The following is a 134,974-nucleotide window of genomic DNA, read 5'->3' on the forward strand; positions in this document are numbered from 1 at the left end:
CAGCGACAGACAGCAGCAGTCAGAGGAACAGTGGGAAGCAAGAGAGACATGTCCATTTACAGGATGCCAGATGAGACCTGCAGGACACCATACACTAGATTGAATTGTTTCCCTGGTGCGGGACCTCTGATGTGTGCGTGTGGGCCTAATCATAGAATTCTATACAGAACTCCTACTAATTCAATCGGATCTCTGTGGGCCCAGTCGTCAAGATTTGTCATTTAACTTTCAAAATGTTTTATATTTGATTGTGGCATAAACACAACCAGTCACAATGCTTTCGTCTGATTGTCAAACAATCACTTTCAAAGGACTCCTTTACAAGGTTAGCCGCGCAAGTTCATCCATGTTCATCCAAGTTCATCCATGTTCATCCATGTTCATCCATGTTCATCCATGTTCATCCATGTTCATCCAAGTTCATCCATGCGCAACATACAATTACTCCAGCCTCCACAACAGTGCTGAATGGAGAGAGACTTATTTTACACAAGACACCGAAAGGTGTCGGCCTGTTGACATCTGAAGATTGTCATTGGGCCAGAATTCATGTCCATTACTCTCTGTGCGCGTCTTGGTGTCGGCCACACATCTCTGCCCTGGCAAAAAGTCTGTGTCCTCATTGAACCACATCACATTTTGGAGATTAGGCCCCATCAACACCCATTTTCAAGTCCATTCGCAAATGTTTCATGCCTCTGACACGCGCTAATGATTAATAATGGTGTATTAGCCTACAGTTTAACTTTGTATTTGAATTATTGTGGTAGGTTCATGTTTTACCAGTACGGCGTACCCCAACTATTTATTTTGCCGGGCCGCCATACCGGACCGCCTTACCTTCACCCCTGACTACGCTACACTACAACATGTATAGTACAGGACATCAGTCTCCTGACCTCTCGACACGATCACACTACCAACACCAACACAGTACCACCCAGCCCAGAGTAGAATAGAATCAAACAGAAAGAGTAGAGTAGAATAGAACAGAAACTAATAGAGTAGAGTTGAATAGAATATAATTTTAAAAAGAATAGATTAGAGTACAACAAAACAGAATAGAGTAGCGCAGAATAGAGTAGTAGAATACAATAGAATAGAGTAGACTAAAATATAGTAGAATAGAATAGAATAGAATAGTCGAATAGAATAGTAGAATAGAGTATAATAGAATAGAACAAAGTACAGTAGAATAGAATAGAGTAAAGTAGAATAGAGTAGAATAGAACAGAATAGAGTAGTGTAAAGCAGAATAGAATAGAGTAGAACAGAATAGAGTAGAGTACAATATAATAGTGCAGACTCAGAAAAACCAAGATTCCCCCCTTTTATATCATATACACTAGTGGAAAATAACAACTCTCTAAAGATTAGATTAGACGAGACATCACTTGTTCAGTTTGTATTTTCTTTAACGTCAGATAGAGTAGCAGAGTGAAAAGTGTCTTGTAAACGTCCCCTCTTCACACCACAGAGCCAACAACAAGACAATCACAGCTGAACTTCTCCAGTGATCATTCACTCTTGTCTCTTTCCTTTTAAAGATGGTTATTGTGCTCTTCTTGCGAGGCAAAACACAGAGGGCCAGCTAAGTGTTTTGATCAACAACAAAACAACATGCATTTTTATAATGAAGAGACAATCTTTCTCTTGTTATTTACCTTGATAACTCAGTGATAGTTCTTCTCTTCTCAGAGAGCCAGGGGTGTGGTTTGATCTTGACGGTGTGTCACACGCGTCTGTGTGTGTGTCGTACGGTGTGGTTCCTAAGAAGCTGTCCTGAGCCTGTGTATTTATTTACTCCATAAATCATCACATTACACATCATAAGTAGGCCATCATAATTAATTGGCCAAGAGAGAGTCTCACTGACAGCAAGCCTCCAGCGGCCACACACACACACGCCGGCGCACACACATATATGTACGAAAACAGACACACACGCATGAAAACACACACATCACACTCAATCACACACCACATCCACCAAATGTCATTCATCTTACGGCTATGTTACTACTGCTGTGTGTGTGTTTGTGAGTTTTAGAAAGAGAGAGAGGGAGGAAAAAACAGAGTGCAACGATGATGACATGAAAAAAGAGATGTTTGATTTTTTTGTCAAGTTTATGTCATCATCGTTGCACTCTCTTTTACCTTCGCAATCTACGCATGCACATTCACTATCAATGTTCATGGGCAAATGAAACCAAACCCTTGACCTTAATGTTCATTTTCTATATTCAATGTGCAATATTATTATTACAATATTGGATTTACGTCAAGTCATTAAAGGTCTTTTAAAACGCACACTGAAAAGTTTCACTGTTATGTTGATCATCGCCTTACTGCACTCTTTCAATCCCTGCTGTCCATCTCACTCATCTGTCCTCATCCCTTAGATGCCCTCTCTCTCCATCCTCTCTCTTTCCCCTCTCTCTCTCCACTCTCTATTTCCATCCTTACTGCACTCTTTCAATCCCTGCTGTCCATCTCACTCATCTGTCCTCATCCCTTAGATGCCCTCTCTCTCCATCCTCTCTCTTTCCCGTCTCTCTCTCCACTCTCTATTTCCATCCTTACTGCACTCTTTCAATCCCTGCTGTCCATCTCACTCATCTGTCCTCATCCCTTAGATGCCCTCTCTCTCCATCCTCTCTCTTTCCCCTCTCTCTCTCCACTCTCTATTTCCATCCTTACTGCACTCTTTCAATCCCTGCTGTCCATCTCACTCATCTGTCCTCATCCCTTAGATGCCCTCTCTCTCCATCCTCTCTCTTTCCCCTCTCTCTCCACTCTCTTTTTCCATCCTTACTGCACTCTTTCAATCCCTGCTGTCCATCTCACTCATCTGTCCTCATCCCTTAGATGCCCTCTCTCTCCATCCTCTCTCTTTCCCCTCTCTCTCCACTCTCTTTTTCCATCCTTACTGCACTCTTTCAATCCCTGCTGTCCATCTCACTCATCTGTCCTCATCCCTTAGATGCCCTCTCTCTCCATCCTCTCTCTTTCCCCTCTCTCTCTCCACTCTCTATTTCCATCCTTACTGCACTCTTTCAATCCCTGCTGTCCATCTCACTCATCTGTCCTCATCCCTTAGATGCCCTCTCTCTCCATCCTCTCTCTTTCCCCTCTCTCTCTCCACTCTCTATTCCCATCCTTACTGCACTCTTTCAATCCCTGCTGTCCATCTCACTCATCTGTCCTCATCCCTTAGATGCCCTCTCTCTCCATCCTCTCTCTTTCCCGTCTCTCTCTCCACTCTCTATTTCCATCCTTACTGCACTCTTTCAATCCCTGCTGTCCATCTCACTCATCTGTCCTCATCCCTTAGATGCCCTCTCTCTCCATCCTCTCTCTTTCCCCTCTCTCTCTCCACTCTCTATTTCCATCCTTACTGCACTCTTTCAATCCCTGCTGTCCATCTCACTCATCTGTCCTCATCCCTTAGATGCCCCCTCTCTCCACCCTCTCTCTTTCCCCTCTCTCTCTCCACTCTCTTTTTCCATCCTTACTGCACTCTTTCAATCCCTGCTGTCCATCTCACTCATCTGTCCTCATCCCTTAGATGCCCTCTCTCTCCATCCTCTCTCTTTCCCCTCTCTCTCCACTCTCTTTTTCCATCCTCACTGCACTCTTTCAATCCCTGCTGTCCATCTCACTCATCTGTCCTCATCCCTTAGATGCCCTCTCTCTCCATCCTCTCTCTCTCCACTCTCTTTTTCCATTCTTTTTCTCTCTCCTTCCTTTCCTGATTTCCTTCACATCCCTCTCTTGATCCAGCCTGTCTTTGTGTGGCTATGATTAGCCCCTCTATTTAGCCTAACACTTTTCCATCTCTTCCCCCTCTCCTCTCCTCTTCCTCCCCATCTCCTCCTTTACATCACAGATCCCATTGTCAGCTCTAAACTAAAGGAAGATGCATTTAAAGCAATACATTCACCAGAAGGAAAGGTCACTATCAATGGACAGTATGTATAAAGCATAATGAACAAACTGACTATAATGTGTCCGTGTGTGTGTGTGTGTGTGTGTGTGTGTGTGTGTGTGTGTGTGACTCTGACCTAATGCTACTGAAAGAGAGGAGAGCCTTTCAAACAGTGCTGAAAGAGAGGAAGAGGAAGAGCGAGGGAAGGAGACGCCAGTGAAAGAGAGCGGTAAGGTGACCCTGTGCAGGAAGAATGGATGACCCCTGATGTCTATCTGGTGATCCGGGGAAAGCAGATGTGATTGCGTGTGAATAATTAAATGGCCGTTCAACACAAGCAGAAACACACACCTAAACAAACACACATTAAACTCCCTTTCACATGAATAGCTGAGTTGCTGTTCTCTAAACTGTGGATAAAGCTATTATCTATGTACTCGATGTATAAATAAAATGTAGGATTTCTCATCTCATATTTGCATAAAATGGGTTTTATTGTATTTTTTCATTATTGAATATTGAAATATTAATACGGGTGGTAGGTTTTGTAATCAGCATAAATAAATTGTAGTTCTTCCCTGTCTAAGATTTGAGTCTTCAGAGGTCACAACCATAGAAAAGGTATTCTATCGATTGATCTATGATTCTGTTTCTATGGTCAAAACAATGCAAAGTAAAAAAAAACAACAGAAGCCATGTCTGTGTATCAGAGACCGGGTGATGAGTAGATATTTAATGTGGATTGGAATGAAAAGGTAATGTACAGATGCTCTCCCTCTGATGTAAATGGGCCCTAAGCCTCAGACACAGATTTATTGGCATCATTTCCCCACCTCTTACTCACGGACGCATATACACAAACACACATGCACACACGCACACACACACACATAAAATCTCCCAGTCAGTGTTAACCAAGGTAGGAGTGAGTGTGTGTGTGTGTGTGTGTGTGTGTGTGTGTGTGTGTGTGTGTGTGTGTGTGTGTGTGTGTGTGTGTGTGTGTGTGTGTGTGTGTGTGTGTGTGTGTGTGTGTGTGTGTGTGTGTGTGTGTGTGTGTCGGCGGATAAGGGTCAAGCTCGTCCAGTTTTAGCTGGGTCAAGTTCACTCTGCCTCCTCCAAGGCTGCTCCATTCTGCATTCAATTACCCAGCAGCCACCTCACTCCACATTAGCATGACAACCTGATTTACCTTCTTCACCCCAAATCATACCTAGTACAGTTGCAGGATCTTACTGTAATTTGGGCCAGTTTGCTACAGCAGGCAAATAATCCTGCAGCAACAGGAAATGAATTATTATGTCGATTATGATTATTAGACATTTTTATAGTGGTTTATATAATCATTTCGAAGTTGAAATTAGAATCCTCAGAAGTCCTGCAGAAACGTTTTCCTGCGACCGGGTGGTCAAACTAAGATCCTACACATGTACCTACCCTACCCCTTCTCAAATACCCTGTCTATAGTATCTATACTGTATAAACAAAATTATGTGGAAACCCCTTCAGATGAGTGGATTGGACTATTTCAGCCACGCCCGTTGTTGACAGGTGTATAAAATCGAGCACATAGCCATGTAAACAATATTAGTAGAATGGCCTTACTGAAGAGCACAGTGACTTTCAAAGTGGCACAGCCATAGGATGCCACCTTTCCAACAAATCAGTTTGTCAAATGTCTGCCCTGCTAGAGCTTCCCCAGTCACCTGTATCTGCTGTTATTATGAAGTGGAAACGTCTAGGAGCAACAACGGCTTAGCCACGAAGTGGTAGGCCACAGAAGCTCACAGAACGGGACGCCGAGTGCTGAACCTCGGTTGCAAAACTCACCACCGACTTCCAAACTGCCTCTGGAACATCAGCACAATAACTGTTCATCAGGAGCTTCATGAAGAGGAAGCTATTGAGGAGTATTTCTGCCGGTAAAATGTTTTTGGGGGGCTGGGCCTGGCTCCCCAGTGTGTGGACCTATGGACACACCCATGGCTGTGTCCCTGCTCAGAAATGTGAAAACCATTAGGGACTCATTTATTTAAATTGACTGATTTCCTTTTATGAAGTGTAACTCAGTAAAATCTTTGAAATGGTTGCATGTTGCATTTATATTTTTGTTCAATATATCTATCTATCTTTCAATAGATCTAGGATACGAAACCCACTTCAATATCACAACATACTCCGCAATGGACCGTCAATACATTTTAACCTTAAAAGCCAAGGTATTTATTGGTCCAGGGCAACAGAACTTCATGTCTCTCGAAGGTGATCCTAACTAAAACCTCCGCAGCTCCTCTATAGGGTTAACCAGTAGGGTGTAAGGGTGCAAACTCAGCCCAGGTATGGGTGGCGTCTCTCTAATCCGATAAGTACTTTCTGTCTCTTTGTTGGGGGCTGAAGTTAGCAAAGAGTACGACTTGTCCTCTCCCATTGATCAGAAATTCAATTCAAAGTCTATAAATATAAATAAATGAGCTTCAGTGAGCCGGGGCCCTCCCTTCTCACACACATACACACGCGCGCACGTGCACACACACGCACACACTCCTTTCAGGTGCCAGCTGGGTGGAAATCAGATCTATAATCCTTCAGCGGAGACAGCAGAGTCTCCAATAAGGGACACACACACTCATACACACACGCATATACACACACACACACACACACACACACACACACACAGAATCATTCACATGCAAAACTGGGACAGAGGGCAAAGAATTAAATGAATTCCCCTGTAATGGAATGAATGACGCAACTTGAAAGAATCACTTACACTTGCATACATCTCATACATGACTAGTGTCTGAAGACAGAGATGGAGGGAGAGAGAGAGAGTGTGTGTTAGAAAAACGAGAGAGTGGGAGAGGGAGAGAAAGAGAGAGAGAAAGATAGAGAGAGTGTTAGAAAAACGAGAGAGTGGGAGAGGGAGAGGGAGAGAAAGAGAAAGAGTGAGAGAGAGTTAGAAAAACGAGAGAGTGGGAGAGAGAGAGAGAGAGAGAGAGAGAGAGAGAGAGAGAGGGTGGGGGAAAAAGCGAGTTGGCTAAGTCAACATTAAGATGTTAGATGTGAGGTATCCAATAGGACCTTGACATAACTGTTGACCCACTCATGACAGGATCACAGTGGCGCGGATTTGGAATTCTATTAGTATTACCTCTGGTGGGAGGGAGAAAGTCTGGGAGTCATCAGGAAAGCAAATCCATAGCTTCTATCCATCAGCCAATTACAGCTGTTAAAGTGGTATTAGATGGGTATTGACAATGAGAGAGGTGTGGGGTGGAGGAGAGGAGAGAGGGAAGGAGAGGAGAGATGGAAAGAGGAAGGGAAGGAGAGGAGAGGGAAGGCGAGAGAGTTCAGAGAAGAGAGGCGATGAAAGAGAGCAGGAGAGGAGGGGGAAGGAGAGAGTGAGATATAAAGAGCAAAATTGGGGGAGAAAAAGAGAGGGACAAATTAAGAAAGGAGGGGAAATGGAAGGAGAGACATTTGGAAAGGAGGGGTAGAGGGAGAATAACACAGGGGACAAAATATAGAGGAAGCATGGAGAGAAGGCCAAATGAGATGAGCGAGTGAGAGAGAATAGGAGTAAAGAGAGAGGGCGAAAGATATGATAAAATATGATTATGAGATGGTAAGCATGACTTTATGATTCTCAGATTTGAAATCAATTAGAAGATTCTGAGGTTTATTAAAAAGAACTAGAAACCACTGTGCGATCCTATTTCTGTAATGGCTGTCGTATGAAGGAGAAGAGGAGGACCAATGTGCAGCGTGGTAAGTGTCCATATTTAATAGAACAAACTGAACACGACAAAATACAAAAAATAACAGAGTGGAATAACAAACCGAAACAGTTCCGTGTGGAACACGCAGACACAGACAATAATCACCCACAACTCAAAAGTGAAACCAGGCTACCTAAATATGGTTCTCAATCAGGGACAACGATTGACAGCTGCCTCTGATTGAGAACCATACCAGGCCAAACACAGAATCCCAAATTATAGAAAAAGGAACATAGACTGCCCACCCCAACTCACGCCGACCATACTAAAACAAAGACAAAACCAAGGAACTAAGGTCAGAAGGTGACAATTTCATTGTAATCAAATATGTAGTTTCACCTTCAGGCCAGTCCACTGTAGGATACAGTCTATAGCGACCCGTATTCCATAGAAAATAACCCCTCTGCTCTTTACAGATAGTCAATACACATCACACAGAAACACAGAAAAACCCTGTTCATATGAACTATTCTAATACAGAGTAAAAGTCATGGAGAGGAAAGAGCGGAAGAAAGCGAGGGAAGGGAGGAGAGAGAGAGGAGAGTAAACTCAAAGCGATGTAATGAATTTATGCCTGGCTGGCAGATCTTTATAAGTTATTGGAAAAATAGCTGGGTTCTGTATTGACACTGCTGGGTAAGAATCAATACAACGAGAAGGAGCAATACATTTTAATTTAAAAGTGCTCAAACTTCAGCAGCAAATCCATGCAGCTCAGCCCCTGCCCCACGTGTGCGCACACACACACACACACACACACACACACACACACACACACACACACACACACACACACACACACACACACACACACACACACACACACACACACACACACACACACACACACACACACACACACACACACACATACATATATATATATACACTTGGCTTTGGCGACTGCTAGATCAGAATCCCACTCACCCTGACCCCGCACACAAATACATGTGTGCACACACACCTTATAGACATGCCCTGTCACTTTGTATGGACTCCATATGAACTGTGGGGCAGAGGAGAACAGTGACGGAGACTGTGAAGAGGACTAGGATGTTTAAGGAGGTGTGTCTTCTTCATCTTCTTCTTCTTCTTTCAAAGGCCTATTTCCTCCCAGAGTAGAATAAAGTAAAATAATCCTGCTGCTTGGGGATTTTATTTGTTTATTTTTAAGTGATCATTTCCAGCAGGAAATTACCTTTGATAGACTACATCAATGTGTTCTCAGGGCAATTTGTATTATTCTGTCCTGGAAGGATACCCATTTAGATTTTATATGGCCCGGGTATCCTGGAAGGATATTGATCTCATCCCGTCAGTCGAGGATGCCTGGTCGTTCTTTAAAAGTAATTTCCTCACCATCTTAAATAAGCATGCCCCTTTTAAAAGATGTAGAACTAAGAACAGTTCACTCCAGACCTGACTGCCCTCGACCAGCACAAAAACATCCTTTGGCGGACTGGACTAGCATCGAATAGTCCACGCGATATACCACTATTCAGGGAAGTCAGGAGCCAATACTCGCAGTCAGTCAGGAAAGCAAAGGCCAGCTTTTTCAAGCAGAAATTTGCATCCTGTAGCTCTAACTCCAAAAAGTTATGGGACACTGTAAAGTCTATGGAGAACAAGAGCACCTCCTCCCAGCTGCCCACTCAAGAATTTCAATAAGCATTTCTCAACAGCTGGCCATGGTTTCCTCCTGGCTACCCCAACCCTGGCCAACAGCTCCGCACCCCCCACAGCAACATTCCCAAGCCTCCCCAGCTTCTCCTTCACCCAAATCCAGAGAGCAGATGTTCTGAAAGAGCTCCAAAACCTGGACCAGTACAAATCAGCTGGGATAGACGATCTGGACCCTCTCTTTCTAAAATTATCAGCTGCTATTGTTGCAACCCCTATTACCAATCTGTTCAACCTCTCTTTCGTATCGTCTGAGACCCCTAAAGATTGGAAAGCCTCATCAAAGGGGGGACACTCTAGACCCAAACTGTTATAGACCTATTGTCCATCCTGCCCTGCCTTTCTAAAGTCCTCGAAAGCCAAGTTAATAAACAGATCACTGACCATTTTGAATCCCACCGTACCTTCTCCGCTGTGCAATCCGGTTTCCGAGCTGGTCACGGGTACACCACAGCCACGCTCAAGGTACTAAATGATATCATAACCGCCATCGATAAAAGACAGTACTGTGCAGCTGTCTTCATCGACCTGGCCGAGGCTTTCGACTCTGTCAATCACCCCATTCTTATCGGCAGCCTCAACAGCCTTGGTTTCTCAAATGACTGCCTCGCCTGGTTCACCAACTACCTCTCAGACAGAGTTCAGTGTGTCAAATCGGAGGGCCTATTGTCTGGACCTCTGGTAGTCTCTATGTGGGTACCACAGGGTTCAATTCTCGGGACAACTCTTTTCTCTGTGATTCCCTGATCCACCTCTACACAGACGACACCATTCCGTATACATCTGGCCCTTCTTTGGACACTGTGTTAACCTCTCTGGGATATGTGGGACGGTAGCGTCCAACCTCGCCAACAGCCAGTGAAATTTCAGGGCGCCGAATTCAAAACAACAGAAATCCCATAATTAAAATCCCTCAAACATACAAGTATTTTACACCATTTTAAAGATAAACGTGTTGTTGTAAATCCAGCCAAGGTGTCCGAATTCAAAAAGGCTTTACGACGAAAGCACACCAAATGATTATGTTAGGTCAGTACCTAGTCACAGAAAAACACAGCCATTTTTCCAGCCAACGAGAGGAGTCACAAAAAGCAGAAATAGAGATAAAATGAATCCCTAACCTTTGATGACCTTCATCAAATGACACTCATAGGACTTCATGTTACACAATACATGTATGTTTTGTTCGATAAAGTTCATATTTATATCCAAAAATCACTGTTTACATTGGCGCGTTACGTTCACTAATGTTTTCCTTCCAAAACATCCGGTGATATTGCAGAGAGCCACATCAATTTACAGAAATACTCATCATAAATGTTGATGAAAATACAAGTGTTATGCATGGAACTTTAGATAAACTTCTCCTTAATGCAACCGCTGTGTCAGATTTCAAAAAGCTTTACCGAAAAAGCACACCATGCAATAATCTGTGTACAGCACTCAGACAACAAAACAAGCCATACAGATATCCGCCATGTTGTGGAGTCAACAGAAGTCAGAAATAGCATTATAAATATTCACTTACCTTTGATGATCTTCATCAGAATGCACTCCCAGGAATCCCAGTTCCACAATAAATGTTTGATTTGTTAAATAAAGTCCATCATTTATGTCCAAATCTTTTTTGTTTGCGAGTTTAGTACACCATCCAAACTCAAGAGGCGCGGGCAAGTCCAGGCGAAAATTCAGATGAAAAGTCATATTACAGTTTGTAGAAACATGTCAAATGAAGTATAGAATCAATCTATAGGGTGTTTTTAACATAATTCTTCAATAATGTTTCAACCGGAGTATTCCTTTGTCTGTAGAAATGCAATGGAACGCAGGTCGCTCTAACGTGAGCGAGTGTTATCAGCTAATGGCACTCTGCCAGAACCATGACTCAATCAGCTCTCATTCCCCTCTCCTTCACAGTAGAAGCCTCAAACAAGGTTCTAAAGACTGTTAACTAGTGGAAGCCTAAGGAAGTGCAATATGACCCCATAGACACTGTATATTCGATAGGCAATGACTTGAAAAACTACAAATCTCAGATTTCCCACTTCCTGTTTGGATTCTCTATCCAAATCTACTAATAATATGTGCAACTGGACCTGAGTAGCAGGCAGTTTACTCTGGGCACCTTATTCATCCAAACTACTCAACACTGCCCCCCAGTCCAAAGAAGTTAACTAATCTCCAAACGAGCTTCAATGCCATACAACACTCCTTCCGTGGCCTCCAACTGCTCTTAAACGCTAGTAAAACCAAATGCATGCTTTTCAACCGTTCGCTGCCCGCACACGCCCGCCCGACCACCATCACTACTCTGGACGATTCTGACTTAGAATATGTGGACAACTACAAATACCTAGGCGTCTGGCTAGACTGTAAACTCTCCTTCCAGACTCATATTAAACATCTCCAATCCAAAATGTAATCTAGAATCGGCTTCCTATTTCGCAACAAAGCCTCCTTCACTCACGTCGCCAAACTTACCCTAGTAAAACTGACTATCCTACCGATCCTCAACTTCGGTGATGTAATTTACAAAATAGCTACCAATACTCTACTCAGCAAACTGGATGCAGTCTATCACAGTGCCATCCGTTTTGTCACCAAAGCCCCATATACCACCCACCAATGCGACCTGTATGCTCTAGTTGGCTGGCCCTCGCTACATATTCCAGACCCACTGGCTCCAGGTCATCTACAAGTCTATGCTAGGTAAAGCTCTGCCTTATCTCAGCTCACTGGTCACAATAACAGCCACCCGTAGTGTGCGCACCAGCAGGTATATCTCACTGGTCATCCCCAAAGCCAACACCCCCTTTGGCCGCCTTTCCTTAACGTTCTCTGCTGCCAATGACTGGAACAAATTGCAAAAATTGCTGAAGCTGGAGAGTTATATTTCCCTCACTAACTTTAAGCATCAGCTATCAGAGCAGCTAACCGATTGCTGCAGCTGTACATAGCCCATCTGTATATAGCCCATCCAATCTACCTACCTCATCCTCATATTGTTTTTATTTACTTTTCTACTCTTTTGCACACCAGTATTTCTACATGTACATCATCATCACAGCACACATCTGCTCATCTATCACTCCAATGTCAATTTGCTAAATTGTAATTACTTCGCTACTATGGCCTATTTATTGCCTTGCCTCCTCACGCCATTTGCACACACTGTATATAGACTTTCTTTTTTCTATTGTGTTATTGACTGTACGCTTGTTTATTCCATGTGTAACTCTGTGATGTTGTTTATGTCGTACTGCTTTGCTTTATCTTTGTTTCTGTTTCAAGTAACCAGACCATTAGTAGGCATCATCAATTTTGGAGGTACTCAGAAATGCATAAAGTATACTTTGTTTGGCTCTGAGGCCAGGCCTGCTACAATAGGCAATAGAGAGAGAGAGAGAGAGAGAGAGAGAGAGAGAGAGAGAGAGAGAGAGAGAACTGCTGGTTTTCCATGAATTCATGTAAATCATGAGGCTCATTTGAATTTCCTGTGCCACATGGAAATTCTCTGCGACAACAGGGTGAGCAAATTAAGATACTGCATATGTACTATGATATAATATTACAGGACATGAAAGCTAGCATTGAATAGTATATTTAAGCTAAGGAAGCTGGCACAGAATAGTATATTAAAGCTAGTGAAAGCTAGCATAGAATAGTATAAAGCTAGTGAAAGCTAGCACAGAATAGTATATTAAAGCTAGTGAAAGCTAGCATAGAATAGTATAAAGCTAGTGAAAGCCAGCATGGAATAGTATATTAAAGCTAGTGAAAGCTAGCATAGAATAGTATATTAAAGCTAGTGAAAGCTAGCATAGAATAGTATATTAAAGCTAGTGAAAGCTAGCATAGAATAGTATATTAAAGCTAGTGAAAGCTAGCATAGAATAGTATATTAAAGCTAGTGAAAGCTAGCATAGAATAGTATATTAAAGCTAGTGAAAGCTAGCATAGAATAGTATATTAAAGCTAGTGAAAGCTAGCATAGAATAGTATATTTAAGCTAGTGAAAGCTAGCACAGAATAGTATATGAAAGCTAGTGAAAGCTAGCATAGAATAGTATAAAGCTAGTGAAAGCTAGCACAGAATAGTATATTAAAGCTAGTGAAAGCTAGCATAGAATAGTATAAAGCTAGTGAAAGCTAGCATAGAATAGTATATTAAAGCTAGTGAAAGCTAGCATAGAATAGTATATTAAAGCTAGTGAAAGCTAGCATAGAATAGTATAAAGCTAGTGAAAGCTAGCATAGAATAGTATATTAAAGCTAGTGAAAGCTAGCATAGAATAGTATATTAAAGCTAGTGAAAGCTAGCATAGAATAGTATAAAGCTAGTGAAAGCTAGCATAGAATAGTATATTAAAGCTAGTGAAAGCTAGCATAGAATAGTATATTAAAGCTAGTGAAAGCTAGCATAGAAAAGTATATTAAAGCTAGTCGAAGAGTCTAGTATATTTGAAAGCTAGCATAGAATAGTATATAAAGCAGAGCTAGCACAGAATAGTATATGAAAGCTATTAGCATAGAATAGTATATTAAAGCTAGTGAAAGCTAGCATAGAATAGTATATTAAAGCTAGTGAAAGCTAGCATAGAATAGTATATTAAACTAGTGAAAGCTAGCAGTGAAAAGAACAAACAGTTGACTTCTCCCACTAATCAGACTCTCACTGGGACAAGCATTCTTTTATAGACAGACGTGTAGCAGTGTTTCCCATTTCACACAAACAAATACAAACACAGACAAACACACACTCGCCCACACACACACACACACACACACACACACACACACACACACACACACACACACACACACACACACACACACACACACACACACACACACACACACACACACACACACACACACACACACGTCTGTCATTGTGAGTAAATGACTTTGAGGAGGCGAAACTCAACACACACACAACCACACACACTATATGTCTGCCACACACAGGTGCACAGAGACATGAGGTAAAACAGACGCTGGTATGATCTATTTTTCATCCCGGCTATCAATAACAGTTTAAGTGCATCATAGCGGACAGCTCTCGTCTCTGTATGGTTACGGCTCCCTCCCTCCCTCACCCCCTCCTCCCCCCTCCTCCTCTCCTTTCTGCTTCGGAAGCCTGTGATTCCCGGGAACGGGGAACCGTCTATAAATCACAAACAAACACATTTCCTGGAAGAGAGCAGGGATTGAGTTAACCTCTTCTTCTCCTCTCTCCTCCGCTGGCTGGGGAACAGGGGTAATGTAATGTACTGGATGAAATGCATGGTGATCACTGTGATGAGACTGTGTGTATGGGTGTCTGTGGGGGGGGGGGGCATGTAGGTGTGTGTGTATATGTGTGTGTCTGTGTGTGTGTGTCTCCCTGTGTGTGTGTTTCTGTGTGATACTAGTGAACAAATAACTTTTTGTGAACAGAAAATAAAATTAAACGTTATAATGGGACTTGCAACAACAACAAAAAATTGCAAGTATCCACTGAGCTTAAAAAAAATGCAAACAACAAAGATGTGTGTGTGTATGTGTGTGTGTGTGTGTGGTAATGTGCCATCAATCCCTCTCCAGCACCTAGGGACAGGCTTGGCCTGTCTGTCTCTGGGTCAGTAGGAAGGGACAGACTATAGGCAGCCCCGTCATTAAGAGCAGTGCTCATTATGGAAGACAGTTACTGTACCAGAGACTGATAGACAGCAGGACAGGTATGTACCAGAGACTGACAGATAGACAGCAGGACAGTTATGTTCCAGAGACTGACAGACAGACAGCAGGAGAGTTACTGTACCAGAGACTTACAGACAGCAGGAGAGTTACTGTACCAAACACTGACAGACAGCAGGACAGTTACTGTACCAGAGACTGACAGACAGACAGATAGCAGGTGAGTTACTGTACCAGATACTTTCAGACAGACAGCAGGAGATTTACTGTACCAGAGACTGACAGACAGACAGATAGCAGGTGAGTTACTGTACCAGAGACTGACATACAGACAGCAGGAGAGTTACTGTACCAGAGACTGACAGAGAGACAGCAGGAGAGTTACTGTACCAGAGAATGATAGACAGCAGGACAGGTATGTACCAGAGACTGACAGACAGACAGCAGGACAGTTATGTACCAGAGACTAACAGACAGACAGCAGGAGAGTTACTGTACCAGAGACTGACAGACAGACAGCAGGAGAGTTATGTTCCAGAGACTAACAGACAGACAGCAGGACAGTTATGTACCAAACACTGACAGACAGCAGGACAGTTACTGTACCAGACACTGACAGACAGACAGCAGGACAGTTACTGTACCAGAGACTGACAGACAGACAGCAGGAGAGTTACTGTACCAGAGACTGACAGACAGACAGCAGGAGAGTTACTGTACCAGAGACTGACAGACAGACAAGCAGGAGAGTTACTGTACCAGAGACTGGCAGACAGACAGACAGCAGGAGAGTTACTGTACCAGAGACTGACAGACAGACAGCAGGAGATTTACTGTACCAGAGACTGACAGACAGACAGACAGCAGGAGAGTTACTGTACCAGAGACTGACAGACAGACAACATGACAGTTATGTACCAGAGACTGACAGACAGCCAGCAGGAGAGTTGCTGTACCAGAGACTGACAGATAGCAGGAGAGTTACTGTACCAGAGACTGACAGACAGACAGCAGGAGAGTTACTGTACCAGAGACTGACTGACAGACAGCAGGAGAGTTACTGTACCAGAGACTGACAGACAGACAGCAGGAGAGTTACTGTACCAGAGACTGACAGACAGACAGCAGGAGAGTTACTGTACCATAGACTGACAGACAGACAGCAGGAGAGTTACTGTACCAGAGACTGACAGACAGACAGCAGGACACTGACCAGAGACTGACAGACATACAGCAGGAGAGTTACTGTACCAGAGACTGACAGACAGACAGCAGGAGAGTTACTGTACCAGAGACTGACAGACAGACAGCAGGAGAGTTACTGTACCAGAGACTGACAGACAGACAGCAGGAGAGTTACTGTACCAGAGACTGACAGACAGACAGCAGGAGAGTTACTGTACCAGAGACTGACAGACAGACAGACAGACAGACAGCAGGAGAGTTACTGTACCAGAGACTGACTGACAGACAGCAGGAGAGTTACTGTACCAGAGACTGACAGACAGACAGCAGGAGAGTTACTGTACCAGAGACTGACAGACAGACAGCAGGAGAGTTACTGTACCATAGACTGGCAGACAGACAGACAGACAGACAGAGAGTTACTGTACCAGAGACTGACAGACAGACAGCAGGAGAGTTACTGTACCAGAGACTGACAGACAGACAGCAGGAGAGTTACTGTACCAGAGACTGACAGACAGCAGGAGAGTTACTGTACCAGAGACTGACAGACAGACAGCAGGAGAGTTACTGTACCAGAGACTGACAGACAGACAGCAGGAGAGTTACTGTACCAGAGACTGACAGACAGACAGCAGGAGAGTTACTGTACCAGAGACTGACAGACAGACAGCAGGAGAGTTACTGTACCAGAGACATACAGACAGCAGGAGAGTTACTGTGACAGACAGACAGCAGGAGAGTTACTGTACCAGAGACTGACAGACAGACAGCAGGAGAGTTACTGTACCAGAGACTGACAGACAGACAGCAGGAGAGTTACTGTACCAGAGACTGACAGACAGACAGCAGGAGAGTTACTGTACCAGAGACTAACAGACAGACAGCAGGAGAGTTATGTACCAAACACTGACAGACAGCAGGACAGTTACTGTACCAGACACTGACAGACAGACAGCAGGACAGTTACTGTACCAGAGACTGACAGACAGACAGCAGGAGAGTTACTGTACCAGAGACTGACAGACAGACAGCAGGAGAGTTACTGTACCAGAGACTGACAGACAGACAGCAGGAGAGTTACTGTACCAGAGACTGACAGACAGACAGACAGCAGGAGAGTTACTGTACCAGAGACTGATAGACAGACAGCAGGAGAGTTACTGTACCAGAGACTGACAGACAGACAGACAGCAGGAGAGTTACTGTACCAGAGACTGACAGACAGACAACATGACAGTTATGTACCAGAGACTGACAGACAGCCAGCAGTTACTGTACCAGAGTGACAGACAGCAGGAGAGTTACTGTACCAGAGACCAGAGACTGACAGACAGACAGCAGGAGAGTTACTGTACCAGAGACTGACAGACAGACAGCAGGAGAGTTACTGTACCAGAGACTGACAGACAGACAGACAGCAGGAGAGTTACTGTACCAGAGACTGACTGACAGACAGCAGGAGAGTTACTGTACCAGAGACTGACAGACAGACAGCAGGAGAGTTACTGTACCAGAGACTGACAGACAGACAGCAGGAGAGTTACTGTACCATAGACTGGCAGACAGACAGACAGCAGGAGAGTTACTGTACCAGAGACTGATAGACAGACAGCAGGAGAGTTACTGTACCAGAGACTGACAGACAGACAGCAGGACAGTTACTGTACCAGAGACTGACAGACATACAGCAGGAGAGTTACTGTACCAGAGACTGACAGACATACAGCAGGAGAGTTACTGTACCAGAGACTGACAGACAGCAGGAGAGTTACTGTACCAGAGACTGACAGACAGACAGCAGGAGAGTTACTGTACCAGAGACTGACAGACAGACAGCAGGAGAGTTACTGTACCAGAGACTGGCAGACAGACAGACAGCAGGAGATTACTGTACTGACACCAGAGTTACTGACCAGAGACAGACAGACAGGAGAGTTACTGTACCAGAGACTGACAGACAGACAGCAGGAGAGTTACTGTACCAGAGACTGACAGACAGACAGCAGGAGAGTTACTGTACCAGAGACTGACAGACAGACAGCAGGAGAGTTACTGACCAGAGAGACAGACAGCAGGAGAGTTACTGTACCAGAGACTGACAGACAGACAGCAGGAGAGTTACTGTACCAGAGAGACTGACAGACAGACAGCAGGAGAGTTACTGTACCAGAGACCAGAGACTGACAGAGACTGACAGACAGACAGCAGGAGAGTTACTGTACCAGAGACTGACAGACAGACAGCAGGACAGTTAGACAGACAGACAGACAGCAGGAGAGTTACTGTACCAGAGACTGACAGACAGACAACAGACAGTTACTGTACCAGAGACTGACAGACACAGCAGGAGAGTTACTGTACCAGAGACTGATAGACAGACAGCAGGAGAGTTACTGTACCAGAGACTGACAGACAGACAGCAGGAGAGTTACTGTACCATAGACTGGCAGACAGACAGACAGCAGGAGAGTTACTGTACCAGAGACTGACAGACAGACAGCAGGAGAGTTACTGTACCAGAGACTGACAGACAGACAGCAGGAGAGTTACTGTACCAGAGACTGACAGACAGACAGCAGGAGAGTTACTGTACCAGAGACTGACAGACATACAGCAGGAGAGTTACTGTACCAGAGACTGACAGACAGCAGGAGAGTTACTGTACCAGAGACTGACAGACAGACAGCAGGAGAGTTACTGTACCAGAGACTGACAGACAGACAGCAGGAGAGTTACTGTACCAGAGACTGACAGACAGACAGCAGGAGAGTTACTGTACCAGAGACTGACAGACAGACAGACAGCAGGAGAGTTACTGTACCAGAGACTGATAGACAGACAGCAGGAGAGTTACTGTACCAGAGACTGACAGACAGAGCAGGAGAGTTACTGACAGACAGCAGGAGAGTTACTGTACCAGAGACTGACAGACAGACAGCAGGAGAGACTGTACCAGAGACTGACAGACAGACAGCAGTTACTGTACCAGAGTGACAGACAGCAGGAGAGTTACTGTACCAGAGACTGACAGACAGACAGCAGGAGAGTTACTGTACCAGAGACTGACAGACAGACAGCAGGAGAGTTACTGTACCAGAGACTGATAGACAGCAGGACAGGTATGTATCAGAGACTGACAGACAGACAGCAAGACAGTTATGTACCAGAGACTGACAGACAGACAGCAGGACAGTTATGTACCAAACACTGACAGACACCAGGACAGTTACTGTACCAGAGACTGACAGACAGACAACATGACAGTTATGTACCAGAGACTGACAATCAGCCAGCAGGAGAGTTACTGTACCAGAGACTGACAGACAGACAGCAGGAGAGTTACTGTACCAGAGACTGACAGACAGACAGACAGACAGCAGGAGAGTTACTGTACCATAGACTGGCAGACAGACAGACAGCAGGAGAGTTACTGTACCAGAGACTGATAGACAGACAGCAGGAGAGTTACTGTACCAGAGACTGACAGACAGACAGCAGGAGAGTTACTGTACCAGAGACTGACAGACATACAGCAGGAGAGTTACTGTGCCAGAGACTGACAGACAGACAGCAGGAGAGTTACTGTACCAGAGACTGACAGACAGACAGCAGGAGAGTTACTGTACCAGAGACTGACAGACAGACAGCAGGACAGTTACTGTACCAGAGACTGACAGACAGACAGCAGGAGAGTTACTGTACCAGAGACTGACAGACAGACAGCAGGAGAGTTACTGTACCATAGACTGGCAGACAGACAGACAGCAGGAGAGTTACTGTACCAGAGACTGATAGACAGACAGCAGGAGAGTTACTGTACCAGAGACTGACAGACAGACAGCAGGAGAGTTACTGTACCAGAGACTGACAGACAGACAGCAGGAGAGTTACTGTACCAGAGACTGACAGACATACAGCAGGAGAGTTACTGTACCAGAGACTGACAGACAGACAGCAGGAGAGTTACTGTACCAGAGACTGACAGACAGACAGACAGACAGACAGGAGAGTTACTGTACCAGAGACTGACAGACAGCAGGAGAGTTACTGTACCAGAGACTGACAGACAGACAGCAGGAGAGTTACTGTACCAGAGACTGACAGACAGACAGCAGGAGAGTTACTGTACCAGAGACTGACAGACAGACAGCAGGAGAGTTACTGTACCAGAGACTGATAGACAGACAGCAGGAGAGTTACTGTACCAGAGACTGACAGACAGACAGCAGGAGAGTTACTGTACCAGAGACTGACAGACAGACAGCAGGAGAGTTACTGTACCAGAGACTGACAGACAGACAGCAGGAGAGTTACTGTAGACTGAGACTGACAGACAGCAGGAGAGTTACTGTACCAGAGACTGACAGACAGACAGCAGGAGAGTTACTGTACCAGAGACTGACAGACAGACAGCAGGAGAGTTACTGTACCAGAGACTGTACCAGAGACAGACAGACAGACAGCAGGAGAGTTACTGTACCAGAGACTGACTACCAGAGAGACAGACAGCAGGAGAGTTACTGTACCAGAGACTGACAGACAGACAGCAGGAGAGTTACTGTACCAGAGACTGGCAGACAGACAGACAGCAGGAGAGTTACTGTACCAGAGACTGACCAGACAGACAGCAGGAGAGTTACTGTACCAGAGACTGACAGACAGACAGCAGGAGAGTTACTGTACCAGAGACAGACAGACAGCAGGAGAGTTACTGTACCAGAGACTGACAGACAGACAGCAGGACAGTTACTGTACCAGAGACTGACAGACAGCCAGCAGGAGAGTTGCTGTACCAGAGACTGACAGACAGACAGCAGGAGAGTTACTGTACCAGAGACTGACAGACAGACAGCAGGAGAGTTACTGTACCAGAGACTGACAGACAGACAGCAGGAGAGTTACTGTACCAGAGACTGGCAGACAGACAGACAGCAGGAGAGTTACTGTACCAGAGACTGACAGACAGACAGCAGGAGAGTTACTGTACCAGAGACTGACAGACAGACAGCAGGAGATTTACTGTACCAGAGACAGACAGACAGACAGCAGGAGAGTTACTGTACCAGAGACTGACAGACAGACACAGACTACAGCAGGACAGTTACTGTACCAGAGACTGACAGACAGACAGCAGGAGAGTTACTGTACCAGAGACTGACAGACAGACAGCAGGAGAGTTACTGTACCATAGACTGGCAGACAGACAGCAGGAGAGTTACTGTACCAGAGACTGACAGACAGACAGCAGGAGAGTTACTGTACCAGAGACTGACAGACAGCAGGAGAGGTACTGTACCAGAGACTGACAGACAGACAGCAGGAGAGTTACTGTACCAGAGACTGACAGACAGACAGCAGGAGAGTTACTGTACCAGAGACTGACAGACAGCAGGAGAGTTACTGTACCAGAGACTGACAGACAGACAGCAGGAGAGTTACTGTACCAGAGACTGACAGACAGACAGCAGGAGAGTTACTGTACCAGAGACTGACAGACAGACAGCAGGAGAGTTACTGTACCAGAGACTGACAGACAGACAGCAGGAGAGTTACTGTACCAGAGACTGACAGACAGACAGCAGGAGAGTTACTGTACCAGAGACTGACAGACAGACAGCAGGAGAGTTACTGTACCAGAGACTGACAGACAGACAGCAGGAGAGTTACTGTACCAGAGACTGACAGACAGACAGCAGGAGAGTTACTGTACCAGAGACTGACAGACAGACAGCAGGAGAGTTACTGTACCAGAGACTGACAGACATACAGCAGGAGAGTTACTGTACCAGAGACTGACAGACAGCAGGAGAGTTACTGTACCAGAGACTGACAGACAGACAGCAGGAGAGTTACTGTACCATAGACTGACAGACAGACAGCAGGAGAGTTACTGTACCAGAGACTGACAGACAGACAGCAGGAGAGTTACTGTACCAGAGACTGACAGACAGACAGCAGGAGAGTTACTGTACCAGAGACTGACAGACAGACAGCAGGAGAGTTACTGTACCAGAGACTGACAGACAGACAGACAGCAGGAGAGTTACTGTACCATAGACTGGCAGACAGACAGACAGCAGGAGAGTTACTGTACCAGAGACTGATAGACAGACAGCAGGAGAGTTACTGTACCAGAGACTGACAGACAGACAGCAGGAGAGTTACTGTACCAGAGACTGACAGACAGACAGCAGGAGAGTTACTGTACCAGAGACTGACAGACAGACAGCAGGAGAGTTACTGTACCAGAGACTGACAGACAGACAGCAGGAGAGTTACTGTACCATAGACTGGCAGACAGACAGACAGCAGGAGAGTTACTGTACCAGAGACTGATAGACAGACAGCAGGAGAGTTACTGTACCAGAGACTGACAGACAGACAGCAGGAGAGTTACTGTACCAGAGACTGACAGACAGACAGACAGAGAGTTACAGACAGACAGACAGACAGCAGTTACTGTACCAGAGACTGACAGACAGACAGCAGGAGAGTTACTGTACCAGAGACTGACAGACAGACAGCAGGAGAGTTACTGTACCAGAGACTGACAGACAGACAGCAGGAGAGTTACTGTACCAGAGACTGACAGACAGACAGCAGGAGAGTTACTGTACCAGAGACTGACAGACAGCAGGAGAGTTACTGTACCAGAGACTGACAGACAGACAGCAGGAGAGTTACTGTACCAGAGACTGACAGACAGACAGTAGAAGAGTTACTGTACCAGAGACTGACAGACAGCAGGAGAGTTACTGTACCAGAGACTGACAGACATACAGCAGGAGAGTTACTGTACCAGAGACTGACAGACAGACAGCAGGAGAGTTACTGTACCAGAGACTGACAGACATACAGCAGGAGAGTTACTGTACCAGAGACTGACAGACAGCAGGAGAGTTACTGTACCAGAGACTGACAGACAGACAGCAGGAGAGTTACTGTACCAGAGACTGACAGACAGACAGCAGGAGAGTTACTGTACCAGAGACTGACAGACAGACAGACAGCAGGAGAGTTACTGTACCAGAGACTGACAGACAGACAGCAGGAGAGTTACTGTACCAGAGACTGACAGACAGACAGCAGGAGAGTTACTGTACCAGAGACTGACAGACATACAGCAGGAGAGTTACTGTACCAGAGACTGACAGACAGACAGCAGGAGAGTTACTGTACCAGAGACTGACAGACAGACAGCAGGAGAGTTACTGTACCAGAGACTGACAGACAGACAGCAGGAGAGTTACTGTACCAGAGACTGACAGACAGACAGCAGGAGAGTTACTGTACCAGAGACTGACAGACAGACAGCAGGAGAGTTACTGTACCAGAGACTGACAGACAGACAGCAGGAGAGTTACTGTAGACTGACAGACAGACAGACAGCAGGAGAGTTACTGACCAGACAGACAGACAGCAGGAGAGTTACTGTACCAGAGACTGACAGACAGACAGCAGGAGAGTTACTGTACCAGAGACTGACAGACAGACAGCAGGAGAGTTACTGTACCAGAGACTGACAGACAGACAGCAGGAGAGTTACTGTACCAGAGACTGACAGACAGACAGCAGGAGAGTTACTGTACCAGAGACTGACAGACAGACAGACAGCAGGAGAGTTACTGTACCAGAGACTGACAGACAGACAGCAGGAGAGTTACTGTACCAGAGACTGACAGACAGACAGCAGGAGAGTTACTGTACCATAGACTGGCAGACAGACAGACAGCAGGAGAGTTACTGTACCAGACAGACAGACAGACAGCAGGAGAGTTACTGTACCAGAGACTGATAGACAGACAGCAGGAGAGTTACTGTACCAGAGACTGACAGACAGACAGCAGGAGAGTTACTGTACCAGAGACTGACAGACAGACAGCAGGAGAGTTACTGTACCAGAGACTGACAGACATACAGCAGGAGAGTTACTGTACCAGAGACTGACAGACAGCAGGAGAGTTACTGTACCAGAGACTGACAGACAGACAGCAGGAGAGTTACTGTACCAGAGACTGACAGACAGACAGACAGCAGGAGAGTTACTGTACCAGAGACTGACAGACAGACAGCAGGAGAGTTACTGTACCAGAGACTGACAGACAGACAGACAGCAGGAGAGTTACTGTACCAGAGACTGACAGAGAGACAGACAACAGGACAGTTACTGTACCAGAGACTGACAGACAGACAGCAGGAGAGTTACTGTACCAGAGACTGACAGACAGCAGGAGAGTTACTGTACCAGAGACTGACAGACAGACAGCAGGAGAGTTACTGTACCAGAGACTGACAGACAGACAGCAGGAGAGTTACTGTACCAGAGACTGACAGACAGACACAGTACCAGACTGACAGACAGACAGACAGCAGGAGAGTTACTGTACCAGAGACTGACAGACACTGTACCAGAGACTGACAGACACAGGAGAGTTACTGTACCAGAGACTGACAGACAGACAGCAGGAGAGTTACTGTACAGGAGAGTTACTGTACCAGAGACTGACAGACAGACAGCAGGAGAGTTACTGTACCAGAGACTGACAGACAGACAACAGGACAGTTACTGTACCAGAGACTGACAGACAGACAGCAGGAGAGTTACTGTACCAGAGACTGACAGACAGACAGCAGGAGAGTTACTGTACCAGACAGACAGACAGACAGCAGGAGAGTTACTGTACCAGAGACTGACAGACAGACAGCAGGAGAGTTACTGTACCAGAGACTGACAGACAGACAGCAGGAGAGTTACTGTACCAGAGACTGACAGACAGACAGCAGGAGAGTTACTGTACCAGAGACTGGCAGACAGACAGACAGCAGGAGAGTTACTGTACCAGAGACTGACAGACAGACAGCAGGAGAGTTACTGTACCAGAGACTGACAGACAGACAGCAGGACAGTTACTGTACCAGAGACTGACAGACAGACAGCAGGAGACAGACAGCAGGAGAGTTACTGTACCAGAGACTGACAGACAGCAGGAGAGTTACTGTACCAGAGACTGACAGACAGACAGCAGGAGAGTTACTGTACCAGAGACTGACAGACAGACAGCAGGAGAGTTACTGTACCAGAGACTGACAGACAGACAGCAGGAGAGTTACTGTACCAGAGACAGACAGACATACAGCAGGAGAGTTACTGTACCAGAGACTGACAGACAGCAGGAGAGTTACTGTACCAGAGACTGGCAGACAGACAGACAGCAGGAGAGTTACTGTACCAGAGACTGGCAGACAGACAGACAGCAGGAGAGTTACTGTACCAGAGACTGACAGACAGACAGACAGCAGGAGAGTTACTGTACCAGAGACTGACAGACAGACAGCAGGAGAGTTACTGTACCAGAGACTGACAGACAGACAGCAGGAGAGTTACTGTACCAGAGACGACAGACAGACAGACAGCAGGAGAGTTACTGTACCAGAGACTGACAGACAGACAGCAGGAGAGTTACTGTACCAGAGACTGAGTTAGACAGACAGCAGGAGAGTTACTGTACCAGAGACTGACAGACAGACAGACAGCAGGAGAGTTACTGTACCAGAGACTGACAGACAGACAGCAGGAGAGTTACTGTACCAGAGACTGACAGACAGACAGACAGACTGACAGACATAGCAGGAGAGTTACTGTACCAGAGACTGACAGACAGACAGCAGGAGAGTTACTGTACCAGAGACTGACAGACAGGACAGTTACTGTACCAGAGACTGACAGACAGACAGCAGGAGAGTTACTGTACCAGAGACTGACAGACAGCAGGAGAGTTACTGTACCAGACAGACAGACAGACAGCAGGAGAGTTACTGTACCAGAGACTGACAGACAGACAGCAGGAGAGTTACTGTACCAGAGACTGACAGACAGACAGCAGGAGAGTTACTGTACCAGAGACTGACAGACAGACAGCAGGAGAGTTACTGTACCATAGACTGGCAGACAGACAGACAGCAGGAGAGTTACTGTACCAGAGACTGACAGACAGACAGCAGGAGAGTTACTGTACCAGAGACTGACAGACAGACAGCAGGAGAGTTACTGTACCAGAGACTGACAGACAGACAGCAGGAGAGTTACTGTGACAGACCAGGAGAGACTGACAGAGAGACAGACAGCAGGAGAGTTACTGTACCAGAGACTGACAGACAGACAGCAGGAGAGTTACTGTACCAGAGACTGATGACAGACAGACAGCAGGAGAGTTACTGTACCAGAGACTGACAGACAGACAGCAGGAGAGTTACTGTACCATAGACTGGCAGACAGACAGCAGGAGAGTAACTGTACCAGAGACTGACAGACATACAGCAGGAGAGTTACTGTACCAGAGACTGACAGACAGCAGGAGAGTTACTGTACCAGAGACTGACAGAGACAGCAGGAGAGTTAGACAGACAGAGAGTTACTGTACCAGAGACTGACAGACAGACTGACAGCAGGAGAGTTACTGTACCAGAGACTGACTGTATGTATCAGACTGACAGACAGACAGCAAGACAGTTATGTACCAGAGACTGACAGACAGACAGCAGGAGAGTTACTGTACCAGAGACTGACAGACAGACAGACAGCAGGACTGTACCAGAGACTGACAGACAGCCAGCAGGAGAGTTACTGTACCAGAGACTGACAGACAGACAGCAGGAGAGTTACTGTACCAGAGACTGACAGACAGACAGCAGGAGAGTTACTGTACCATAGACTGGCAGACAGACAGACAGCAGGAGAGTTACTGTACCAGAGACAGACAGACAGACAGCAGGACAGTTACTGTACCAGAGACTAACAGACAGGCAGGACAGTTACTGTACCATAGACTGACAGACAGACAGCAGGAGAGTTACTGTACCAGAGACTGACAGACATACAGCAGGAGAGTTACTGTACCAGAGACTGACAGACAGCAGGAGAGTTACTGTACCAGAGACTGACAGACAGCAGGAGAGTTACTGTACCAGAGACTGACAGACAGACAGCAGGAGAGTTACTGTCCCAGAGACTTACAGACAGACAGCAGGAGAGTTACTGTACCAGAGACTGACAGACAGACAGATAGCAGGAGAGTTACTGTACCAGATAGACTGGCAGACTGACAGACAGACAGCAGGAGTTACTGTACCAGAGACTGACAGACAGCAGGAGAGTTACTGTACCAGAGACTGACAGACAGCAGGAGAGTTACTGTACCAGAGACTGACAGACAGACAGCAGGAGAGTTACTGTACCAGAGACTGACAGACAGACAGCAGGAGAGTTACTGTACCAGAGACTGTAGACCAGGAGACTGTACAGACAGACAGACAGACAGAGAGTTACTGTACCAGAGACTGACAGACAGACAGCAGGAGAGTTACTGTACCAGAGACTGACAGACAGACAGCAGGACAGTTACTGTACCAGAGACTGACAGACATACAGCAGGAGAGTTACTGTACCAGAGACTGACAGACAGACAGCAGGAGAGTTACTGTACCAGAGACTGACAGACAGACAGCAGGAGAGTTACTGTACCAGAGACTGACAGACAGACAGCAGGAGAGTTACTGTACCAGAGACTGACAGACAGACAGCAGGAGAGTTACTGTACCATAGACTGGCAGACAGACAGCAGGAGAGTAACTGTACCAGAGACTGACAGACATACAGCAGGAGAGTTACTGTACCAGAGACTGACAGACAGCAGGAGAGTTACTGTACCAGAGACTGACAGACAGACAGCAGGAGAGTTACTGTACCAGAGACTGACAGACAGACAGCAGGAGAGTTACTGTACCAGAGACTGATAGACAGCAGGACAGGTATGTATCAGAGACTGACAGACAGACAGCAAGACAGTTATGTACCAGAGACTGACAGACAGACAGCAGGACAGTTATGTTCCAGAGACTAACAGACAGACAGCAGGACAGTTATGTACCAAACACTGACAGACAGCCAGCAGGAGAGTTACTGTACCAGAGACTGACAGACAGACAGCAGGACAGTTACTGTACCAGAGACTGACAGACAGACAACATGACAGTTATGTACCAGAGACTGACAGACAGCCAGCAGGAGAGTTACTGTACCAGAGACTGACAGACAGACAGCAGGAGAGTTACTGTACCAGAGACTGACAGACAGACAGCAGGAGAGTTACTGTACCATAGACTGGCAGACAGACAGACAGCAGGAGAGTTACTGTACCAGAGACTGATAGACAGACAGCAGGAGAGTTACTGTACCAGAGACTGACAGACAGACAGCAGGACAGTTACTGTACCAGAGACTGACAGACATACAGCAGGAGAGTTACTGTGCCAGAGACTGACAGACATACAGCAGGAGAGTTACTGTACCAGAGACTGATAGACAGACAGCAGGAGAGTTACTGTACCAGAGACTGACAGACAGACAGCAGGACAGTTACTGTACCAGAGACTGACAGACAGACAGCAGGAGAGTTACTGTACCAGAGACTGACAGACAGACAGCAGGAGAGTTACTGTACCATAGACTGGCAGACAGACAGACAGCAGGAGAGTTACTGTACCAGAGACTGACAGACAGACAGCAGGAGAGTTACTGTACCAGAGACTGACAGACAGACAGCAGGAGAGTTACTGTACCAGAGACTGACAGACAGACAGACAGCAGGAGAGTTACTGTACCAGAGACTGACAGACAGACAGCAGGAGAGTTACTGTACCAGAGACTGACAGACAGCAGGAGAGTTACTGTACCAGAGACTGACAGACAGACAGCAGGAGAGTTACTGTACCAGAGACTGACAGACAGACAGACAGACAGCAGGAGAGTTACTGTACCAGAGACTGATAGACAGACAGACAGCAGGAGAGTTACTGTACCAGAGACTGACAGACAGACAGCAGGAGAGTTACTGTACCATAGACAGACAGACAGACAGCAGGAGAGTTACTGTACCAGAGACTGATAGACAGACAGCAGGAGAGTTACTGTACCAGAGACTGACAGACAGACAGCAGGAGAGTTACTGTACCAGAGACTGACAGACAGACAGCAGGAGAGTTACTGTACCAGAGACTGACAGACAGCAGGAGAGTTACTGTACCAGAGACTGACAGACAGACAGCAGGAGAGTTACTGTACCAGAGACTGACAGACAGACAGCAGGAGAGTTACTGTACCATAGACTGGCAGACAGACAGACAGCAGGAGAGTTACTGTACCAGAGACTGATAGACAGACAGCAGGAGAGTTACTGTACCAGGGACTGACAGACAGACAGCAGGAGAGTTACTGTACCATAGACTGGCAGACAGACAGACAGACAGCAGGAGAGTTACTGTACCAGAGACTGATAGACAGACAGCAGGAGAGTTACTGTACCAGAGACTGACAGAGAGACAGCAGGAGATTTACTGTACCAGAGACTGGTAGACAGACAGCAGGAGAGTTACTGTACCAGAGACTGGCAGACAGACAACATGACAGTTATGTACCAGAGACTGACAGACAGCCAGCAGGAGAGTTGCTGTACCAGAGACTGACAGATAGCAGGAGAGTTACTGTACCAGAGACTGACAGACAGACAGCAGGAGAGTTACTGTACCAGAGACTGACAGACAGACAGCAGGAGAGTTACTGTACCATAGACTGTTACTGTACCAGAGACAGACAGACAGCAGGAGAGTTACTGTACCAGAGACTGATAGACAGACAGCATACAGAGAGTTACTGTACCAGAGACTGACAGACAGCAGCAGAGTTACTGTACCAGAGACTTACAGACATACAGCAGGAGAGTTACTGTACCAGAGACTGACAGACATACAGCAGGAGAGTTACTGTACCAGAGACTGACAGACAGCAGGAGAGTTACTGTACCAGAGACTGACAGACAGCAGGAGAGTTACTGTACCAGAGACTGACAGACAGACAGCAGGAGATTTACTGTACCAGAGACTGGTAGACAGACAGCAGGAGAGTTACTGTACCAGAGACTGGCAGACAGACAACATGACAGTTATGTACCAGAGACTGACAGACAGCCAGCAGGAGAGTTGCTGTACCAGAGACTGACAGATAGCAGGAGAGTTACTGTACCAGAGACTGACAGACAGACAGCAGGAGAGTTACTGTACCAGAGACTGACAGACAGACAGCAGGAGAGTTACTGTACCAGAGACTGACAGACAGACAGCAGGAGAGTTACTGTACCAGAGACTGACAGACAGACAGACAGCAGGAGAGTTACTGTACCATAGACTGGCAGACAGACAGACAGCAGGAGAGTTACTGTACCAGAGACTGATAGACAGACAGCAGGAGAGTTACTGTACCAGAGACTGACAGAGCAGAGTTACTGACAGAGACTGACAGACAGACAGCAGGAGAGTTACTGTACCAGAGACTGACAGACAGACAGCAGGAGAGTTACTGTACCAGAGACTGACAGACATACAGCAGGAGAGTTACTGTACCAGAGACTGACACAGACAGACAGCAGGAGAGTTACTGTACCAGAGACTGACAGACAGACAGCAGGAGAGTTACTGTACCAGAGACTGACAGACAGACAGCAGGAGAGTTACTGTACCAGAGACTGACAGACAGACAGCAGGAGATTTACTGTACCAGAGACTGATAGACAGACAGCAGGAGAGTTACTGTACCATAGACTGACAGACAGACAGACAGCAGGAGAGTTACTGTACCATAGACTGCAGACAGACAGACAGCAGGAGAGTTACTGTACCAGAGACTGATAGACAGACAGCAGGAGAGTTACTGTACCAGAGACTGACAGACAGACAGCAGGAGAGTTACTGTACCAGAGACTGACAGACAGACAGCAGGAGAGTTACTGTACCAGAGACTGACAGACAGACAGCAGGAGAGTTACTGTACCATAGACTGACAGACAGACAGCAGGAGAGTTACTGTACCAGAGACTGACAGACAGACAGCAGGAGAGTTACTGTACCAGAGACTGACAGACAGACAGCAGGAGAGTTACTGTACCATAGACAGACAGCAGCAGGAGAGTTACTGTACCAGAGACTGACAGACATACAGCAGGAGAGTTACTGACAGACTGACAGACAGCAGGAGAGTTACTGTACCAGAGACTGACAGACAGACAGCAGGAGAGTTACTGTACCAGAGACTGACAGACAGACAGCAGGAGAGTTACTGTACCAGAGACTGACAGACAGACAGCAGGAGAGTTACTGTACCAGGGACTGACAGACAGACAGCAGGAGAGTTACTGTACCATAGACTGGCAGACAGACAGACAGCAGGAGAGTTACTGTACCAGAGACTGACAGACAGACAGCAGGAGAGTTACTGTACCAGAGACTGACAGACAGACAGCAGGAGAGTTACTGTACCAGAGACTGACAGACAGACAGCAGGAGAGTTACTGTACCAGAGACTGACAGACAGACAACATGACAGTTATGTACCAGAGACTGACAGACAGCCAGCAGGAGAGTTACTGTACCAGAGACTGACAGACAACAGGAGAGGTACTGTACCAGAGACTGACAGACAGACAGCAGGAGAGTTACTGTACCAGAGACTGACAGACAGACAGCAGGAGAGTTACTGTACCAGAGACTGACAGACAGACAGCAGGAGAGTTACTGTACCAGAGACTGGCAGACAGACAGACAGCAGGAGAGTTACTGTACCAGAGACTGACAGACAGACAGCAGGAGAGTTACTGTACCAGAGACTGACAGACAGACAGCAGGAGAGTTACTGTACCAGAGACTGACAGACATACAGCAGGAGAGTTACTGTACCAGAGACTGACAGACAGCAGGAGAGTTACTGCAGAGACTGACAGACAGACAGCAGGAGAGTTACTGTACCAGAGACTGACAGACAGACAGCAGGAGAGTTACTGTACCAGAGACTGACAGACAGACAGCAGGAGAGTTACTGTACCAGAGACTGACAGACAGACAGCAGGACAGTTACTGTACCAGAGACTGACAGACAGACAGCAGGAGAGTTACTGTACCAGAGACTGACAGAGCAGGAGAGTTACTGTACCAGACAGACAGCAGGAGAGTTACTGTACCAGAGACTGACAGACAGACAGCAGGAGAGTTACTGTACCAGAGACTGACAGACAGACAGCAGGAGAGTTACTGTACCAGAGACTGACAGACAGACAGACAGCAGGAGAGTTACTGTACTGACAGACTGGACAGACAGACAGCAGGAGAGTTACTGTACCAGAGACTGACAGACAGACAGCAGGAGAGTTACTGTACCAGAGACTGACAGACAGCAGGAGAGTTACTGTACCAGAGACTGACAGACAGACAGCAGGAGAGTTACTGTACCAGAGACTGACAGACAGACAGCAGGAGAGTTACTGTACCAGAGACTGACAGACATACAGCAGGAGAGTTACTGTACCAGAGACTGACAGACAGCAGGATAGTTACTGTACCAGAGACTGACATACGACAGACAGCAGGAGAGTTACTGTACCAGAGACTGACAGACACAGACAGCAGGAGAGTTACTGTACCAGAGACAGACAGCAGGAGAGTTACTGTACCAGAGACTGACAGACAGACAGCAGGAGAGTTACTGTACCAGAGACTGACAGACAGACAGCAGGAGAGTTACTGTACCAGAGACTGACAGACAGACAGACAGGAGAGTTACTGTACCAGAGACTGACAGACAGACAGCAGGAGAGTTACTGTACCAGAGACTGACAGACAGACAGCAGGAGAGTTACTGTACCAGAGACTGACAGACAGACAGCAGGAGAGTTACTGTACCAGAGACTGACAGACAGACAGCAGGAGAGTTACTGTACCAGAGACTGACAGACAGACAGCAGGAGAGTTACTGTACCAGAGACTGACAGACAGACAGCAGGAGAGTTACTGTACCAGAGACTGACAGACAGACAGCAGGAGAGTTACTGTACCAGAGACTGACAGACAGACAGCAGGAGTTAGACAGACAGCAGGAGAGTTACTGTACCAGAGACTGACAGACAGACAGCAGGAGAGTTACTGTACCAGAGACTGATAGACAGACAGCAGGAGAGTTACTGTACCAGAGACTGACAGACAGACAGCAGGAGAGTTACTGTACCAGAGACTGACAGACAGACAGCAGGAGAGTTACTGTACCAGAGACTGACAGACAGACAGCAGGAGAGTTACTGTACCAGAGACTGACAGACAGACAGCAGGAGAGTTACTGTACCAGAGACTGACAGACAGACAGCAGGAGAGTTACTGTACCAGAGACTGACAGACAGACAGCAGGAGAGTTACTGTACCAGAGACTGACAGACAGCAGGAGAGTTACTGTACCAGAGACTGACAGACAGACAGCAGGAGAGTTACTGTACCAGAGACTGACAGACAGACAGCAGGAGAGTTACTGTACCAGAGACTGACAGACAGACAGCAGGAGAGTTACTGTACCAGAGACTGACAGACAGACAGCAGGAGAGTTACTGTACCAGAGACTGACAGACAGCAGGAGAGTTACTGACAGACAGACAGCAGGAGAGTTGCTGTACCAGAGACTGACAGATAGCAGGATAGTTACTGTACCAGAGACTGACAGACAGACAGCAGGAGAGTTACTGTACCAGAGACTGACAGACAGCAGGAGAGTTACTGTACCAGAGACTGACAGACAGACAACATGACAGTTATGTACCAGAGACTGACAGACAGCCAGCAGGAGAGTTGCTGTACCAGAGACTGACAGACAGCAGGAGAGTTACTGTACCAGAGACTGACAGACAGACAGCAGGAGAGTTACTGTACCAGAGACTGACAGACAGACAGCAGGAGAGTTACTGTACCAGAGACTGACAGACAGACAGCAGGAGAGTTACTGTACCAGAGACTGACAGACAGACAGACAGCAGGAGAGTTACTGTACCAGAGACTGACAGACAGACAGCAGGAGAGTTACTGTACCAGAGACTGACAGACAGCAGGAGAGTTACTGTACCAGAGACTGACAGACAGACAGCAGGAGAGTTACTGTACCAGAGACTGACAGACAGACAGCAGGAGAGTTACTGTACCAGAGACTGACAGACAGACAGCAGGAGAGTTACTGTACCAGAGACTGACAGACAGACAGCAGGAGAGTTACTGTACCAGAGACTGACAGACAGACAGCAGGAGAGTTACTGTACCAGAGACTGACAGACATACAGCAGGAGAGTTACTGTACCAGAGACTGACAGACAGACAGCAGGAGAGTTACTGTACCAGAGACTGACAGACAGACACACAGGAGAGTTATGTACCAGAGACTGACAGACAGCCACAGGAGAGTTACTGTACCAGAGACTGACAGACAGCAGGAGAGTTACTGTACCAGAGACTGACAGACAGACAGCAGGAGAGTTACTGTACCAGAGACTGACAGACAGACAGCAGGAGAGTTACTGTACCAGAGACTGACAGACAGACAGCAGGAGAGTTACTGTACCAGAGACAGACAGACAGACAGCAGGAGAGTTACTGTACCATAGACTGGCAGACAGACAGACAGCAGGAGAGTTACTGTACCAGAGACTGATAGACAGACAGTAGGAGAGTTACTGTACCAGAGACTGACAGATAGCATGAGAGTTACTGTACCAGAGACTGACAGACAGACAGCAGGAGATTTACTGTACCAGAGACAGACAGACAGACAGCAGGACAGGTACTGTACCAGACACTAACAGAATAAGGCAGGACAGTTACTGTACCAGAGACTGACAGACAGACAGCAGGAGAGTTACTGTACCAGAGACTGACAGACAGCAGGAGAGTTACTGTACCAGAGACTGACAGACAGACAGCAGGAGAGTTACTGTACCAGAGACTGACAGACAGACAGCAGGAGAGTTACTGTACCAGAGACTGACAGACAGACAGCAGGAGAGTTACTGTACCAGAGACTGACAGACAGACAGCAGGAGAGTTACTGTACCAGAGACTGACAGACAGACAGCAGGAGAGTTACTGTACCAGAGACTGACAGACAGACAGCAGGAGAGTTACTGTACCAGAGACTGACAGACAGCAGGAGAGTTACTGTACCAGAGACTGACAGACAGACAGCAGGAGAGTTACTGTACCAGAGACTGACAGACAGACAGCAGGAGAGTTACTGTACCAGAGACTGACAGACAGACAGACAGACAGCAGGAGAGTTACTGTACCAGAGACTGATAGACAGACAGCAGGAGAGTTACTGTACCAGAGACTGACAGACAGACAGCAGGAGAGTTACTGTACCATAGACTGGCAGACAGACAGACAGCAGGAGAGTTACTGTACCAGAGACTGACAGACAGACAGCAGGAGAGTTACTGTACCAGAGACTGACAGACAGACAGCAGGAGAGTTACTGTACCAGAGACTGCAGACAGACAGCAGGAGAGTTACTGTACCAGAGACTGACAGACAGACAGCAGGAGAGTTACTGTACCAGAGACTGACAGACAGACAGCAGGAGAGTTACTGTACCAGAGACTGACAGACAGACAGCAGGAGAGTTACTGTACCAGAGACTGACAGACAGACAGCAGGAGAGTTACTGTACCAGAGACTGACAGACAGCAGGAGAGTTACTGTACCAGAGACTGACAGACAGACAGCAGGAGAGTTACTGTACCAGAGACTGACAGACAGACAGCCAGAGTTACTGTACCAGAGACTGACAGACAGACAGCAGGAGAGTTACTGTACCAGAGACTGACAGACAGACAGCAGGAGAGTTACTGTACCAGAGACAGACAGACAGACAGCAGGAGAGTTACTGTACCAGAGACTGACAGACAGACAGCAGGAGAGTTACTGTACCAGAGACTGACAGACAGACAGACAGCAGGAGAGTTACTGTACCAGAGACTGACAGACAGACAGCAGGAGAGTTACTGTACCAGAGACTGACAGACAGACAGCAGGAGAGTTACTGTACCATAGACTGGCAGACAGACAGACAGCAGGAGAGTTACTGTACCAGAGACTGACAGACAGACAGCAGGAGAGTTACTGTACCAGAGACTGACAGACAGACAGCAGGAGAGTTACTGTACCAGAGACTGACAGACAGACAGCAGGAGAGTTACTGTACCAGAGACTGACAGACAGACAGCAGGAGAGTTACTGTACCAGAGACTGACAGACAGACAGCAGGAGAGTTACTGTACCAGAGACTGACAGACAGACAGCAGGAGAGTTACTGTACCAGAGACTGACAGACAGACAGCAGGAGAGTTACTGTACCAGAGACTGACAGACAGACAGCAGGAGAGTTACTGTACCAGAGACTGACAGACAGACAGCAGGAGAGTTACTGTACCAGAGACTGATAGACAGAAAGCAGGAGAGTTACTGTACCAGAGACTGACAGACAGACAGCAGGAGAGTTACTGTACCAGAGACTGACAGACAGACAGCAGGAGAGTTACTGTACCAGAGACTGACAGACAGACAGCAGGAGAGTTACTGTACCAGAGACTGACAGACAGACAGCAGGAGAGTTACTGTACCAGAGACTGACAGACAGACAGCAGGAGAGTTAGACTGACAGACAGACAGCAGGAGAGTTACTGTACCTGGCAGGAGAGTTACTGTACCAGAGACTGACAGACAGACAGCAGGAGAGTTACTGTACCAGAGACTGACAGACAGACAGCAGGAGAGTTACTGTACCAGAGACTGACAGACAGACAGCAGGAGAGTTACTGTACCAGAGACTGGCAGACAGACAGACAGCAGGAGAGTTACTGTACCAGAGACTGATAGACAGACAGCAGGAGAGTTACTGTACCAGACTGACAGACAGACAGCAGGAGACTGACAGACAGCAGGAGAGTTACTGTACCAGAGACTGACAGACAGACAGCAGGAGAGTTACTGTACCAGAGACTGACAGACAGACAGCAGGAGAGTTACTGTACCAGAGACTGACAGACAGACAGCAGGAGAGTTACTGTACCAGAGACTGACAGACAGACAGCAGGAGAGTTACTGTACCAGAGACTGACAGACAGACAGCAGGAGAGTTACTGTACCAGAGACTGACAGACAGACAGCAGGAGAGTTACTGTACCAGAGACTGATAGACAGACAGCAGGAGAGTTACTGTACCAGAGACTGACAGACAGACAGCAGGAGAGTTACTGTACCAGAGACTGGCAGACAGACAGACAGCAGGAGAGTTACTGTACCAGAGACTGATAGACAGACAGCAGGAGAGTTACTGTACCAGAGACTGACAGACAGACAGCAGGAGAGTTACTGTACCAGAGACTGACAGACAGACAGCAGGAGAGTTACTGTACCAGAGACTGACAGACAGACAGCAGGAGAGTTACTGTACCAGAGACTGACAGACAGACAGCAGGAGAGTTACTGTACCAGAGACTGACAGACAGACAGCAGGAGAGTTACTGAGAGTTACTGTACCAGAGACTGACAGACAGACAGCAGGAGAGTTACTGTACCAGAGACTGACAGACAGACAGCAGGAGAGTTACTGTACCAGAGACTGACAGACAGACAGACAGCAGGAGAGTTACTGTACCAGAGACTGACAGACAGACAGACAGCAGGAGAGTTACTGTACCAGAGACTGACAGACAGACAGCAGGAGAGTTACTGTACCAGAGACTGACAGACAGACAGCAGGAGAGTTACTGTACCAGAGACTGACAGACAGCAGGAGAGAGAGTTACTGTACCAGAGACAGACAGACAGACAGCAGGAGAGTTACTGTACCAGAGACTGACAGAAGACAGCAGGAGAGTTACTGTACCAGAGACTGACAGACAGACAGCAGGAGAGTTACTGTACCAGAGACTGACAGACAGACAGCAGGAGAGTTACTGTACCAGAGACTGACAGACAGACAGCAGGAGAGTTACTGTACCAGAGACTGACAGACAGACAGCAGGAGAGTTACTGTACCAGAGACTGACAGACAGACAGCAGGAGAGTTACTGTACCAGAGACTGACAGACAGACAGCAGGAGAGTTACTGTACCAGAGACTGACAGACAGCAGGAGAGTTACTGTACCAGAGACTGACAGACAGACAGCAGGAGAGTTACTGTACCAGAGACTGACAGACAGACAGCAGGAGAGTTACTGTACCAGAGACTGACAGACAGACAGCAGGAGAGTTACTGTACCAGAGACTGACAGACAGCAGGATAGTTACTGTACCAGAGACTGACATACGACATACAGCAGGAGAGTTACTGTACCAGAGACTGACAGACAGACAGCCAGCAGGAGAGTTACTGTACCAGAGACTGACAGACAACAGGAGAGGTACTGTACCAGAGACTGACAGACAGACAGCAGGAGAGTTACTGTACCAGAGACTGACAGACAGACAGCAGGAGAGTTACTGTACCAGAGACTGACAGACAGACAGCAGGAGAGTTACTGTACCAGAGACTGACAGACAGACAGACAGCAGGAGAGTTACTGTACCATAGACTGACAGACAGACAGCAGGAGAGTTACTGTACCAGAGACTGACAGACAGACAGCAGGAGAGTTACTGTACCAGAGACTGACTGACAGACAGCAGGAGAGTTACTGTACCAGAGACTGACAGACAGACAGCAGGAGAGTTACTGTACCAGAGACAGACAGACAGACAGCAGGAGAGTTACTGTACCAGAGACTGACAGACAGACAGGAGAGTTAGACAGCAGGAGAGTTACTGTACCAGAGACTGACAGACAGACAGCAGGAGAGTTACTGTACCAGAGACTGACAGACAGACAGCAGGAGAGTTACTGTACCAGAGACTGACAGACAGACAGCAGGAGAGTTACTGTACCAGAGACTGACAGACAGACAGCAGGAGAGTTACTGTACCAGAGACTGACAGACAGACAGCAGGAGAGTTACTGTACCAGAGACTGACAGACAGACAGCAGGAGAGTTACTGTACCAGAGACTGACAGACAGCAGGAGAGTTACTGTACCAGAGACTGACAGACAGACAGCAGGAGAGTTACTGTACCAGAGACTGACAGACAGACAGCAGGAGAGTTACTGTACCAGAGACTGACAGACAGACAGGCAGACAGCAGGAGAGTTACTGTACCAGAGACTGATAGACAGACAGCAGGAGAGTTACTGTACCAGTGACTGACAGACATACAGCAGGAGAGTTACTGTACCAGAGACTGACAGACAGACAGCAGGAGTGTTACTGTACCAGAGACTGACAGACAGACAGCAGGAGAGTTACTGTACCAGTGACTGACAGACATACAGCAGGAGAGTTACTGTACCAGAGACTGACAGACAGACAGCAGGAGAGTTACTGTACCAGAGACTGACAGACAGACAGCAGGAGAGTTACTGTACCAGAGACTGACAGACAGACAGCAGGAGAGTTACTGTACCAGAGACTGACAGACAGACAGCAGGAGAGTTACTGTACCAGAGACTGACAGACAGACAGCAGGAGAGTTACTGTACCATAGACTGACAGACAGACAGACAGCAGGAGAGTTACTGTACCAGAGACTGACAGACAGACAGCAGGAGAGTTACTGTACCAGAGACTGACAGACAGACAGCAGGAGAGTTACTGTACCAGAGACTGACAGACAGACAGCAGGAGAGTTACTGTACCAGAGACTGACAGACAGACAACAGGACAGTTATGTACCAGAGACTGACAGACAGACAGCAGGAGAGTTACTGTACCAGAGACTGACAGACAGACAGCAGGAGAGTTACTGTACCAGAGACTGACAGACAGACAGCAGGAGAGTTACTGTACCATAGACTGGCAGACAGACAGACAGCAGGAGAGTTACTGTACCAGAGACTGACAGACAGACAGCAGGAGAGTTACTGTACCAGAGACTGACAGACAGACAGCAGGAGGAGAGTTACTGTACCAGAGACTGATAGACAGACAGCAGGAGAGTTACTGTACCAGAGACTGACAGACAGACAACATGACAGTTATGTACCAGAGACTGACAGACAGCCAGCAGGAGAGTTGCTGTACCAGAGACTGACAGATAGCAGGAGAGTTACTGTACCAGAGACTGACAGACAGACAGCAGGAGAGTTACTGTACCAGAGACTGACAGACAGACAGCAGGAGATTTACTGTACCAGAGACTGATAGACAGACAGCAGGAGAGTTACTGTACCATAGACTGACAGACAGACAGACAGACAGCAGGAGAGTTACTGTACCATAGACTGGCAGACAGACAGACAGCAGGAGAGTTACTGTACCAGAGACTGATAGACAGACAGTAGGAGAGTTACTGTACCAGAGACTGACAGATAGCATGAGAGTTACTGTACCAGAGACTGACAGACAGACAGCAGGAGATTTACTGTACCAGAGACAGACAGACAGACAGCAGGACAGGTACTGTACCAGACAGACTAAGACAGGACAGTTACTGTACCAGAGACTGACAGACAGACAGCAGGAGAGTTACTGTACCAGAGACTGACAGACAGCAGGAGAGTTACTGTACCAGAGACTTACAGACAGACAGACAGCAGGAGAGTTACTGTACCAGAGACTGACAGACAGACAGCAGGAGAGTTACTGTACCAGAGACTGACAGACAGACAGCAGGAGAGTTACTGTACCAGAGACTGACAGACAGACAGCAGGAGAGTTACTGTACCAGAGACTGACAGACAGACAGCAGGAGAGTTACTGTACCAGAGACTGACAGACAGACAGCAGGAGAGTTACTGTACCAGAGACTGACAGACAGACAGCAGGAGAGTTACTGTACCAGAGACTGACAGACAGACAGCAGGAGAGTTACTGTACCAGAGACTGACAGACAGACAGACAGCAGGAGAGTTACTGTACCAGAGACTGACAGACAGACAGCAGGAGAGTTACTGTACCAGAGACTGACAGACAGATAGCAGGAGAGTTACTGTACCAGAGACTGACAGACAGACAGCAGGAGAGTTACTGTACCAGAGACTGACAGACAGACAGCAGGAGAGTTACTGTACCAGAGACTGATAGACAGACAGCAGGAGAGTTACTGTACCAGAGACTGACAGACAGACAGCAGGAGAGTTACTGTACCAGAGACTGACAGACATACAGCAGGAGAGTTACTGTACCAGAGACTGACAGACAGACAGCAGGAGAGTTACTGTACCAGAGACTGACAGACAGACAGCAGGAGAGTAACTGTACCAGAGACTGACAGACATACAGCAGGAGAGTTACTGTACCAGAGACTGACAGACAGACAGACAGCAGGAGCAGGGGTTACTGTACCAGAGACTGATAGACAGACAGCAGGAGAGTTACTGTACCAGAGACTGACAGACAGACAGCAGGAGAGTTACTGTACCAGAGACTGACAGACAGACAGCAGGAGAGTTACTGTACCAGAGACTGACAGACAGACAGCAGGAGAGTTACTGTACCAGAGACTGACAGACAGACAGCAGGAGAGTTACTGTACCAGAGACTGACAGACAGACAGCAGGAGAGTTACTGTACCAGAGACTGACAGACAGACAGCAGGAGAGTTACTGTACCATAGACTGTACCAGAGACAGACAGACAGCAGAGAGTTACTGTACCAGACAGACTGACAGACAGACAACAGGAGAGTTACTGTACCAGAGACTGACAGACAGACAGCAGGAGAGTTACTGTACCAGAGACTGACAGACAGACAGGAGAGTTACTGTACCAGAGACTGACAGACAGACAGCAGGAGAGTTACTGTACCAGAGACAGACAGACAGACAGACAGAGGCAGAGTTACTGTACCAGAGACTGACAGACAGACAGACAGCAGCAGAGTTACTGTACCAGAGACTGACAGACAGACAGCAGGAGAGTTACTGTACCAGAGACTGACAGACAGACAGGACAGCAGGAGAGTTACTGTACCAGAGACTGACAGACAGACAGACACAGGAGAGTTAGCAGGAGAGTTACTGTACCAGAGACTGACAGACAGACAGCAGGAGAGTTACTGTACCAGAGACTGACAGACAGACAGCAGGAGAGTTACTGTACCAGAGACAGGACAGACAGACAGACAGCAGGAGAGTTACTGTACCAGAGACTGACAGACAGACAGCAGGAGAGTTACTGTACCACTGACAGACAGACTGACAGACAGACAGCAGGAGAGTTACTGTACCAGAGACTGACAGACAGACAGACAGCAGGAGAGAGTTACTGTACCAGAGAGACAGACAGACAGCAGGAGAGTTACTGTACCAGAGACTGACAGACAGAGAGCAGGAGAGTTACTGTACCAGAGACTGACAGACAGACAGACAGCAGGAGAGTTACTGTACCAGAGAGACAGACAGACAGACAGCAGGAGATTTACTGTACCAGAGACTGACAGACAGACAGCAGGAGAGTTACTGTACCAGAGACTGACAGACAGACAGCAGGAGAGTTACTGTACCAGAGACTGACAGACAGACAGACAGACAGACAGACAGAGAGTACCAGAGACTGACAGACAGACAGCAGCAGGAGAGTTACTGTACCAGAGACTGACAGACAGACAGCAGGAGAGTTACTGTACCAGAGACTGACAGACAGACAGCAGGAGAGTTACTGTACCAGAGACTGACAGACAGACAGCAGGAGAGTTACTGTACCAGAGACTGACAGACAGACAGACAGCAGGAGAAGTTACTGTACCAGAGACTGACACTGACAGACAGACAGACAGCAGGAGAGTTACTGTACCAGAGACTGACAGACAGACAGCAGGAGAGTTACTGTACCAGAGACTGACAGACAGCAGGAGAGTTACTGTACCAGAGACTGACAGACAGACAGCAGGAGAGTTACTGTACCAGAGACTGACAGACAGACAGACAGCAGACAGACAGACTGACAGAGACTGACAGACAGACAGCAGGAGAGTTACTGTACCAGAGACTGACAGACAGACAGGAGAGTTACTGTACCAGAGACTGACAGACAGACAGCAGGAGAGTTACTGTACCAGAGACTGACAGACAGACAGCAGGACAGTGTTACTGTACAGAGACTGACAGACAGACAGCAGGAGAGTTACTGTACCAGAGACTGACAGACAGACAGACAGGAGAGTTACTGTACAGAGACAGACAGACAGACAGCAGGAGAGTTACTGTACCAGAGACTGACAGACAGACAGACAGGAGAGTTACTGTACAGACACTGATAGACAGACAGACAGACAGACAGACAGCAGGAGAGTTACTGTACCAGAGACTGACAGACAGACAGCAGGAGAATTACAGACCAGAGACTGACAGACAGACAGCAGGAGAGTTACTGTACCAGTACCTGACAGACTGACAGACAGACAGACAGCAGGAGAGTTACTGTACCAGAGACTGACAGACAGACAGCAGGAGAATTACTGTACCAGAGACTGACAGACAGACAGACTGACAGACAGACAGCAGGAGAGTTACTGTACCAGAGACTGACAGACAGACAGCGGGAGAGTTACTGTACCAGAGACTGACAGACAGACAGCGGGAGAGTTACTGTACCAGAGACTGACAGACAGACAGCAGGAGAGTTACTGTACCACAGACAGACAGACAGACAGACAGACAGACAGACAGACAGACAGACAGACAGACAGACAGACAGACAGACAGACAGACAGACAGACAGACAGACAGACAGACAGACAGACAGACAGAGAGACAGACAGAGACAGACAGACAGACAGACAGACAGACTGACAGACAGACAGACAGACAGGACAGACAGACAGACAGACAGACAGACAGACAGACAGACAGACAGCACGACAAAGGAGTATAAATACCACAACAGATGGCAGACCAACTCTATTTTACCGGTAGTCTTCCGCTGTTGATTCGTCTCAATAAATGAATCTTCCTGATCAATAATGTGTGTTAATTCCCTCCCATCTCCTCCCTAAACACTCATAACTCACTCCCGTCAGCCCCAGTCAGCTCCTTGTACAAGATTAGGTGAGGCTGATCATAGACGCTGATATAAGCTCAGTTTGTGTTTGCCTCCTCATGGTTAAGGTTAGGATTTGGGGAGAGTGATTTAACTTGTCCCTGGAGTAAACTGATACTAGTTGTGTGATGTATTTGAAGGTAAACTGGTAGAACTAGTACACTTTCAGAAAAAAGGTTTTCAAACAGGTTCTTCAGCTGTCTCCATTGGGCAGGGGTGTCAAACTCATTCCACGGAGGGCTGAGTGTCTGCCAATTTTTATTTTTTTTACTTTCAATTAAGACCTACACAACCAGGTGAGGGGAGTGCCTTACTAATTAGTGATCTTAATTCACCAATCAAGTACAAAGGTGGAGTAAAATCCCAGCGGACATTCGGCCCTCCGTGGAATGAGTTTGACACATGTGCCATAGAACCCTCTGAGGAAAGGGTTTTACATGGAAACCCAAAATAGTTCTACCTGTAACCAAAAGGTTTATACCTGGAACCAAAAAGGGTTCTTCAAAGGGTTGTCCTATGGGGACAGCCAAATAACCATTTCAGGATCTAGATAGCACATTTTTGTGTAGTGGAGTGGAGTGCTATTTGTAGGTAAACCGGCAGCACTAGTAGTGTTATTTATTTGTAGGTAAACCAGCAGCACTAGTAGTGTTATTTATTTGTAGGTAAACCAGCAGCACTAGTAGTGTTATTTATTTTTAGGTAAACCAGCAGCACTTGTAGTGTTATTTATTTTTAGGTAAACCAGCAGCACTAGTAGTGTTATTTATTTGTAGGTAAACCAGCAGCACTAGTAGTGTTATTTATTTGTAGGTAAACCAGCAGCACTAGTAGTGTTATTTATTTGTAGGTAAACCAGCAGCACTAGTAGTGTTATTTATTTGTAGGTAAACCAGCAGCACTAGTAGTGTTATTTATTTGTAGGTAAACCAGCAGCACTAGTAGTGTTATTTATTTGTAGGTAAACCAGCAGCACTTGTAGTGTTATTTATTTGTAGGTAAACCAGCAGCACTAGTAGTGTTATTTATTTGTAGGTAAACCAGCAGCACTTGTAGTGTTATTTATTTGTAGGTAAACCAGCAGCACTAGTAGTGTTATTTATTTGTAGGTAAACCAGCAGCACTAGTAGTGTTATTTATTTGTAGGTAAACCAGCAGCACTAGTAGTGTTATTTATTTGTAGGTAAACCAGCAGCACTAGTAGTGTTATTTATTTGTAGGTAAACCAGCAGCACTAGTAGTGTTATTTATTTGTAGGTAAACCAGCAGCACTTGTAGTGTTATTTATTTGTAGGTAAACCAGCAGCACTAGTAGTGTTATTTATTTGTAGGTAAACCAGCAGCACTTGTAGTGTTATTTATTTGTAGGTAAACCAGCAGCACTAGTAGTGTTATTTATTAGTAGGTAAACCAGCAGCACTAGTAGTGTTATTTATTTGTAGCATCCGTAATTAAGGTCTGGTCTTAGAGGGAGGGGGCCGACATCTGTTTTCTTCCTGCACAATTAGCATAATTAATTAACATTAATCAATCCAAACAAATTATTTTTTAACACCTAGAATAAATCACGGGGCATCTTTCTCACCACTGGCCCAGTCTGCTGAGAACAGGCTCATTGATCAACAACAAATGAGACAACGCACCGCAATGAGCCGTATTGTATTCCTGCATCTGAAGCACACCCCGATCATTAGTCAGACAAAACAGATGGATGGAGGGGTAGAGCGAGCAGTCTTCTCCTCTTTTTCCTCTCTTCCCTTCTCCGTCTCTCCCTCACCTCGTCACAAACACACTTTTAGCTGATAAAACCGCTAAATATGCTAATGCTAGGAGAGGGGAGGAAAGGTCAAAAAAGCATTTTCCCGGTTAAAATGATAAACGCTATTGAACGTGCACATGCACACACGCACGCACACAGAGCCACATAACCACGAGCACACTCATACCAATAAACATAGATTCCAATGTGTGGTGAGGGGTTTATGAAGAGACATGGAGAGGCCTGTGGGGAATCCAGCCCCACACAGGGTGCTATATCGCTGCCAGCTTCCTGCTAGTCCGATGGGTTAATCACAGAGGCAAGGGGAAAGGTGCTATCTGCTCCACACACTGCCACTTTTATTGATTCCATTTACACCCCGAACGCCGCCATGACACTCCTTTAACTATTAAATTGGCCCAAAATAGATTTTTCCATTTTACGCTGCAGAGACAGGGAAAACATTAGAGCAGAACCCAAGTGATAGAAACGTATCAAAAAACAGATGAACAAACATTGGGGAAGATTTATTACCAGCGTTTTTTAATAAATGGGAGGAGGATGAATTGATTTTGGTTGGAGGTATAAGCAACAATTTATTGGGTGGGAAGAAGCATTATTCTCCGATTGTTATCAAGCTACAGTAAAACTGATTTGTGCCCTATTGCGTTTTATGGATCAAACGGCAGAGGAACCTCCGATGATTTAGATGGACTGTATTAATCAGAGGCAGCCACTGTTAACCATACATCTAGAACTAAAGAAGGGCTCTGACATGTCATTCTGCCTGGCTATTTTGGCGGCTCCACCTCCCTGCCTTTCCGCGCCGGCGGGGACACGCTCCTTTTTAATGTTATGGGACTTCAAGTAGCTTTTAGTCATCCATGTGGTAAATAAGTGAGGATTCGGGCTGTTTATTGTTTTCCTGCCCCGGTAGCGGTGCCAATCCTTCACACGGCTACCATTGTGACCTCCAGTGACTCTCTGCGACAGAGGCTTGTCTTTAGTCTGTACACCAGCTCTCTCATTGTCAAGACAACACTCCCGCCGAAAGAGAACCTTCAGTATAGATGCTATGGCTACGCATTGTTTTCGATGCTGCCGTCAATTGTTTGTGGCAACATTTTGACCATCGTGGATTTCAGAGAGGATCCTTGCCTTGTAGAAAGGAGCAGAGCGATTTCAAATAGGACATACCATACAGAAAGAACCCTTCTAGGTGACAAATAATCCAGGTATAACCCACAGAAAGAGAGCAAGGGAGGAGCAAAACATTTCGGACAGGTTTCCCAGACCCAGATAAATAAACCTACTCCTGGACCAAACTAAGCATGCTCGATGGAGGATCTGATAATGGCCATTCATGGGAGGAATTGCCCATTACATTAAGACCAGGGGTCCCCCAGACCTAGACGCATTATTAAAGGACAAAAAAACACTGCCACATTGGCCTAATATGGAGAAACCCAGAGCTCTCTAAAGCAAAGCGTAAGGTAAATAATGACAAACTGTTTGGCCAGGGCAGAGGACAGAAACCCCTTTAGCACCAAAAATAGGAAGTAAATAACCTCCCTACAGAAACAGAAAGGGCTATGCAGTGTGACTGTGTGAGTTTATTTGAGTTGATTTGATAGTTAGATTGGAGAAGTTTTCCCTGGTAATGGTGTTTTATGCTGTGTGTGTTAGTTAGGCCTGCCGGGTGTGATTGGGGTTGAGAAAGCTAATCTATCAGGGGCAATAGACTCCCTACAGGCCAGCGGAGGGAGGGAGGAAAGGAGAGAGGGAGGGCGGAGGGTGGGAAGGAGAGAGGGGGGACGGAGGGAGAGTGAGGGGGAAAGGGGGAGGGAGAGAGAAAATCAGGGAAAGCAATGAGGGACGGACAGAACGACAAATTCTCTGGAAAGTGCTCAAACAGGACATGCGCAGGACAACACCTGCACACACATTACACATGATAAAACAATCACAGACATATGCTGGGGTAACAACGCTGCTGAGGTAAAGATACACCCACCTACACACACTTGAAAACACATATATACACCCACACACACACACACACACACACACACACACACACACACAGAGAGAAATGGGATCAGGGGCCTAGGTACCTCACGGCTGAACCATATCCACAGAGGCCTAGAGAGGGCAAGGGTCAAGGTCTTCACGAGGAACCAAACCTCCGCTTTGAAATATAGACACACACACACACACTCTCTCTCTCTGTGCCATAAAAGATAGATTGCAGTGCTGACTGGGGATTGCACAGATTAGGTTCAATTCCCAGCAATTATAGTCTGTTTCAGGAAATGAACTGCTAATACTGCTCTGAGAACTGCTAATACTGCTCTGAGAACTGCTAATACTGCTCTGAGAACTGCTAATACACACCAGTTCAAAATACTTTGCTGTTACTAGAGAAAAGAATCTGAGATTATAGAATTTGACATTATAACATAAAATAAAGCCAATCTAAAGAAGTGATGTGACACACACACACAATCATAAAGTGCCAACACAAACACAAACCCAAGCCTGCACGCACACGAACACACACATATGCACACTGATGGACGAACAGCGCTCTCTTAGCAAGCTAACAAGAGAGGAAGACAGACAGGCCAGTGTGTGTGTGTATGTGTTTGAGTGTATGTATGCAAACCTGTTTGTGTGTGTGTCCTTGTGTGTGTGTCAGTTCTGATTGCTCATGACTTCATTAATCTCTGCACCGCGGTTATGATTAGCTTTCCCAGCTATGCTAGAGGACGTCCAACCCCTCACCTGACAGGGCGGTGGCACAGGAGCACACACACACACACACACACACACACACACACACACACACAGGTCTATGGTCGTCGCTGCCATGATCCCCAATTAGTCCTGGCAGAGAGAAATGGAGGGCTGCCACGGGAGATCCAACCGCCTGCCACGGCTACACTGGGGATGGATGGATGAAGGGATGGAAAAGAGAAGAGAAAAGAGGGAGACACGTAACCCTGTAGCCATGTAGACTGGCTATTGGTGTTTTGTTGTCTGTGTTGCCGCCTTTGTTCAGGCCCCGGCTTTTAATGCTCTAATACAGACACCCTGCCATTACACAGAGAGAGAGAGAGAGAGAGAGCAGAGAGAGAGAGATAGAGTGAGAGAGTAGGAGAGGGCAGAGAGAGAGGGAGGCAGATAGAGAGCATGAGAGAGAGGAGTGGAAGGAACAGACAGAGAGAAAATATCAAAAGAGAGAACAATTGATTTCTGAATCATAAAATGATATAGAGGGAAGGCAGGCAGTGGTGGCTCAGATGGAAGCTATAAGCCCGGTGGTGATCAGAGCAGGATAAGATTATTCATTTTCTCTTCGGTCCGCTGCAGAGTCAGGCCGCGCAAATATCTCTTTTCCATTAACCACCCAGGGTATTATTTTGGCCTCATAAAGCCAGTCTGCTTGTGATGAAGAGAGGGAGGGAGGGAAGTATGAGGGGGATAGAGGGTCAGTGGAGACTGGAGGGAGACTTAGACAGCAGTCATGCGTCTCTCCTCTCCTCTGCTTGGCTCTGCTCTCCCATCCGCTCCTCTGTTAAATTTGATCCAGTGAGTGACACAGTGATACAGTGAGTGACACAGTGATACAGTGAGTGACACAGTGATACAGTGAGTGACACAGTGATACAGTGTGACCCCTCAGCTCGGGGAAACCTCAATCAGAAGCCGACAGCTTTTTTTTGCGGACATCAAATGCAGGATCCCTCGATCTCCTATTATTGCTACCAAGAAAAATAAAAGGGAGGGAGGGAGGGTGGGAGAATGTCTAGAGTCACTTGGAGGATGATGGGGTGTTCACGAGTGGGGAGGAGGCAGAGAAATAATTGTGTGTGTGTGTGTGTGGTGATGAATTTCCCGCTGTGACGGTGGGGCCGGCAGCAGCGAATGTCCTTCTGAGTGGGACACACACACACACACACACACACACACACACACACACACACACAAACACACACACACACACACACACACACACACACACACACACACACACACACACACACACACACACACACACACACACACATACACACTGAGGATCATCATCAGACCTGCATGGTGGCGGCCATCTTAACAGATCACCCCTGTCTGCACGCACTCCGCCACAAATAATGACAAAACACCCCAACATTAAACTATTTTAAACAATACCCAATTCATTACCCCCTTACACCTCCTCTATGGGCAATGGTGAGCTAATAAAGATATCATTTTGATTTTACTCCGCCGGCAAAATCACACTTTTTATCCATTAGTAGGATATTAGGGTGAGTTGAAGGGAGGGATGAGAGAAAGAGAGATACACAGAGAGAGAGAGAGAGAGAGGTTCAAATTGGTCTAAAAGCATTGGGAAAGAATGGAAAACTCAAGGTATAAAAAAAAGTCATAATGGATTTCAATTAGGTGATCCCTGGGATGTGAGGGATGCCTAGCCACATGGATTAATGTGCTGCAGGCAGATGTTTAATAATGGTAGTCTGGTCCTGGAGAGAGCACTCCATCCACCACACCCCATGCCCCCTGGAACACACACACACACACACACACACAGTCTGCAGACAGACAGTAAGCGCTGGGGTGGGGAGGGGGAGCAATGAGCTGTGTGAGAGGGTTTGGCCGCGCGTGTGTCTGTGTATGCGTGCACACACTCGTTTATGTGTGCGCCGTGTCTGTCTGTGCGTGGGTGCATATGAAAATGTGTGCACTTATGTGTGTGTGTGTGTGTGTGTGTGTGTGTGTGTGTGTGTGTGTGTGTGTGTGTGTGTGTGTGTGTGTGTGTGTGTGTGTGTGTGTGTGTGTGTGTGTGTGTGTGTGTATGCCTGCATGTGTTTACCAGCTATATGAGCAACCCTGGCCCCAGCCCTTGTGGCCCTCATTAAGAGACAATGGGCAGGAAGGAGGATGAGTGTTCTGGCTGTGAGAGGTGACCAGAGGATTGGTAAATGACATGCACAATGTGGCCCTAGCCTGGAGCTGGCTATTTCATCTGCCTTACCTCAGTAAAGACCACGGCTTACACACACAGGCCTGATGCAGGCCTACGGCACAGTGGGCAAAATAAAGTGTATATGGGTTAGTTGATAAGTTATATGAAAAATAATTGTATAACGTTAGAACAATATAATATATAAAGATATGTGTGCCTGTGTGTAATTGGGCACATGGCTGTATTCACACTGTTTGGGGAGGTGTTGAGGTGTGTGTCTGCATCTCCGGCGGTCTCAATCTGGGCAGAAGTGGGTCACCTGGCGCCGTGTAAACAGCCTGCCTCTCCACAGCCTCTCCAGGTGACACCTCATCAACGTGCGCCAGGAGTGATGGCTTACACCCGTCTGCCTTGTCAAAACAACACTTCCAGGGCAATTACCAGGGTGGCCAGCCCACTGCAGCCCCCGATGGATGGGCCTGGCTGCCATGGGGTCACCCTTCTCCCCATAACTCTACCGGCCAGCACCACAGTGGAGGGACAGCAAATTGGCCTGCGTCTTTCCGCTTGCTGAGCCCGTCCTCACTGGTTATCTGTGTTGCAGGAAGGGAGGGAGGGAGGGAGTGAGGGAGGAAGCTGGCGGATGGACACCTTGCCTCTATTGCCAAGGCAGAATATTTGACGTGTGGATAGGAGGGAAAGAGGGGAGGGAGGGATGGAAAGGGGGGAAGAATAAACTGATAACTCTGTGATGAGGGGCGATAACGTCGGGATGGGAGCAGGCTGAGAGTTGGTGAGCACTGACAGATCAATCGTCACTCCGACATTCTGCATCCTGGGATCTGTCAGCATTTAAAACGAGGGAAAGAGAGTGGAGCCGAGAGAGAGAGAGAGGGAGAGAGAGAGAAGGAGAAGGGGAACGTGACCAAGAAGAGGCGCTCTCCACAGAGGTAGATGTTCAGTGGCTCAATGTGGTGATTGAAAACCGTCAGAGCACTGACAGACTGTATAGAACAGAATAAGTATGACTTCGTACCTGCCTGCAGTCCTCCATTTTCAGTGTTGGCCTAAATGCTTGTTGTGAGGCAGGCAGCTCAATGGCAAATAGTTGAAGTTCACTAAAGAGTGTTTTGTTAGAAAGTTTGTAATCCAGCTGTTCTTATGCATCTTATTTTTCTGGATCCATTTTGTAAAATGTGAATTGAACTGCCTACCTCTATCACCGTGCTGTAGACCTCAGTAAAACACCTGACTTCATCTAAAAGATGTTGTCCAGCACCTTCCTTTGCCATGTGACATGTTACTTTCTCACAGCAGGTAAATATAGGTATTATATATATATATATTATCCAATTTGTAAGTCGCTCTGGATAAGAGCGTCTGCTAAATGACTTAAATGTAAAATGTAAATGATATAATAATAATAATATAGTATTATGTTAATAATTTAAGTCAGATACAGTAAATAATCCATCAATTTACCTTAATTTTTATTAAATATAATTGATAAAACATATTATTTGAAAAACACAGGTAACCTACACAATGCTTGCAATATTCAGATAATAGATTACTATCATTTTCATATAACGTTCAAATGCACTTCCCCCATCTGATACAATTCGCTGGGCAAAGGCTACAAGTCAGAGCAAATTGCAAGGGTGGAAAAAATAAATGCACACACAACAGCGTCCTCTAGTAATACACAGGTCCACGAATGTTTTTTTTTCCTGTGCTTATTCAGCCAAACAACGGCCAGACTACCTGACAAGTTGGCCTCTGTCGAGAAGAGAAAAACATTTGACAATCGCCCGGTGCCCATAACTTTCCCACCCCCCATAGTAGAGACGCGCAAAACGAATAAGGAAACACGGTTGTCTCTCTCGTTGTCAAGGGAACATGTAAACTCTTGCGTCTCGGTGCGGAGAGAGCATGGCTAGTTTGGTCAGGTTGCAGAATGGGATCGAACGAATTAAAGAAGAATATTTCACCAGAAACAGGTAACGGTCATGCAGCAGTTGCAGCATGCACATTTAACTTGTCACCAACACCCTGTAACACGGTGAACTATTTCTAACAGTGCCTGGCGTAACTGTTTTAAAGTTGAGAGGGGGAGTAGCTAGCTAGTTTACATTAGCTAGCTACTGTACGGGTAGCTAGCTAGTCAGGCAGCTTTGCTGACAGCAACAACAACAGCGGATGCCTTTTATAGTATGATGAACAGACATCTGACTTGGTTGAACCATGCATGCTCGTACATTTCTGCATTTGCTGTGTTGGCGTGAGTCTAGGATAGCCGAGGAGAACAGACAGAGAGAGAACGAAGCAGCCATCCTAATACAGAGTTGGTTCAGGGGATGCCAGGTGCGGGCCTACCTCAGGTAAGAGATGTGTGTGGGAGTTAAAAATAGCTAATTTTGTTGCAAAAGGGTTTTTCCTTGTACATAAATTAACTTTGACATTGTAACAATTATTATAACACAAACTCCTAATTTCATCCCCCGAACTATACATATTATCACGCGTGCAATTTCAACGAATGAATACACACACACCTAAGTTGTAGTATTCTTTATCAAAACACTGCACCTTTTTTTTCACCCCAAAATAAAAATTGACCTTCAGCCGCATTACCCTGAGAAGAACCCCCACCCCCCAAAACCTAAATGATCACTTTACAGTATGAAATGACCTATTCCACTCTCTGCCTTGTACTGTGACCCTAACACCATTTTGCAGGGTCAGCTGACAAACCTCCAGACTGCAGGTTAATTCAGATTACTTTAGTTAATTGATCAATGTGTTAAGTGGCTAATTAGCCACATTTTGAGCTTCTTAAGTGCAACTCCCGGGTTACCATATCCCCCCCTATAAGCATTGATTTTCTGGGCATATAAATGGCCTTTTGGAAATTGATGGCCTCGTTGAGGCTGGAATCGCAGTAGACTTGTATTTAGAGTATGTTTGATGATGAATACAAATGTCCGCTTGCTCTGGGAGCCATGATCGCTGGACATAATTGAAAAGCCTTAAGTAAAGGTTGCTGTGCATTGTCCTGTGTGCAAGGGGGTGGACTATCTCTTATCTTGACCTTTCAACTCAACCAAAATACAGATTTTGACATGTTTCTTTCCCTTTCCTTTTTTTTCTGCAGATTATCGGCAAGTCGAAATACTAGTCCACATACTGTACATAGTATATCCCATATTGTCTTATACCACCAATACATTCATCTCTTCCTATTTCTTCTTTGTAAAAGCATATGTTTTCATGACCATTTCTCCCAGTCACCTACACAGGAAGGCCACCATTATTCAGAAGATATGGCGAGGATTCACAGCAAGGGCACATTTCAGACAAATGGTGAAGGTACGTTAGCCGCTGAAATGCTACGGATATATTGATTATGTTATGATAGCATACATTAAAATTCAATTGCTATATTCAGAAGCCGCAACTCTGACCTGAAGACACATAATTCACCTATTACACATTTGGAAATGAGCACTTAGGAATACGAAGTCATATGGTATGGAATTGCGGCTCTATCGCTTCTGGAATGCATAAACGAGAGAGGAAGAGGGTAAAGAGGGAGGGATGGTGGGAGGGTTTAGATTAGCTCCAACTGCTTCTTAATTGAACAGATTGTTGATACAAAATCCAATCCCCACTGCTCTCACGAATAATTTTCTCTGGATTGAGTTTTGTAAACAAATCACAACAGCTATTTATCACCTCCTAAATTGACTGTTTGGTAAAGCATAACTGCCAGGCACATTTGGGAAGCTTTCACAAGCTGGAATCTGGGGATAAACCCTGATTTAATGTTAGGTAAAGGACATGTCACCAGACACACACAGTATCTGAAAAAAAAAACCAGAATCTCATTGAATCTCTCAAAATTACCAAAACAACGTTTTATGAGTTCAGACTTTGCAGAGTTATTATACATGACTCAAAACCAACACCCTTATTTTTCCCTCTGAACTCTCATCCCCGCATTAGGCCAAACTTTCTCTCGTCTTTCACGTCTTTGTCTTCCTCCCTGAGCGTTCCCTCTTTCTTATGTGGTTATTAAAAAGAGACATGTTTGAGATATGAATTCCTTTTATATAGTTCTCTCAAGTTTGCTCCTGTCAATGTGCCCCCAGTGGTCTGGGCACAGTGGAACGGGGCGTGAGGCGAGCCGTGTGAATATTCTGGCCTTTGTTAGTCTATCCTGGCTGGAGCGTCATTGGTTATCAAACCCAGCGGAGAGCGCTGGACCATCATACATCTCCATTAGCTCCCAGCTTGACTACCATACATTTTCTTGGCCTTGTCTGCATTATGTATTAAGAGAGGAGCCCCGTCCCCTCAATACAAAGTCTGACTTATACCTCCCTCTCCCTCGACACACACACACACAGACACAAGCTTGCATGTGCACGCACACACACTCTTTCCCTCTCCCTCTCTCTCTCTCTCTCTCTCCCTCTCCCCTCTCCTCCTCTCTCTCTCTCTCTCTCTCCCTCTCCCTCTCCCTCTCCCTCTCCCTCTCCCTCTCCCTCTCCCCTCTCTCTCTCTCTCTCTCTCTCTCCCTCTCCCTCTCTCCCTCCGTGGTGTCTATGAGACTTATTATGTATAAGGTATAAAGACTTCTTTATCTCCGGGCTGCTCAGGACAGATCAGAGAGCCTGGATAAGGCGACAGAGATGTAACGCTGTCTCTCCTTTTGTTCCCAGGCCGCATATTTTATCATGAAGATGAATTTCTACCACGAGATGTCCGTCAGGGTAAATATCACACAGTCTGTTTTAGCAAATGGAGAGTCCCCTGGTCTCACAATGTGATCCCCACGAATAGTTCTGCAGTGCTGCTTCATTTTACCACCAGTGTCTCTGTCCCTATGTGTGTGTGTGTGTGGGGGGGTACTTCTACCTATATACCATACAGGAATTGATTCTAATGGAATCTAATCAGTATTCATTTGCATTGGATGGGCAAAATTCTTCTTACATTTAGTCTAGATTTTAATACGCAGTTTTGATCAGACGATCCTATTTAAATTAAATTCAGGTCTTTTTCCGGATCAAAAAGGGTCTTAGGTGGTGGGCGTGGCAGGGGTGTGGCAGGGGCGTGGCAGGGGACGCAGTCGTCCCGTCGGCGCTGCTGAATCTTAAGAGAACATTTTGGACACCTCCATTTTAGCGGTGCAGCGACATTTTAGCATTTTTGAGCCGATTCACTGCAATTCGACACATTTCTCTACTAAAGGTAGACTCAGCGATTTTTGATTTTGATGCAGAAAGTAAACGGTATAGTGGGTCAATTTACGCAAACAACTAAGAGCGTCGAAGCGCGAGGCTCAACTTCTCTGCTGTTTTGGTGCCCTGCTTACCACTCTGTGAACAGCATGATGCGAACTTGTGCACAACCACAGACACTGCGTGACTGTATGGGAGCCTTGGCAAGGTCATTTTGCTGAGTCTACGATTAAGCCGAGACAAATTTGAGAAGTTTTAAAGCAAATTTCCTGCAAGTCTAAAAGGGAGGGAAAATGTTGTGGCTTTAAAGCTTATTTCCAGCAATTATGTGTTATTTTGCTCAAACATAATAAGAAAATCTATACTGCTAAATTCATTGTTTTGGGAATTTTCAATTGTCCCTGACTGTTTAGCTTTTATCTTGGTAATTGTTACTTATCAAAGATTATATTCTTAAAAAATATATAGGTCCATTATCTTTTCTACATACTTTATATGTGGTTTCAGTCGTTTAAGTTGGCGTTGAAAGCATTTTTCCATCCCCAAAATGAATTAACACTGTTTGGACTTGGGCGACCCAAAAGAACACTTAGGTCCAAGGATTTCAATGGCAGAAAAATCTCTGAAATTATATTATACCCTTTTGCACAGGCATTTTTGTTGAAACTAAATGGAATAGTTGTACTCAGTTATGCTAAACCAGTCAGGAGAGAAGTTAGCATGTTAAACCTTATTATTAGCATTTTAAGCTAAGCTGTGACAAATATCTGATTTAAAAACTTTTCTGCTGGCTTTTCCTCTAGAGCAGATCTCTCTGTCACGGCCCATATCGTCATAAGTCCCATTTGACCAGTTTAACAACTCCTACCACACAACCTATAAATCAAAAGCCTTTGCATTTGAGTGACGCTTTGGCACTTTTATGCGAGGATATCGCATTGAAACCTTATATTTTACAATTCCATATAGCCGCTCTTTTCCACCCCAAGTGAAATTGTTAAAGATTTTTTTATAAGCCCACAAAATTCTATGCTTTATTGAACAAGGGCATATTACCAGTGAGTTGTTTGGACATTCGCTGAAACCACTGAAATTTGAGGAAAAGTTTTATGACAGACAGTTATCCAAACACATAAAGAAGTCCAGGCCCAGTGTTTTAGTCAGGCTCATGTTACATGCAGCCACCTGGGTCTGACCAAGTGCCTGAGGTCACGGGGCCAAAGGTTAAAGGTCATGTCGGCACTTAGAGGAGAACAGAAGCTTCGCAACAGGATAGACCTGCTTTACTACTCCTGTAAAACATGTCATATGTTCAGGAATCTGAATGGATGTCAAAATCTGATCAAATAAAACATTTTTAAAAAGGAAGGAATATTGTAAAAATGGTTGTTGTAAAATGCTGGGGGGTCTTGAAAGGCCTAAGTGTGTGTGCGTGCACTAGTCATTCAAATTATACAAAATGTTATCCTCAAATGAAACTAATAGGGCCTCGTGCTAATGTTTTGGTTTTAATTTATATTAATTTCTTTAAAAAAAAAAAGTTTTGCGTAACTACACGATTGCATTTGTAAGTGGGAAGATTTAAACTTACATGTACTGTACACTGCTGACCATATGAGCAACTCTCATATTTGACTTGTTTTCTTCTCCACCTTCTTACATCACGATGAAGTCGGGTTTAAACCTGGTCGAATCAATGCAGTGAATCACCAGCCCACCAACTGATGAGAGGGATCGAGAAGAAACAGGCGACAGTTACACCAACATGTAGTACAATCATGTTTACTGAGATGCTGTTTTCGAATCATCTACATTGAAAATGTTGGGTCGTGTGTCCAACCCACCGGAGTGTAGATGCAATTTTTAAAAGGGCCCACTGAAAAAGCTGCATGCACAAGTGTAGTAAACTTTGGACCAGCGCAGAGTATGTTGTGTGTGATAAACTCAGTCTCTCACTGTGTGTGTGTGTGTGTGTGTGTGTGTGTGTGTGTGTGTGTGTGTGTGTGTGTGTGTGTGTGTGTGTGTGTGTGTGTGTGTGTGTGTGTGTGTGTGTGTGTGTGTGTGTGTGTGTGTGTGTGTGTGTGTGTGTGTGTGTGTGTGTGAAGGACATATCCACCCACCGCCTCTCATTGACCAGAAAAAAAGATACAATCATCTCTGAATCCCCTTGTGGCACTTCCTTTTCAATCAATTTTTATTCTAGTCCTTTTTCTTCCTCTTCCTCCGATGTCTTTATCATCGTCGCTCTAGCGGAGGCTAATGTATTAGCACGTTAATAGAAAACAGTGTTTACAAGAGGCCCGAGACTTTTGATTAGATTTAACCCGGCCAATATGCATCATTGATTTCACTAGTCAAAAAAAGGTCAACAAGAACTTTGAGTTGCGAGCCGGGCAATTACTTTATTTAAAATGATCTATTGACTGCGGATCAATCGCAATTCTCATTTTGGTCTTATTTATTTTTCTCCTGGCTCCCCTCTTCTGATAATTCTTCTACCTGCTATTGTTTAATCTTTTAATTAGAGTGAAGGACATCCACTCTCGTCTGTTTAGAGATCTGGCCCCAGCTTAGGGGCACACTCGTTGTGTGTGGGTGTTTGCGTGTGTGCGTCCATACCGTGCATGCGTACGTGTGTGTGTGTGTGTGTGTGTGTGTGTGTCAAGTCAAACTGACATAAATACAAGGGACCTCTAAAGCAAGTGTTGCCAGTCCAGTTTGCATAAAGTTGTATTTTATAAAAAATACATGTTTTGTTGAGGTTCAACTGTTGTAGTGATCCCATCTAACTGGTGGATTGTTAAGTTAACTATAGATGTGTGTTGCTGTGTTTTTCTCCGACAGATACAGCAGAGGTGGAGAGGTTACTGCGTGAGGAAATACAGCCATAACTACTACGCACGCAAGCGATACATGGAGGGACTGGCCCGCAAAAACAACCAGATTAGGTACTATACATTAAGAGGACTGATAGAAGCCTATAGTCTATAGTAGGTAACATACCAGAGATATTAACAGAGATAAATAGTCTGTGTCGAGCTATGTACTATACACATGTCTCTGGTGAGTTCTCTATCCCTTTTTCAGTCGATTCAGTACATACCCAATTATGTATTCATTATTCCAGTTTGTATATTTATTTCGGAGGATAAGTTGTAGGGTATTGGAATAGATGTGTTTTCTTTACAGAGTGCTACATCACTCTTCCTATTGGCCAGTCTTTGTGGTGTGAAAGAAAGTCTGAGAAGGTCTGGGTGTTATGTTAATGTGTATCGTGGCACCAAGAGACTCCTATTAGTTAACATGGAGCAGACTTTATGCTTAACTGGAATTCACTCTGGGTGCTTGGGCAGAGATGAATTGATCTGATTAATCTAGAGGCGGAGAGTATGATCGCTATACATGTGTACCGGTAACCTGAAGGAGAAAATAAAGTATTCAGAAGTGCCTTGGGTGGCCAGCGAACGACGTGAAGAAATAAAAAAAAATGTGCCTGTGATTTTTTTTTTCCAGCGAGAGCTCTGTCATTAATAAAACATGCTAGGCTCCAGGGGCCGAAAAAGATGCCATCGTTTATTTTATACAGTAAAAAAATAAAATAAAAAAATGTACGTTTAAGTCACATTTTTTATGTCGCTAATATATTTTCGTGGGGGGGGGGGTAAAAAATATCTTAAGGCTTCAGCTAAAATTAAATGTAAATTTGTTAAGTGCTCGTCGGATCACTGACTCCCCACTCCCTCCAGAGGTAGGCAGGCCTGGTGAGAAGTAATGAGGTTTGTCACCTCTGAGTTGTGTCACCTCAGACACCTGCACAGCTACAGCAGACCTAGGTTATACTGGTATGTGTGCAGCGGGGTAGCCAGGGACATGATGGGTACGATAGAACCTGGGTACATTTGCCATTTCATGACGTCTCTGTAAGATTCTAGCACGACAACCCACACGTCACCTGTCATCTTTATGAGCATTTGTTAGTCCTCAAACACAGTGGTTCTGTGGTGTTGAGAGGGTAACACAAACACCAGATAAGTGACAGTTGTGACGTTTAACCTGGAAGCCTGCTTCCCCGTTTAAGGTATAGGACACACAAAATGGCCAAATACGTAGAGATTTCAATTAGGCCTGTTCCCCTATATTCAGCCTTGGTATTTACCAGTATTTATCTGGACTCATAGGCCAAATATGATCTGATTCATAGACCAGATAGGTTGTTGGGAGGCAGACTATGTGTTGTGATAAACTGGCTGTGGGTGAGAGTGGATGAGAGTGGATGAGATGGTTGTGGGTAATGTGGGAGATATCGGTGAGAGTCAGGACAATGTTGCCATCTCAATGTTTTCCTGTCTATCATTCCCAGAGACGCACACACGCACACGCGCACACACACACACACACACACACACACACACACACACACACACACACACACACACACACACACACACACACACACACACACACACACACACACACACACACACATACACACACACACGGCCATTGAGCCCCTCCTCTCTGGCTGCTCCTCTCCATGGAGAGGTCGTCCTCTCGCCAGTTAATCACTTGTTTATTTAGTGCTTCTGGGGCGCGATCAATTAACGCAGCGCCACGTTTATTTAAAATATCCTTTCTGTGTTCGCCAGGGCCCCTCGGATCTCACACTGCCCGATCACTCACCCCGCAAAGGTCCGCTTTTTAATCCGCCTCTCCCTCCCTCCCACCATCCCTCCACCCCTCCACCCCTCTGTCTGTCCGCTGCATAAATTATTCAAAGTTTTACTAATGGCTCCCATTTAGTGCAGGCCGACTGGCCTGGCATGCCAATGACGGGAGACGGCCCGACGGGAGGACCATCTCTTTTCTCTCTCTCTCTCTCTCTCTCTCTCTCTCTCTCTCTCTCTCTCTCTCTCTCTGTCTCTCTCTCTCTCTCTGTCTCTCTCTCTCTCTCTCTCTCTCTCTCTCTCTCTGTCTCTCTCTCTCTGTCTCTCTCTCTCTCTGTCTCTCTCTCTCTCTCTCTCTCTCTGTCTCTCTGTCTCTCTCTGTCTCTCTCTCTCTCTCTCTCTCTCTCTCTGTCTCTCTCTCTCTCTCTCTCTCTCTCTCTCTCTCTCTCTCTCTCTCTGTCTCTCTCTCTCTCTCTCTCTCTCTCTCTCTCTCTCTCTCTCTCTCTCTGTCTCTCTCTCTCTGTCTCTCTCTCTCTGTCTCTCTCTCTCTGTCTCTCTCTCTCTGTCTCTCTCTCTCTCTGTCTCTCTCTCTGTCTCTCTCTCTCTCTGTCTCTCTCTCTCTCTCTCTCTCTCTCTCTCTCTCTCTCTCTCTCTCTCTCTTTTTTCCTGCTCCTCACTGACGGATCTCCCCATACAAAACCATCTGTGTCATTTCATTAACCGCACCGCCCGACGCGCGCTCTCTCTCTCCCTCCTTCCCGCTCTCTCTCTCCCTCCTTCCCGCTCTCCCCCTGGCCGGGGTTCACCATGTTAGCGTGTCCATCTTCATGGAGCTGTCCCCTCCTGCATAGCCTAATGAAGTCAGGACCTCTCGGCACCACTGTAATTCAAGCGACTAGAGTTGGTGCAACACAACAATTTATCACTTGTCAGGAAGACACTTAAAGTTGTGCTGCTTAATAAGGGCATCCTGCGAGCCTGGGCAATTAGGAGGGAGCCGTTTGCATATTTACTAAATGCGGAGTGTCATTGCCACCACGGCCTGTTGCCTGCATGAATTATTATTCTATCTGCAATAAACAGCTGGGTAATTATTACTGCCATAATCAGATAAATTCTCTCTGTAATGTTCTAACGTGGCAAAATCTTTTAACTCATCGCGGACTGAGGGAAATTTATGGACTCGGAGTGGTGAGGCTGAGGGATTTTACTCTCTGTGTGGCGTCCCGGTTCTCGGCTCAAGGACATCCATGAAAGGAGATCTGGGAGGACCGGTCCTCCAGTTAGCTCATACACACTTCCTGACTCTACACCAGGGGTGTAGAGGAGGCCACATACACACTGGCTTTGATTGGAGGGTTTTTGTCTCCGTGTGAAAAGTCTGTTGCTCTCCAGTTCAGTCACTGACTCGTAAGGAAGTACCTCGCTTACAGGAAGGAAAGTGAGGAAAAAATATTGCTTTTGGTTTTTTGGGGGAGTTTGGTATTTTTGTTAAAGTTGACACCTCATCCTGGAAATCCTCTGTTTCGTCTTGTTACAGGAGGGAATCTGTTGAATAAACAGACCTGGTTAACTTCTGGTTTGGGATTCTATATAATTGTCTATAATTGTAGTAAACTTGTCCTGTTGATGGTGATGATGTTGTGTGTCCTCTGCCGTGGTAGGGTTAAAGGTTGGTCAGGGTTGAGGCCTGCTCTATTAGAGGTCATAGGTCAGAGGTCAATATATCGAGTCAGACACTGGAAGTTAATGGACTGCTGAATATTCCCTCCCTGCCAGCTATTGAATTATTTAATTGGAACAATTAAAACAGCCAATCGGCTTGTACGGTCATTAAATATTTAGGAGAGCCAATTAGCTGCTCCGGTGTTGGCCTGGAGGCCGGACGGGCCGGCCTGCTACCCCACCCCGCTACCCCACAATGCACCAGGCTATGATTTCCCCATCACCCCACTCTACCCGTACCCAGCTCTATGCCCCAAGATTTTAAATATAGGTAAAGCAGCCGTATGCATGTCTTTATCCTGTAATACACTGTCATCATCATCATAGTTTCAACAGGGGCAACAGAACAGCTGCTGGGATCTGACAGTTCACGTGTACAACATGAAAAGGAGATTTGTGTTCCAATACGGATCCAACACTGTTGATTTAGAAATGTTTTCATTGAAGTAGTATTTCCTTGACATCCTATTGGACCCTTTAAACAGGTTAAATGTTGTTAGCAGTATTTTGTAAATTAGTTGTATGTATACTCATATGTTATATTTAATTACCTGATTTTTGTTTATATGCTTTGTAATTTATATACATATACGAAGAGGCCTATATGATTTTACAATGAAAATGTTCCCCGTTTCATCAAATCACGTCAAGCTTCATTTAAAGCAGATTTAACAGTCTCGACACGTTCACAAGACGTACAAAAACAAAGATTAACAATGTCTAACAGACCAGTACAAATTCTCATAAAAGACAGATTTGTAAGAATATATCACAAATATCTAGAACATCTAGTACAACTACGTTATTGTACACTCTGACCACTGTAATATTTCTCTCCTATCTGATTTTGCTTTCCTTAATTGCTAACTATCATTAATGTGCTTTGACAGTTTAAGTTGAGCACGTGACAACTTTCCTAAAAGAGAGGTCAACCCCTAGAAAAGTGTTCCGCCGAACTTCCGCCCAGCTTTGAGTGAACTTCTCTCCTGTGGGAGTTGAGTGTTGAGGACACGGAAAGGTCACGCGTGTTGGGCTGCTCCCGTGCTCCTCCCAACCCCCCACCCACCCACCCACCCACCTCCCCATGACCATCAGAAGTAATGAGGGTTGTATGTTCTCCTGCTCAGCCGTGACACAGATCGAGGTCCCTTCAGCCGTTACAAATCTGTTTGGCTTTTGTCCACTACACCGCAATTAATAATAAACCTGGGATATAGGGAGACAAAGGTCACCGACACAGCCACCAGCATACAGCGATGCGCGCACGCACACACACACACACACACACACACACACACACACACACACACACACACACACACACACACACACACACACACACACACACACACACACACACCGGTGGCCGGAGACGGCGGAAGAAGAGAGGGGAGAGAAACCTGAAACAGACTGTCCCACAACTTCATCTTTTCACATTAATAAGCAATTTCCCCTTCACCAGGTGGCCAAATGGGGGCCACGCTACTCTGCATATTTCATTTATTTTGTCATTTAATCTTGTGTGGAGGGAGGAATGAAAATGCTGCGACGCACAGGGAAATGGTGGTGATTTTTAAATGTCAATACGGCGGTGTGTGTAACCTTACGTTAGGACGGTATGAATATTCTCCTTTGTGAGCACATAATTGAAAACTGAGAGCAGCTTGGGAACGAAAGCCTGATGAGCAATGGTTACCTTTTTTTCTCTCTCGCTTTCTGATGAATTGGATGGGCTTTTCTTTTAGTCTAATGTCTTTGTGCGTTTGCGTGTGTGTGTGGGCGCGCATTGTCATGTCCGTTTTGTGTGTGCGCCTGTTTGACTGCGCTGTGCGTTGTGTTTGCGTGCGCGCGTGTGTATGTTTTAGTAATTGTTTCCGATTCCCCTTAAGTTATTACCCCACACAGTAACAGTGTGTGATTGTAAAATGAGATTGCGTATGGGCTTTTAATGTGTCCCATTTAGACAGCTCGGATAGCAGATGTCATGGAGCGCCCTGGCTATACTGATGGAATATATTCATCATCCCACGGCCTGGCACGCTGAAGGCTTCACTCTCTCTCTCTCTTCATCTCTCTCGCTCCCTCCCTTTCTCTCCCTCTCTCTCTCCTTCTCTTTCTCTTACACTCTCTCTCTCTCTCTCTCTCTCTCTCTCTCTCTCTCTCTCTTCTCTCTCTCCCCCCCCGCCCCCCTTTCTCTCTCTCTCTCTCTCTCTCTCTCAGCCCTGATTGGAGTCATTAAGCATGTGTTTCCTGCTAGAGGAGAGATCAGGGATTCACTTGTAGCAAGAAACTCCCTGATCCCTGATCACTGTGTACTCAGTCTTTCTCCCTCACACACATCTGCGCACGCACGCGCACACACACACAAAACATACACACACTCAAGCGGGTAAATCGTCACTAAACAAACTGCAAACAATATTTTCTCTCTCTCTCTGTGTGTGTGTGTGTGTGTGTGTGTGTGTGTGTGTGTGTGTGTGTGTGTGTGTGTGTGTGTGTGTGTGTGTGTGTGTGTGTGTGTGTGTGTGTGTGTGTGTGTGTGTGTGTGTGTGTGTGTGTGTGTGTGTGTGTGTGTGTGTGTGTGTGTGTGTGTGTGTGTGTGTGTGTGTGTGTGTGTGTGTAGGAGGGATCTGGAGGAGTTTTCAGAGTTCCAGAGGAGAGAGAGGGAGCGTATGGCCATGGAGAGAGATGAGCAGGAGAAGACTGTCCAGGCTCAGAGGATGCACTTCCTACTCAGCACAAAGCAGGTACACACACACACACACTGGATTCAGACAGCCACTGCCACTGACAAGCCTTCATGTTCCTTTTACCGGCAGTGGCATTGGCAGTAATTGAGAAGGGGATGTATAATTTAGGGGGCACGTCCAGTTGTGTGTGTGTGTATTTTGTAGGCGGCTGTAGGTATCTGCTGAGTGGGAGGTTTACACGGCTGCTCTTTCTCCTGGCACCCCGGTGTGCTCATAATGAAGATGAAGTAGTGTGTTGCTGGTCAGTGTGTGTGGTTGTGGATGTGGGTGGGTGAGTCTCCACCAGGTAGTCATTTCCTTGGTGCCTGTACACTCTTTTCGTCGTCATCATCTTTCCAGCAGATTCTGATGTCTGTGTCCGTCCGCCTGTCCACTTACCGGTCCTGCTTCCATAATCACCCCCACTCCGGTAAAGGGATGTTCACACGGGCGTCATGACAAACGTTGCCCGGGAATCATTTGGTTTGAAAAGGACCGGAACTGTGACATTTGACCGAAGCTGTTAAAGATGGGGCATAAAAGAGGCTGATTGTGAGAGAGATGGTGAACGAGAGAATGGCGCTGGGCTGTGCCTATGGCGGGAGAGAGGAGAAGGAAAGAGAGTGGAAGAGAGATCAACAAAAAAGTGCAAGAGTATAAAAAAAAGTTAATGTCTCTCTGTGGCACTGCGCTGTGGACACGGTGGGAGAGAGAGAGTAGAAGGAAATAGCTATAAGAAAATGAGAGGGAAGAGAGAGAGTAGAAGGAAATAGCTATAAGAAAATGAGAGTGAAGAGAGAGAGAATGTTAAGTGTCTCTGGGTGGTAGTGGGCTGTGCATATGTTTGCGGGACTCCTTTCCTCTCCACTGTCTGACCTTGTCACCAGGAAATGGATGGGTCTCCCACAGTTCATCCTTAACGCCAGCCACTCCGCTGGACACAAGTGGCCGCTCTGACATAGATTTACTTCCCCTGTTCAGAGGGTCAACATCATTGCTCTTCCCCAGCGCAGCGCGGTGGCCAGTCGGGGTGGGTTCACAGTGTGTTACCCCCTGCTACGATGCTACACCACCCTTCAAGTCCCTCTACCCACAGAGGCCAGGAACTAGCAGCTACATGCAAGCACAGACACACACACACATTCCACCCTGCCCTGTCCCTCTTCAGTGGCCAGGAACTAGCAGCTACATGCAAGCACAGACACACACACACACATTCCACCCTGCCCTGTCCCTCTTCAGTGGCCAGGAACTAGCAGCTACATGCAAGCACAGACACACACACACATTCCACCCTGCCCTGTCCCTCTTCAGTGGCCAGGAACTAGCAGCTACATGCAAGCACAGACACACACACACATTCCACCCTGCCCTGTCCCTCTTCAGTGGCCAGGAACTAGCAGCTACATGCAAGCACAGACACACACACACATTCCACCCTGCCCCCTCTTCAGTGGCCAGGAACTAGCAGCTACATGCAAGCACAGACACACACACACATTCCACCCTGCCCTGTCCCTCTTCAGTGGCCAGGAACTAGCAGCTACATGCAAGCACAGACACACACACACACATTCCACCCTGCCCTGTCCCTCTTCAGTGGCCAGGAACTAGCAGCTACATGCAAGCACAGACACACACACACATTCCACCCTGCCCTGTCCCTCTTCAGTGGCCAGGAACTAGCAGCTACATGCAAGCACAGACACACACACACACATTCCACCCTGCCCTGTCCCTCTTCAGAGGCCAGGAACTAGCAGCTACATGCAAGCACAGACACACACACACATTCCACCCTGCCCTGTCCCTCTTCAGTGGCCAGGAACTAGCAGCTACATGCAAGCACAGACACACACACACACATTCCACCCTGCCCTGTCCCTCTTCAGTGGCCAGGAACTAGCAGCTACATGCAAGCACAGACACACACACACACATTCCACCCTGCCCTGTCCCTCTTCAGTGGCCAGGCAACAGTAGTAGCACCAAGGCAGTCCCACTCCTAGTCTGGCCTAAAAAAGGAAGTTATTAGCATATATAGTAGTTAGCTAGCAGAGCTCCTCAAAGCTTTGGTCTCCTAATTAAAGCAGAGCAGTGGATCAGTCCGATGTGAAATAATTATTATTTCCCGGCCTGTCTGTCTGTCTGTGACCAATCTCAGTCTGTGTGAATTTACATTGGCCCTGTGTCGGAGTTATAGCTGGAGTGGCCAACTCTAATCCCGGAGGGACACTGTGCGTGCAGGCTTTTGTTCTTGCTCAGCACTAACGCACAAGCAAACAGTCATTTCTTACAAAACATTTAATCACTTGGGTAATTCTCTCTTTTCCTCATATGTCCAGTGTAACTGGTACAACTACTGTAAAGCGTAAGTAATGGCTGGTATATGGCAAAGTGTTGAAAAAAAGTTCCTGTTTATTCTCCCATGCTGTATTTGTAGATAATGCATTGGTTACACGATACTGTACATTCCCTGTCTTTCCCTTCACTCTATCCTGTTCTGCCTCTGCAGTGCCCTGGAGTATTCAACTCTCCATTCAGACCTGGGCCAGATGAGATGGAGCTGAGGCTCCGGAGGACCAAACCCCTACCACCCAGAAACATTCCCAGGGACAGAGCCTCTCTCCTGGGTAACACCAGCCCCTCATCCCCCTCCATTCCGGGAGTCCCTAGAGCCTTTGGAGCCAAGCCCCTGCCTCCCATTCCCAGCAAGAAACCACAGGTGAGACATACTCAGCAATGAAAGGAAAGAGAAATATCATTGCACTATATTCCCAGTCTAGTAGTGTTATTAGTAAAAGTATAGCAGTCAAGTACCAGTATAGTACCAGTATAGTTGTCTTATTAGTACCCTTATAGTACCAGTATAGTACCAGTATAGTTGTCTTATTAGTATCACTATAGTACCAGTATAGTTGTCTTATTAGTATCATTATAGTACCAGTATAGTACCAGTATGGTTGTCGTATTTGTATCATTATAGCACCAGTATAGTACCAGTATAGTTATCTTATTAGTATCATTATAGTACCAGTATAGTTGTCTTATTAGTAACAGTATAGCAGTTATGGTAACAGTATAGCAGTAACGAGCAAAACACTGGTTATATTAGTAACAGTATTTGTACCAGTATAGTAATCGTATCAGTATCTTAGTATCAGTATAGCAGTCTTACTAGTAACATTATTAGTACCAGTATATCATTCTTATTAGTAACAGTATTAGTACCAGTATATCAGTCTTACTAGTCACAGTATTAGTACCAGTATATCATTCTTACTAGTAACAGTATTAGTACCGGTATATCAGTCTTTTTAGTAACAGTATTAGTATCAGTATATCGTTCTAATTAGTAACCGTATTAGTACTGTTGTAGCAATCTTAGCAGTAACAGTATTAGTAGCAGTATAGTAATCGTATTAGTAACTTAGTAGCAGTATAGCAGTCTTACTAGTAACATTATTAGTACCAGTATATCATTCTTATTAGTAACAGTATTAGTACCAGTATATCAGTCTTACTATTAACAGTATTAGTACCAGTCTTTCAGTCTTAATAGTAACAGTATTAGTACTGCTATAGCAATCTCAGCAGTAACAGTATTAGTAGCAGTACAGTGATCGTCTTAGTAACTTAGTAGCAGTATAGTAATCATATTAGTAACTTAGTAGCAGTATAGTAATCGCATTAGTAACTTAGTAGCACTATAGTAATCGTATTAGAAACTTAGTAGCAGTATATCATTCTTATTAGTAACAGTATTAGTACCAGTATATCAGTCTTACTAGTAACAGTATTAGCACCAGTATATCATTCTTACTAGTAACAGTATTAGTACCAGTATATCAGTCTTATTAGTAACATTATTAGTACTGTTATAGCAATCTTAGCAGAAACAGTATTAGAGGCAGTATAGTAATCGGATTAGTAACTTAGTAGCAGTATAGTAATCATATTAGTAACTTAGTAGCAGTATAGCAGTCTTACTAGTTACATTATTAGTACCAGTATATCAGTCTTACTAGTAACACTATTAGTACCAGTATAGCTGTCTTATTAGTACCATTATAGTACCAGTATAGTGCCGGTGTCACGCCTTGGTCTTAGTATTTTGTGTTTTCGTTAATTATTTGGTCAGGCCAGGGTGTGACATGGGTTTATGTTGTTGTATTTCGTATTGGGGTTTTGTAGTTATTGGGATTGCGGCTGAGTAGGGGTGTTGCATAGGCTTGGCTGCCTGAGGCGGTTCTCAATCAGTCAGGTGATTCTCGTTGTCTCTGATTGGGAACCGTATTTAGGTAGCCTGGGTTTCACTGTGTATTTCGTGGGTGATTGTTCCTGTCTCTGTGTAGTGTTCACCAGATAGGCTGTAATTAGATTTCACGTTCCGTTTGTTGTTTTTGTATTTGTATAGTTATTTCATGTAACGCTTTTTTCATTAAAGTCATGAGTAACCACCACGCTGCATTTCGGTCCGACTCTCTTTCAACAAACGAAGAACACCGTTACAGCCGGTATAGCTGTCTTATTAGTGTCATTATAGTACCAGTATAGTTGTCTTATTAGTATCATTATAGTACCAGTATAGTACAAGTATAGTTCCAGTAAAGGTGTCTTATTAGTATCATTATAGTACCAGTATAGTACCAGTATATAGTACGGGTATAGTTGTCTTATTAGTATCATTATAGTACTAGTATAGTACCAGTATTGTTGACCTGTTAGTACCATTATAGCACCAGTATAGTACCAGTATAGTTGTTTTATTAGTATTGTTATAGAACAAGTATAGTACCAGTATAGTTGTCTTATTAGTATCGTTATAGTAACAGTGTAGCAGTAATGAGCAAAACACTATTTAGATGAATAACAGTATTGGTACCAGTATAGTAATCGTTTTACTATCTTAGTATCAGTATAGCAGTCTTATTAGTAACATTATTAGTACCAGTATATCATTCTTACTAGTAACAGTATTAGTACCAGTATATCAGCCTTATTAGTAACAATATTAGTATCAGTATATCGTTCTAATTAGTAACATTATTAGTACTGTTGTAGCAATCTTAACAGTAACAGTATTAGTAGCAGTATAGTAATCGTATTAGTAACTTAGTAGCAGTATAGCAATCGTATTAGTAACTTAGTAGCAGTATATCAGTCGTACTAGTAACAGTATTAGTATCAGTAGATCAGTCTTATTAGTAACAGTATTAGTACTGTTATAGCAATCTTAGCAGTAACAGTATTAGTAGCAGTATAGTAATCACATTTGTAACTTAGTAGCAGTATACTAATCGTATTACTAACTTAGTAGCAGTATAGCAGTCTTACTAGTAACAGTATTAGTACCAGTATGTCAGTCTTACTAGTAACAGTATTAGTACCAGTATAGTACCAGTATAGTTGTCTTGTTAGTATCATTACTATAGTAATCGTATAGTACCAGTATAGTACCAGTATAGTTGTCTTATTAGTATCATTATAGCACCAGTATTGTACCAGTATAGTACCAGTATATTTTTCTTATTAATATCGTTATAGTACAAGTATAGTACCAGTATAGTTGTCTTATTAGTATAATTATAGTAACAGTATAGCAGTAACGAGCAAAACACTAGTTAGATTAATAACAGTATGGTACCAGTATAGTACTCGTATTAGTATCTTAGTATCAGTATAGCAGTCTTACCAGTAACATTATTAGTACCAGTATATCATTCTTATTAGTAACAGTATTAGTACCAGTATATCTTAGTATCATTATAGCAGTCTTACTAGTAACATTATTAGTACCAGTATATCATTCTTATTAGTAACAGTATTAGTACCAGTATATCAGTCTTACTAGTAACAGTATTTGTAACAGTATATCAGTCTTATTAGTAACGGTATCAGTACTGTTATAGCAATCTTAGCAGTAACAGTATTAGTAGCAGTATAGTAATCATATTAGTAACTTAGTAGCAGTATAGTAATCGTATTAGTAACTTAGTAGCAGTATAGCACTCTTACTAGTAACAGTATTACTACCAGTATATCAGTCTTATTTGTAACAGTATTAGTACTGTTATAGCAATCTTAGCAGTAACAGTATTAGTAGCAGTATAGTAATCGTATTAGTAACTTAGTAGCAGTATATCAGTCTTACTAGTAACAGTATTAGTACCAGTATATCATTCTTATTAGTAACAGTATTAGTACCAGTATTTCAGTCTTATTAGTAGCAGTATAGTAATCGGATTAGTAACATAGTAGCAGTATAGTAATCGTATTAGTAACCTAGTAGCAGTATAGTAATCATATTAGTAACTTAGTAGCAGTATAGTAATCGTATTAGTAACTTAATAGCACTATAGTAATCGTATTAATAACTTAGTAGCAGTATAGTAAGTGTATTAGTAACTTAGTAGCAGTATAGTAATCGTATTAGTATCTTAGTAGCAGTATAGTAATCGGATTAGTAACATAGTAGCAGTATAGTAATCGTATTAGTAACCTAGTAGCAGTATAGTAATCATATTAGTAACTTAGTAGCAGTATAGTAATCGTATTAGTAACTTAATAGCACTATAGTAATCGTATTAGTAACTTAGTAGCAGTATAGTAATCGTATTAGTAACTTAGTAGCACTATAGTATTCGTATTAGTAACAGTATTAGTACTGCTATAGCAATCTCAGCAGTAACAGTATTAGTAGCAGTATAGTGATCGTATTAATAACTTAGTAGCAGTATAGTAATCTCATTAGTAACTTAGTAGCACTATAGTAATCGTATTACAAACGTAGTAGCAGTATAGCAGTCCTAATAGTAACAGTATTAGTACCAGTATAGCATTCTTTCTAGTTTAGTTTGTTTGCACAAATAGAAGGACAGTTTGTAACAGTAAAAAAAAAAACAACCGTATGTGCAAGAGAGGAAAAAGCCCAAAAGGGCTTAAATCATACAGATTCCACAGTGTGGACAAACAAATAATAAAATAAAAACTAGACGCAAAAGAGATAAAGGAATAGAAAATGTAAACAGACAGTCAAGCTACTGCGGTGTAGAACTGTGATGGACAGTATGTGCCTTTTTAAACAACGACAGGGATAGCTTGGCAGAATCAGGCGAGTATGAGTTCCAGATCATAGGGCCTCTATTAGGTCATTCGGAATTGAGAGTGGGTTGTTCTTGAATATGGGTGACGTAGCTGTTGTCTGAACTATCAAATGAATATATATCAAACATATCTAATGTATGATCTTTGCGGTCATTTGCCTCTTGTATTTCGTCAATGAAGTAAGTAACAGCCATGTAGGGGAGAGTGAGATTTTCTGAAGCCATACTGATGTTTGTATATCAGACTTTCCTTGTTAAGATATTTGATAAATCTGTTATATGCAAACTTCTCAACCCAAAAAATTATCTCTGGCAAAATTTGTATAGAAGTAGTAACAGTATTAGTATAGAATACTTACTCGGAACTTAGTAACAGTACTACTACTACTAGTATAGCAGTATATCTGTAAAGTCTCAGGCCTCTTAGAGGAAACAGTTGTGTTCACTCACTTCCTCTGACTGGTCCAATCAGGCTCCAGCGAAGGGGATAGCAAAGTGTCATAGAAATGATCGGAGGAGCTCTCCCCCTGGTGAGGATGATGAAAGGGGGCGCGTGGTGCCGTGAGATGATTCTTTAAACTCCCCTTAAAAAAGAATGATATCATTAAAACATGGCGGCGTGTCTCTCGCGGGGCCACTGGAAGACGTTTAGACCCTCCGATCCAGGCAGATCAGCAGGTCCTGTCAGCCCAAGCTGCCGCTATTAAAGTGAGCCTATCAAACCAGGCCTCCGCCAGGGAATACTCCGCCATTTAAAACAGCCTTGATGAAGAATTCTTTAAGTACCCCTGGATTCCGGCGTGTCATCTCGTCCAGCTGTGAGAAAGATTTGATGAGAAGCGTTTGCCATTTGTGTTATTTACGGTCCAAGGCTTTTATGGTAACTGGTTCCTATTATTGGTTTCTATTAATGTAAAACATAAGTGAGCAGAAATGAGGCGTGGATCATCTCTTTTTATTAGCCCAGAGTCCCTCACCCCGGGCACTGAGATGGTGCACACACACACACACACACACACACACACACACACACACACACACACACACACACACACACACACAGAGACACACGCATATACAAAGAGACATGCACGCACACACTCTCTCTTATACACACCCTGCTCCGGCTCCATCTGGCTCTTGCTAACAGGAATTCATTATAGAAGGCTGGGATGTCTAACACTGCTCCATGGATGAGATGAGCCTACATTATTTATCTGTGTTTTACCCTCGCTAAGGACAGGGTTCACCCCCATTTCCTCTCCTCCCTACGCCTCATCCCTCTCTTTATCTCTCCCTCTTTCTCCTCCCCCCTCACGCTCTTTCTATTACTTCCTACCACTGCCTCTACCAACCTCTCTATCTCCCTCCCTTCTTCTCTCCTTCCCTTTATCTTTCCCAGTCTCTCCCTTTGTCTCATTGTCCCCTTTTTCTCTCCCTCCCTCTCCCTCCCTCTCCCTCCCTCTCTTCCTCTTTCTTTCCCTCCCTGTGTTTCCCAGTGTTCTTGGTGTGTGTGTTCTCCAGTAGTGTGAGTCCAGGCCTGTCCCCAGTGTGATAACATCAGTGGTGATGGATAGGTGGAGGTGGTTGTTTGGGAAGTGTTTGGGTCTGGTCAGGCCAGGGTGCTGATCCTGTGGTGATAGGACCAAGGACAGGGGCTCCCTGCTAGCTACTCTCCCCAACCAACCAACAGCAACAAAAGCTGAAGGTCACTCCACTAAACAACAGCTACCGAACAGCACAACTACATTGAGAGAAGTTACAGGACTAAGGGAAGTTAGTGGAGGCAAGGGGAAGTTACTAAACTAGACTGAGGAAAGTTACATAACTACACAAAGAAAAGGTACTTAACCAAACTAAAGAAAGTTACTTAACTAGACGAAGGAAAGTTACTAAACTACACAAAGGAAAGTTACTTAACTAGACGAAGGACAGTTACTAAACTACACAAAGGAAAGTTACTTAACTAGGATAAAGAAAGCTACTTAACTACACAAAGGAAAGTTACTAAACTACACAAAGGAAAGTTACTTAGCCAAACTAAAGAAAGCTACTTAACTACACTAAGGAAAGTTGCTTAAATAGACTAAGGAAAGGTACTAAACTAGACTAAGAAAAGTTAGTAAACTAAACTAAGGAAAGTTACTGTAGATTAAGGAAAGTTACAGTAGACTAAGGAAAGTTAATTTACTAAGGAAAGATACTGTAGACTACAGATAGTTACTAAACTAAGGAAAGTTACTGTAGACTAAGGAAAGTTACTAAGCTTTAGTAACCAAGGAAAGTTACTAAACTAGTCCAAGGCTAAGGAAAGTTACTAATTAGATGAAGGAATTAGACTAAATTGGCTAAGCCATAACTACCTGTGGGGGGACGGATCAGAGAGAGAGGAGAAAGAAAGAGAATGATAGAAAGAGTTGGAGAAATAGAAAGAGGGATAGAGGGAAAGAGACGGAGAAAGATGCAGAGAAAAGGGAGAGAATGAGGGAGAGACTAGAGACAAACGTGCCTCTGATTAAGAAGTGATATCGAACAGATGAAAACCAGGAAAGACCACTGCAGGGCTTCTGACTTACAGTACAGCATGTTTGATCAATGGAAAATGTTTTCAATGTTGGGGATGTATTTGTCATGCCCGCTGGTGTCTGTATAATGGCTTCCCATCTTTCCCCTGTGTGTTAGGGTCCGTTCCGTGGGCCAGCGGAGGTGTGGGCTCAGAGACAGCGTGGTCTCGAGCCGTCTCTGAGAGTCCAGACCTCCATCTCTGACCTGGAGCAGGCCCAGGACCAGCTACGCTCTGGGGAATGGAGGAACCACACCATGGAGACCATGTAAGTACACACGAACACAGATGCAGCCTTTTGTCCTAATGGATAGCAGTTATATGGTACTTTTCATCACATGAAAAAGGGCTTTACAGTGTGTGTGTGTGTGGATAATGGACTTCATCCACCTCCTGTGTGTGTGTGTGTGTGTGTGTGTGTGTGTGTGTGTGTGTGTGTGTGTGTGTGTGTGTGTGTGTGTGTGTGTGTGTGTGTGTGTGTGTGTGTGTGTGTGTGTGTGTGTGTGTGTGTGTGTGTGTGTGTGTGTGTGTGTGGCTCACACCTGAGCCTTTTGGGGAGACTGACAGTACAACTGCAGCTCTACAGCAACAGCAGGACTACAGCAACATCTGAAGCATCAGAATACATTCCTTCCACTACAGAACATAATCACAGTATAACAGGGGATTATCATCACCCCACTTTAGACTAGAATGGCTGTTTAACTCTGTAGTTTAATTACCAGCTCACTTTGTTATATTCAGACTATATTCATACGCAACTCCATTACCACAGCACACACACACACACACACACACACACACACACACACACACGCACACGCACACGCACACACACATATAAATGCCTGATCCTACACACACACTATGCACACAGAAACACCACAGATAGTTCATGTGGGAATCCGATTATTCTCGGTATGTGTGTGCGAGCGTGTGCGTGTATCTGTCTGTGTGTGCGTCTGTTCGTGGGCAAAGAGAAACGCCATTAACCCCCTGTTTGATCCACCAGCCGCCAACACCCACACTCATTTCAACTAGACATTTCAAGGGACCACGCTGAATTTGCCTGCGTACCCTCCTTGTCACCCCCACTCTCTCTCCCTTTCCAGTTGAATGTGTCTCTAATGAGTTATCAGACTCTCCAGTGTAGCGTGATGATGATGGTTTTGGGGGGGTGGGGTTAAAGTGGCTGAGGTGACATCTGAAGACAACACTGTTACAGTACTGAGCGATTTCCCCTTTTAGTCAAAATTGGCTATATTGTAAAAATGTGTGTGCTTTTTGGTCTTAATTTAAGGTTAGGGTTGGGCATTAGGGTTAGCAGTGTGGTTAATGTTAGGGTTGGGCATTAGGGTTAGCAGTGTGGTTAATGTTAGGGTTAGGGTTGCACATTTCGGGGAATATTCAGAGGTGGAAACTTTCTGTGAGAATTAACGGAAATATATGCAAATTATTATTAATACCACTTAAATGTAGATGTTTTTTATATATATTTACCATATCATATGGAGACAAACATAAACCTTATCATAAGTAGACATAATTGCAAATGATTAAATCCTTCCAAAAACGATTTAGTTTACGAATTGAACTTTAATTAAATGAGTTGACTCTTCATATGGGATGATTTCACTGAACAACAGAAGAAAGGGAATATTGAATGATCCCCAATGATCCATCACATCTCCCAAAAACGTTTTCAACATACATCTGCAATATGATAGGCTAGAAACTAAAGCTTTGGTTATTTTCCTCTCAGGCTTCCATATCTTCTCCCTGGACCTCCTCAATGTCCACCTCTTGAACATCAGACTCTGAGGCCTCATCTTCACTGTCACTTTCCAACCTTGTCGAGGATGGCTCGTTGTCAGGCTCAAAAAGCCTCAAATTTGCCCAGATGGCCACCAATTTTTCAAACCCATTGCTCAGCCTGTTGCGTGCTTGGGTGTGTATGTTCCCAAACAAGGACCAGTTGCGCTCTGATGCGGCTGATGTTGGTGGGATTTGGGGGATGGAGGCAACAGAGGAAAGAGCCTCAAATCCACAAAGTCCCTTCTACCAGGTGGCTGATGAGATATGTTGGCACGACTGCCATATTGCATCTCCATGCCAAAGCCCTTGCTTGGAAGTGTACTTCACCAGACTGCCAAGAACCTTGCCCTAATCGAGACACAGTAGTGATGACACCATAGACCTTGTTGATCTCTACACCAAACAGGATGCTCTTGCCAGCATACTTGGGCCTTCAGCTCATCTGCATTGAAGAGACCGGTGTGTCTGTGCTCTTGTAGAATACTGGTTGAGGGGTGGAGATGATATAGTTAATTATTCATTGCCCACAAACATTTGACCACCCATCAGAGATGATTACAATACTGTCTGCTTTCTCTATGATTTGCCTGACCTTCACTTGAACTCTGTTGAACTCTGCATCCAGCAAATGAGTAGATAAAGCATGTCTGGTTGGAGGGGTGTATGCTGGGCGAAGAACATTCAGAAATCTCTTCCAATACACATTGCCTGTGAGCATCAGATGTGAACCAGTTGCATACACAGCTCGAGTAAGACATTCATCAGCATTTCTCTGACAACATTCCTCCATTGAGTCAAAAAAACCTTCTGATTCCAGGAGGACCGTGAGCTGTTGCTGTCGATAAGGTGTCTGATTCATCCTTTTCACCTCGAATTAGAAGTGGAGGGACTTTTGTCAGAGGTTGCTTGTTGTGAGCGCTGAGGGAACTTTAGGCACCCGTCAGATGATTCTGCATCTCTGTTGCATTCTTCACATATGATTTGGCACAGTATTTGCAAAAGTACACAGCTTTTCCTCCTACATTTAGCTGCAGTGAAATGTCTTCACACATCAGATAGTGCCCGTGGCATTTTCCTGTAAAGATTAGAAAAAATTAGTTAAAAAAAATATAAAATACAATTTCATGTACAGATAAATAGTTAAGCAGTTAGATTAAACAACTCCTTTGTGAGATAAATGTGTTCAAATGAAACATGTATGTAAACAGGTGAATTAACACTCCTCGGTTAACAGGCTCAAGCAAGCTAAAACCCACATGGTAGCAAAAACTAACTAGCAGAAATGGTTAAGTTAAAAATGATTTAAACACACTTTGCTGTAAGCTACTATTTACTAGTTAACAAAAAATCATGTAGGTCATATAAAATATATTCACCCCACCCAGTATTGTAATCAAAACTTACCAGAAAGCATGTCGTCCTTGGCTCAGACAGTGTAGAAGTGTGGGCTCAATAGCATCTCATTAGTGTGCAAGATCTTGAGAATCAGCTGTACATGTGATGGAAGAATGCACTGCACATGTAGAGGGTTTGCAATTCCATTGAATTGGGGATAGTTTAACCAAAATATGCCACAATACCTAGAATTGCCCTATGTTTCCCACAGAAAAGGTTCACTGTTATGAGCTAACTTTTTTGATGAATTTAAGCGAGTGACCACTCTGCAGAGCCTCCTCCAGAACAAGATTCATGACAAAAACAAAATCTTCACTAATGCTAGTGGGTCATTGCTCAGATGGGAGTGTATACATATGGCCACTTATTGAACAGGATGTTACCAAAAGAAGACTACTGAATACAAGCTCTAGTACAGGACAAGTGAGCGCTGCCTAGACCCAGAGAAGACAAAGAGACTGGAGATGTGAGAAAGAAAGTGATGCAGTCCTTCCGTACCCTGGTCACACACAGCCTAAAGCATCTGAGAGTCCAGGTTTAACAGGCACATTATCAGTCTCAGTTGACTGAAACAACACATTCTGCACACACACACACACACACACACACACACACACACACACACACACACACACACACACACACACACACACACACACACACACACACACACACACACACACACACACACACACACACACACACGTCTGTCTCAGTTGACTTAAACAGCACAGGCCACACGCACACACTCACACACATCTGTCTCAGTTGACTGAAACAACACAGCCTATGTAGTCACACACGGACACTGGAGACTGATCAACTCAACAACCTCCCCCTGCTCCCCTCTCTCTCTCTCTCTCTCTCTCTCTCTCTCTCTCTCTCTCTCTCTCTCTCTCTCTCTCTCTCTCTCTCTCTCTCTCTCTCTCTCTCTCTCTCTCTCCTCACCCTCTCATGGTTTTTGGTGGCAGCGTCTGTGCTCATATGCCCATGTGTGTGTGCCTGTGTGTGTGTAAATGTGTATGTGTGTTGTCACCGGGCCCGGCAGCTCGGCCTCAGCCCAAAGATCCCTGGTGAGGAGTCAAACTTTCCTTAATAGCCCTGAATGAATAAAAAGTAGCCTATTAAAAGGCAATCGGGAGGCAATAAGAGCTGTGAGTGGAACCAGCCGGCGAGGCGAGGCATGCCCGGGCCCAGTGCAGCCTGGGACATTGGGGCCACATTAATATCACGCCGCTGATGTCCCTCCCATGTGCACATTAGCTCGGACTGCTGGGTAATCTGTCTTGTAGGGTCTCTGGTGGCCACAGAGTGTCTTTGCCGCCTTGTTTGTGTTTGTGTGTAGACGTGTGTGTGCGCGTGCGTGGGCGCCATGCAGGACCATCACTTAAGCTGACCAATTCTAGGTTTGTCATGCCACCTTGTGTGGTGTACACGTCCCTCTCTCTATAACTATGTATAGTAGGAAATTACTTCACTCGCTCTTGAATACATCAGTCTAGTGATAGATGCTGATTATTTATTTGCTACATGCATTATATTATTGGCAAACACAATTTCCACACAGCCTGAGATGTTAATGTAAGTGCTATTTCATTTAACGAGGCAAGCCATTTAAGAACAAATTCTTATTTACAATGACGGCCTACCCCGGCCAAACCCTAACCTGGATGACGCTGGGCCAATTGTGCGCCGTCCTATGGGACTCCCAATCACAGCCGGTTGTGATACAGACTGGAATCGAACCAGGGTCTGTAGTGACGCCTCTAGCACTGAGATAAAGTGCCTTAGACCGCTGTGCCACTTTTGAGCCCACTATACATACGCGAACGCTACTATGCATACGCCAACTCAGCAAGTAGGGTTTTAATACAAACCCAGCTAGCACATTTGGTTCTTTGACAGTTGTGGGAACGTAAGATTTTGGTTTCCCATTGGTTCTGGGAACAAAGCCATAAGTTTCCTGACCGGTAACGTTTTTTAAACGTTCTGAGAACGGAAGTGATTATTTTGCCTGTTCTAGGAACATACATTTTTTGGTTGCAGGGAGGTTCTAAGAACGTTTTACTATGGTTCCCTGGGAACATTTTTCAGTAAAATGTTGAATAAAAATGTTAGTTTAGGTTAACTGCTTTGAGCTCAGATGGGACACTTGGAAATTAATTTGCTTAGGTATTAATCATGCAAACCCATTTCTTTTTTTATTCTGGCACTTCGTCAGTGAGATTCAAACCTTTGAACTTCTGCTCTTGATCCATAGAATTAGTACACTGCGCCACCAGGATGGCAGACAGGTCACCTGTAATAAAAGTCAGTATTTGGTGTCCATCCATGTCTGAGGACGTCGGAAGATGATGTGGAAACTGACCTCTAGGGGCAACAGTGAGTAATGGAGTCCAGGTGAGTCCGGTGAAGCGCTGGTGCGACTAACGATGGTGGCAGGTGTGTGTAATGATTAGATGTCGGCTGAGGGGTGACGTGGGAGCCTGTCTAGCCGGCCTAGGCGTGACGTGGGAGCCTGTCGAGCCAACCGAGGCTTATGAGCCTCTCGAGCCAGCTGAGGCATGGGAGCCTGACAAGCCAGCTGAGGCATGGGAGCCTGACAAGCCAGCTGAGGCATGGGAGCCTGACAAGCCAGCTGAGGCATGGGAGCCTGACAAGCCAGCTGAGGCATGGGAGCCTGACAAGCCAGCTGAGGCATGGGAGCCTGACAAGCCAGCTGAGGCATGGGAGCCTGACAAGCCAGCTGAGGCATGGGAGCCTGACAAGCCAGCTGAGGCATGGGAGCCTGACAAGCCAGCTGAGGCATGGGAGCCTGACAAGCCAGCTGAGGCATGGGAGCCTGACAAGCCAGCTGAGGCATCCCCGGTTGCTTCGGCAGCAGGACCCAACAGCTCCAACAAAAAAAACAAAAAACTCCCTGATGCTTCCAATTGATGTGTCTGCATTCTGTAACGATTCCGTAACTACAGACGCTGGGAGACGGGAAGCAAGTATAGGGTGAGGATTTAATAATAAATAGACATGAAACTAAACAAGAACAGTGGCAAGAGAAACAAAACAGCATCAATTCAGATATGGGAATGAAACTGAGGGAGTGACAAATAGAGGGGAGGCAATCGATGACGTGATGGAGTCCAGGTGAGTCCAATGAAGCACTGGCGCGCGTAATGATGGTGACAGGTGTGCGTAATGATGAGCAGCCTGGCAACCTCGAGCGCCAGAGAGGGGGAGCGGCGGCAGATGTGACAATCTAATTCTGACGTGAGACTATGAGAGCTTGTAAAGGATGGGTCTAGCATACCATGTTTTTTTTTTAAATCATACAAAGTTGTTTGTTTTAGTCGATTCAAACAGACCCCATTTCAAAGGAAACAAGCACTCAACAAGCTGAACAACCTGAACAAACTTAACAAGATAGAGGCTATAGAGAGTTTGTTGGTGCTGATAACAGAATGTGTATGTTTTTCAAATAACAGTCTTATAACGTTATTTGAACGTTACTAATGTTTTCTTGTAGTTTTAATGGAAAGTGTTCTGAGAACATTACTTTAAACAGAACCATGAGGAAACCTGTATGAAACGATATGCTGAATTACTGAAACCACCTCAAATTGGTTCTCAGATGGTTATGTGCTAGCTGGGTATCCTGCACGATTCCCAGAACTTCGTGGGAAAGATGTTTGCAAAATAACCATAGGACAACCACTCTCACCAAGCTCTAAGAAACATAGGATTCTCAGAATGTTATGTGCTAGCTGGGTAGCGCCTAGGTAGCTTTTTTGTTTGTTTGTTTGTTTAGTGATGTACTCAAGTTGACACACACACACACACACACACACACACACACACACACACCTAGTGCACAGGATACATATTCCCCCAAGCAATGTGTCTGGGGTGTAATTTACAAAATCAACCTGACGGAAATGAACAGCTGGCTTTCCTCCTCAGCAATAGCGATTTACCCTGAACACCAGCAAACAACGAAAAAGAACCGCACACACACCTAACTCTTATATGTAGTGATAAGCTCTGCAGACAAAAAGTCCCATTTGGCTTCAGAAACACACACTATAGAGCAGGGGTGGGCAACTCCAGTCCTCAGGGGCCTGATTTGGTGTCCCACTTTTTCTCCATCCCTTGCAAACCCAGCTCATTAATCAAATTGCATTCTAAACTGAAGATCATGATTAGGTGATTATTGGGGTCAGGTGTGTTAGCTGGGGCAAAACTCTGACACCAATCAGGCCCCCGAGGACTGGAATTGCCCACCCCTGCTGTAGAGGCTCTTTGAGTGTGTGGGGGGAATTTGGATGGAAATCAGACGTGTCTGTGTGTGTTCAAAGGGAGTAGTGATGGTGTGTTTCCTGGGTCATTTCCACTGTGTGGTCAAAAGCAGAGAGACATGAGACAAGGCCTGCATCGTTAGACTGGACCAGCAGTAATATCAGACTGGGATGGAGATGAAGAGAGGAGCCTGCCATCATGAAGGGAGGGATGGAGGGAGGTGGGATCGAATCGGAGGCCCATACTGAATGTTGTGTCTAGGAACTGTCTTAGAGATGGGGCTTCGGTTTACAGAGATCGGACTGTATATTTTCTTGAAGGTGCACTGGATTCTATCGAAACAAGTAGATACCTCGTGACATTACTGTCGACGTTGTTGACATGAGACTTCATAGGTCCTCTCCTCTCCTTCTCTCCAGGTTCCAGCCGTTCTCTAAGGCCCATCAGAACAGGAGTTATGAGAGGATGCTCCACACCTCCTCTTCCTTCCAGCCTGTCCCCTACGGGACCAAACACTTCAGGGAGGAACACCAGGAGAACCTGCAGGGGAAACAGGTACCCATGTTGTTTTCTTTGTCATCCTCTGAATGATTCAAGTCAACCTTTTTTGTTGTTGGACATACCGCTATCTTTTCGACTTTGTTGTTATTTGAGATATGAGTCCGTTCAACACACAGCCTCAGTTTAAGAAACAACACTCGCTTTTACACATGGAGAGAACTCTAACACAACCTCCCAACTTCAGCTATACACATTTGTCAAACCTGACAGCAATTTAATAAATCCATGCACTCTCTCACGCGCAAATGCGCCCGCACGCACGCACGCACACCATACACACACACACAATCACCCTGGCCACAGTCAAATTCCACCCCCCCAACACACACACACACACACACCTGCGGGGATGCATACGTAAATGAGTGGGCTGTGGCAGCAGCAGTGTGGTCGGCCCCCGGCCCCAGGCATTAGGTAATTGAGTGTGTCTTTGCTCAAGGCCTTTCATGGATCAGGGTTTTTTATTAGCTCTGTTCCCAGCAGCCACAGCCCCGCCGCGCACACACACACACACACACACACACACACACACACACACACACACACACACACACACACCAATTGCCTGGAAACGAGGCAAATGAGAGAACACTTTGCCCAGAATGAGATAAACAAGGCGGCACGCCACAGGGTCTCCCGCCGCTGACGGCAGGGGCAGGATATGTTGCGTGTCTCAGCAACACTGGACACTTTGCTAGGGGGATGTGTGTGTTGAGATGTGTCAAGCAGGGTTTCCGTCATGAAAATGTTGCGCCGGACATTACGACCGGCAGCATTTTAATTTACCAGACAATCGAGAAATTTACCGGACCCATAATGCATTGGGTGCGTAACCTGATTAGGGCGTCTACCCACGCTGCTCAGAGTGACAGAACATCACAATCACGTGTAGATTATGGTAATTCATATTAACAGAACATATGCAAGTCTAGGATGCAACTATGTATGTCCTTCTTACCGAATTCCAATGTGCACTTTGATGATGTTAGATTCACTTTCCACATTTACTTTTCCTCAGCCAACAAGATGAGTAACGAACAGCAAATCCCAAGCCTATATTAATCTACTATCCCCCATAGTAGAAAAGTGAACCTATTATATTGGTCAGCTTGTCGAGAAAAAATCGCCTATACCAAACAGGCTCTGGGACATTTGTGGGACAATAGATCCCAAATGCGTACAACCAATCGAAACAGGCTACAGTAAATAGCAAAGTTAAAAAGCAATGATTCTGATGCAACAGATCAGAACATTTAGCTTCAAATTTAGCAAAAGGATTATTTCTTCACATGATAAGCGCAGCAATGCGCACCATACCTACCGTAGGCACCGTAGGCTACGCCCGAATGTTTGTTTCATAATACATTTAGCGGGAAAACACCACTGTCGAAATGAGAAATTTAGAAAGAGGGGAAATCTAAAGATGCAAGAACTATGGATTGCTAATATGACTAGGATTGTGCCTTTTGGCTACTGGACACTGAAGGAAAGTTGATCTCTGATCTCTCTTTTGACGAACATATCAAGAATGTTTCAAGGACAGCTTTTTTCCATCTACGTAACATTGCAAAAATCTGAAACTTTCCAAAAATGATGCAGAAAAATGAATCCATGCTTTTGTTACTTCTAGGTTAGACTACTGCAATGCTCTACTTTCCGGCTACCCGGATAAAGCACTAAATAAACTTCAGTTAGTGCTAAATACGGCTGCTAGAATCCTGACTAGAACCCAAAAATGTGATCATATTACTCCAGTGCTAGCCTCCCTACACTGGCTTCCTATCGAGGCAAGGGCTGATTTCAAGGTTTTACTGCTAACCTACAAAGCATTACATGGGCTTGCTCGTACCTATCTTTACGATTTGGTCCTGCCGTACATACCTACACGTACGCTACGGTCACAAGACACAGGCCTCCTAATTGTCCTTAGAATTTCTAAGCAAACAGCTGGAGGCAGGGCTTTCTCCTATAGAGCTCCATTTTTATGGAATGCTCTGCCTACCCATGTGAGAGACGCAGACTCGGTCTCAACCTTTAAGTCTTTACTGAAGACTCATCTCTTCAGTGGGTCATATGATTGAGTGTAGTCTGGCCCAGGAGTGTGAAGGTGAACGCAAAGGTTCTGGAGCAACGAACCGCCCTTGCTGTCTCTGCCTGGCCGGTTCCCCTCTTTCCACTGGAATTCTCTGCCTCTTACCCTATTACAGGGGCTGAGTCACTGGCTTACTGGTGCTCTTTCATGCCGTCCCTAGGAGGGGTGCGTCACTTGAGTGGGTTAAGTCACTGATGTTATTTTCCTGTCTGGGTTGGCGCCCTCCCTTGGGTTGTGCCGTGGCGGAGATCTTTGTGGGCTATACTCGGCCTTGTCTCAGGATGGTAAGTTGGGGGTTGAAGATATCCCTCTAGTGGTATGGGGGCTGTGCTTTGGCAAAGTGGGTGGGGTTATATCCTTCCTGTTTGGCCCTGTCCGGGGGTATCATCGGATGGGGCCACAGTGTCTCCTGACCCCTCCTGTCTCAGCCTCCAGTATTTATGCTGCAGTAGTTTATGTGTCGGGGGGCTAGGGTCAGTTTGTTATATCTGGAGTACTTCTCCTGTCTTATCCGGTGTCCTGTGTGAATTTAACTATGCTCTCTCTAATTCTCTCTTTCTTTCTCTCTCTCTGAGGACCTGAGCCCTAGGACCATGCCTCAGGACTGCCTGGCATGATGACTCCTTGCTGTCCCCAGTCCACCTGGCCGTGCTGCTGCTCCAGTTTCAACTGTTCTGCCTGCGGCAATGGAATCCTGACCTGTTCACCGGACGTGCTACCTGTCGCAGACCTATTATTTGACCATGCTGGTCATTTATGAACATTTGAACATCTTGGCCATGTTCTGTTATAATCTCCACCCGGCACAGCCAGAAGAGTACTGGCCACCCCTCATAGCCTGGTTCCTCTCTAGGTTTCTTCCTAGGTTTTGTCCTTTCTAGGGAGTTTTTCCTAGCGAATGTGCTTCAACACCTGCTTGCTGTTTGGGGTTTTAGGCTGTGTTTCTGTACAGCACTTTGAGATATCAGCTGATGTACGAAGGGCTATATAAATACATTTGATTTGAATACATTTGAATTTGATTTGATAACCAATAGAAGTTGAGAGAGAGGCTACTGGTTATAATTGCCTCCACGGATATGGTCGGACTTTGACTAGGCTACTTTGAAGCAACGTAAAACATGCCATGTGTAGTAAAACGTTCAGGTTTCAAACAATTAAGTAGCTACGGTATATGTTTTCAAAATGCATTCTGCCTCCAGCTCAATGCAAACTGGTGTGTGACGTACTGATGAAGCCTTCCTTCCATTGCCTATGTGTTTGAATGGCGAATGGGAAGCGCGCTCTTTTTTAATCGTGGCCGTCCAAACTTTTTTTTTTAACACACGATTGCATTTCTAATTGTTGCGCAGTGATTGGGCTTTTAAAAGCGCTGTCTGACAGATTATCAACTCAAAGGCTCTGGACCTGTATGCTGTGCGTTTGTGATAAATACGATACATAACGAATATACACACGGCAATATAATTCTACTAAATTATGCAAATGAACCCATAGACCAATAAGCATGACCGGCCAAATGTATTTACACACGACTGGTACTTCCATCAATTAATAGGCTTAAAAGCAAAAGGGATTTTTTTTCTTCTCGCAGATAATCAATCAAATTGATTTAGAAACCCCTTTTTAAGTTAGCAGTGCTTATACAGAAACCAAGCCTGAAACCCCAGAGAGCAAGCAATGCGGCTATTTTAGCACGGTGACTAGGTAAAACTCTAGAGAGGCTGGAACCTAGAAAGAAACCTAGAGAGGAACCAGGCTCTGAGGGGTGGCCAGTCCTCTTCTGGCTGTGCCTGGTGGAGATTAGAAACCTAGAGAGGAACCAGGCTCTGAGGGGTGGCCAGTCCTCTTCTGGCTGTGCCGGGTGGAGATTAGAAACCTAGAGAGGAACCAGGCTCTGAGGGGTGGCCAGTCCTCTTCTGGCTGTGCCGGGTGAAGATTAGAAACCTAGAGCCAGGAACCAGATGGTTCTTCAGGGATGGCCAGTCCTCTTCTAGATGACCTGCAGGGTCAAAGATTAGTGGTTATAGAGGGTACATGGCCAGTAAAGGCCAGATGGTTCTTCAAGATGTTGTGTGTGTGTGTGTAGATGACCTGCAGGGTCAAATAATAATCACAGTGGTTATAGAGGGTACAGCAAGTCAGGAGTAAATGTCAGTTGTGTGTGTGTGTGTGTGTGTGTGTGTGAGTGAGTGAGTGAGTGAGTGAGTGAGTGAGTGAGTGAGTGAGTGAGTGAGTGAGTGAGTGAGTGAGTGAGTGAGAGTGAGAGAGTGAGAGTGAGAGAGACACTAGACAGCAGGTCTGGGACATGGTAGCATGACTGATGAACGGGTCAGGGTTCCATAGCCGCAGGCAGAACAGCAGAAACTGGATCATCAGCACGACCAGATGGACTGGGGATGGGGACAGCCAGGAGTAGTCAGGCCAGGTAGCCCTGAGGCATGTTCCTAAGCCTCAGGTCTTCCGGGAGGGAGTGAGAGAGAGATGGGAGAATTAGAGGGAGCATACCTAAGATCACATGGAACACCAGATAAGACAGGAGAATTACACCAGATATGACAGACTGACCCTACCCCCCTGGCAGACTATTGCAGCATAGATGCTAGAGACCGAGACAGGGGGGTCAGGGGACACTGTGGGCCCGTCTAAAGTTACCCCCGGACAGGGCCAACCAGGCAGGATATAACCTCACCCACTTTGCCAAAGCACAGCCTCCACACCACCAAAGGGATTTCAACAGAATATAGCCCACAAAGATCTCCCCCACCGCATGAGCCCGAGGACAGAAAGGCAGTGACTCAACCAGGTCGAGTATAGCGAAAAGCCTGGCACGACGTGATACACACCTCCTAGGGACGGCATGGGAGAGCGTGAGCAAGCCAGTGACTCAGCCCCCGTTATAGGGTCAGAGGCAGAAATCCCAGTGGAGCGAGGCGAGCAGTCCAGGCAGAGACAGCAAGGGTGGTTTGTCACTCCAGTGCCTTGCCGTTCACCTTCACAATCCTCAATCGTAGGACCTACTGAAGAGATCAGTCTTCAGTAAAGACTTAACGATCGAGACAGAGTCTGCGTCTCTCACATGGATCGGCAGACCATTCCATAAAAATCGAGCTCTGTAGGAGAAAGGCCTGCCTCCAAAAAGCCTGGATCTTGTGACCGTAGCGTAGGTGTAGGTATGTACGGCCGACCAATTCGGAGAGAGAGGTAGGAGCAAATCCATGTAATGCTTTGTAGGTTAGCAGTAAAACTTTGAAAAATAGTCATGGTTTAGCTTTTCTGCCAAAAAAAATCATAACTTTCAGATTCTTGCAATGTTACGAAGATTGAAAAAAGGCTGCTCTTGAAATATTTTTTGCATGTTCGTCAAAAGATAGATGAGGATGCAGAGTAACATTTCTTTTAAATAAATATATTACAACATCGTCTTTGTATCTCAAAATTGTTGTGATGTGGTTAACCGTAAAAACCTAAAGGGACATGATTAGAGAGATCATGGGAAAAGGCCACACTTGACCGTTGCACTTGAATCATTCCCATGGTGAATGGCTAGACCTGCTACGCTATGAAACCACACGGTATTGCTGAGAGACTTTGATGTTACCGGCCACAATTGACATGGTGAAAACAAGGCAGAGGCACACAGAAACTCACAAGTGTCAGATGACACTGTTAAACAAAGAATGTATGCGATTGCTAGCAATCAAGAGGGATCTCTGACAGAACGACTCAAGAACTCCCCAGCTTATGCTCTCCAAATGGACGTTATGCACATTGGATAGACCTTTGTTTGCTACACATGCTATATTGTTCTGCCTCACGATTCCCGAGCATGAAAAGGCACAGGAGATGTTCAGTGTGCTCCCTGGCTATATTGGCAAAAAAACAGATTCCATGGGATCGAATGGTGGGCTTTTACACAGATGAGGCTCTATCTAAAGCGGGATGGCGGGCAGGCCTCTGCACTCTCGTTATGAATGTGTGAGAGCAACTGGTGGCAAAAGAGCTGAGCACAGAACTCAGAGATATACTGCAGCAGGAAACTTCCATTGTAAACCACATCAAACCACATCCACTGCACACACCTGTTCACAAAACTATGTGGGGATATGGGATCAAAGCATGCCAACTTTCTATTTCACACCGAGGCTTGGTGGTTATCGAGGGGGTGTTGGAAAGAGTTTTTTGCATTGAGAGAGGAACTGTTGTCATTCACAATGGATGAAAAAAAAAACAGACTTGGTTGAATTTCTGTGTAATGGAAAGAAAATGTCTGTTTGCCTATGTAACGGACATATTTGGGAAACTAGACGAGCTGCCTGCAGGGGAAATACAAAAACATTCTACAGATGAGTGACCAAATCAGTGGATTGAGAGGAAAGAATTCTCTGACGAACCCGAGGCGGAGGATATCAACATACAGCTGGCTGGTTATACGATGTACCGGCAGGATAGAGCAGCGGCGGCTGGTAAGACAAGGGGCGGCACGGCGGTCTATGTATTTTTGTAAACAACAGCTGGTGCACAGTATCTAAGGAGGTCTCGAGCTACTGCTCGCCTGAGGTAGAGTTTAAGCAAACAAGAAAACTCTCACCCATCGATGGGGATGCAGTAGAGCAGGTTGAGAGTTTCAAGTTCCTTGGTGTCCACATCACCAACAAACTAACATGGTCCAAGCACACCATGACAGTCGTGAAGCGGACCCAACAAAACCTATTCCCCCTCAGGAGAAATATTTGGCATGGGTCCTCAGATCCTCAAAAGGTTCTACAGCTGCACCATCGAGAGCAGCCTGACTGGTTGCATCACTGCCTGGTATGACAACTGCTCAACCTCCGACCGCAAGGCACTACAGAGGGTATTGCGAACAACCCAGTACATCACTGGGGCCAAGCTTCCTGCCATCCAGGAACCAGGCGGTGTCAGAGGAAGGCCCTAAAAATTGTCAAAGGCTCCAGCCACCCTAGTCATAGACTGTTCTCTCTGCTACCACACGGCAAGCGGTACTGGAGTGCCAAGTCGAGGTCCTGGAGGCTTCTAAACAGTTTCTACCCCCAATCCATAAGACTCCTGAACATCTAGTCAAATGGCTACCCAGACTATTCGCATTGCTCCCCTCCCTTCTCCACACCACTGCCACTCTCTGTTGTCATCTATGGATAATCACTTTAATTAATTAACTCTACCTACATGTACATACTACCTCAACTAACCGGTGCCCCATTGACTCTGTACCGGCACCCCACTGTATACAGTTGAAGTCGGAAATGTACATACACCTTAGCCAAATACATTTAAACTCAGTTATTCACAATTCCTGAAATGTAATCCTAATAAAAATTCCCTGTCTTAGGTCAGTTAGGATCACCACTTTATTTTAAGAATGTGAAATGTCAGAATAATAGTAGAGAGAATTATTTATTTCAGCTTTTATTTCTTTCATCACATTCCCAGTGGGTCAGAAGTTCACATACACTCAATTAGTATTTGGTAGCATTGCCTATAAATTGTTTAACTTGGGTCAAACGTGTCTGGTAGCCTTCCACAAGCTTCCCACAATAAGTTGGGTGAATTTTGGCCCATTCCTCCTGACAGAGCTGGTGTAACTGAGTCAGGTTTGTAGGCCTCCTTGCTCACACATGCTTTTTCAGTTCTGCCCACAAATTTTCTATGGGATTGAGGTCAGGGCTTTGTGATGGCCACTCCAATACCTTGACTTTGTTGTCCTTAAACCATTTTGCCACAACTTTGGAAGTATGCTTGGGGTCATTTGCGACCAAGCTTTAACTTCCTGACTGATGTCTTGAGATGTTGCTTCAATATATCCACATAATTTCCCTCCCTCATTGATGCCATTTATTTTATGAAGTGCACCAGTCCCTCCTGCAGCAAAGCACCCCCACAACATGATGCTGCCACCCCCGTGCTTCACGGTTGGTATGGTCTTCTTCAGCTTGCAAGCCTCCCCCTTTTTCCTCCAAACATAATGATGGTCATTATGGCCAAACAGTTCTATTTTTGTTTCATCAGACCAGACGACATTTCTCCAAAAAGTACGATCTTTGTCCCCATGTGCAGTTGCAAACCGTAGTATGGCTTTTTTATGGCGGTTTTGGAGCAGTGGCTTCTTCCTTGCTGAGCGACCTTTCAGGTTATGTCAATGTTGGACTCGTTTTACTGTGGATAGAGATACTTTTGTACCTGTTTCCTCTGGCATCTTCACAAGGTCCTTTGCTGTTGTTCTGGGATTGATTTGCACTTCGCACCAAAGTACGTTCATCTCTAGGAGACAGAACACGCCTCCTTCCTGAGCGGTATGACGGCTGCGTGGTACCAAGGTGTTTATACTTGCATACTATTGTTTGCACAGATTAACGTGGTACCTTCAGGCGTTTGGAAATTGCTCCCAAGGATGAACCTGACTTGTGGAGGTCTACAATTTTTTTTCTGAGGTCTTGGCTGATTTCTTTTGATTTTCCCATGATGTCAAGCAAAGAGGCACTGAGTTTGAAGGTAGGCCTTGAAATACCTCCACAGGTACACCTCCAATTGACTCAAATTATATCAATTAGCCTATTAGAAGTTTCTAAAGGCATGACATCATTTTATGGAATTTTCCAAGCTGTTTAAAGGCACAGTCAACTTAGTGTATGTGAACTTCTGACCCAATGGAATTGTGATACAGTGAATTATAAGTGAAATAATCTGTCTGTAAACAATTGTTGGAAAAATTACTTGTGTCATGCACAAAGTAGATGTCCTAAACAACTTGCCAAAACGATAGTTTGTTAACAAAACATTTGTTGAGTGGTTGAAAAACGGGTTTTAATGACTCCAACCTAAGTGTATGTAAACTTCTGACTTCAACTGTATATTGTTATTTTTTTTACTGCTCCTCTTTAATTACTTGTTACTTTCATCTCTTATTCTTATCCTTATTTTTTTAAACTGCACTGTCGGTTCGGGGCTTGTAAGTAAGCATTTCATTGCAAGGTTGTATTCAGCGCATGTGACTAATAAAATTTGATTTGATTTATTGGAGAGAGAGTCTTTCAAAAGCGAACAATGCCCCCCTTTCCCTCGGCTGTGCATGTTTCTAACAGAAAACAGCATCAGTACGTGTCCCACACGAGTGATGACTGCTCACCTCCAGCGCTTGGAAGAGGACTTTGGGGCCTACTTCCCAATCCCCTTGACTGTGATCCTGGCTCAGTTCAATCGAACAGCTGATCGAGCTGTCATGTGACCAAAATTCTGCAGACAACGCATTCCCGGGTCACTACGGAGGAGTTTTGGGAATAAATACCCTGCCATCAATAAAGGGAATAAATACCCTGCCATCTCCCTCTTAATGCTGCTTTCAAAACAACTAGGACCTGGGCGCTCGGAAAACTCTGACTTCCGACTTCAGTGCGTTCACGACAACTGGGAAAAAAACAGGCTCTGACTGGGGAAAATGGTTTTGAATGGTCATCCAACTCGGAATTCCAGTCTAGAGCTCCATAGACCCACATTAAAAGTATTTGATGGTGAGTTGAGAAGACAATCAGAAATACTGCTGGAATGATTTTCGATTGACTGCCATAGCCCCCGTATAATTATATATATTTTTTAAACATTAATGACATGATTATTTTCACGTGGTTGGTGTCGCGCGAACTGTCCGATATCAAAATGGGGTCGTGGGCCAAAAAGTTTGGTAACAAACACCTGGTGTAGGTTAAAAGGCATTTTGGGAATATGTTTTGATGTGGGTGTATTTTATGGTTCAGGGGACTGGTCTAATTCTCTCTCACTCTCTGTCTCTCACTCTGTCTCTCACTCTCACTCTGTCTCTCTCTGTCCTCTCTGTCTCTCCCACTGTCTCTCTCTCTGTCTCTCTCTCTCTCTCTCTCTCTCTCTCTCTCTCTCTCTCTCTCTCTCTCTCCCTCACTCTGTCCTCTCTGTCTCTCTCTCTCTGTCCTCTGTCTCTTTCTCTCTCTCTCTCTCTCTCTCTCTCTCTCTCTCTCTCTCTCTCTCTCTCTCTCTCTCTCTCTCACTCTGTCCTCTCTGTCTCTCTCTCTCTGTCCTCTCTGTCTCTTTCTCTCTCTCTCTCTCTCTCTCTCTCTCTCTCTCTCTCTCTCTCTCTCTCTCTCTCTCACTCTGTCCTCTGTCTCTCTCTCTCTGTCCTCTCTGTCCTCTCTGTCTCTTTCTCTCTCACTCTGTCCTCTCTGTCTCTCTCTCTCTGTCCTCTCTGTCTCTTTCTCTCTCTCTCTCTCTCTCTCTCTCTCTCTCTCTCTCTCTCTCTCTCTCTCCTCTCTCTGTCCTCTCTGTCTCTCTCTCTCTGTCCTCTCTGTCTCTTTCTCTCTCTCTCTCTCTCTCTCTCTGTCCTCTCTGTCTCTCTCTCTCTCTCTCTCTCTCTGTTTCTCTCTCTCTCTATCTCAATTCAATTAAATTGCCTTTATTGGCATGGGAAACATGTTTACATTGCCAAAGCAAGTGAAATGGATAAACACAAGTGAAATAAACAATATTCTCTCTCTCTATCTCCCTCTCGCTCGGTCTGTTCTCTCTAACTTTAGAGGTGACTGGGGGAGTGTGTGTTTCTGTTTGTTGTTTTGTCGTTGTTGTTGTTATTGTGAGCCCACAGGCTGGCCCGATCAGTTAGCCTGCTGGAGAGCTAGCACCCCACCGCTGATTAACACACACTAACACACGGCATGGAGGAGACGCAGCGCTTTGACTGGATCAGGGAGCACGCACGCACATGCGGACACGCACACGCGGACACGCACACGCGGACACGCATGCACATGCGGACACACACGCGGACACGCACGCACATGCGGACACGCACACGTGGACGCACGCACACACTTTTTGAATTCAGACTTTTTTTGGGGAGGTTTTGTAAGTGAGCACAACCACAGACCACTGTTCGACAGACTGCGTTTGTTGTGAATGTGACCACATAGCTGGCTACTTGGAGGTCAAGCTTGTAATATTCTAGTCACACTGTCTCTCACTTCAGTTGTGTTGCAACGAAATCCTGTTTCCCCAAAAACACAGGTAGAATCATGGTAAGTACTCAGTGTGAATGTACAGACAGTGTGTGACTCAACTGAACATACAGTATGAAGCTATCATAGAAACACATGGCTCACACTTGTCCGTTTGGTCTGGCCATTGGAGGCCTACTCTGGTCAGATTGTGTACTCTGATACTCTCTGAGGAAAACTCAACAGTCCTATTTCACCCAGACAGAGGAAGTGAAGATACCACTCACAGTTTAATCAGAAACCACCAAGTCATTACCTCACTCCAGTCTGCCTCTACTTCTACCTCTTATGGAAAAGGGCTTTTTTTGACTCCTTCATTTCTCAGCAGGGAAGCTTTTTTCCCATGATGATGATGATCCCAAGCTGGGAAACATAAATTGATTCTAAAGAGGAAATTAGATGGTGCTTATTACACTGTCTAACTAGTAATCCTCTGTCATTCGTCTGGCGTGTGATGAATGTCCTGCTTTTTGCCTACCTCTCCTGCTTACCAATGAGGTGGCGTCAGAGAGAGCCTGCGCGCACACACACACACACACACACACAGTGATGCTTTCATACACACAGTGAAACAGACAGTCGCACACACACACACACACCTACCTGGCTGTCTAATGAATCTCTATCGGCCTGCGCTCCTCTCCCATTGACTGAGGAGAAGATAATGATGGATATGGTGATTTTCAAGTGCATTTCTGATTAAATTATACCCATTTTTCTATTCTCTCTCTCTCGCTCTCTCTTTATTCTTACTACCTCTTCTCTCTGTGTGGTGTGTGTGTGTGTGTGTGTGTGTGTGTGTGTGTGTGTGTGTGTGTGTGTGTGTGTGTGTGTGTGTGTGTGTGTGTGTGTGTGTGTGTGTGTGTGTGTGTGTGTGTGTGTGTGTGTGTGTGTGTGTGTGTGTGTGTGTGTGCTTGCACGTGCGTGCACGTGCGTGCATGCATTCGCACGTCTCTCTTTGTGTGTGTATTTGTGTATTTGTGCATGTGTGTGACACACACACACACACACAGACCTCGATCAGTGTTATTTCCCCAGATTAGCATGCGTTAACCCAGGGAGCAGGCAGGCAGGGTGATTTATCTGAATGCAGCAGGTAGATAAAAGAGGAGATGCAGCAGGATTACAGCAGATCCACTGTGGCTCTGTCTACAGTATCTCTGATATATGGCTAGTGACCTTTACACCTACACATTCTACAGCACTCACCCCACTAACTCAGACCACAAACTCACCCTACTAACTCACAGTACTAACTCACCCTACTAACTCACCCTAATAACTCATATCACTAACTCACCCCACTAACTCAACTGTTCTGAGAGCAACCAGGGCTGAGGAAATGACCCTGTTGGATTGAAGCTACTCTTTTGTTGCGCTCTATTTTTTTAACATAGGTGTAGTTTGCTTAGGCTGACTGAAGCCGATTCTTCAAAATAAAACAGAAATGTGGTTTTTCTATGTCAACGAACCCATTTGAACTCATTCAACAGTCTTGTATAAAAGTTATTGTTATTTTAGGGGAGCTATCCACGTACCCCAAGCCCTCCATGTTCTGTCATATATTCATTTGTTTCTGGTATCAAAAGAAAAGGAAGAGTACTTTATTGATCCATATTCCTTACAGTCCATGAAATCTTCTCCTTTTTCCCAAACCCTCCTAGTCTGGGTCAGAGAGGTTGTGTGGGTGCCATTTCTCCCATCTCTTCTCCAGTAAGATCTTCATTTGATCACTCTGTTGCAGGAGAACTTTCCTGCACTCTTCTTAGTCATTGTCTACATTCAGACCCAATCACTGGCCACTTCAATAAATAGATCACTAGTCACTTTAAACAATGCCACTTTAATGTTTACATATCTTACATTACTCATATCACATATATATACTATATTTTATACCATCTATCGTGCCTTGTCTATGCCGCTCGGCCATCGCTCATCCATATATTTAAATGTACATAATCTTATTCACCCCTTTAGATTTGTGTGAATTAGATAGTTGTTGGGAAATTGTTAGATTACGTGTTAGATATTACTGCATTGTCGGAACTAGAAGCACAAGCATTTCACTACACTCGCAATAACATCTGCTAACCATGTGTATGTGACCAATTTGATTTGATTTGATGTTCCTGCTGTAGCGAATTGGCTCCAATTTAGATCTTACATCTGTATACGGCAAAACACACTGTAATTAAAAGGGCAACACACTCCATAATCTACAGACGGCACCACTGCACTCCAACAATTAAAAGGGCAACACACTCCATATTCTACAGACGGCACCACTGCACTCCAACAGTTAAAAGGGCAACACACTCCATAATCTACAGACGGCACCACTGCACTCCTACAATTAAAAGGGCAACACACTCCATAATCTACAGACGGCACCACTGCACTCCAACAATTAAAAGGGCAACACACTCCATAATCTACAGACGGCACCACTGCACTCCAACAATTAAAAGGGCAACACTCTCCATAATCTACAGACGGCACCACTGCACTCCAACAATTAAAAGGGCAACACACTCCATAATCTACAGACGGCACCACTGCACTCCAACAATTAAAAGGGCAACACACTCCATAATCTACAGACGGCACCACTGCACTCCAACAATTAAAAGGGCAACACACTCCATAATCTACAGACGGCACCACTGCACTCCAACAATTAAAAGGGCAACACACTCCATGTCTCTGTTGCCTGCGGTGGAGGTTGTGTGTGTGTGTGTGTGTGTGTGTGTGTGTGTGTGTGTGTGTGTGTGTGTGTGTGTGTGTCAGTGAGCGCAATCTCTACCCTCTCTCATGTGGCTGTCTCACTGTTGATTGCTGCTCTGCAGTGACAGCACTCAGTTCACCTAATGACCTCTCATCCCCCTGGTGATGCTAGCCATGATGATGAGGAGGAGGGTGATGATGATGAGGAGGATGATGATTATTTCCTGTCACCGTCAGTGAAGGTCCCCAGCTCTGCCACGTCAGGCTGCTGTCACCGATATGAGATACGGATAGAAAGTCCCTTCTTTCTCCCCCTCGCTCTCGCCATCTCTCGCTCTCTCTCTCTTTTGCTTTCTCTCTCTCTCTCTGGTAATTAGTGTGTTTGCTTACCGCGTGTGTCACCGGCAGCAAACGGAGAGCACAACCCCTGTATCAGGCTCAGAGGGCTGCTAGAGTGGACAACCTCAACCCTGGTGTCTCCCCAAATCGCCCTCACCCCTTCAGCCCTCACCAAGGCCCCCTTCCCCCTTGCTCATCACTGTAACTCAGATTTCATCTTTCCTGATTCATTAGCTATTCCTGATATGTTTGCCCTCTCAGCATTAGTAGTATTTTCCCTTTTTCCCCCCTCTATCACATCATTAAAATGTATGTCTAGTATTTTCCTAAATGTATATATATTGCCGTTACAGTCCTGTATATCCCCAGTCTCATACTAATGAGTACCCAGCCTCATAGCACTGCGTACCCAGTCTCATACTAATGAGTACCCAGCCTCATAACACTGCGTACCCAGCCTCATACTAATGAGTACCCAGCCTCATAGCACTGCGTACCCAGCCTCATACTAATGAGTACCCAGCCTCATAGCACTGCGTACCCAGCCTCATAGCACTGCGTACCCAGCCTCATAGCACTGCGTACCCGGCCTCATAGCACTGCGTACCCAGCCTCATAGCACTGCGTACCCAGCCTCATAGCACTGCGTACCCAGCCTCATACCAATACGTACCAAGCCTCATAGCACTGCGTACCCAGCCTCATACCAATACATACCCAGCCTCATAGCACTGCGTACCCAGCCTCATACTAATGAGTACCCAGCCTCATAGCACTGCGTACCCAGCCTCATAGCACTGCGACCCAGCCTCATACCAATGCGTACCCAGCCTCATAGATCCTATCCCCAGCCCAACTTCCATTCCCTGTCCGGGTCCCCCTGTCCTTGCCCCAGCCCCTGTTTCCAACCTCTAGCCCAGGCTCATATCCTACCTCTAACCCAATGCATCCCCAAGCCCAATCCCCAGCCCTCTCCCTGGCCTTTGATGTTGTGACATTAAGCTAACGGTAGCTAGCGTTCTTACCACCAGTGCTGTCTAATGGTGGACGGTGGCTAATTACAGTGTCTAATGAAGTGCACGTAGTGGGCACGTCTGGCCGCCTCTCCTCTCCTTCCCCTCGCATTAGGCTTTCATCCATCAGCCCGCTCAACTGATGCCTCTACACCACTGCCTAGACCCACTGCCTAGTGCTAGACACAAACATTTGCACACATGCATGCGCACACAAACGCACGTGCGCTGATATAAAGACAGAAATACACGCACGCACACACATTCACACACACACACAAACATAACCTGGCACATACAAATGCTCTCATATGCACACGCACACACTTTCTCACACACACACACACACACACACACCGTTGTTAACGTTGCTTCAGTAATTGCTTGTTTTACTCCTCTATCCTTTCTAGTCCCCCTCCAACCCCACTCCTCTTGCACCCCCCCACCCTCCCAGCCACACATTTTATTAGGGTCATAATTGTGGAGCCAGGCTCCAGGCTTGTGGCAGGACAGGACAGGACAGGACAGGACAGATCTGAAGATGACGATTTGCTGCGGCCTCCTCTTGTTAATTATCCTGGGCATAATGCATCAACGTGATACACGAGCTGTGTTTAAATACCAATGATATTCATTATGAGCCATTAATAAGTAAAATAAAGTAGGCCACTGGTAAGGATGGGGAGGCGGGGAGGGGGCAGTGTGTGTATTGTGTGTGTGTGTGAGCTTTGGGCTGCGCGGTACACCGTATTTTACTATATACCGGTATTGATGTGAATTTACCTTCTATAACGGTATTTGAATGTTTGTTTTGTTAAATGTGATACGCCGTGTGTAACGTCCATTTTTATAGTTTACTTCTCATCTCTCTCCGCTCTCTCTCTCTCCATGCGGCTTTCCACACAGACCAAGCCACGCCCCCTGTCACTTAAGGAGCGCATTTGTTTGTTCCTCGACCATGAGACTCTTGGGTTCAGTCTGCATGGTCAATGCAGCACATACAACAATGTTGATGACAACAATGCTGTTTTCACTTTGCTCGTTCTATAATGACACTATTAGCTTGTGTTTCTTACATCAGCAAACAGCTAGTTTGTCTTTTCTTAGCAAGTTGGGCCTAAATCTAGTTAGCCACTAATGTTACTCGCTAGTTAGCTGGCTAGCTAGCTAGCTAATAAATGTACTGAGTCAGAGCAAACGTAATTAGCTATACAGCCTGATAATACCAGTGATGGTGTAGACCTAAATCAGCATGTTATTTGTGCAGTATATTCTAAATCAAAGAGGAATATGCAAAGCATGAATATGTTAGCTACATGAAGTAGCTAAGAGAAAATATTAAATAAAGCCAAAGATTATAGGGTCCCCTAGGAAACACTTATCAACACTTTGGTTCCTACCCTGTCACAGTAAGTCCTCTCTGGCATTTTCATTTGTTGTCAGAATGGCGGAATACCCATTGAAATCACTTGTATGTGTTGCCACCCTTGGCTCACGCACTACTCATAAAGCAAATCTTTAAAGCAAACTTTTATTATTAACAAACACAATACCGTCAAATCCTGTCTTTACTGTCCAATTTCTTTTAAATACCGTGGTATGATATTTTGGCCATATCGTCCAGCCCAAGTTTGTGAGCGTGCGTGTGTGAGACGGTGTCTCTGTCCCGTCCATCCCCATCCGACCCCGTCCCCAGTCCTCTCTCCAGCCTCTCCATGTACATTAGCATCCGGGCAGACGAAATAGGGCTAATTCACCATAACGGTTTTACTGCGGCGTAAAACTCCCCTACTCCTTCATTGGCAGTGTAATAAACCATTCCCCTGACATGTTCCTTCCTTCTCTTCCCCGTATATTTATCAATTAACCCCACACGTTTCTCCATTATGTCAGCATTTCCCCCTCCAGACTTGCATACTGAGTAACCAGGCAGAGACAGGAGACGAGGAGAGGAGAGGAGGAGAGGCCAGAGGCGTTATAGCTGCCTGGTGCTTTAAAAGGGGTCCCTCTCTGACACGGGATGCAGCTTTTATACACGCAGTGATCCGCCATCAGCAGCATGTAGAATAGATATCACAGCTTTCACTGTCATATTAAAATGGGTCCATGTAAAAACAGAGCTAACATTGTCAATCTGTGCTGAGAATATCATCTGCATTGTGAAATTTGATCAAAAATCACTACCATATCTACCATTACCAAATATATATTTTTTTAGAATGCACTTGTTTCAATTTTGTTGATATTTAAATAGGCCAGATCATCATAATATTAACATATATTTAGGCATGGTGTTTTTGCTGCAATTAAAATGTTTTAATAATTTATAGCCCTTACTCAGCATGTCACGGTAATATACTAACAGACGCGGAGAAGATTCACCCTCAACATTTATTTTCAAGGTGAAGCATTTTGTTTACTGAACAAAAGTATAAACGCAACATGCAACAATTTCAAAGATCTTACTGAGTTACAGTTCATAGATATGCATATGTTGTTCGTTGATAACTTTAATAAATGGGACTCACAATGTGCCTCACAATGGGCCTCACACTGGGCCTCACAATGGGCCTCGGGATCTATTCAAGGTACTTCTGTGTATTCAAATTGCCATCGATAAAATGCAATTGAGTTCGTTGTCCGTATCTTTATGCCTCTCTCTTTGTGTGACAAAACGGCACATTTTAAAGCGGCCTTTTATTGTCCCAAGTACAAGGTGCACCTGTGTAATGATCACACGCTGTTTAATCAGCTTCTTGAAATGCCACACCTGTCAGGTGGATGAATTATCTTGACAAAGGAGAAATTGCTCACTAACAGGGATGGAAACAATTGGGCTTTTTGTGCATAGCAGGTTGTTGGAGGGGAAGTCATATACTTGATGTCGAAGGTATATTTAGATATGGGAGATATCTCACCCAGTGTAGATGCAAAACAGAGCCATAAGGATAAGACTAGGTGTGTTTTAATTGAGCCAGCAGGCCTGTGAAAGGGGCTATGCTCCAGTGAAGCATACAATACTAGCCTGTCTGTATCCCCTCTCCCTGGCCGGCCCTGACACACATTCTGCTGCAGCAGACACATCACTAGAACAGCAACATGACAGCCTTCATATGGACTGTGTCTATGATCAGAGAGAGAGAGAGAGAGAGAGAGAGAGAGAGAGAGAGAGAGAGAGAGAGAGAGAGAGAGAGAGAGAGAGAGAGAGAGAGAGAGAGAGAGAGAGAGAGAGAGAGAGAGAGAGAGAGAGAGAGAGAGAGAGAGAGAGAGAGAGAGAGAGAGAGAGAGAGAGAGAGAGAGAGAGAGAGAGAGAGAGAGAGAGAGAGAGAGAGAGAGAGAGAGAGAGAGAGAGAGAGAGAGAGAGAGAGAGAGAGAGAGAGAGAGAGAGAGAGAGAGAGAGAGAGAGAGAGAGAGAGAGAGAGAGAGAATATATATATGTAGATGCTGTTTTAGTTCTAGACATGCAGGATGTTGTGGACAGGATACACATATGCATACACACACACACGCCCATTAAATACACAAGCATGTATACGCACACATATTAAGCCAGTCTATGCAGGTACACACACACGTACACACTTCTGAACACTCAAGGAGAAAAGACAGTACATCCATGTCACAATAAACAGAAAACAAACCATGTTTCATGTATTTGCTGCGTTGCTTGCGTATTTGTTCTCTTTTAAAGCACTCATTAATTGTGTCAATTTTTTCCTGTGTCATAAGGGCACAAGATGAGCGTGTTGCTATCATTGTGGCATCCTATATTTTCCCACTTTTAGATATTGCAATAAATGTACTATTATTAGTGATGGGGGAAAAATTGATGCGATTTACATTTCGGGATATTATTTTTGCACCTTCATGAAAACTACACAGCATGTTCTCCATCTTCTTGTTAAAAAGGGAGGCCATTAGTTTTCACCAGTTATTTCCATGACTGATCAACACTCGTTTTCTCATGGCTCTCTCTCTCTCTCTTTTCCTTCCGCAGCAGACATATGGTGAGCAATAATTATTGGAACATCGAATCGCAATAAAATCGCAGTATCAACTCACAATACTGTACATATAGAATTGTGAGAATCGTAATGCAGTAAGTATTGTGATGGTCCCTGGTAATTCCCAGCCTGCTGTTGTTTTAGTGTGTGACCAGAATCCTGTTGAACCTGTGTCTTCCGTATGGTAGAGTGGAATGAGATCTGATCACACACACACACACACTGACACACGGCACTAGGGGGGAAGCAATCGCAAACACTTACAGCTGCAAATGGCCATTGTGTCATGCTAAAAGGTGTGTTGACGAATGAGGCCGCTAACCCTGGCTGAGAGAGCCCAGCGTTGTGTGATCAGCCATCTCCATCTAATCCCATCGCCTCCGCTACCGCCTGCTTTGCATGGGAATTGTGCATATTTAGTCTGTGTGTTGCGGACGGGCGGGTAGACAGGCGTGTTGCGCCCAGACCAAGCCGTCTCTCTGTTTCTCATTACAGCGCTAACTGTCTGTCTGTGGATCTGTCCCTAATAACGCCCCAGCAACCAGCCACACATCACGGAGGGTACACTCTTAGAAAATAGGTTTCCCGGAAGGGTTATTCGGCTGTCCCCATAGGCGAACCCCTTTTTGGTTCTAGGTAGAACCCTCTGTGTGAAGGGGTCTACAGTACATGGAACTCAAAAAGGTTCTACGTGGAACCAAAATGGTTCTACCTGGAACCAAAAGTAGTTATTCAATGGGGACAGCCTGAAGAGCCCTTTTAGGTTCTAGATAGCACCTTTTGCTCTAAGAGTGTAGCTTTAGCTTCAGTAGACCAGTAAAGCACGTTTGTCGATGTTGAGATCAGCTGGGATGCTCACATTGGAAAACACAGTGTTAATCTAGACCACACAGCTAACATAAAGAGTGGCCTGGTTTTGTAGAGGAATTAGGCATGTCAAATAATTAACCAGTGATATCTTTATTAAAACATCAGTACCACATTTCATGTGGAAATAAGGGCGAACAGGCTTTACCATGAGGGAATAGGCTTAATGTGACTGGGATTGTTATTTGCAATGTGTTTGTAGACGTGCGTCTTGGTCTGAGATGGTAACTTAAGTTTAGTATTCTGTTTCAGTCTGCTCATTAATGTGATCGCGTGTCAGTGAACACAACTCTATCAATCCTATCCGTCTCTCTTCCTCCCTCTCTCATCTGGTTCTTATCCGTCTTACACTTCTGTTGGGGGAATTACAATTAATGTTCTTTTTATTTCCGCCCTTCTTCGCCTTCTCATCTCTCTTCTTCTTCCTCTCTCTTCTTCTTCCTCTCTCTTCTTCTTCTTTCACTTCTTCAGAGGACTTTGTTTTCTCATGCATCTCATATATTACGGAATACCAACAAAAAAAAACAAGTGGGTGGGTGTGTGTGTTTTTTTAATATTTTTTTTTACGAAGGCCCCTCGCTGTGCGTGTAATTTCTTGTTTGTGTGGCGCTTCGTCGTGTCGCTCCTCGCCTCGCTCGGCCCTCTGCGAAACCCTCTGGTGTGGACGAGAGAGAGGGAGAGAAAAAAAAGAGAGAGAAAAATGCAGGATGATAACAAAGGCAGCTCGGATTTCACAAACGCATATTTCATCAATCATGTGAATACGTGTGAGTGATTATGCATAGCCGTGGCAGGGTTAGGCCTGATTACCATGCACCATAAAGGCTGCTTTCTTATCTCATACACACTGATTAGTTTCTGTCTGCAGATAGCCTCTACCCTCCTCTACACACACACACACACACACACACACACACACACACACACACACACACACACACTTGCTAAAGCCAGTGAAATAGACTCATTTCCCTGAAATGACGTCCCACTCTCCCAGCCTCGGATTAGATAGATGTAGATCCAGGGAAAGGCCTAATTCAGGTTTAGTTAAGCAGGGACTAGGAGATGAGATAGAGATTAACCTTGGATTACAGCCCTCTGAACTACACACTCTGAGAACTTTGTTAAATGAGCCTTAGCTATATCCAAGGCTAGGTTAACACATGTCCATGATAACCAAATTAAATCAGCCATTTACCGCAAGAGCAACCTTAATCTGGAGCTGGTTGGTTTTGGTAGAATGACCTGTATTTTAGTCATGTACACTGTACACATTTGATGGCCACATAGGAACCATTGTCATGCACTGAACTGAACTTGATCCGTTTTTCCGTCCAGACGTTCATTTTTTTTTTAGGCCTCAACATTCTGCGGTCGATCCGAGAGGTGTGTTATGTCACTGTTTAAAGGAGAAATGTTCTGAGAACGCCCCGTGCGTTATGCTCAAAATAATGTGTTGTCTTTTCTGTATTGTCTCACAGTGTCCTGGACATGCTTGGCAATCAGACAGAAAGAGAGAGAAAGAAAGAGAAAGATGTAGAGGGAAAGAGAGAGAGAAGAGAGGGATGAAGAGGGAGAGGTTGAGGCAGAATTAGCCATGTATGAAAGGCCTCAGTTCCAGCCTCAACCAGGAAATTAGAAATTACTCTGTCAACTCTCTCTCTCTCCCTCTCTCTCTCCCTCGCTCTCTCCCTCGCTCTCTCTCTCTCTCTCTCTCTCTCTCTCTCTCTCTCTCTCTCTCTCTCTCTCTCTCTCTCTCTCTCTCTCTTCTCTCTTCTCTCTCTCTCTCTCTCTGAGTGGTTGAAGTAAAGTAACTCATTTTGGCTGGGCCGGGGCTGGTGTCAGGGTGTCTGAATGCTAGAAGTGTGCGGAACGCATTAGGACTTGACAGGGCCCTTCGTGAAATAAGTGAAATTAATGGAGCTCTTTTCATGTTGGACAAGGCCGCGGCACCCCTTTCACGCCGCTTACAGTCACCGAAAGTCAATAGTTTTTTATTACTCCTCAGGTCGACCTACATTCCACACTACAAGTGCTAGACCCACTAATTGGTTTCAGTTTGTGGAAAGGGAGAGAGAGAAAAAAACTTCAACCCAAAGAACACTGAAGCAAATAAATCAATCTCATATTTTTTCCCCTGTCTTTTCTCATTGAGTTGGAGGGAGAGAGGAGGGGGAGGGAGCTCGGGAGGGATCGAGTGAAAGAGAGGATAAATGCTCGGTTAGAGCACTGGTCCCGTGAGGTAACAATATCTAGGGTGTTAATGGAGGGGTCTGGTTAAAGTGCTCTGGACTGATGAGGTGACCTAAACCTACGGGTTTCCGTTCCAGTACGCCAGGGCTTTACCTCAGGCTCACACGAACGCGAAGTCCTTTGAAAAACAATAAATACTCATTATTCATCATTTCAAAATATGCTGTTTCCATGGTATTAGCATTTAGCCCTCATTAGGCTACACCACCTATCCTCTGCCAAACCAAAAACAACACAGAGAAGTTATCCAATTCAGGATAACTGTCATTCATTTTCAATTAATATTTAAGTGTTCTATCCTTGAATTGAGGATGGCTCCAACCCAGAATAGGACAATACAAGTTAAAGCCGTATACTAAAGCCTTTTGTAGTAGTGATTTATCAGCTGTGTTCCAGTGTGCGGTCAGTTCTTCAGCTGGACAGACAGACAGACAGACAGTGTCAAGCTAAACTAAACTGAAGTGACAGTGGTTAGCCTCTTCAAGAAATGCCACCACAGCCACAAATTGATATGACACTTTGACCCCCCCTCCCCCTATGTTTGTGTTGCATTCCAGGAGCGTTGCTGTGTCTCTCTTCCTACTTTCACAGCTCTTGTGTGTGTGTGTGTGTGTGTGTGTGTGTGTGTGTGTGTGTGTGTGTGTGTGTGTGTGTGTGTGTGTGTGTGTGTGTGTGTGTGTGTGTGTGTGTGTGTGTGTGTGTGTGTGTGTGTGTGTGTGTGTGTGTGTGTGTGTGTGTGTGTGTGTGTGTGAGGGATCGGGGCACCCGGGTGCAAAGGAAGCTGTCACACGAAGCTCCAGTCATGGTCCTCTCTGCCTTCTGCCTCAGCCTGACAAGTCCCTGCCTACTACCCACAGGTTACCACACCACAGAGAGATGGGGCCACGCACACGCACTGACACACACTCTCCACCGACACGCACGCATCCGCATGGCACATATCTCCACACACACTGACATGCAGTCTACTGCACTCCATCCACACGCACATTAAACACATTACCATAGTGACATCAAACTGGCCACTTTGGTCGGCTTCACACATCACAAGTAACGGGAACAAAATCCACTTAGTAATCCAGTGATTGACCTTTCAGAGCCCTACGTTAGTCAAAGATCACATCGTGCTACTAGCCAAGATTTGGGTGTGTTTCTGATGTCTAAGGGATTTTGACTGATAGATCTGTCTTAGATGTTTTCACTGTATGATCAGTTTGTAGAGGATATATGTGTTTGGTGGTGACAGCATGCGCGCGCGCGTGTGTGTGCACATGTGTGTGTTTGTGTGTGTGCGCACTGCTCTTCCGTCGTTAGTGTCAGTGTGTGGAGGGGGGCTCCTGTTTACAAGGACATGCTTGTCCCCGCCCCCCAGGCGTCGGTCGGCATGGCGATGATTGTCATGGCGATGGAGTGTGAGTGACAGGGCGATCACATGTTTACCCCGAGAGCAGGAAGTACACAGCGCCCCAGTCTCTGACATTAGTTTGTCCTTCCTCAACTTCTACTAACTACATATAGAAATAAATAACTAAACCCCTTCCCTCCCTCCCTCTCTCCCTCCTTCCCTTAGCGGCCAGCTCTAATTCCGAGGCGCCACTTTGTTCTGGGTTGTGGCCGCTGCCTTACTGCAAAGGTTGCTGGGTAATCGCAGGGCCTGGACGAGGGGGTCAGAGTTCACACCAGGTCACTCTCTGGTGTGTGTGTATGTGTGTGGAGGCGGGGGATGGCATGGACATCAGACCACACACACACAAATGCACACACGCAGTCACTACACAGGAACTCACATACACATACATATATATATATATATATATATATATATATATATATACCTACACACACTCTCACAGTCACCTACAGACACGTACAACTACACATACACACACTTACCTGGCAGTGTGGCGTTCCCTAGCATGTAGGCCAGTTGTAAAGTGGGCTCAGGCCCAGCTATAAATACCCCGACAGCCTTTTCTGCAGCACAGCAGAAAAGGAGGTCAGGGTTTGAGCGGAGACTCTGCATTCATCATTAGCGGGCTGCCGCTGCCGGTAATTCGCCCGTTACAGCCGTGATTAAGGGCCCGGTTAGTTTCAGCAGCCGCTCTACTCTGCTACCGTTCCTCACCGACCATAGCGCCATCGACCGCCAGAGGTTACGGCCATGTTACGGTTCTGCTCCTACAGGAACACGCGGTCGCATGGTCAGAGAGATGTAGAGAGCGAGAGACAGATTGTATCGGTGTGTGTGTGTGTGTGTGTGTGTGTGTGTGTGTGTGTGTGTGTGTGTGTGTGTGTGTGTGTGTGTGTGTGTGTGTGTGTGTGTGTGTGTGTGTGTGTGTGTGTGTGTGTGTGTGTGTGTGTGTGTGTGTGTGTGTGTGTGTCGTGAGTGTCTGTGTGTGCAGGGTTGGGTAGGTTACTTTCTAAATGTAATCCATTACAGTTACTACAAAATTATAATCAGTGATGCAACTTTGGGATTACCCAAACTCAGTAACGTAATTTAATTACTTTCAGTAACTTTTAGATTACTTTCCCCTTAAGAGGCATTAGAAGAAGACAAAGATGAATATTACCATTTGAACGACATCTATTGCAGGAAAAAAATCTATGTTAAAGGTTACATAGCCATATATGGATGTTCAATTTAACTTTATGGGTTGGTTATGTAGGTTTCTTCTAACACATCGCTTTCTACTACATTGAATAATACAATTAGGCTATATTTGATTTAGGTTTATTAGGATCCCCATTAGTGACAACGAGTCTTACCGGGGTCCGACACATAACCAAAAATACATTACAGACAAAACACTTTACAATTTACATACATTTAAAAACATTAACAGGTTGTGTGTGTGTGTGTGTGTGTGTGTGTGTGTGTGTGTGTGTGTGTGTGTGTGTGTGTGTGTGTGTGTGTATGCGCGTGCATGCGTGCGTGTGTGTGCGCGTGTGTACGTGTGTGTGTGCGTGCGTGCGTGCGTGCGTGTGTGTGTGTGTGTGTGCATCTATCAGTTCCACATACATGTCATTACATAAACACAACAAATAGGTCACATGGGGGAGAGGCGTTGTGCCGTGAGGTGTTGCTTTATTTGGTTCCAAAAGGATTCTTCGGCTGTCCCCACAGGAGAACCTCTTTTTGGTCCCAGGTAGAACCCTTTTTGGGTTCCATATAGAACCCTCTGTGGAAGGGGTTCTACCTGGAACCAAAAAGGGTTCTTCAGAGGGTTCTCCTATGGGGACAGCTGAAGAACCCTTTGACAGTACGTTCTAGATAGCACCTTTTTATTTCTAAAAGTGCCATATGTGAAGAATGCAGGTGAAATGCTGCGTTTACAATAGGCCTATTGTTTACCTTTGTGTTTGGTGACTCGTTGATGCCTCGATAAGCTGTTGAAGTCTAGCAAAAGTGTGCGAGTTTGAGCATGTCCGTTAGGCCTATGGACATTTTCTTTATCGGCACGAAGGAGATTGAGCAACCGAAGCACCACTCTTAAATGAAACATGTTGTTGACGTTATGGAGGACAATACCACTGAAGAGTTTAGATGGGAGGAACTCCCTCAAACGTTTATTCCATAGGCTGGGATCTGTACCTAGCTGTTGCAAGAGCGCATTTTTCACTGGCTGTCCACAGGTCGCAAAAACAATGACGGGCAGTTTAAAATAATTGAAAAGTAATCGTCGAAGTAATCATCTACTTTTTCAAAAGTATTTGTAATCTGATTATAATATTTGTGCTGGTAACGTAGCAGATTCTAGTTGTGTTTTTTTGTAATCTATTACATGTCACGGATTCCATGGAATCCATTACTCCCCAACCCTGTATGTGTGTGTGCATGACGTTATTTTCCTGAGTCTGTGTGTGTGTAGTTATTGTGTTCTGTGTTGGGTTGTTGGGGTGCTGTAGCAGTACGTCCATGCCCTCTGTGAGAGGCTTGGGGGGCCGATGACAGGCCTGTCACAATCACTCATGAAAAGAGCATTCACTGCCGAAGACACACACACACAGGAACACACACAGGCTTTATGAGGAGAACATGCTGTATGGGGACTTAATGCTTCATTGAATATGTTTCTGAATAATGACAGATTTATGTTATTTCCCACTTTGACATCTCTCATAGCTACTCCTCGATGACGACCGCTTAAACCGGAAGTGAGTAACTTTGTGTTTCCTTCTCTCTCTCTCTCTCTCTCTCTCTCTCTCTCTCTCTCTCTCTCTCTCTCTCTCTCTCTCTCTCTCTCTCTCTCTCTCTCTCTCCAGCCATTCAAGACAGTCTTCACCACTTGTCATGTGTTTGATAAATTTGGACGCCTCTACTCCAACGCTGGGAAGATTGTATGAAACTATCGTTCAGTAAGAAAATTCAACTCAACATTATCACACTGAGAAGTGTGGACTTGTATTGGCAACTGTATTCCCTTTTCGTTTGTGTGTCGTACTGTATATGGATGGATTAAATTCACGGTCACAAGAAATGTACCATAGTGTTATGATGAGCATTTTCTTCAACCTATGTTCAAGTTCAACTTAACCTATAATAATGCCATGCATTTTATACAGTAGCAATGTAATCACACACACACACACACCTCTCTCTTCCAAGAAATGCCTCATTCTGTCAACCGCCATCCCAACACACAAACACACACAGCACATGAGCACGTAAAGCCGACTACCTCATCCCTCTGCTCATTCTTCCCATCCTGGAATCAGGCTAATGGGGACGCTTTCCCACAGAGCGGGGCCACACTCGGCGGCCCAAAATAAATGTGCTTTAATTTGAGAGAGTGGAGCAACTCATCTGCCTATAGCTCCCTGATTTCATTTCCACACCTCATACTGAGTGCTTTGTTCTGTCTGGGCGGGTGTGTGTTGTCTGGTGATGAGTCCAGGACACCAGTGTGTAATCTGGAGATTCAGTAGAGGGATCGTTGTGCTCTGGCCTAGTCCATCACTTCCCAATAACTCAGTGGTGTGTGTGCGTGTGTGTGTGTGCGTGTGTGTGCGTGTGTGTGTGTGTGTGTGTGTGTGTGTGTGTGTGTGTGTGTGTGTGTGTGTGTGTGTGTGTGTGTGTGTGTGTGTGTGTGTGTGTGTGTGTGTGTGTGTGTGTGTGTGTGTGTGTGTGTGTGTGTCTCTTTATCTTTATATGTGGATGTGCACGCGCACGAGTGTGTAGTCTAAGCACGCTGGTTTGGGGGTCTATTTTCTGTGTGTGTGTATCAGGGAGAGGGGTGTAGTGATACGGGGTCAGGGGTGTGACAGGGGAGTGACGGGCTGTCTCAGCACACTGCAGCCTCACAGCAGGAGAACGTCAGAGACACACACACACGTTCCTGACACACCTGACCTTCCAGTCCACACACATGCACACACCCTTCCTGCCCACCAGCCCACCTGCCCGTCTCACCTGTCGGACACATTCAGTTTCTAAAGTGTTTGTTAAAGTGATGCTCCAGAACGTTTGTGTAATTTCAGCCGGTAGTTTTAAAAGTGGTGCTCACGAGCCAAAACGGGCACCCCGTTTTTAGTGTGCTATGTCATCCAATGCTGTACTATTCATTTGTTGTGTGTAAAATCATCTTTAAGCGTTTGTAAGTAGTTTGTGGTCTGTTAATAATCTGTTGATAATCTATTAATAATCTGTTGATAATCTGTTAATAATCTGTTGATAATCTGTTGATAATCTGTTGATAATCTATTAATAATCTGTTGATAATCTGTTAATAATCTGTTGATAATCTGTTGATAATCTGTTGATAATCTGTTAATAATCTGTTAATAATCTATTAATAATCTGTTAATAATCTGTTGATAATCTGTTGATAATCTGTTGATAATCTGTTAATAATCTGTTAATAATCTATTAATAATCTGTTAATAATCTGTTGATAATCTATTAATAATCTATTAATAATCTATTAATAATCTGTTGATAATCTATTAATAATCTATTAATAATCTATTAATAATCTGTTGATAATCTGTTAATAATCTGTTAATAATCTGTTGATGATCTGTTGATTGTGGAGCGAGAGAGATGGGTTGAGTAAGGGAGGGTTAAAGAGGGTGAGAAGGGAAAACCTCATTGTCAGGCTGAGTCGGGGTGAGGCAACACGATCTCGTAGGTTCCGTATTCACCTTTATTTAACCAGGTAGGTAAATTGAGAACAAGTTCTCATTTACAATTGCGACCTGGCCAAGATAAAGCAAAGCAGTTCGACACATACTACGACACAGAGTTACTCATGGAGCAAAACAAACATACAGTCAATAATACAGTATAAACAAGTCTATATACGATGTTTTTTTTTTCACCTTTATTTAACCAGGTAGGCTAGTTGAGAACAAGTTCTCATTTGCAACTGCGACCTGGCCAAGATAAAGCATAGCAGTGTGAACAGACAACACAGAGTTACACATGGAGTAAACAATTAACAAGTCAATAACACAGTAGAAAAAAAAGAGAGTCTATATACATTGTGTGCAAAAGGCATGAGGAGGTAGGCGAATAAATACAATTTTGCAGATTAACACTGGATGTGAGCAAATGAGGTGAGATAAGGGAGGTAAAGGCAACATAAAATAGATGAACATCTATTTAATTCCGTGTGGTTACAGGTTTATAACATAAACAACTCAAAGGTTAAGAGTTTAGGCATCGTTTCAGCGTGGTTGGGGTTCGGGCTATGGTTTGAGAAACGCTTAAAACTAAATTATTTAAAAATGACTCGCTCTTACCATCGAGTATCATCAATTCTTCTCACGTCATTACTCGAGTGTTGCCACCAGTGGTCTGAGCAGCAGGCTTTGGCTCTGAGCATCACCAGTTCACGCCCGGTGCTGGGTAGGAGTCTTTATCATTGTTCTGTGAGTGCAGAGGAAGTGGATATATCCACGTTCTCAGGATCTTTTCAAACTTCCGGAATCCAAGTCTATTTTCGGTGATCAGGCTGGGTCGAGGAGGGTAAAGGGCGGGTCGAGGAGGGGATGAGATCATTGTCAGGCTGGGTCATTTGCATGCCCTCCTCTGGTCTCCATCGAGCTGTCAGTAACAGCTGCCAGACCTGGCAGATAGGAGGCGCAGCACGCTCACACACACACACACACCAACACACACATTCACATCCCCTGACACACTGACACACTCAGTCAAATCCCATCTTGAAATCCAAGCAGAAATGACCTGTACATTTATCTTAACCCAGGTGGACATGTTTTTGAGATTTGTATATGTGACAGTGTGTGTATTTGACCCCAGTCTGGCTTATTATAAAGCAGCTCATGGATGGGTGCTGATCAGACAGCATTCAGGCCCCAGCGTCTCAGTCTCCATAGAAAGCACTTAGCATGTTTGTGTGGAGCAATGTGAATGACTTTGGACCGTTTTTAAAAGTCTCTCTCTCCTCTCTCTATCCTCCCTCCCTCCCTCCCTCCCTCTGTCTCTCCCCCTCTCTCTCTCTCTCTCTCTGTCTCTCTCTCCCCTCCCTCTCTCTTCTCTTTCCCTTCTTCTCTCTCCCAAGTCCCTCCCAGTCCCTTGGGTCTGTGGTAGACTGTGAGGGGAGAGATGGAGCGTTTTGTAATGGTCTCTTAATGGACGTGTAGACAGAAACATTAGGGTGGGTAGTACCAGGCAGCGGGCACAGACGAGCTGGCTGCCAGATGCCAGACCAGATGTGGGTGAGCTGAGGATCACTCACGCTCTCGTTTGTAATTACATTTCTCATGCGGATACAGCCCAGGCGTCGCAATGCTCTCTCTCTCTCTCTCTCTCTCTCTCTCTCTCTCTCTCTCTCTCTCTCTCTCTATCCTCCTCCGTCGCATGCCTCTCCTCCTTCCCTCTGTCCTGCTTTCTCTCTGTTCCTTCTCTGTTCTCCCTGTTTCCTGTGTCATCTCCCCTCCCATCTTCCCTCCTCCCTTTTCCTCTGTTCCCTTTTCCTTGTTTTAGTAATCACGGATCTGATATGAGCCGAATAATCCCAGGGTTCTACTACATGGCTTTCACAGATCCAGTCATGTCATCAGGGATCAGAGATCAGTTCAAGGAAAATAATGGTTGGAAAGTATTTTGGTCTCATGTCATGTTAAAGGTTTCCAGTTGGAGGCGCCATTTCTCACCTGTTCCATTGCGTCTCTGAGGAGGCCACAGCAAAGGCTTTCAATGCAGCGATTATGATAATGCCCCTTTGTGTGCGTGTGCGTGTGCGTGCGTGTGCGTGCGTGTGTTCTCACAGTCATTGTTGCACAGGCAGGAAAAGGTCCCTTTTGTCTCCGCTCTGATCAGAAGTCCAGAACATGTGGCGTCTCAACCACACACACACCTCTTCAAGCTGAATCAGCGATGATGGGAGCTGATCAGTGCAGTTAGGGGTATTGGCAGGTGATTGTTGTGAGAGGTGATGAGTACAGAGGCAGGTGTCTGTCTCTGTAGCTGCTGTATTGACAGCTGTCCCGGCCTGCCGATTGTGCTGTGGGTTGACTGGCGGCACACTATTGATGGACAGGATTTGCTGACGTTCCTTTACAACGAACTATAACCTCCACACAACGTCTGACCAACTCTCAAGGTCCTGAAGCACAATGCCCTGCCTCACATTGGTTTGCAGTGGTGAGATACACAGACTCACTTCTGATCTTGGCAACAGTCTCATATTTCTCCCCTCTGATCATGTAGTGCAAATAGCAGCGATCCAGGAGCTACGTGGAAAAACCATCCTGGCTCGCTGCTCTTGTTTTTGTAGTCTCGTATTGTCCAGCCCCAGTGGAGTTGAGTTAAACAGAGACCGACAGTAGCTCTCAGCTAGCACCCTGCCTCCCAGACACACACACGCACACACACACTATGCGTCGGTGCAGGACATGCAATTGAAATGTTGTAAAATACCTCTGTGAGGGAAGAGGGGGAAGAAAGGACCTAAAAAGTCTAAATCACTTTCTTTTTTCGTTGTTGTTGCTTTCGGGTTTTATCAGCGTTTGATTTTTTTTATTGGTGCGAGCAGCATTTTCCAACGCTCTCTTCCCTCTGACCTTCCCCTCGATCACACACACAGACACACACACAGGCACACACACACTGACACACGCAACCTAAGTCTGTGTCTTGCAGCACCTCGGGAAACTTGTGGCTAATTTCATTATTTGGGGGGGAGAGGAATGCAAATGAGCGCAGACAGCTGGTGTAGACCTGGTAGCAGGGAGTGATGGAAGGCCTGGGGGCTGGCGCCACACACACACGTAGAGTCACACACACACGGCTCATCAGTGGCCCCTATCAGACAGACACCGCTGGGTAGGCAAGGCAGGGGTTAGTGGGGGCTCCAATGGAGGACCAGATGGTCTGTGTGTGTGTGTGTGTGTGTGTGTGTGTGTGTGTGTGTGTGTGTGTGTGTGTGTGTGTGTGTGTGTGTGTGTGTGTGTGTGTGTGTGTGTGTGTGAGAGAGAGTTAGAGAGAGATACAGTGATGGGTTTGTGGCTCATTCTGTTAATGTACTGGTCTCTGTACTGACCACCTGGGCAGCTTGGATGTGGCTAGGTGGCTAAGTAACTATTCTCAGAATGCACACACATATAAACCATGTCCGTATGGCGGGGCAGCTCACTTCCAGACAGGCATGGTTCATACACGGGGGGAGGGTGGGTGGGGGGGGGGGGCATCGGCCCTCCCGTCAATCACATACTGGACGCCGTGACTACTGCCTTCTGCTCTGTCGCGCCGCGCCATTGGTCATCATGTGGGTTGTCGTGGCGCTGTGCTATCTGCTGTGTGATTGGTGCACGGGCCGTCGTAGCACATGTGCCTGTCTCGTCTCACTCTATAGGGGATAGCACTGTGGTGTTTTTGCTAAATTACAGTCATCGTTAGGAGACAGCAAACGCTATTTACTCACAAAGGCCCCTTTCACACTCAAGTTGTACAACCGATGTACAACGCATTTGGCTCAATGGTTGTGATTCACAGACGTTTTTCTGCAGAAAAGTTATTACACAAGCATTGTGGAGATTCCGTCCAATGGTTGTGTAAACAGCCATATCTCAGACTGGCCAATAAAAATAAAATATTAAGTCCATTTCCTAACTCTACCTCGACGTGTCCACCATGCTCAGGGCTTGGTTCTAATCATATTGTAGCCCAGCCACTGACCACTGCACAAGATATTATCCACACAATATCATCCTCTGCAATCACACTCTCCCACGCACCCACACATGCACACACACACACGCTCACACACACACACACCCTAGCCTTCTGAAAACAGCAGCACTCACACAGTGATCCTGTTACCTCTAACTCTTATGGAATATGAAGGGATTTGTTGAAGGGAATTATTATTATTTTTTTTACAATTCTAATTCATTGTACCATAACCCTTTCAAATTGAGTAAATCACTGTATTAAGTTATTTTTTCTTTCGTTATTCTAAGCATTTCGCTGTTCTGAGTATACAGATCTACTGAGCGTGTGACATGGGTTAGATCTACAGTTGAAGTCGGAAGTTTACATACACCTTAGCCAAATACATTTAAACTCATTTTTTCACAATTCCTGATATTTAATCCTAGTAAACATTCCCTTCTTTAGGTCAGTTAGGATCACTTCTTTATTTTAAGAATGTGAAATATCAGTATAATAGTAGAGAGTGATTTATTTCAGCTTTTATTTCTTTCATCACATTCCCAGTGGGTCAGAAGTTTTACATACACTCAATTAATATTTGGTAGCATTTCCTTTAAATTGTTTAACTTGGGTAAAACGTGTCAGGTAGCCTTCCACAAGCTTCCCACAATAAGTTGGGTGAATTTTGGCCCATTCCTCCTGACAGAGCTGGTGTAACTGAGTCAGGTTTGTTGGCCTCCTTGCTCACACATGCTTTTTCAGTTCTGCCCACAAATGTTCTATAGGATTGAGGTCAGGGCTTTGTGATGGCCACTCCAATACCTTGACTTTGTTGTCCTTAAGCCATTTTGCCACTACTTTGGAAGTATGCTTTGGGTCATTGTCCATTTGGAAGACCCATTTGCAGCCAAGCTTTAACTGATGTCTTGAGATGTTGCTTCAATATATCCACATAATTTTCCTACCTCATGAAGCCATCTATTTTGTGAAGTGCACCAGCCCCTCCTGCAGCAAAACACCCCCACAGCATGATGCTGTCACCCTGTGCTTCACGGATGGGATGGTGTTCTTCGGCTTGCAAGCATCCCCCTTTTTCCTCCAAACATAACAAGAGTCATTATGGCCAAACAGTTCTATTTTTGTTTCATCAGACCAGAGGACATTTCTCCAAAAAGTACGATGTTTGTCCCTATGTGCAGTTGCAAACCGTAGTCTGGATTTTTTATGGTGGTTTTGGAGCAGTGGCTTTTTCCTTGCTGAGCAGCCTTTCAGGTTATGTCAATATAGGACTCAATATAGGACTCATTTTACTGTGGATATAGATACTTTTGTACCTGTTTCCTCCAGCATCTTCACAAGATCCTTTGCTGTTGTTCTGGGATTGATTTTCACTTTTCGCACCAAAGTATGTTCATCTGTAGGAGACGGAACGCGTCTCCTTCCTGAGCGGTATGACGGATGTGTGGTTCCATGGTGTTTATACTTGTGTACTATTGTTTGTACAGATGAACGTGGTACCTTCATGCGATTGGAAATTGCTCCCAAGGATGAACCAGACTTGTGGAGGTCTATGGATTGTCCCATGATGTAAAGCAAAGAGGCACTGAGTTTGAAGGTAGGCTTTGAAATACATCCACAGGATGTACTCAAATTATGTCAATTAGCCTATCAGAAGCTTCTAAAGCCATTTTCTGGAATTTTCCAAGCTTTTTAAAGGCACAGTCAACTCAGTGTATGTAAGCTTCTGACCCACTGGAATTGTGATAAATTGAATTATTAATTATTATTGTAAACAATTGTTGTAAAAATTACTTGTGTCAGTAGATGTCCTAACCGACTTGCCAAAACTATAGTTTGTTAACAAGAAATTTGTGGAGTGGTTGAAAAACGAGTATTAATGACTTCAACCTAAGTGTATGTAAACTTCCGACTTCAACTGTATCTCTAAGGGTTGGTTCATAGATCTATCTCTAAGGGTTGGTTCATAGATCTATCTCTATGGGTTGGTTCATATATCTATCTCTATGGGTTGGTTCAGAGATCTATCTCTATGGGTTGGTTCATAGATCCATCTCAAAGGGTTGGTTCGTAGATCTATCTCTATGGGTTGGTTCATAGATCTATCTCAATGGGTTGGTTCATACATCTATCTCTAAGGGTTGGTTCAGAGCTCTGTCTCTAAGGGTTGGTTCATAGATCTATCTCTATGGGTTGGTTCATAGATCCATCTCAAAGGGTTGGTTCGTAGATCTATCTCTATGGGTTGGTTCATAGATCTATCTCAATGGGTTGGTTCATACATCTATCTCTAAGGGTTGGTTCAGAGCTCTGTCTCTAAGGGTTGGTTCATAGATCTATCTCTATGGGTTGATTCAGATATCTATTTATATGGGTTGGTTCAGAGATCTATCTATGGGTTGATTCATAGATCTATCTCTAATGGTTGGTCCAGATATCTATCTCTAAGGGTTGGTTCAGAGATCTATCTCTATGGGTTGATTCATAGATCTATCTCTAATGGTTGGTCCAGATATCTATCTCTAAGGGTTGGTTCAGAGCTCTATCTCTAAGGGTTGGTTCATAGATCTATCTCTATGGGTTGGTTCAGAGATCTATTTATATGGGTTGGTTCAGAGATCTATCTCTATGGGTTGATTCATAGATCTATCTCTAATGGTTGGTCCAGATATCTATCTCTAAGGGTTGGTTCAGAGATCTATCTCTAATGGTTGGTTCATAGATCTATCTCTAAGGGTTGGTTCAGAGATCTATTTATATGGGTTTGTTCAGAGATCTATCTTTATGGGTTGATTCATAGATCTATCTCTAAGGGTGGTTCAGAGATGTATGTCTAAGGGTTGGTTCAGAGATCTATATTATAAGGGTTGGTTCAGAGATCTATCTCTATGGGTTGGTTCAGAGATCTATCTCTATGGGTTGGTTCAGAGATGCATGTCTTAAGGGTTGGTTCAGAGATCTATATTATACGGGTTGGTTCAGAGATCTATCTCTAAGGGTTGGTTCAGAGATCTATCTCTATGAGTTGGTTCAGAGATCTATCTTTATGGGTTGATTTGTAGATCTGTCTCTATGGGTTGGATATTTCAAATGATATACTAGGAGGTTTGAGCCCTGAATTCTGATATACCCGTGGTATATCAGACCGTATACCCTGGGTATGACAAAACATGTGTTGTTACTGCTCTTATTACTTTGGTAACCAGTTTATAATAGCAGTAAGGCTTCTCTGAGGTTTGTGATATATGGCCAATATACCACGGCTAAGGGCTGTGTCCAGGCACTCCGCTTTGTGTCGTGCGTAAGAACAGCCCTTAGCTGTGGTACGTTGCCCATATACCACACCTCCTCAGGCCTTATTGCTTAATTATCTTGGGCTTCAACTACAGTTCTAGAGAGGTCAAGCCAGTCATTTTGTGGATATGTGATGTTGAAATAGCTGAAATAGTCCTTTTCTCAGGACGCCCAATTGAGCCACCCACTGTATTGAGCCATCAGCCATTCTCAAGTCTATTTAAAATGAATGAATCTCATTTTCTATTGACACAGCACCAGGTCTGAAAGCTCTTCACATTGTATAGAGGGTAACTTACCTCATCCACTTCCAATATGTAGCCCCCACCTGACTGGTGCCATTGTAGACATTTTAGGTTGTGTGTAATCATGATGATTGACAGGTAGTGAGAGGGTGGACAAGAGAGGCTGTCATGTGGTTAATTTGATAGGTAATGTCCTAAGGAGGCAGGGGTCCATCAGAACACACACACACACATTTGGCTGCTGTTTTATAGTGGGTTAATCATGAGAAGAAAGGTGTGTGACCCTGTCAGGATTGTGTACCACCTGTGTGTGGTGGGGTGGGGTGTGTGGCTGGATGTTTGTGTGCGTGAGTGCATGTGTGATTGCAAGCTTTCCAAAGGGCCACCTCTCATGTCTCAGACAACATGGGGAATCATTTCCATACTATTACCTTTAAACAGCATACCCTGGCCCTGCCTCCCCTCTCTCCCCAACAAGAGCTCACAGTTTGACCAATTTGACTTCAGATTCCAACGTTTATCCACGTTTATCCAAATGACAACCTGGGTTGCTCCTCCGGCTGCAGCTGCACTCTGGGTTGCTCCTCCGGCTGCAGCTGCACTCTGGGTTGCTCCTCCGGTTGCAGCTGCACTCTGGGTTGCTCCTCCGGCTACAGCTGCACTCTGGGTTGCTCCTCCGGCTGCAGCTGCACTCTGGTTTGTTTCTTCCGGCTACAGCTGCACTCTGGGTTGCTCCTCCGGCTACAGCTGCACTCTGGGTTGCTCCTCCGGCTGCAGCTGCACTCTGGGTTGCTCCTCCGGCTACAGCTGCACTCTGGGTTGCTCCTCCGGCTGCAGCTGCACTCTGGGTTGCTCCTCCGGCTGCAGCTGCACTCTGGGTTGCTCCTCCGGCTACAGCTGCACTCTGGGTTGCTCCTCCGGCTGCAGCTGCACTCTGGGTTGCTCCTTCGGCTGCAGCTGCACTCTGGGTTGCTCCTCCGGCTACAGCTGCACTCTGGGTTGCTCCTCCGGCTGCAGCTGCACTCTGGGTTGCTCCTCCGGCTACAGCTGCACTCTGGGTTGCTCCTCCGGCTGCAGCTGCACTCTGGGTTGCTCCTCCGGCTGCAGCTGCACTCTGGGTTGCTCCTCCGGCTACAGCTGCACTCTGGGTTGCTCCTCCGGCTACAGCTGCACTCTGGGTTGCTCCTGCGGCTACAGCTGCACTCTGGGTTGCTCCACTGCTGTGGCCAACGCCTCGCGGCAGGTTACTTTTAGGCATTCATTCTGAATGGTTAAGTTAAGAGTTGAGGTTTGAGATAGGGTAAAACATCTATAAAAGTGTGCCTATCCATGGGATTATGGGCGTCAGCCTGCAGCTTACGCCCATCCACAACACACTAGCAAAACCCAAGCCTGCTTGATGGTAATATCGCTCGCCATTGCCCCTAGTGGCTGGTTCTGAAGGCATCTCATAACGTCCTGGTTCTCTGGTCGGATTTCAAAGTGGATCTTGAGCGACCTGGCTGCTCTCTCCCTTACCCAGTTTACCCCTGACCCAGGAGGTATAGGTGTTGGGGTGTATTGGGGGAGTCCTGTCAGGTGTCAGACCACAGATGGGGTGGGGGTTGGGGGGCTGGTCACGTCTGTTACCCCCCCCATTGCTTCTGAGTGAATTGTTAGCGTGTCCGTGAGAAGCTTCAACTGTTTGACATCTGCCAGCACCCCCTAAACCCCCTCTACCCCCTACCTCCCCTGACTCCCCTACCCCATCATATCACCCCATCTCCCCAGCCTCCTCCCTTCATAAACAACCGTTCATCTACACACATACACGCACACACCGCTCCCTGTCTATCTGCCTGCAGTCCCAGTCATCAACATTTAGATACAGTTATAATTTACTGAGGCCTGCTGTCAAACAACATATGGACTACACACTCTGGGGAGAGAGGTGGGAGAGAGAGGAGGAAGAGAGAGGTGGGAGAGAGGGGTGGGAGAGAGGGGGGGAGAGAGAGGAGGGAGAGAGAGGAGGAAGAGAGAGGAGGAAGAGAGAGGTGGGAGAGAGAGGTGGGAGAGAGGGGTGGGAGAGAGAGGAGGGAGAGAGAGGAGGGAGAGAGAGGTGGGAGATAGGGATGGCGGTAGGGAGTTTGGGAAAGAGGAAGATAGAGGGGGTAGTGAGAGGGGATGAAAGGGTGAGGAGAGAAAGAAAGAGAGAGAAAAACCAATTCTGATTGGGTGGATGGACCTGGCTTGTAAGTGGGTGGGCCTATGCCCTCCCAGGCCGACCCGTGGCTGCTCCCCTGCCCAGTCATGTGAAATCCATAGATTAGGGCCTAATTCATTGACTTTAATTTACTGATATCCACCTATGAACTGTAACTATGAACTGTAACTTTGAACTGTAACTATGAACTGTAACTTTGAACTGTAACTATGAACTGTAACTTTGAACTGTAACTATGAACTGTAACGATGAACTGTAACTATCAACTGTAACTTTGAACTGTAACTATGAACTGTAACTTTGAACTGTAACTTTGAACTGTAACTATGAACTGTAACTTTGAACTGTAACTATGAACTGTAACTATGAACTGTAACTATGAACTGTAAAATCTTTGAAATTGTTGCATGTTGAGTTTATATTTTTTTGACTCATCACATACGCTGCTGCTACTGTGTATTATCTATCCTGTTGCTTAATCACTTTCTTCCTAGTTATATGTACATATCTACCTCAATGACCTCATACCCCTGCACATGGACTCAGTACTCGTACCCCATGTATATAGCCAAGTTATCTTTACTCATTGTGTATTTATTATAACTTTTATAATAATGGCTTATTACTTTTCTACTATTTCTCTATTTTCTTTCTCTCTGCATTGTTGGGAAGGGCCTGTTTTCCCTGTCCGTCTACACCTGTTGTTTACCAAGCATGTGACAAATAAAGTTTGATTTGATTGTGTTAGATGAGGGATAGACAGAACGGCCTGTTTGATACAGGAAGTGAGGAGTAGGAGAGTAGGGAAAAAACAGGAGGTCTGAGATTTGGGAGAGGTGTGTGATCGGCCTGGGTGTCAGGATGGTGGTGGCGTGTGTGTGCGTGTCTGTGTGAGTGGATTAGCTGAGACCACAGGCAACAGTACAGTGGGGACCCTGGGTGCTTCCAGATTGTCCCGGATGTGATGGGGAGACACAGTTCCATTTATCCCACTATCATAAAAGATAATTAAGCTGTCAGTCTGGAAAGTCCAACAACTTCATTAGGTTGGAACAGGAGGGGAGGGGGGCAGCTCAGGGAGTCTGAGGAACCATCATACACACACACACACACACACACACACACACACACACACACACACACACACACACACACACAGTGCTAGGGAGCTGTTTCCCCAGCCCCAACTAGGCATATGTCAAAAATATACATGTAAAATGAGTGTGAACCATAGCTCCAGCTAGCTGTGTGACATCTGAATGGCAGACACACAGAGACATGAGGACCCGACAACTCCTACATTTAAACAGAGAATAGACAGGATGCAAGTGAACCAAAATTAATTCAACCTTGGATGGCAAAACCTTGGCTGTTTTTTAATATTTTTTATTACAAGTCAATCTCATCTACAGCAGCACTTAACTCAGAAGAGCTTTGGAGTGGAGGGAAAGATAAAGACAACGAGTCCTTGGTTAGAAAAACAGTGTTAAATTGGGGTTGAGAAGTTGCCGGTGGTTCATAATGACCTGGTAGAGTGGCGTGTCTGGACGGTGGAGAGGGAGGTCAAGAGGAGTCTAGTTGAGAAGTCGTCGGTGGTTCATAATGACCTGGTAGAGTGGCATGTCTGGACGGTGGAGAGGGAGGTCGAGAGGAGTCTAGTTGAGAAGTCGTCGGTGGTTCATAATGACCTGGTAGAGTGGCATGTCTGGACGGTGGAGAGGGAGGTCAAGAGGAGTCTAGTTGAGAAGTCGTCGGTGGTTCATAATGACCTGGTAGAGTGGCATGTCTGGACGGTGGAGAGGGAGGTCAAGAGGAGTCAAGTTGAGAAGGTGGAGTGGCTGATGAGGCTGGTTCGTCGGGTCAAACAGGGTATGGTCAATAGACGTGGCGATTAGGTCCGGAGGGTTGAGAGATTGTGGTCGGGTTAGGAACGGTTGAGAGAGTATGGTCAAGAGGGGTAGTGAGTGGCTATGGCTGCTCTGTCGATTAACACAGACATGACCGTGACTGTGGTCAAAGCATTAACTGTAGAGAGGCCTCTGGTCCATGACTGTAATACTGGCCCTGGTCCTCTCTGCTGACGACACACACACATACACACACACACACACACACACACCCCTGTGTGTGTGGGTGGCTCTGGCTGAAGGTGAGCAGGGAGTGTAGAAGACATCTCCACCAACAGATGGAGCATCTGCCGGCGAAGTGACTGAACAGCCAATGTTGCATGGCAAAGTGATTTAGCTCTCAAGGATCTGCAGCAAGTAGTTAGTGATGATGGCATCTGTGCCGAGAGCAAACACTCCTTAGATATGATCTATCGCCTCCACACACACACGCGCGCTCGCATCCCAACGCATGCACACACACACACACACACATGGCTTTTGCACAGCCTTATTGGCACCCTGGATAATAAGTTCATACTGAAACACTCACGGATATGTTTCTTTTATGAGCAACTTCAAAGTTATCTACTCTTCCCACAGTTACAGAGAGAGGGGGGAAACAGAGAGAGAGAGGGTAGGAAGAGAAAGAGAGAGAAGCTGTGAGAGTTTGTCATGTGATTATGCTCATTTAACTTCTACTGATATCTATCCACCGGCCACTGAAAGACGAACATAATTATATCTTTGAATGTTTGGCTTTAGTGTCCTTTCTTTCTCTCTCAGTATCATTATATAGGCCTCTCTCGCTCTTACTCTCTCTCTCTGTCTCAGCTGGTGGTTTCCCTCTAATCTATCTCTCCTCTCCTCCACAGCAGGATCATTTGCTTATTAAGTGTACTCTTGTTTTCTTCAAATAAACTCATCATGAGATATTTAGCATTGGCACCTTGAAATATTATCTCCTAGTGTAGAATGTTTTGGAGGGGTGGAAATAAAACACGTTTTTCATTCCTTTATCATTCTCACAGAGTTAATGAGGAATTGCATGGGAACCGGTCTACGTGCACGTGATGCTCTTTTCCTCTGTCTCAGTAAGTACTGTAGTGATGCTCTTTTCCTCTGTCTCAGTAAGTACTGCAGTGATGCTCTTTTCCTCTGTCTCTCAGTAAGTCCTGCAGTGATGCTCTTTTCCTCTGTCTCAGTAAGTACTGTAGTGATGCTCTTTTCCTCTGTCTCAGTAAGTACTGCAGTGATGTTCACTTCCTCTGTCTCAGTAAGTCCTGCAGTGATGCTCTTTTCCTCTGTCTCAGTAAGTACTGTAGTGATGCTCTTTTCCTCTGTCTCAGTAAGTACTGTAGTGATGCTCTTTTCCTCTGTCTCAGTAAGTACTGTAGTGATGCTCTTTTCCTCTGTCTCAGTAAGTACTGTAGTGATGCTCTTTTCCTCTGTCTCTCAGTAAGTACTGTAGTGATGCTCTTTTCCTCTGTCTCAGTAAGTACTGCAGTGATGCTCTTTTCCTCTGTCTCTCAGTAAGTACTGCAGTGATGCTCTTTTCCTCTGTCTCAGTAAGTACTGTAGTGATGCTCTTTTCCTCTGTCTCTCAGTAAGTACTGTAGTGATGCTCTTTTCCTCTGTCTCAGTAAGTACTGCAGTGATGCTCTTTTCCTCTGTCTCTCAGTAAGTACTGCAGTGATGCTCTTTTCCTCTGTCTCTCAGTAAGTACTGTAGTGATGCTCTTTTCCTCTGTCTCTCAGTAAGTACTGTAGTGATGCTCTTTTCCTCTGTCTCTCAGTAAGTACTGTAGTGATGCTCTTTTCCTCTGTCTCAGTAAGTACTGTAGTGATGCTCTTTTCCTCTGTCTCTCAGTAAGTACTGTAGTGATGCTCTTTTCCTCTGTCTCAGTAAGTACTGCAGTGATGCTCTTTTCCTCTGTCTCTCAGTAAGTACTGTAGTGATGCTCTTTTCCTCTGTCTCAGTAAGTACTGTAGTGATGCTCTTTTCCTCTGTCTCTCAGTAAGTACTGTAGTGATGCTCTTTTCCTCTGTCTCAGTAAGTACTGCAGTGATGCTCTTTTCCTCTGTCTCTCAGTAAGTACTGCAGTGATGCTCTTTTCCTCTGTCTCAGTAAGTACTGTAGTGATGCTCTTTTCCTCTGTCTCAGTAAGTCATGCAGTGATGCTCTTTTCCTCTGTCTCTCAGTAAGTACTGTAGTGATGCTCTTTTCCTCTGTCTCAGTAAGTACTGTAGTGATGCTCTTTTCCTCTGTCTCAGTAAGTACTGCAGTGATGCTCTTTTCCTCTGTCTCTCAGTAAGTACTGCAGTGATGCTCTTTTCCTCTGTCTCAGTAAGTACTGCAGTGATGCTCTTTTCCTCTGTCTCAGTAAGTACTGCAGTGATGTTCACTTCCTCTGTCTCAGTAAGTACTGCAGTGATGCTCTTTTCCTCTGTCTCAGTAAGTACTGCAGTAATGTTCACTTCCTCTGTCTCAGTAAGTACTGCAGTAATGTTCACTTCCTCTGTCTCAGTAAGTACTGCAGTGATGCTATTTTCCTCTGTCTCAGTAAGTACTGCAGTAATGTTCACTTCCTCTGTCTCAGTAAGTACTGCAGTAATGTTCACTTCCTCTGTCTCAGTAAGTACTGCAGTGATGCTATTTTCCTCTGTCTCAGTAAGTACTGCAGTAATGTTCACTTCCTCTGTCTCAGTAAGTACTGCAGTGATGCTCTTTTCCTCTGTCTCAGTAAGTACTGCAGTAATGTTCACTTCCTCTGTCTCAGTAAGTACTGCAGTAATGTTCACTTCCTCTGTCTCAGTAAGTACTGCAGTGATGCTATTTTCCTCTGTCTCTCAGTAAGTCCTGCAGTGATGTTCACTTCCTCTGTCTCTCAGTAAGTCCTGCAGTGATGTTCACTTCCTCTGTCTCTCAGTGAGTCCTGCAGTGATGTTCACTTCCTCTGTCTCTCAGTAAGTCCTGCAGTGATGTGCACTTCCTCTGTCTCTCAGTAAGTCCTGCAGTGATGTTCACTTCCTCTGTCTCTCAGTGAGTCCTGCAGTGATGTTCACTTCCTCTGTCTCTCAGTAAGTCCTGCACTGATATTCACTTCCTCTGTCTCTCAGTAAGTACTGCAGTAATGTTCACTTCCTCTGTCTCAGTAAGTACTGCAGTAATGTTCACTTCCTCTGTCTCAGTAAGTACTGCAGTGATGCTATTTTCCTCTGTCTCAGTAAGTCCTGCAGTGATGTTCACTTCCTCTGTCTCTCAGTAAGTCCTGCAGTAATGTTCACTTCCTCTGTCTCAGTAAGTCCTGCAGTGATGTTCACTTCCTCTGTCTCAGTAAGTCCTGCAGTGATGTTCACTTCCTCTGTCTCTCAGTAAGTCCTGCACTGATGTTCACTTCCTCTGTCTCTCAGTAAGTACTGCAGTGATGTTCACTTCCTCTGTCTCTCAGTAAGTCCTGCAGTGATGTGCACTTCCTCTGTCTCTCAGTAAGTCCTGCAGTGATGTTCACTTCCTCTGTCTCTCAGTGAGTCCTGCAGTGATGTTCACTTCCTCTGTCTCTCAGTAAGTCCTGCACTGATATTCACTTCCTCTGTCTCTCAGTAAGTACTGCAGTGATGTTCACTTCCTCTGTCTCTCAGTAAGTCCTGCAGTGATGTGCACTTCCTCTGTCTCTCAGTAAGTCCTGCAGTGATGTGCACTTCCTCTGTCTCTCAGTAAGTCCTGCAGTGATGTTCACTTCCTCTGTCTCTCAGTGAGTCCTGCAGTGATGTTCACTTCCTCTGTCTCTCAATAGGTACTGCAGTGATGTTCACTTCCTCTGTCTCAGTAAGTCCTGCAGTGATGCTCTTTTCCTCTGTCTCTCAGTAAGTACTGTAGTGATGCTCTTTTCCTCTGTCTCAGTAAGTACTGCAGTGATGCTCTTTTCCTCTGTCTCTCAGTAAGTACTGCAGTGATGCTCTTTTCCTCTGTCTCAGTAAGTACTGCAGTGATGCTCTTTTCCTCTGTCTCTCAGTAAGTACTGCAGTGATGCTCTTTTCCTCTGTCTCAGTAAGTCCTGCAGTGATGCTCTTTTCCTCTGTCTCTCAGTAAGTACTGCAGTGATGCTCTTTTCCTCTGTCTCAGTAAGTACTGTAGTGATGCTCTTTTCCTCTGTCTCAGTAAGTACTGTAGTGATGCTCTTTTCCTCTGTCTCAGTAAGTACTGTAGTGATGCTCTTTTCCTCTGTCTCAGTAAGTACTGCAGTGATGCTCTTTTCCTCTGTCTCTCAGTAAGTACTGCAGTGATGCTCTTTTCCTCTGTCTCAGTAAGTACTGCAGTGATGCTCTTTTCCTCTGTCTCTCAGTAAGTACTGCAGTGATGCTCTTTTCCTCTGTCTCAGTAAGTACTGCAGTGATGCTCTTTTCCTCTGTCTCAGTAAGTACTGCAGTGATGTTCATTTCCTCTGTCTCAGTAAGTACTGCAGTGATGCTCTTTTCCTCTGTCTCAGTAAGTACTGCAGTGATGCTCTTTTCCTCTGTCTCAGTAAGTACTGCAGTGATGTTCATTTCCTCTGTCTCAGTAAGTACTGCAGTGATGCTCTTTTCCTCTGTCTCAGTAAGTACTGCAGTGATGCTCTTTTCCTCTGTCTCTCAGTAAGTACTGCAGTGATGCTCTTTTCCTCTGTCTCTCAGTAAGTACTGCAGTGATGCTCTTTTCCTCTGTCTCTCAGTAAGTACTGCAGTGATGCTCTTTTCCTCTGTCTCAGTAAGTCCTGCAGTGATGCTCTTTTCCTCTGTCTCAGTAAGTCCTGCAGTGATGCTCTTTTCCTCTGTCTCAGTAAGTCCTGCAGTGATGCTCTTTTCCTCTGTCTCAGTAAGTACTGCAGTGATGCTCTTTTCCTCTGTCTCTCAGTAAGTCCTGCAGTGATGCTCTTTTCCTCTGTCTCTCAGTAAGTCCTGCAGTGATGCTCTTTTCCTCTGTCTCAGTAAGTACTGCAGTGATGCTATTTTCCTCTGTCTCAGTAAGTACTGCAGTGATGTTCACTTCCTCTGTCTCAGTAAGTACTGCAGTGATGCTATTTTCCTCTGTCTCTCAGTAAGTACTGCAGTGATGCTCTTTTCCTCTGTCTCAGTAAGTACTGCAGTGATGCTATTTTCCTCTGTCTCAGTAAGTCCTGCAGTGATGTTCACTTCCTCTGTCTCTCATTAAGTACTGCAGTGATGTTCACTTCCTCTGTCTCTCAGTAAGTCCTGCAGTGATGTGCACTTCCTCTGTCTCTCAGTGAGTCCTGCAGTGATGTTCACTTCCTCTGTCTCTCAATAGGTACTGCAGTGAAGTTCACTTCCTCTGTCTCTCAGTAAGTCCTGCAGTGATGTTCACTTCCTCTGTCTCCCAGTAAGTCCTGCACTGATGTTCACTTCCTCTATCTCTCAGTAAGTACTGCACTGATGGCTCTTTTCCTCTGTCTCTCAGTAAGTCCTGCAGTGATGCTCTTTTCCTCTGTCTCTCAGTAAGTCCTGCAGTGATGTTCACTTCTTCTGTCTCTCAGTAAGTCCTGCAGTGATGTTCACTTCCTCTGTCTCTCAGTAAGTCCTGCAGTGATGTTCACTTCCTCTGTCTCTCAGTAAGTACTGCACTGATGTTCACTTCCTCTGTCTCCCAGTAAGTCCTGCAGTGATGTTCACTTCCTCTGTCTCCCAGTAAGTCCTGTAGTGATGCTCTTTTCCTCTGTCTCTCAGTAAGTCCTGCAGTGATGTTCATTTCCTCTGTCTCTCAGTAAGTCCTGTAGTGATGCTCTTTTCCTCTGTCTCTCAGTAAGTCCTGCAGTGATGTTCACTTCCTCTGTCTCTCAGTAAGTCCTGCACTGATGTTCATTTCCTCTGTCTCTCAGTAAGTCCTGCACTGATGTTCATTTCCTCTGTCTCTCAGTAAGTCCTGCAGTGATGGCTCTTTTCCTCTGTCTCTCAGTAAGTCCTGCAGTGATGCTCTTTTCCTCTGTCTCTCATTAAGTACTGCACTGATGTTCACTTCCTCTGTCTCTCAGGAAGTCCTATAGTGATGCTCTTTTCCTCTGTCTCTCAGTAAGTCCTGCACTGATGTTCATTTCCTCTGTCTCTCAGTAAGTCCTGCACTGATGTTAATTTCCTCTGTCTCTCAGTAAGTCCTGTAGTGATGCTCTTTTCCTCTGTCTCTCAGTAAGTCCTGCAGTGATGTTCACTTCCTCTGTCTCTCATTAAGTACTGCACTGATGTTCACTTCCTCTGTCTCTCATTAAGTCCTGCAGTGATGTTCACTTCCTCTGTCTCTCAGTAAGTCTGCAGTGATGTTCACTTCCTCTGTCTCTCAGTAAGTCCTGCAGTGATGTTCACTTCCTCTGTCTCTCAATAAGTACTGCAGTGATGTTCACTTCCTCTGTCTCTCAGTAAGTACTGCAGTGATGTTCACTTCCTCTGTCTCTCAGTAAGTCCTGCAGTGATGTGTACTTCCTCTGTCTCTCAGTAAGTCCTGCAGTGATGTTCACTTCCTCTGTCTCCCAGTAAGTCCTGCACTGATGTTCACTTCCTCTATCTCTCAGTAAGTACTGCACTGATGGCTCTTTTCCTCTGTCTCTCATTAAGTCCTGCAGTGATGTTCACTTCCTCTGTCTCTCAGTAAGTCCTGCAGTGATGTTCACTTCCTCTGTCTCTCAGTAAGTCCTGCAGTGATGTTCACTTCCTCTGTCTCTCAGTAAGTCCTGCAGTGATGTTCACTTCCTCTGTCTCTCAGTAAGTACTGCACTGATGTTCACTTCCTCTGTCTCTCAGTAAGTCCTGCAGTGATGTTCACTTCCTCTGTCTCTCAGTAAGTCCTGCAGTGATGTTCACTTCCTCTGTCTCTCAGTAAGTCCTGCACTGATGTTCATTTCCTCTGTCTCTCAGTAAGTCCTGCAGTGATGCTCTTTTCCTCTGTCTCTCATTAAGTACTGCACTGATGTTCATTTCCTCTGTCTCTCAGTAAGTCCTGCAGTGATGCTCTTTTCCTCTGTCTCTCATTAAGTACTGCACTGATGTTCATTTCCTCTGTCTCTCAGTAAGTCCCGCAGTGATGCTCTTTTCCTCTGTCTCTCATTAAGTACTGCACTGATGTTCACTTCCTCTGTCTCTCAGGAAGTCCTGTAGTGATGCTCTTTTCCTCTGTCTCTCAGTAAGTCCTGCACTGATGTTCATTTCCTCTGTCTCTCAGTAAGTCCTGCACTGATGTTCATTTCCTCTGTCTCTCATTAAGTCCTGCACTTATGTTCACTTCCTCTGTCTCTCAGTAAGTCCTACAGTGATGTTCACTTCCTCTGTCTCTCAGTAAGTCCTGCAGTGATGTTCACTTCCTCTGTCTCCCAGTAAGTCCTGCAGTGATGTTCACTTCCTCTGTCTCTCAGTAAGTCCTGCACTGATGTTCACTTCCTCTATCTCCCAGTAAGTACTGCACTGATGGCTCTTTTCCTCTGTCTCTCAGTAAGTCCTGCAGTGATGCTCTTTTCCTCTGTCTCTCAGTAAGTCCTGCAGTGATGTTCACTTCCTCTGTCTCTCAGTAAGTCCTGCAGTGATGTTCACTTCCTCTGTCTCTCAGTAAGTCCTGCAGTGATGTTCACTTCCTCTGTCTCTCAGTAAGTACTGCACTGATGTTCACTTCCTCTGTCTCCCAGTAAGTCCTGCAGTGATGTTCACTTCCTCTGTCTCCCAGTAAGTCCTGTAGTGATGCTCTTTTCCTCTGTCTCTCAGTAAGTCCTGCAGTGATGTTCATTTCCTCTGTCTCTCAGTAAGTCCTGTAGTGATGCTCTTTTCCTCTGTCTCTCAGTAAGTCCTGCAGTGATGTTCACTTCCTCTGTCTCTCAGTAAGTCCTGCACTGATGTTCATTTCCTCTGTCTCTCAGTAAGTCCTGCAGTGATGGCTCTTTTCCTCTGTCTCTCAGTAAGTCCTGCAGTGATGCTCTTTTCCTCTGTCTCTCATTAAGTACTGCACTGATGTTCACTTCCTCTGTCTCTCAGGAAGTCCTGTAGTGATGCTCTTTTCCTCTGTCTCTCAGTAAGTCCTGCACTGATGTTCATTTCCTCTGTCTCTCAGTAAGTCCTGCACTGATGTTCATTTCCTCTGTCTCTCAGTAAGTCCTGTAGTGATGCTCTTTTCCTCTGTCTCTCAGTAAGTCCTGCAGTGATGTTCACTTCCTCTGTCTCTCATTAAGTACTGCACTGATGTTCACTTCCTCTGTCTCTCATTAAGTCCTGCAGTGATGTTCACTTCCTCTGTCTCTCAGTAAGTCCTGCAGTGATGTTCACTTCCTCTGTCTCTCAGTAAGTCCTGCAGTGATGTTCACTTCCTCTGTCTCTCAATAAGTACTGCAGTGATGTTCACTTCCTCTGTCTCTCAGTAAGTACTGCAGTGATGTTCACTTCCTCTGTCTCTCAGTAAGTCCTGCAGTGATGTGTACTTCCTCTGTCTCTCAGTAAGTCCTGCAGTGATGTTCACTTCCTCTGTCTCCCAGTAAGTCCTGCAGTGATGTTCACTTCCTCTATCTCTCAGTAAGTACTGCACTGATGGCTCTTTTCCTCTGTCTCTCATTAAGTCCTGCAGTGATGTTCACTTCCTCTGTCTCTCAGTAAGTCCTGCAGTGATGTTCACTTCCTCTGTCTCTCAGTAAGTCCTGCAGTGATGTTCACTTCCTCTGTCTCTCAGTAAGTCCTGCAGTGATGTTCACTTCCTCTGTCTCTCAGTAAGTACTGCACTGATGTTCACTTCCTCTGTCTCTCAGTAAGTCCTGCAGTGATGTTCACTTCCTCTGTCTCTCAGTAAGTCCTGCAGTGATGTTCACTTCCTCTGTCTCTCAGTAAGTCCTGCACTGATGTTCATTTCCTCTGTCTCTCAGTAAGTCCTGCAGTGATGCTCTTTTCCTCTGTCTCTCATTAAGTACTGCACTGATGTTCATTTCCTCTGTCTCTCAGTAAGTCCTGCAGTGATGCTCTTTTCCTCTGTCTCTCATTAAGTACTGCACTGATGTTCATTTCCTCTGTCTCTCAGTAAGTCCCGCAGTGATGCTCTTTTCCTCTGTCTCTCATTAAGTACTGCACTGATGTTCACTTCCTCTGTCTCTCAGGAAGTCCTGTAGTGATGCTCTTTTCCTCTGTCTCTCAGTAAGTCCTGCACTGATGTTCATTTCCTCTGTCTCTCAGTAAGTCCTGCACTGATGTTCATTTCCTCTGTCTCTCATTAAGTCCTGCACTTATGTTCACTTCCTCTGTCTCTCAGTAAGTCCTACAGTGATGTTCACTTCCTCTGTCTCTCAGTAAGTCCTGCAGTGATGTTCACTTCCTCTGTCTCCCAGTAAGTCCTGCAGTGATGTTCACTTCCTCTGTCTCTCAGTAAGTACTGCACTGATGTTCACTTCCTCTGTCTCCCAGTAAGTCCTGCAGTGATGTTCACTTCCTCTGTCTCCCAGTAAGTCCTGTAGTGATGCTCTTTTCCTCTGTCTCTCAGTAAGTCCTGCAGTGATGTTCATTTCCTCTGTCTCTCAGTAAGTCCTGTAGTGATGCTCTTTTCCTCTGTCTCTCAGTAAGTCCTGCAGTGATGTTCACTTCCTCTGTCTCTCAGTAAGTCCTGCACTGATGTTCATTTCCTCTGTCTCTCAGTAAGTCCTGCAGTGATGGCTCTTTTCCTCTGTCTCTCAGTAAGTCCTGCAGTGATGCTCTTTTCCTCTGTCTCTCATTAAGTACTGCACTGATGTTCACTTCCTCTGTCTCTCAGGAAGTCCTGTAGTGATGCTCTTTTCCTCTGTCTCTCAGTAAGTCCTGCACTGATGTTCATTTCCTCTGTCTCTCAGTAAGTCCTGCACTGATGTTCATTTCCTCTGTCTCTCAGTAAGTACTGTAGTGATGCTCTTTTCCTCTGTCTCTCAGTAAGTCCTGCACTGATGTTCATTTCCTCTGTCTCTCAATAAATACTGCAGTGATGTTCACTTCCTCTGTCTCTCATTAAGTACTGCACTGATGTTCACTTCCTCTGTCTCTCATTAAGTCCTGCAGTGATGTTCACTTCCTCTGTCTCTCAGTAAGTCCTGCAGTGATGTTCACTTCCTCTGTCTCTCAGTAAGTCCTGCAGTGATGTTCACTTCCTCTGTCTCTCAGTAAGTCCTACAGTGATGTTCACTTCCTCTGTCTCTCAGTAAGTCCTGCAGTGATGTTCACTTCCTCTGTCTCTCAGTAAGTCCTGCAGTGATGTTCACTTCCTCTGTCTCTCAGGAAGTCCTGCAGTGATGCTCTTTTCCTCTGTCTCTCAGTAAGTCCTGCAGTGATGTTCACTTCCTCTGTCTCTCATTAAGTACTGCACTGATGTTCATTTCCTCTGTCTCTCAGTAAGTCCTGCAGTGATGTTCACTTCCTCTGTCTCTCAATAAGTACTGCAGTGATGTTCACTTCCTCTGTCTCTCAGTAAGTCCTGCAGTGATGTTCACTTCCTCTGTCTCTCAATAAGTACTGCAGTGATGTTCACTTCCTCTGTCTCTCAGTAAGTCCTGCACTTATGTTCACTTCCTCTGTCTCTCAGTAAGTCCTGCACTTATGTTCACTTCCTCTGTCTCTCAGGAAGTCCTGTAGTGATGCTCTTTTCCTCTGTCTGTCAGTAAGTCCTGCACTGATGTTCATTTCCTCTGTCTCTCATTAAGTCCTGCACTTATGTTCACTTCCTCTGTCTCTCAGGAAGTCCTGCAGTGATGCTCTTTTCCTCTGTCTCTCAGTAAGTCCTGCACTAATGTTCACTTCCTCTGTCTCTCAGGAAGTCCTGCAGTGATGCTCTTTTCCTCTGTCTCTCAGTAAGTCCTGCAGTGATGCTCTTTTCCTCTGTCTCTCAGTAAGTACTGCACTGATGTTCATTTCCTCTGTCTCTCAGTAAGTCCTGCACCGATGTTCACTTCCTCTATCTCTCAGTAAGTACTGCACTGATGTTCATTTCCTCTGTCTCTCAGTAAGTCCTGCAGTGATGTGCACTTCCTCTGTCTCTCAGTAAGTCCTGCAGTGATGCTCTTTTCCTCTGTCTCTCAGTAAGTCCTGCAGTGATGTGCACTTCCTCTGTCTCTCAGGAAGTCCTGTAGTGATGCTCTTTTCCTCTGTCTCTCAGTAAGTCCTGCACTGATGTTCATTTCCTCTGTCTCTCAGTAAGTCCTGCAGTGATGCTCTTTTCCTCTGTCTCTCAGTAAGTCCTGCAGTGATGCTCTTTTCCTCTGTCTCTCATTAAGTACTGCACTGATGTTCACGTCCTCTGTCTCTCAGTAAGTCCTGCACCGATGTTCACTTCCTCTGTCTCTCAGTAAGTCCTGCACCGATGTTCACTTCCTCTATCTCTCAGTAAGTACTGCACTGATGTTCACGTCCTCTGTCTCTCAGTAAGTCCTGCAGTGATGTTCACTTCCTCTGTCTCTCAGTAAGTCCTGCAGTGATGTTCACTTCCACTGTCTCTCAATAAGTACTGCAGTGATGTTCACTTCCACTGTCTCTCAGTAAGTCCTGCAGTAATGTTCACTTCCTTTGTCTCCCAGTAAGTCCTGCAGTGATGTTCACTTAGAGTTAGCTGTGCTACTGTACTGTCTAGATCAGTAGCAGCCATGTAGAGTTAACTGTGCTACTGTACTGTCTAGATCAGTAGCAGCCATGTAGAGTTAACTGTGCTTCTGTACTGTCTAGATCAGTAGCAGCCATGTAGAGTTAGCTGTGCTACTGTACTGTCTAGATCAGTAGCAGCCATGTAGAGTTAACTGTGCTACTGTACTGTCTAGATCAGTAGGAGCCATGTAGAGTTAACTGTGCTACTGTACTGTCT

The 134,974-nt window shown here is 45.5% G+C and overlaps 1 protein-coding gene across 1 annotated transcript; it reads left to right on the forward strand.

Annotated features, from left to right (window-relative positions):
- The first annotated feature begins 52,666 nt into the window (after positions 1 to 52,666).
- spata17 (spermatogenesis associated 17) lies at positions 52,667 to 109,873 on the forward strand. Its single transcript, XM_052496972.1, has 10 exons — positions 52,667 to 52,964; positions 53,256 to 53,345; positions 54,252 to 54,333; positions 55,689 to 55,739; positions 59,055 to 59,158; positions 65,223 to 65,346; positions 67,844 to 68,053; positions 75,117 to 75,265; positions 82,917 to 83,052; positions 109,655 to 109,873. Exons 1-10 carry the CDS (start codon positions 52,897 to 52,899, stop codon positions 109,733 to 109,735), a joined length of 1,095 nt encoding a protein of 364 aa, XP_052352932.1. The 5' UTR covers positions 52,667 to 52,896; the 3' UTR covers positions 109,736 to 109,873.
- Positions 109,874 to 134,974: the final 25,101 nt, after the last annotated feature.

Source organism: Oncorhynchus keta, chromosome 35 (assembly GCF_023373465.1).
Source record: "Oncorhynchus keta strain PuntledgeMale-10-30-2019 chromosome 35, Oket_V2, whole genome shotgun sequence".
Taxonomy (NCBI): Eukaryota; Metazoa; Chordata; class Actinopteri; order Salmoniformes; family Salmonidae; genus Oncorhynchus; species Oncorhynchus keta.

Excerpts from the sequence above, each read along its gene's own strand:
- spata17 (XM_052496972.1), top strand. The coding sequence starts at position 52,897 with ATGGCTAGTTTGGTCAGGTTGCAGAATGGGATCGAACGAATTAAAGAA. Across the intron at positions 54,334-55,688 it reads ATTTCAGACAAATGGTGAAG|GCCGCATATTTTATCATGAA; the intron begins GTACGTTAGCCG and ends TTTTGTTCCCAG. Across the intron at positions 59,159-65,222 it reads CGCAAAAACAACCAGATTAG|GAGGGATCTGGAGGAGTTTT; the intron begins GTACTATACATT and ends GTGTGTGTGTAG.